At 49.9% G+C, this 126,322-nt stretch overlaps 10 protein-coding genes and 1 long non-coding RNA gene across 18 annotated transcripts; 5 read left to right on the top strand and 6 right to left on the bottom strand.

Annotated features, from left to right (window-relative positions):
* The first annotated feature begins 17,321 nt into the window (after positions 1-17,321).
* Positions 17,322-33,481, top strand: PRODH2 (proline dehydrogenase 2). The gene is made up of 10 exons (XM_081107890.1): positions 17,322-17,512; positions 17,589-17,785; positions 17,960-18,098; positions 18,181-18,267; positions 23,304-23,384; positions 23,467-23,622; positions 23,699-23,865; positions 31,429-31,539; positions 31,938-32,023; positions 32,933-33,481. Exons 1-10 carry the CDS (start codon positions 17,336-17,338, stop codon positions 33,115-33,117), a joined length of 1,386 nt encoding a protein of 461 aa, XP_080964016.1. The 5' UTR covers positions 17,322-17,335; the 3' UTR covers positions 33,118-33,481.
* Positions 33,482-44,891: 11,410 nt separating this feature from the next.
* ARHGAP33 (Rho GTPase activating protein 33) lies at positions 44,892-55,378 on the bottom strand. Its single transcript, XM_081107889.1, has 18 exons — positions 55,256-55,378; positions 54,742-54,834; positions 54,035-54,157; positions 53,867-53,944; positions 53,717-53,783; positions 53,574-53,633; positions 53,339-53,491; positions 53,152-53,254; positions 51,862-52,006; positions 51,699-51,781; positions 51,508-51,615; positions 50,078-50,223; positions 49,291-49,444; positions 49,061-49,206; positions 48,909-48,983; positions 46,613-47,275; positions 46,132-46,520; positions 44,892-46,049 (listed from the first exon to the last, which is right to left on the bottom strand). The coding sequence occupies exons 2-18, from the start codon at positions 54,832-54,834 to the stop codon at positions 45,252-45,254; spliced, it is 3,384 nt and encodes a 1,127-aa protein (XP_080964015.1). The 5' UTR covers positions 55,256-55,378; the 3' UTR covers positions 44,892-45,251.
* Positions 55,379-62,335: 6,957 nt separating this feature from the next.
* On the bottom strand, positions 62,336-69,148 carry PROSER3 (proline and serine rich 3). The gene is given in 11 exon segments (XM_081108618.1): positions 62,336-62,491; positions 62,494-62,576; positions 62,715-62,796; positions 62,881-63,766; positions 63,877-64,052; positions 66,077-66,213; positions 66,315-66,397; positions 67,034-67,140; positions 67,610-67,737; positions 68,601-68,803; positions 68,998-69,148. Coding segments are annotated over 11 exon segments (1,932 nt in total). The 5' UTR covers positions 69,004-69,148; the 3' UTR covers positions 62,336-62,450.
* Positions 69,149-71,040: 1,892 nt separating this feature from the next.
* HSPB6 (heat shock protein family B (small) member 6) lies at positions 71,041-73,322 on the top strand. 2 transcript variants are annotated; one of them, XM_081107888.1, is made up of 3 exons: positions 71,041-71,296; positions 72,109-72,231; positions 72,312-73,322. In XM_081107888.1, exons 1-3 carry the CDS (start codon positions 71,099-71,101, stop codon positions 72,498-72,500), a joined length of 510 nt encoding a protein of 169 aa, XP_080964014.1. In that variant the 5' UTR covers positions 71,041-71,098; the 3' UTR covers positions 72,501-73,322. The 2 variants fall into 2 exon arrangements, with proteins under 2 accessions (XP_080964014.1, XP_080964013.1); XM_081107887.1 differs by having other exon boundaries at positions 71,086-71,296; positions 72,297-73,322.
* A 51-nt stretch (positions 73,323-73,373) lies between these two features.
* On the bottom strand, positions 73,374-79,155 carry LIN37 (lin-37 DREAM MuvB core complex component). Of its 4 annotated transcripts, XM_081107538.1 has the most exons (10): positions 78,398-79,155; positions 76,787-76,891; positions 75,862-75,937; positions 75,635-75,685; positions 75,277-75,306; positions 75,116-75,201; positions 74,864-75,030; positions 73,743-73,883; positions 73,581-73,654; positions 73,374-73,496 (listed from the first exon to the last, which is right to left on the bottom strand). In XM_081107538.1, the coding sequence occupies exons 1-10, from the start codon at positions 78,621-78,623 to the stop codon at positions 73,415-73,417; spliced, it is 1,038 nt and encodes a 345-aa protein (XP_080963664.1). In that variant the 5' UTR covers positions 78,624-79,155; the 3' UTR covers positions 73,374-73,414. The 4 variants fall into 4 exon arrangements, with proteins under 4 accessions (XP_080963664.1, XP_080963665.1, XP_080963666.1 ...); XM_081107539.1 differs by lacking the exon at positions 76,787-76,891 and having other exon boundaries at positions 78,398-79,046; XM_081107540.1 differs by lacking the exon at positions 73,743-73,883 and having other exon boundaries at positions 78,398-78,610.
* Positions 79,156-79,755: 600 nt separating this feature from the next.
* Positions 79,756-81,181, bottom strand: PSENEN (presenilin enhancer, gamma-secretase subunit). The gene is made up of 4 exons (XM_081107537.1): positions 81,083-81,181; positions 80,810-80,948; positions 80,318-80,422; positions 79,756-80,136 (listed from the first exon to the last, which is right to left on the bottom strand). The coding sequence occupies exons 2-4, from the start codon at positions 80,868-80,870 to the stop codon at positions 79,997-79,999; spliced, it is 306 nt and encodes a 101-aa protein (XP_080963663.1). The 5' UTR covers positions 80,871-80,948; positions 81,083-81,181; the 3' UTR covers positions 79,756-79,996.
* U2AF1L4 (U2 small nuclear RNA auxiliary factor 1 like 4) lies at positions 81,148-82,742 on the top strand (the record flags this gene model as incomplete). Its single annotated transcript, XM_081108374.1, is given in 9 exon segments — positions 81,148-81,171; positions 81,296-81,396; positions 81,398-81,421; positions 81,529-81,591; positions 81,593-81,614; positions 81,930-82,121; positions 82,191-82,289; positions 82,462-82,589; positions 82,700-82,742. Coding segments are annotated over 9 exon segments (696 nt in total).
* Positions 82,743-83,616: 874 nt separating this feature from the next.
* Positions 83,617-86,220, top strand: IGFLR1 (IGF like family receptor 1). The gene is made up of 5 exons (XM_081107536.1): positions 83,617-83,845; positions 84,304-84,513; positions 84,945-85,117; positions 85,434-85,710; positions 85,848-86,220. The coding sequence occupies exons 2-5, from the start codon at positions 84,360-84,362 to the stop codon at positions 86,171-86,173; spliced, it is 930 nt and encodes a 309-aa protein (XP_080963662.1). The 5' UTR covers positions 83,617-83,845; positions 84,304-84,359; the 3' UTR covers positions 86,174-86,220.
* Positions 86,221-86,634: 414 nt separating this feature from the next.
* On the bottom strand, positions 86,635-106,603 carry KMT2B (lysine methyltransferase 2B; the record flags this gene model as incomplete). Its single annotated transcript, XM_081107535.1, has 37 exons — positions 86,635-87,207; positions 87,293-87,422; positions 87,539-87,622; positions 88,215-88,322; positions 88,829-89,006; positions 89,107-89,181; positions 89,267-89,404; positions 91,775-91,878; positions 91,956-92,033; positions 92,127-93,417; positions 93,500-93,727; positions 94,835-94,995; positions 95,091-95,169; positions 95,246-95,366; positions 95,592-95,750; positions 96,455-96,592; positions 96,672-96,763; positions 96,853-96,968; positions 97,517-97,590; positions 97,724-97,828; positions 97,921-98,010; positions 98,086-98,270; positions 98,434-98,547; positions 99,069-99,186; positions 99,612-99,707; positions 99,806-99,952; positions 100,093-100,206; positions 100,348-100,446; positions 100,720-100,814; positions 101,120-101,398; positions 101,647-101,702; positions 101,865-102,144; positions 102,401-102,551; positions 102,645-102,758; positions 102,963-104,902; positions 105,148-105,220; positions 106,247-106,603. 37 exons carry the CDS (start codon positions 106,601-106,603, stop codon positions 86,932-86,934), a joined length of 8,043 nt encoding a protein of 2,680 aa, XP_080963661.1. The 3' UTR covers positions 86,635-86,931.
* A 693-nt stretch (positions 106,604-107,296) lies between these two features.
* LOC308531327 lies at positions 107,297-112,764 on the top strand. The gene is made up of 4 exons (XR_013996919.1): positions 107,297-108,017; positions 108,544-108,666; positions 111,593-111,737; positions 111,845-112,764. It is a non-coding gene; the product is annotated as an uncharacterized lncRNA (long non-coding RNA).
* ZBTB32 (zinc finger and BTB domain containing 32) lies at positions 107,524-111,583 on the bottom strand (the record flags this gene model as incomplete). Of its 4 annotated transcripts, none has more annotated exons than XM_081108290.1 (6): positions 107,524-108,112; positions 108,485-108,649; positions 108,774-108,842; positions 108,953-109,026; positions 109,316-110,295; positions 111,332-111,583. In XM_081108290.1, 5 exons carry the CDS (start codon positions 110,194-110,196, stop codon positions 107,844-107,846), a joined length of 1,458 nt encoding a protein of 485 aa, XP_080964416.1. In that variant the 3' UTR covers positions 107,524-107,843. The 4 variants fall into 4 exon arrangements, with proteins under 4 accessions (XP_080964416.1, XP_080964418.1, XP_080964417.1 ...); XM_081108292.1 differs by having other exon boundaries at positions 108,774-108,870; positions 111,332-111,365; XM_081108291.1 differs by lacking the exon at positions 108,774-108,842 and having other exon boundaries at positions 111,332-111,365.
* Positions 112,765-126,322: the final 13,558 nt, after the last annotated feature.

The following is a 126,322-nucleotide window of genomic DNA, read 5'->3' as shown; positions in this document are numbered from 1 at the left end:
GGCAGAGCCTCTGGGGACGGGACTGAGAGCAGCCATAACTGCTCGCTTGGCCCGCCCTGTTGATCCCCTGGGACCCGCTCCACCCAAGCCTTGCACGCAGGCATTTGCTGGTTAGCCTCAGGCAAAGGCTAATTAGCACCTCCCTAGAGGACAGAAGTTCTCCCACTGCAGACACAGCTGATTCTCACAGCCAGTTGGCCTGGAGGTCAAATCCCCCCCAGAGTTACCTACAACAATCAAGGCTTAGCTACAACAAGACTGCGCACAAAAACCACTAGGGGGTGTACCAAGAAAGCATAAAAAATGCAAGACAAAGAAACAGGACAGAAATGGAGGAAGGAAAAATGCTGGATATAGAGCTCAAAACCACACTTTTAAGGTCTCTCAAGAACTGTCTAGAAGCCGCCGATAAATTTAGTAGGGCCCTCGAAAAGACTGGTGAGACCGCCGATAAATATAGTGAGATCCTCAAGAAATCTAATGAGACCCTCGATGTTGTGATAAAGGACCAACTAGAAATTAAGCATACACTGACTGAAATAAAGAATATTATACAGACTCCCAACAGCAGACCAGAGGAGCGCAAGAATCAAGTTAAAGATTTGAAATGCGAAGAAGCAAAAAACACCCAGCCGGGAAAGCAAAATGAAAAAAGAATCCGAAAATACGAAGATAGTGTAAGGAGCCTCTGGGATGGCTTCAATCGTACCAACATCCAAATTATAGGGGTACCAGAAGATGAGAGAGAGCAAGATATTGAAAACCTATTTGAAGAAATAATGACAGAAAACTTCCCCTACCTAGTGAAAGAAATAGACTTACAAGTCCAGGAAGCGCAGAGAACCCCAAACAAAAGGAATCCAAAGAGGACCACACCAAGACACATCATCATTAAAATGCCAAGAGCAAAAGACAAAGAGAGAATCTTAAAAGCAGCAAGAGAAAGAAACTCAGTTACCTACAAGGGAATACCCATACGATTGTCAGCTGATTTCTCAACAGAAACTTTGCAGGCCAGAAGGGAGTGGCAAGAAATATTCAAAATGATGAATACCAAGAACGTACAACCAAGATTACTTTATCCAGCAAAGCTATCTTTCAGAATTGAAGGTCAGATGAAGAGCTTCACAGATAAGGAAAAGCTAAAGGAGTTCATCACCACCAAACCAGGATTATATGAAATGCTGAAAGGTATCCTTTAAGAAGAGGAAGAGGAAGAGAAAGGTAAAGATACAAATTATGAACAACAAATATGCATCTATCAACAAGTGAATCTAAGAATCAAGTGAATAAATAATCTGATGAACAGAATGAACTGTTGATTATAATAGAATCAGGGACATAGAAAGGGAATGGACTGACTATTCCTGGGGGGGGGAGGGTGGTGTGGGAGATGTGGGAAGAGACTGGACAAAAATCGTGCACCTATGGATGAGGACAGTGGGTGGGGAGTGAGGGTGGAGGGTGGGGTGGGAACTGGGAGGAGGGGAGTTATGGGGGGGGGGGAAAGAACAAATGTAATAATCTGAACAATAAAGATTTAATTTTAAAAAAAGCAAGAGACAAATAGAAAACATCTGATTGGCTGTGGCCACATAATCAACTTTATTTGAGATGTGAAGCCCTATAGTTGGCGTTTGGGGATTGACTGACTAAATATACTGGGTTTCTGGTCAAACAGAGCATTTACAGGGACATGAAAGTTAAGTAAGTTTTGTTTTGCTGATGTGGCACTCCAGGCAGGAGCAGCTCCATCTTAGGCCTAGGAATTTATTTCAATACTATACTCCAGATGGTGCAGAGATAAAGAATAGCTCTAGATATCTTCAATGTTGTACAATTTCATTTTGATGTGTTAGTCATGAATTTCTTTTTATTTATCTAGTTTAGGATATGCTTATTTCTTGAAACTGTGGATTCATGTTTTTCATCAATTTGGAAAAATTCTCAGTCATTATTATTTTTTAAAAATCTTTATTGTTGAGAGTGTTACAGTTGTCCCCCTTTTTCTCCCACATTTCCCCCTTCCACCAAGTTCCTGCCCCGCCCCAGGCCTTTTCCACCCTATTGTCTGTGTCCATACGTAATGCATATATGCATATAAGTTTTTTGGTTAATCTCTTTCCACCCCCTCCCCCCTTCCTCTGGGATTTGTCAGTCTGTTCCATATTTCCATGCCTCTCGTTCTATTTTATTCATCAGTTTATTGTGTTCATTAGATTCCTTGTTCATTTATTTTTAGATACAATTATTGATAGATATGTATTTGTTATCATTTTATTGTTCATGTTTTTTTAAAACAAGATGTTCTTTTTTAAAAATATATTTTATTGATTTTATACAGAGAGGAAGGGAGAGGGATAGAGAGTTAGAATCGATGAGAGAGAAACATTGATCAGCTGCCTTCTGCACACCTCCTACTGGGGATGTGCCCACAACCCAGGCACATGCCCTTGACCGGAATCGAACCAGGGCCCTTTCAGTCCGCAGGCTGACGCTCTATCCACTGAGCCAAACCGGCCTTGGCATATTGTTCATATTTTTGATCCCTCCTCCTCCTCCTCTTCCTCCTCCTCCTCCTCCTCCTCCTCCTCTTCCTCCTCCTCCTCCTCCTTCTTCTTCTAATTCTTCTTCTAGAATACCCTTCAACATTTCACGTAATAATGATTTGGTGGTGATGAACTCTTTCAGCTTTTTCTTGTCTAAGAAGCTCTTTATCTGACCTTCAATTCTAAATGATAGCTTTGCTGGGCAGAGTAATCTTGTTTGTAGATCTTTGCTATTCATCACTTTGAATATTTCTTGCCACTACCTCTTGGCCTGCAGTTTCTTTTAAGAAATCAGCTGATATTCATATGGCGCTTCCTTGTAGGTAACTAACTGCTTTTCTCTTGTTGCTTTTAAGATTCTCTCTTTGTCTTTAACCCTTGGCATTTTAATTATGATGTGTCTTGGTGTGGGTCTCTTTGGGTTCCTCTTGTTTTGTTTCTCTGCACTTCCTGGACTTTTATGACTATTTTTCTTTCACCAGGTAGGGGAAATTTTCTGTCATTATTTCTTCAAATAGGTTTTCAATATCTTGCTCTCTTTCTTCTCCTTCGGTCACCTGCATGAGTGAATGTTGGTACTTGAAGTTGTTCCAGAGGCTCCTTACACTATCTTCATATTTTTGGATTTGTTTTTCTTTTGCTCTTCTGATTGAGGTTTTTTTTGTGTGTTGTTTTTTTTTTGCTTCCTTATATTCCAAATCACTGATTTGATTCTCAGAATCCTCTACTCTACTGTTGAATCCCTGTAAATTATTCTTTATTTCAATTAGCGTTTGCTTATTTTCTAACTGGTCCTTTTCATGTCTCACTCAGATTCTTGAAATTATCACTAAACCCCTGGAAGCTCTCATTAAGATCCTTGAGTATCCTTATAACCATTGTTTTTAACTCTTTATTTAGTAGTTTGTTTGCTTCCATTTCATTTAGTTCTTTATCTGGAAATTTCTTCTGTTCTTTTATTTGTGACTTGTTTCTTTGTCTCCACATATTGGCTGCTTCCCTGTGTTTGTTTCTATGTATTAGGTAGAGCTGCTGTGTCACCTGGAATTGGTAGAGTGGCCTTGTGTAGTAGGTGTGCTGTAGGGCCCAGTGGCTCAGCCTCCCTGGTCACCTGAGCTGGGCACTCTAGGTGTGCCTCTATTTGGGCTGTGTGAACAGTGTTCTTGTAGTAGAGCCTTGATTAATCTTGGAGGATTTGACCTTCAGGTCAATTGACTGTGAGGACTAGCTGCAAATACAGTGGAAGAGCTGCTGTGCAGAAGACACCTCTGTGGAGTAGGACTTGCTTCGATGGACTTGCTTTGTTGCTCACTGAGTCTGCCCCTTGAGTGTGTCGTCACTTGTGGATGTGTAAAGTTGTAATGTGGTGTGGTCTGAAGCTGTCTACTGAGTGCACTGGCTCTAGGGCCTCCCAGGAGGGGCCACCCAGCAGGAGCTACAGAGAAATCTGCAAATGGATACTTGTGTTGGGCTTGGAAGTGCCCAAGTGAGGCTCAGCTGTGAAACAAGTCAGCCTGTTGCTAGTGCTGGGTTTTGGACCTCTTATTGATAAATATGGGGCATGCTGATGCCAGCTGATGCTTGTTTGAGAGATTTTAGAAAAGTCAGAAGCCTGAGCCAGGACAGGCCATTCATATGAAAAAGCTGCTGCCAACAGCTTGGGTGGGGCTGCAAATTGGATAGGGTGGGGTCTCAGAGCAAACAGTGTCAGCCACATTGATGGAGACTCAGATATGGTGCCTGCCAGTCAGTCCCAATGCCACACAATCCATTTCCTCCCCAAATGTCCCTGGATCCCCCACAAGCCACTGCCCCAGTGCTGGAGCTCAGAGGGAGTGAATCTGAGTAAGTTCTTTAAGAGGAACTTCTGGAACTCCAGCAGCTTCTGTGCCACTCAGCTACAATCCCACTAGTTTTTACAGCCTGAAGTTATGGGAACTTTTCTTCCCAGTATTGGAAGCCTGGGCTGAGGGGTCTGGTGTGGGTCTGGGATGCCTTGCTCCTCACAGGAGGCCTCTACAGCCAAAATATCTCTCCCAATTAAAAGAATGCCACATGTGGGTGTCAGGCCAGCCAATTCTGCACCTCTGTCCCTCCTACCAGTCTCAATATGCTTTCTTCTTTACTTCTCTAGTTGTAGGACTTCTGTTCAGCCAGATTTTAGGCAGTTCTGAGTGATGGTTATTCTATATTTAAGGTGCAATTTTGATGTGGTTGTGGGAGGCAGTGAATACCACGTTTATCTCTGCCACCATCCTGGTTCTCTTCCTCTCAGTCATTACTTTTTCAAAGATTGTCTTTCTTGCATTCCCTCTAATTTATGTTTGAGAGACTTTTGTTAGATATTCAGTGTATCTTAACCTCTCATATATTCATCTCTTTGTCTCTCTGTGCTGTGTAATTTCCTCTGATATACCTTTCAGTTCAATAGTTCTGTCTTCAGCTATGTCTAAATGCACTGAGTTTTTAATTTTTATTTTAAGAATTACATTTATTATAGTTTTCATCTCCAGAGGTTTCATCTTTTGTTTTATTTTTCAAGTAAACTTTTTCATTTCTGACATTTTTGTTGTTTGCTTATATTTGTGAGTAATTTATTTATTTAAACATTTTAAAAAGGTCTATTTATAAAATCTAGTCTGATTTTGACAATTCCAATAGCTGAGATTCTTTCAGGTCTTAATTTGTTGTGACAGATTGTATTTTTCAAAGATGGCCACAACAAGATTTTCTCCTCTTACAATGTGATTTGACATTAGTCACTGAAAGATAAAATAGGAACTATGTTCCCACTTTGATTTAAGCAGGTTTATGACTGTGGAAGAAGTAACACGGTGTGACTTCCAAGGCTGGGTCATAAAAGGTAATACAACTTCTTCCTAATTCCTTTAGGATGCTCAGTCTAAGAACTTGACCACTGGGCTGTAAAGAAGCCCAAGTATCCTATGGAGAGCAACTGAAGCCCCCAGCCCACAGCCTTGACTGAGATTCCAGTCAACTAGGCAGCACCAAGTTGTCAGACATGTGCATATAGCATCTTGAAAGTGCATCCTCCAGCCTCAAGTTGAGCTGCCCCTGCTCATACCAAATGGAGCAGAAATTAGCTAGCTAGACCGAGCCCTGCACACATTGCCAATTTGTAAGCAAAAGAACATATTGCTGCTATTTTAAGCCACCAAGATTATGGATAGTTTCTTTTTCAGCAGCAAATAACAGGAACCATTGCTCCCTTTGAGAGAGAGAGAGAGAGAGAGAGAGAGAGAGAGAGAGAGAGAGAGAGAAGGAGAAAGGGAAGAGGGAGAGAGAGAGAAACATAAATGTGAGAGAGATACATGGATTGGTTGCCTCCTTCATGTACCCAGACTGGGGCCAGGGATCGTACCTGCAACCCAGGTATGTGCCCTTGACTAGGAATCAAACCTGTGAACGTTTGTTGTGTGGGCCGACAGTAAGTCCTGGTCACACTAGGCAGGGATGGAAAAATTGCTCTGCTTACTCTCATTCATGGTGACTTACTTTCTTGTGTGTTTGGTGATTTTTTTGAGGATGAACTTATGGTTTAATCTTAGTTACTGGGAGTCCTGCAAACTTAAATTTAGGAAGCCTTCCTTCAGAGAGGATTTGCTTCTGGTTGTGGTGGTACTTAAGAGAAAATGATTGACCTGAGTCCATCTCAGCCCCTGTCAGGGCCTTGGCTTATCTTGAGTCAGATCCCCCATTTTACCAAGGTCAGATCCCCCATTTTACCAATGGCCCAAGACTCAGCATCTTAATAGCAATTCTACTATCAGCAACCACGCTTAGGGCAACTCCTCCTCTCCAGCTTTCCCCTTTGCCAGATCATGATTTTTTTAAGGGGTGATTCTTGGGGCCTCCTCTATTTTTTTTGAGAATCACAATGACTCAATGTAGGAACCACACCAGAGTCCCCAGATAGCCAAGGCCACTCAGAGTGTGAAAGGCCTGTTGTTAGTATGCTGGAATGTCCAAGGCCACTCTATACCTAGACTAAGATACCATAAGCAGGTGCAAAGACACAAGCACAACAATACCACAGTATACTGCACATGTATGCCCTTCTATAGCCAAAATATGATTGATGTAACTATTGGCACAAAGCCTTCTTTGTCTCTGGAAAAATATACAAGTTACTGACCAGCTAGCATGCTGGAGTGTGAAGTATGCTGAAGAGATGGAGCTGAGAGCTGGTACTGCTATGATGTAAGGCTAAGAGCTCACAGAAAGCTCAGATATAGCTACCATGTTAACCAGCCAGTGTGCTGAGAGAGAAGTTTAGGAGTATTTACTATGTGAGGCTCCAGAGACCAGCCAGTGTGCTGGGCAGGGGAAGTAGGAGAAACTGCTGAGCCAGAGAGGCTGGAGAGACTACTGAGGCTGTAGCTCTAAGGGAGAGCTCGGGTGCCCCTGCTATGTGAGCAGCTGCTCAGATAATAACTGTGGGTATAGAGATTAATGCTACTATGGGAAAGATATGTATTTACCAGCCAGTGTCTGGCTGCCTGCCTGTATGGAACTGCTGTGAAGGACTGTTTTGTCTGATGACTTATGGCCACTGGCTTCTGCAATAAAGACTCATTCTTTTTATTTATTTATTTAATTATTTTTATTTTAAATTTCTTTATTGGTTAAGGTATTACAAATGTGTCCTCATTTCCCATTAACCCCCAACCTCCCCCCCCCCAACCCCACATTCATGCTCTCATTCCCCTGTTGTCCGTGTCCATTGGTTTGGCTTATATGCATGCATACAAGTCCTTTGGTTGATCTCTCCCCTTTATCCCCTCCCTCCCCCACTTTCCCTCTGGGGATTGATAGTCTGATCGCTGTTTCTCTGTCTTTGGATCTGTCCCTGTTCATCAGTCTATGCTGTTCTCTATATTCTACGAATGCGTGAGATCATGTGGTATTTATCTTTCTCTGACTGGCTTATTTCACTTAGCATAATGCTCTCCAGTTCCATCCATGCTGTTGAAAATGGCAATAATTCCTCTTTTTTTACCGCAGCGTAGTATTCCATTGTGTAGATGTACTACAGTTTTTTAATCCACTCATCTGCTGATGGACACTTAGGCTGTTTCTAAATCTTAGCTATGGTGAATTGTGCTGCTACGAACATAGGGGCGCGTATATCCTTTCTGATTGGTGTTTCTGGTTTCTTGGGATATATTCCTAGAAGTGGAATCACTGGGTCAAATGGGAGTTCCATTTTTAGTTTTTTGAGGAAACTATATACTGTTCTCCACAGTGGCTGCACCAGTCTGCATTCCTACCAGCAGTGCAGAAGGGTTCCTTTTTCTCCACATCCTCTCCAACACTTGTTTGTTGATTTGTTGATGATAGCCAGTCTGACAGGTGTGAGATGATACCGCATTGTCGTTTTGATTTGCACCTCTTGTATAATTAGTGACTTTGAGCATGTTTTCATATGTCTTTTGGCCTTCTGTATGTCCTCTTTTGAAAAGTGTCTATTGAGGTCCGATGCCCATTTTTTGATTGGATTGTTTATCTTCCTTTTGCTAAGTTTCATGAGTTCCCTGTAAATGTTGGAGATTAAATGCTTATCGGTGATATCACTGGCAAATATGTTCTCCCATGCAGTGGGCTTTCTTGTTGTTTCGTTGATGGTTTCCTTTGCTGTGCAAAAGCTTTTTATTTTGATGTAGTCCCATTTGTTTATTTTCTCTTTAGTTCCATTGCCCTAGGAGCAGTATCAGTGAAGAAATTCCTTCGGCATATGTTTGCGATTTCATTGCCTGTGGATTCCTCTAGTATTTTTATGGTTTCCCGTCTTATGTTTAAGTCCTTTATCCATTTTGAGTTTATTTTTGTGTATGGTGTGAGTTGGTGGTCTAGTTTCATCGTTTTGCATGTATCTGTCCAATTTTCCCAACACCATTTATTGAAGAGACTGTCTTGGCTCCATTGTTTGCTCTTGCCTCCTTTGTCAAACATTAATTGGGCATAGTGGTTTGGGTCCATTTCTGGTGTCTCTGTTCTATTCCATTGATCTATATGTCTGTTCTTGTGCCAGTACCAAGCTGTTTTAAGAGCAGTGGCATTGTAATACAACTTGATATCTGGTATTGAGATCCCACCTACTTTGTTCTTCTTTCTCAGGATTGCTGCAGCTATTCGAGGTCTTTTTTTTATTCCAGATGAATTTTTGGAACATTCGTTCTGATCTGTGAAATATGCCGTTGGTAATTTGATGGGGATTGCATTGGATCTATAGATTGCTTTGGGTAGTATGGATATTTGATGATGTTGATTCTACCAATCCATGAGCACGGTATGTTCTCCCATCTGTTAATGACTTCCTCTGTCTCTTTTTTCAGTGTCCTGTAGTTTTTCGCATATAAGTCTTTTACCTCCTTAGTTAAGTTTATTCCTAGGTATCTTAATTTTTTTGGTGCGATGGTAAATGGGATTGCTTTTTTAGTCTCACTTTCTATAAGTTCACTATTGGCATAAAGAAATGCCATAGATTTCTTGGCATTAATTTTGTATCCTGCTACATTGCCAAATTCATTTATTAAGTCTAATAATTTTTTGATGGAGTCTTTAGGGTTCTCTATGTACAGTATCATGTCATCTGCAAATAAGGACAGTTTTACTTTTTCTTTTCCAATTTGGATGCCTTTTATTTCTTCTTCTTGTCTGATCACAACAGCTAGTACTTCCAATACTATGTTGAACAGGAGTGGTGAGAGGGGGCATCCCTGTCTTGTTCCTGTTCTTAGGGGGAATGGTTTTAGTTTTTGCCCATTGATTATGGCTTTGGCTCTGGGTTTGTCATATATGGCTTTTATTATGTTGAGGTATGATCCTTCTATTTCTACCTTGCTGAGAGTTTTTATCAAGAAAGGGTGTTGGATTTTGTCAAATGCTTTTTCTGCATCAATTGATATGACTATGTGGTTTTTATCTTTCAATTTGTTTATGTGATGTGTTACGTTTATTGATTTTCGGATATTGTACCATCCTTGCATCCCTGGGATAAATCCTACTTGGTCATGCTGTATGATCTTTCTGATGTACTGCTGGATCCGATTTGCTAGGATTTTGTTGAGTATTTTGGCATCTATGTTCATGAGGGATATTGGCCTGTAATTCTCTTTCATTGTGTCTTTATCTGGTTTTGGTATTAGGGTGATCCTGGCTTCATAGAATGAGCTTGGAAGTGTTCCTTCCTCTTGAATTTTTTGGAATAGTCTGAAGAGGATAGGTTTTAGTTCTTCCTTGAATGTTTGGTAAAACTCCCCTGTGAAGCTGTCTGGCCCCGGGCTTTTGTTTGCTGAAAGATTTGTGATTACTGCTTCAATTTCTTCCATAGTTATTGGCCTATTGAGATTTTTAGATTCTTCCTGATTAAGTTTTGGAAGGTTGTATTTTTCTAGGAATATGTCCATTTCCTCCAGGTTGTCTAATTTGTTGGAGTAGAGTTGTTCATAGTATTTTTTAACAATCTTTTGTATTTCTGTGGGGTCTGTTGTTATTTCTCCTCTTTCATTTCTGATTTTATTTATTTGGGTGCTCTCTCTTTGTTTCTTTGTGAGCCTGGCTAGAGATTCATCAATCTTGTTTATCCTTTCAAAGAACCAGCGCTTGATTTTGTTGATCTTTTGTATTGTTTTTTTTTGGTCTCTATGTCGTTTATCTCCGCTCTGATCTTTATTATTTCCTTCCTTCTGCTTATACTGGGCTTTTCTTGTTGCTCTCTTTCTAGCTCTTTGAGTTGTAGAGTTAGCTGATTTACTACCATTTTTTCTTGTTTTTTGAGATAGGCCTGTAGAGCTATAAACTTCCCTCTCAGGACTGCTTTCATTGTGTCCCATAGGTTTTGGATTGTTGTGTTTTCATTGTCGTTTGTTGCCATGATGTTTTTTATTTCTTCTTTGATCTCTCTGGTAACCCAGTCATTGTTTAATAGCATGCTATTTAGTCTCCATGTGTTTGATTTTTTTGGATTGCTTTTATTGCAGTTGATTTCTAGTTCTATGCCATTGTGATCTGAGAAGATGCTTGATATGATTTCTATCTTCTTGAATTTAAAAAGACTTTGCCTGTGACCCAATATAGGGTCTATTTTTGAAAATGGCCCATGTGCAATTAAGAAGAATGTATATTCTGTGGCTTTGGGGTGAAATGTTCTGAAGTTGTCAATTAATTCCATTTGATCTAGTGAGTCATTTAGGATTGATGTTTCTTTGCTGATTTTTTTTAATTAAATCTTTATTGTTCAGATTATTACATTTGTTCCTCTTTTTTCCCCCCATAACTCCCCTCCTTCCAGTTCCCACCCCACCCTCCGCCCTCACTCCCCACCCACTGTCCTCATCCATAGGTGCACGATTTTTGTCCAGTCTCTTCCCGCATCTCCCACACCCCTTTCCCCCCCAAGAATAGTCAGTCCATTCCCTTTCTATGTCCCTGATTCTATTATAATCAACAGTTCATTCTATTCATCAGATTATTTATTCACTTGATCCTTAGATTCACTTGTTGATAGATGCATATTTGTTGTTCATAATTTGTATCTTTACCTTTTTCTTCCTCTTCCTCTTCTTAAAGGATACCTTTCAGCATTTCATATAATCCTGGTTTGGTGGTGATGAACTCCTTTAGCTTTTCCTTATCTGTGAAGCACTTTATCTGACCTTCAATTCTGAATGATAGCTTTGCTGGATAAAGTAATCTTGGTTGTAGGTTCTTGGCATTCATCACTTTGAATATTTCTTGCCACTCCCTTCTGGCCTGCAAAGTTTCTGTTGAGAAACCAGCTGACAGTCGTATGGGTATTCCCTTGTAGGTAACTGAGTTTCTTTCTCTTGCTGTTTTTAAGATTCTCTCTTTATCTTTTGCTCTTGGCATTTTAATGATGATGTGTCTTGGTGTGGTCCTCTTTGGATTCCTTTTGTTTGGGGTTCTCCGCGCTTCTTGGACCTGTAAGTCCATTTCTTTCACCAGGTGAGGGAAGTTTTCTGTCATTATTTCTTCAAATAGGTTTTCAATATCTTGCTCTCTCTCATCTTCTGGCACCCCTATAATTCTGATGTTGGTACGCTTGAAGCTGTCCCAGAGGCTCCTTACACTATCCTCGCATTTTTGGATTCTTTTCTCATTTTGCTTTTCCGTTTGGGTGTTTTTTGCTTCCTCGCATGTCAAATCATTGACTTGATTCTTGCTCTCCTCTGTTCTGCTGTCGGGAGTCTGTATAATATTCTTTATTTCAGTCAGTGTATGCTTAATATCTAGTTGGTTCCCCAATATAAGATAGAGGGTCTCATTAGTTTTCTTGTAGATCTCATTAAGTTTATCGGCGGCTTCTAAACAGTTCTTGAGAGACCTTAAAAGTGTGGTTCTGAACTCTATATCTTCCATTGACAATTTTGTCCTGTTTCTTTGTCTCCGCATTTTGTTATGCTTCCTTGATGCACCCCCTAGTGGTCTTTGTTCGTGGTCTTATAGTTAAATCTTGATTGTTGTAGCTAATTCCAGGGAGGGTTTGACCTCCAGGCCAAGTGGCTATGAGAATCAGCTGTGTCTGCAGTGAGAGAACTTCTGTCCTCTAGGGAGGTGCTAATCTAGCCTTTGCCTGAGGCTATCCAGCAAATGCCTCTGTGCAGGGCTTGGGCGGGGTGGGTCGCACAGGATCAACAGGGTGGGCCTGAGAGAGCAGTTATGGCAGCTCTCAGTCCTGTCCCCAGGGGCTCTGCCTCTCTGAGTCCCAGCAACGGCTGCAATCCTCGGAGAGAAAGCTGCACTCGCTCTGACCGAAGCCAGACAGTCCCGCTTCTCCCATTTGAGTCTGGGTCCCTAAAGACTCGCCTGTATCTGGAGCTCAGAGTCTGCGACTCCCTCCCGATTGAAAACGCCAACCGCGCCCTCCGCCGCCAGCCCGCTCCGCGCGCACACTCCGCACCTCAGAATTTGACTTCAGCACTGCGCCTCCTCTGAGTGTCCGTATGCGTTTCTCTTTCCTCCTAGTTGTAGGACTTCCACTCAGCCAGCGTTCCAGTGGTTCTGCGTGATGTCCGTTCCGTCTTTTAGTTTCACTTTTGAAGTAGTTGTTCAAAGCAGCAAACTCCGGCATTAACCTATGCCGCCATCTTGGTTCTCCTGATTTTTTGTTTAGAGGATTTGTCCAATGGTGATAATGGGGTGTTAAAGTCCCCTACTATGATTGTATTGCTGTCAATCTCTCCCTTGATCTCCTCCAGAAGTTTTCTTATGTATTTGGATGCTCCTATATTTGGTGCATATATGTTTACCAGAGTTATTTCTTCTTGTTGAATTGCTCCCTTTAGTATTATGAAGTGGCCTTCCTTATCTCTTTTTATGTCCTTCACTTTGAGATCTAATTTGTCAGATGTAAGTATTGCTACCCTGGCTTTTTTTCCGTTTCCATTCTCCTGAAAAACCTTTCCCTTCACCATCAGTCTGTGTGCGTCTTTTTTTCTGAGGTGGATTTCCTGTAGACAGCAGATATATGGGTCATGTTTTCTTATCCACTCAGTTACCCTATGTCTTTTGATTGGAGCATTTAATCCATTTACATTTAAAGTTATTATTGATAGGTTCTTGTTTGTCGCCATTTTTATTCTTTATCCCTGTGTTCCTTCTTCGTTTCTTATTTTTTCTTTTTACAGCAGACCCTTTAGCATTTCTTGCATTGCTGGTTTGGTGGTAATAAACTCCCGTAGTCCTTTTTTGTCTGTGAAGCTCCTGATTTCACCCTCAATTTTGATTGATAGCCTTGCTGGGTACAGTATTCTCGGATTCAGACTCTTCCTTTGCATGATTTTGTATATTTCATTCCATTCCCTTCTTGCCTGATGTGTTTCTGTTGAGAAATCAGTCACTAGTCTGATGGGGGATCCTTTGTAGGTAACTTTCTGTCTCTCTCTGGCTGCTTTTAAGATTCTTGCTTTGTCATTGGTGTTTGCCAGTTTAATTATAATGTGCCTTGGCGTCGGTCTTTTGGGGTTCATTTTGTTTGAGACTCTGTGAGCTTCTTGGATTTGTGTGAGTTTTTTCTTCCCTATATCAGGGAAGTTTACTGTCATTATTTTTTCAAACAGGTTGTCTATTCCTTACTCAGTTTCCTCTCCTTCTGGCACCCCTATTATGTGGATATTGTTTCATTTCGTGTTGTCCCAAAGTTCTCTTAGGCTCTCCTCCTGCTTTTTAATTTCTTTTTCTAGAAGTTGCTCTGCTTGGGTATTTTTTCCTACCTTGTCTTCTAGCTCACTGATGCAGCCCTCTGCTTCTTCTAGTCTACTGTTGATGCTTTCTATTGAGTTCTTTATAGCAGTGATGTCATTTTTTCATTTCTTCTTGGTTCTTCTTCATTTCCTCTTGGTTCTTACACATATTGTTGAATTTGTCTTCCATTCTTTTCATCCACCTTATGACCATTTCTCTGAATTCTTTCTCTGACAGGTTGCTTGCCTCCATTGCCTACATTTCGTTTACTTCCTTTTCTGGTGATGCCTGTTTTTCTTTCATATGCGGGCTGTTTCTTTGTCTCCCCATGGTCTCTCTTCTCCAGGTGTTTGGTTATGTACTACTCTCTCTGCTGCATTGATTTAAAGGCACAAAATACAACACAACAAGGCACAATGCACAAGGCACTGAACATAAATGTATTCATGATACTAATAATCCCAAATAAAGGTGACCACCCGAGCAAAGAGAATTAAGGGATAAGGAAGAAAGAAGAGAAAAAGAAAAAAAAAGGGGGAGTGCAAAAATGAAATTGGGAAAAGGGGGAAAAAAGTAAGAGAGAAAAGAAAGGGAAGGAAATAGAAGAGGGGAAGAAACTATTTATATGGGGAGAAAACTCCAATAGAACAGCCATTAATCCCAACAAATTCTAGCAACAGATCCCTGGAGATAAATGCAATCTACAAACAACAACTAATATCAAGTGAGGCAAGGAAAAACAGAAGCAAACTGTTTAACTGGAAAAAAAACCAACAGAAAAAGAAAAAGCAACACAATCTCACAAACAAGCATAAAAAACCCCCAGTATACTCAACAATTAACCAAACAACAACAAAACGACAGGGAGAAAAAAATTTGAATAATGAAGAAAGATAAGTGAGAGGTGTATATGGATTTAGAGCAGGGGATTGGAAATTAGATGTATAAGTAGGGTGAAAATTTAAAAGGGGGTAAAAAGAAGGAATAGGGGACATCTAAAGCAGGAATAGGGTAAGAGAAACAGGACAACAAAAGGGGAAACATGAGGGAGAGAGTTTTGGCATAAAGGTAAAGTTGAGGTAGAGAAAAATGATGTTAAAGGAAAGATGAAAATAGAATGTAGACCACTAATCCCAAAATAAAATAAAGAGAAAATAAAATGACACTTTAAAAAAAGGTAAAATGGTAGTAGTAATAATACTGGTTAAAAATAAAAATGTAGTAATTAAAAAGGTAAAATCAGGTGATGAAAAAGGAAAAAAAAATAGTTTCTTAATTAAAAGGTGAAAGAAAAAAAATGTGCAGTAGTGAAGGTCCTTCTCTTCTTCTACTCTTCTGTCTGGCACGCCTTAGTCCTGTCAGGTATTCAGGAGAGTATTGAAGTTCCCTGCGATACACTGTTCTCCGTGTTGTAAACCACAGTCCTGATTTTAAAGCAGGCCGTATTTGTTTCCCAGACTGCCTTTATTTGTATTTACAGAAGAGACAGTTTGTGGTTCAGCCCCTGGGTGGCAGTGTTTCTGGATTGACCTCCGAGGCTATAAGTCCTCTCTATCCAGTAGTTAGGGTTTATTTTCCCTATTGCACTTAATACTGGTTTGGGAGAGTCAACTGTCCATAGCTGGTTCTTTGATCGTTACTCCCCGCTCTGTTTCCCAGGTTCCACAAAAACAACTTTCCCCTGCAGTCTTTGTGAGTGATCCCAATTGGGCGATCCTATGTATTGGGTTTAATAATCAAAAGCAAAGATTTAAGGGGGAGAGGGAAAAAAAAAGAGCCTCAGAAGGTGCACGAATTCGCAACCCTCCACCATCCAGCTCTGTGTGCAGTCTCTTCTGCACATCCTCTCTCCCCTGGCACTAAGCAGCCGGCACACTGGCAAAATCCGAGGCTGCCTTTTTGCATCCAGTCCAGCTATGGGCTTATTTTTAGAGTTCCCTTCTGCCAGCAGCCCTCCAGGACCCCTTCCACACTCACGGATCACGCTGGCCCCAACGGCCCGCGGACTTTGTGGGGCACAAACTACCCCCACGCGCGTCCCTCTCTACAACCTGAATTGCAAACAGCACCTTTGTCTAGGCGAAATCTGACCTTTCCGTGAGGAGGAGCAGGGCTCCTCTGAGTCCACGTATTTGCGCTGCTTGAGATCCGGTGTTTCTGGGTTAGTAGCTAATCCCTGGATGCCGTGGTTGCAGGATTTCTGGATGTATACACTTCCGATAACAGCCACTCAAGGTGGCACAGTCTCCACAGCTGAGCCCGCGTTCCGGGAGAGATTTCAGCAGCAGTGGAGGCTGCCCGGTTAGGGGAGCCCAATCCAGCAGTCTCCAGCAGTCCCCTTTCTCCGGGGGTCCTCTGCCTTTCCTGGCTGCAAACTGTCTCCCAGCTGAATCTACTCTGCCTATTCGGGCTGGATCATGGGAAAGTTTTTTGGGTCAGGGTGAGGGTACACTATCTCTCAGATGCTGCTCCTGATCAAAATCTCCATGTCTGTCACCAAGGCTCATGTTAGCATCCCTGGCTGCAGTACTCTACTTACTGCAGAGTTGTCACACATTGTTGGTGGGAAGACTGGGTGCTACTCCCTTGATTCTATTGGGCAAGGACAACTAGACTCTTATGCCTGGCATCTCATGGACCCTATGCTCCTCTTCCCTTTGATATTTTCATCTTTTCCTGAGTTCTATGAGTCCCTCTAGTGAATCATTGAACCTGAGGTGGTTTACTGGATCCCCGACACAAGGGTGATTAATGGTATATACCTCACCAGGGGCACAGGCACCAATGAGATTGTGCATACACAGCATGTGCTGATCACAGCCAGTAGTTATTGAGTTCATATTGTGTACCAATTTTTGTGTGTCTATGAATTCATTGAATCTTCAGGACAATCCTGTGAGATTGATAAATTTTTATTCCCAGCCCCCACCATGATTACTTTTTTACTTTTTATTGTGAAATGTATTTTATATTCAGGAGTATAAAATATAGATGTATGGCTTATACTTATGTGAAAAACTGTGAATCATCATCACCTAAAGAATAAAGGACATAGAAGCCCCCATGAACCCCTACCCAGTGACAATTCCTCCCACTTCCTGAGGTAATAATTTTCTTCCTTCTTTTCTTTATAGTTACAGGTTATATGCACTTTCAGATTTCTTCAATAATACTGCACTCTTTCACATTTTAAGATGAAGCAATTGCAACAAGAGAAGTCAAGTAACTTTCCCAAGATCACAAAGCCAAACTGCCTTGAACCCAGAGATCCTTGTTTCCCAGAACCAAGCTCCCACTAAGCACCCACTGACACATGGTGGACAGCAAATAATTGCAAGCTATTATGCTGAGGAGGTTGGCGGCGTCATTAGGGGTTTTCTTTCCTGTCCATGTTATTCTGAACTCTGTCCCCATTAGTTAATAATTAGCTGCCCCCCAAGAAGCTTGTGATCCTAAGATTTGCCTTTCCCTGCCTACTATCTGGTTAATCAGTCACTGCCCCCAGCTGGTAGCGCAGCTGCCTCCAAAGCCCCTTTGCCTGGTGTAGAAGTGGTGAATTCATGATGCTCCGGACCTGTCCAGTGCTCTATTCCAAGGCTGGTCCCCCAACTGGGGGCTGGCAGCCCCTGAGCTTTGATGGTGGGGCCTTCCACCTAAAGGGTACTGGAGAACTGATGCGGGCATTGCTGGTGCTACGGCTGTGTGCCTGGCCCCCTCTGGTCACCCATGGCCTGGCGGTGAGCAGTGACCTTGGGGTTGGGCCTAGAGGCTCCCTAGGGCCTGGCATTGAGCCCTCGCCCCCTGTCACCCCAGATCCAGGCCTGGTCTCAGCGGCTCCTGGGCTCCCGGTTCTCGGGCGCACTTCTCCGAGCATCCATCTATGGGCAGTTTGTGGCTGGTGAGACAGCAGAGGAGGTGAGAGGCTGTGTCCAACAACTCCAGACTCTAAGCCTCCGGCCCCTACTGGCAGTGCCCACAGAGGAGGAGCCAGACTCAGCTGTCAAGACTGGGTGAGTAAGCACAGACACCTCATGGGCCATCACAGTCCATACATGCCTAGTCCTGGCTTGTCATGGGAGGTTTGAAAATAACAAAATTTAAAAAGATTGGATGAGTCCAGGGCCCAGGGAGGCTGGTGGAAGGGGGTTGGCTGCTCCAGGACCTGACACCTGCTGGCTGGGCAGCGAGGCCTGGTATGAGGAGAACCTCAGTGCTATGCTGCGGTGTGTGGACCTGTCACGAAGCCTTCTGGAGACCCCTGGCCCAAATGGGAACATCCTCATGCAGTTGAAGGTGACGGCACTGACCAGCACTCGGCTCTGTGTAAGGAGCTGGCAGGTTGTGGGAGGAAGGTGTTGCTGCCCAGCATGTCCCCCTCACCACTCCACCTGCCATCCCATTCCAGAAGGAGCTAACCTCATGGGTCAGAAGGCCAGGGGCTTCCTTGGAGCTGAGCCCTGAGAGGCTGGCAGAAGCCATGGACTCTGGACAGGTAAGGACCTCAGGCTGTGGAAGAAATGAATGGTTGGTGGGAAATGTCAGGAGCAGAGACCCCTGGTCTTGGTGTAGCAGGCATGTGCAAGTGGGATGTTCAAACTTTTTATTGCCACTACTTACTAGGCTCAGAACAATCACAATAAATGTGGTTGTGGTCCTGGGGCATGGTTGGAAAGGATAGAATGTGGATAATATGGGGGCTCTAGGGAAGGGGTCTGGGGGCTCGAAGCTCTGAAAGGTGATTGAGACAGCAGCTCTCTATCAACTACAGGAAGATATATCAGTATTATATCAATCAACTCAACTATGCTAGTGTGTGCTGGAAGTTATGGTTAGACGAGTGGGGTTTGATTTAATCATTCATTCATCCATCCATCCATCCATCCATCCATCCCTTCTTATTTTCATGTCCTATTTCTGCCCTGCCTACCATTGGCACCCACTCTATCATATATATATATATATATATATATATATATATATATATATATATGTGTGTGTGTGTGTGTGTGTGTGTGTGTGTGTGTGTGTTATTGTGATTTTGTTTTGCCAAGTATATACTCTGTGGGGACATATTTTTTCCAACATTTTATTATGAAAATTTCCAAACACAGAAAAGTTGAAAGAATTTTACTGTGGACACTATATACCTGCCATTGTTAACATTTAACTATATTTGCTTTAAATCATCTGTCTCTGTATCCATTGCTCTATGCATCCATCAATCCATCTTATTTTTTTGATGCACTTCAAAGTAAGTTGAACACATCAGCACACTTCCACCCAAATGCTTCAGAAAGCATCTCACCAATTAGAGTTCAATAATTATAGTACTTTATTTCTTTTCAGGTAAAATCCTATATAATAAAAGGCTAATACGCAAATCAATCAAACGGCAGAACGACGGGTTACTATGACACGCACTGACCAACAGGGGGCAGTTGCTAATGCAGGAGCTGCCCCCTGGTGGTCAGTGCGTTCCCACAGGAGGAGCGCTCTCAGCCAGAAGCTGGGCTCATGATGGAGCGCAGTGGTGGTGGCTGGATCCTCTCCCGCCTCCGTGGCAGCACTAAGACTGTCCGACTCACGGTTTAGGCCTGCTCCATCCCCTGAGGGCTCCTGACTGTGAAAGGGTTCAGGCCAGGCTGAGACCCCTCCACTACCCCACCCCCCGCCCCCAGTGCAAGAATTTCATGCACCTGGCCTCTATTTTCCATATAATGAAATACACAAATTGTAAAGGTACCCTTTGATGAGCTTTTACACATAGACAAACCTGAGCAATTCAAATCCCTATAGAGTTATATAACATTTCCATCATTGCAGAAAGTTCCCTTGTGTCCTTTAAGATGTATATAGTGTTACGTTATCTATTTCGTTCTGTTTCATACTTTTTCCCACTGAGCACTTGGACTTTAAGGCCCATCCAAGTGTCTTTGTGAACATCTAATCTATTGCTTACAATTGTTGTTTCTAGCTGTGTGACTTATCTCTCCTGGGATGGACACCCTGGTTACCTCCAAGTCCCCACTACCCTAAACAATACTGCAAGGGGCTGATGTTTTCTTTTTGAAACCCTATAAGAAGATTGAGTTAGATGCAGTTATGATTTCCACATTATAAATGTATTCATTCCCTAAATGTTTATTGGCCATCCACCATGTTCCAAGTGCTGTGCTAGGGGTGGAGGAGTGATGAACAAGACAAACAAACTCCCTGCCCTCAAGGCATCACTTGCTACTCAGGGAGGGGGTAAGAAACAAAATGAAAACCAATACCAGGGGAGAACCAAGATGGCGGCATAGGTTAATGCCGGAGTTTGCTGCTTTGAACAACTACTTCAAAAGTGAAACCAGAAAACGGAAGGGACATCACCCAGAACCACAGGAACGCTGGCTGAGTGGAGGTCCTACAACTAGGAGGAAAGAGAAACGCATACGGACATCAGAGGAGGCGCAGTGCTGAAGTCAAATTCTGAGGTGCGGAGTGCGTGCGCGGAGCGGGCTGGCGGCGGAGGGCGCGGTTGGCGTTTTCAATCGGGAGGGAGTCGCAGACTCTGAGCTCCAGATACAGGCGAGTCTTTAGGGACCCAGACTCAAATGGGAGAAGCGGGACTGTCTGGCTTCGGTCAGAGCGAGTGCAGCTTTCTCTCCGAGGTTTGCAGCCGTTGCTGGGACTCAGAGAGGCAGAGCCCCTGGGGACAGGACTGAGAGCCACCATAACTGCTCTCTCCGGCCCACCCTGTTGATCCTGTGCGACCCACCCCGCCCAAGCCCTGCACAGAGGCATTTGCCGGATAGCTTCAGGCAAAGGCTAGATTAGCACCTCCCTAGAGGACAGAAGTTCTCTCACTGCTGACACAGCTGATTCTCATAGCCACTTGGCCTGGAGGTTAAACCCTCCCTGGTATTAGCTACAGCAATCAAGGTTTAACTATAAGACCGCGCACAAAGACCACTAGGGGGTGCACCAAGGAAGCATAACAAAATGCGGAGACAAAGAAACAGGACAAAATTGTCAGTGGAAGATATAGAGTTCAGAACCACACTTTTAAGGTCTCTCAAGAACTGTTTAGAAGCCACCGATAAACTTAATGAGATCTACAAGAAAACTAATGAGACCCTCGATCTTATATTGGGGAATCACCTAGAAATTAAGCATACACTGACTGAAATAACGAATATTATACAGACTCCCGACAGCAGACCAGAGGAGCGCAAGAATCAAGTCAATGATTTGAAATGCGAGGAAGCAAAAAACACCCAAACGGAAAAGCAAAATGAAAAAAGAATCCAAAAATGCGAGGATAGCGTAAGGAGCCTCTGGGACAGCTTCAAGCGTACCAACATCAGAATTATAGGGGTGCCAGAAGATGAGAGAGAGCAAGATATTGAAAACCTATTTGAAGAAATAATGACAGAAAACTTCCCCCACCTGGTGAAAGAAATGGACTTACAGGTCCAAGAAGCGCGGAGAACCCCAAACAAAAGGAATCCAAAGAGGACCACACCAAGACACATCATCATTAAAATGCCAAGAGCAAAAGATAAAGAGAGAATCTTAAAAACAGCAAGAGGAAGAAACTCAGTTACCTACAAGGGAATACCCATACGTCTGTAAGCTGATTTCTCAACAGAAACTTTGCAGGCCAGAAGGGAGTGGCAAGAAATATTCAAAGTGATGAATACCAAGAACCTACAACCAAGATTACTTTATCCAGCAAAGCTATCATTCAGAATTGAAGGTCAGATAAAGTGCTTCACAGATAAGGAAAAGCTAAAGGAGTTCATCACCACCAAACCAGGATTATATGAAATGCTGAAAGGTATCCTTTAAGAAGAGGAAGAGGAAGAAAAAGGTAAAGATACAAATTATGAACAACAAATATGCATCTATCAACAAGTGAATCTAAGAATCAAGTGAATAAATAATCTGATGAACAGAATGAACTGTTGATTATAATAGAATCAGGGACATAGAAAGGGGATGGACTGACTATTCTTGGGGGGGAAAGGGGTGTGGGAGATGTGGGAAGAGACTGGACAAAAATCGTGCACCTATGGATGAGGACAGTGGGTGGGGAGTGAGGGCGGAGGGTGGGGCGGGAACTGGGAGGAGGGGAGTTATGGGGCGGGGGGGGAAAAGAGGAACAAATGTAATAATCTGAACAATAAAGATTTAATTAAAAGAAGAAAAAAAGAAAAAGAAAACCAATACCAATATGTAACAAGTATAAGTAAACATTGTAGGGGCAAATAGGCTGAGGAAGGGGGAAGGGAAGCCCCAGATAGGGAGTTGTAAACTTACACCATGGGAAAGCTCATTGAGAAGGGAATATTGAACAAAGATCTGCAGGAGAGGTAAGTGGACCTCAGCAGGAAGAGTGTTCCAGGCAGAAGGAACAGCCAGAACAAAGCCTCTGAGGTGGGAAGATACCTGTTATGTTCAATAGCAGGAAGGCCAGTGTGGTTGGAGGGCAGAGAGCAAGGCGGAGAGTGGGAGGGGCCAAAGCAGCAGAGCCAGTGGGCTGCAATGAGGCCTTGGCATGTCAGAGGAAATTGAGGTCCTAAGAGACTAATAGGAGGAAACACTATGACATGTATTGTGAGCTAGCCACTGCTCTAAGCATTTCTTTAGGTCAATTCCAAGCCACTTCTCTCTCTGAGCTTGTTTCCTCACTGAAAAATGGAGCTTGGAATAACTCCTGTCTACTAGGATCATTGTGGAAAGTAAATAAACAAGATAGTAAATGCATCACCTATTATTATTATAATGTCATGGATTGAGTGCTTATTATGTGCTGGCACTGTCCTGTTCTTGTTATGTCCAGGTACATCTCACCTAGTAACCCATTTTTACCCACATAACTTAATGAGGAAGCTACTATTATTATCTCCACTAGAGGCCCGGTGCACAAAATTTGTGCAGGGAGTGGGGGGTGTCCCTCAGTCCAGCCTGCACCCTCTCCAATCTGGGACCCCTTGGAGGATGTCTGACATCCCTCTCAAAATCCAGGACTGCTGGCTCCTAACCACTCACCTGCCTGCCTGCTTGCCTGATTCCCCTAACTGCTTTTGCCTGCCAGCCTGATCGCCCCCTAACTGCTCCCCTGCCGCCTGATTGATGCCTAACTGTTTCCCTGCTGGCCCAATCGCCCCCAACTGCCCTCCCCTGCTGACCATCTTGTGGTGGCCATCTTGTGATGACATGAGGGCATCGCGCGAGGGTGCAAGGGCCACCTAAGCTTTTATTAGTATAGATTTTATAGAGGAGAAAATTGAGGCCCAGAGAGGTTATATGACTTGCTCAAGGACAAGCAGCAAAGGTAGAACCAGGATTCAAACTCAGATTCTGGGTTCTTAACCACTGAATTACACTTAAATAAGTTGTATATATGTGATATAGCAACTTTTCAGATTTCTAAAAATTCTAAACATATTTCCCTTCCTGGTAGTGGGGAGGGGGATTGGAGACTTGTGCTCTGGAAGAAAGTCCTGAGCTGCTCTCGTCTTCTCTGCTGCCCTCCCCCAGGATCTCCAGGTCTCCTGCCTCAGCACCGAGCAAAACCAGCATCTCCGGGCCTCTCTGAGCCGCTTACAGCAGGTAGCACAGGTAATGCCTTCTGCTGTGGCCTGGCTCTGCTGCACCCGCTGGGCACCCCTGGGGCTCTGACCATAGTCTTTCTCTCCCTCAGCACGCCCAGGCCCAACACGTTAGGCTCCTGGTGGATGCTGAGTACACCTCACTGAATCCTGCTCTCTCTCTGCTGGTGGCTGCCCTGGCCTTTCGTTGGAACAGATCCAGGGAGGGTGGGCCCTGGGTGTGGAACACTTACCAGGCCTACCTGAAGGTGTGTGATGGGTTCTGGGGAAATTTGGGCCTGGGTTCCAGCACCCTGATCTGAAACTGCCCTTGTGCTCTGCCAGGACACTTACGAAAGGCTGAGGCGGGATGCTGAGGCTGCAGACAGGGCTGGCCTGTCCTTCGGGGTGAAGTTGGTACGAGGGGCATATCTGGACAAGGAGAGAGATATGGCCCAGCTTCAAGGGACCAAAGATCCCACTCAGCCTGACTATGAGGCTACCAGTCAGAGGTAAGAATGGACCAGGCCAGCCTCTGAGACAAATAATAACATCTAACCTTTAATGCTCACTACCCATGATGCTGAGCATCCTGTATGTGTCTACACATTCCTCCCTCTTCCTGGTCTAGGAGACCATCATTTCTCACCTTTGTCCTCCCTTCCCAGTCCATGACCCACATGCAGCAAGAGGGAGCCTTGTTTATACCTAAGTCAAATCATGTCCCTTCTCAGTTCAAAATCCTTCCATGGACCCCATTGCACCCTCAGTAAACCCCAAATCCTTGCAGCACCCCACAAGGCCCCACATGATCTGGCCACTGTCACCTCTCTAACTTTCCTTTCCACCCTTCTCCTCACTCACTGCACTCCTTGAGGATCCCCAGGGCCTTTATACTTCCTGTCCTGCTGCCTAGAATGCTCTCCCTCCAGACAGCTGCATGGCACAATCCCTCACCTCCTTAGGTCTTTGTGTATTGGTACCTTCTTGGGGGGGCCTTCCCTGTCATATTTATCAAAAACTAGATTCTCCTCACCCACTCTCTTCCTGGATTTATTTTTCTCTTTATCACTTACCAGTAGTTAAGATTCTATACAGTTTCATACTAAATTGCTCATTGTCTGTCCCCCCCACTAGTGTGTGGGCCCGGGAGGGCAGGGATTTCTGATTTGTTCACTTCTGAACCTTCAGTGTTTAAAATTGTGTCTGATACACGGTGGTGCTCACTCAGTACAGATCTGCTGAGTGAATAACAAAAACTCCAAGCAGTAAGTACTATTATTATCATCCGCATTGCACAGAGGATGAAACTGAGGAACTGAGAAGTGGCAGGGCCAAGACTTGAGCCCAGGCAGACTGGCTATAGAACCCACGTTCTTACCCATCACAAATCAACCTGTGTTAGGGCAAGATGTGGGTGAGCTCATTGGATCTCCCCACCCCATGGCCCTGGGAAGGAGGACTTTATTTCTTCAACACATACTTGCTGGCCACCTGATTTAGATCAGGCCCTATTTTAGACCCTGGTCTCAGTAGAAATCAAGGTGACCCTAGGTCAGTGATGGCGAACCTATGACACGCGTGTCAGAGGTGACACGCGAACTCATTTTTTTGGTTGATTTTTCTTTGTTAAATGGCAAACACAAAGGTTTTTGTATTTGCAAAAGGCATCATGTTTACATATTGCTCCTGGCTTTTCCACTCAACTGCATATTTTAAAGGCAAATAGTCTAGATTTAAAATGACAATGGAGTAAGTGGAAGCTACACTGATGCTCCCCCAGGACCAAACTGGAAATGCAACTAAAATACAGAAAAAAAATCCTGAAAAATCAACTGAAGACTAGCTGGAGAAAACCCTGATAACTGAGGGTGGAAAGTGGAGACCGCATAGAGACTGGTAGGAAGTGCGGAGATGTGAAAGGGGTGGCTGCGCTCCCACAGACAGCAGCTGAAGTCCCGGAGGGATAGCTCAGCTGTGGGGGGTTCCCACTGAGAACTCTGGGATCTAAACTTCAAGCTGGGATCCCCAGCCCAGAGCACCAGAACTGAGAAAAGTGCCCACATAACACCTGTCTATGAAAAGCAGCAAGTTTGCTGTCTGCCAGACAGAGATGGCTGGAAATGGAGGCACCATTTTGAAGGGCCAATGCACAAAATTTTGTTTTCAGCCACTCACCTTAAGCTCCAACAGAGGGAGGGCAGAGTGGACTGGAGCTGTGTGAGGAAAGTCCAGGGTTGGGGGCTCTGGGGTTGGAGCTCAGAGGGCAGCCAACTCAGTTTCCTATGCTGAGTCATATGCTGAGTCATTATATCACGATGTGGAGGACATCTTTCTCCAGTGGACCTTTGCTGTGCAGGTGATTTTTGCTGGGGGAAAGGCAGTCAACACACCCTGTTAGAAGAACTCTCACTCCACCCTGAGGTCAATAGCCTGAGGCCAATCAAGACTGATAACAATCTGACTGCAGGCAGAGGAGGATCTCTAGAGCCTTTGAATCTTTGCCTGATCTCTTTCTTGGCTTGGGGCTAGGAAAAGCAGACCCTGGTGCACATCTTGGTCCTTTCCAAAGGCATCCATCCCCAGGAGAAGGAGCTACAAGCTGGGGATTACTGACAGCTCCAAACAGTACTGAGGGACAGTCACAAACAGTGTTTGAGATTGTCCTGTACTAGAGATTGGGAGTCTTAGCAGATCTACCTAATACAAAGACAAAAATCCAAATGGGCAGCCAAAATGGAGAGGCAAAAACAAGCCCCAAAAGAAAGAACAAGATTCTCCAGAAGAAGATATAAATGAAGTGTCGATAAGAAATTTATCTGATATAGAGTTCAGAATAATGATGGCAAAGATGTTCAGTAGCATGAGAAAAAATATAGTAACTATGAAAAAAGACCAGTTGGAAATAAAGAATGACATAGCACTACTAAAGAGCACATAGAAAGGAATACACAGCAGATTAGAAAAAGCTGAGAATCGGATCAGTGAATTAGAAGACAGGGTAGAAAAAAATCACTCAGAGAACCAAAAAGAAAAACCAATTTAAAAACAGCAGGACAAGTTAATGGAGATATGGGACAACATGAAATGTAACAATATTCACACTATTGGAATGCCAGAAGAAGAAAGTGAACAAAGGATAGAGAATGTGTTTGAAGAAATAATGGCAGAAAACTTCCCTAACCTGCTGAAAGAAAAAGTCACGCAAGTTCAGGGGCATAGGGAGTCCCAAGTAAAAAGAACCCAAACAGGCCCACACTCAGATACATCATAATTAGAATGCCAAAAATTAAAGACAAACAGAAATTCCTAAAGGCAGCAAGAGAAAAGCAAACTGTTACCTACAAAGGAGCTCCCATAAGGCTTCCAGCTGATTGATCATCAGAAATTCTATAAGTCAGAAGGAAATGGTATGAAGTACTCAAGGTAATGAAAAGCAAGAATTGGAAACCAAGATTATTATATTCACCAAGGCTATCATTCAAAATAGATGGTGAAATAAAGAGCTTCCCAGACCAAAAAAAAAAAAGACTAATGGAGTTTATCACCACCAAACCAGCACTGCAAGAAATGTTAAAGGGACTACTGTAATGAGAAGAATCAAAGAGAGAAAGAGAAAAAAATAGGCATAAAGAATAAAAATGGCAATAAGTAAGTACTTACCAAAAATAACCTTAAATGTAAATGGATTAAATGCTCCAATCAAAAGACATAGGGTAGCTGAATGGAGTACAAAAACATGACCCAATTATATGCTGTCTACAAGAGACCCACCTCAGAACAAAAGACTGACACAGGATGAGAGTGAAGAGATGGAAAAAATTTCTATGCAAATGGAAATGAAAAAATAAAAAGCTGTGATAGCAATACTCACATCTGACAAAACTTCAAAATGCAGGCTATCACAAGAGACAACAAAGGTTACTACGTAATACTAAAGGGATTGATCCAATGAGAGAATATAACCTTGTAAACATCTATGCACCCAAAATAGAAGCACCTAAATACATATATATATATATATATATATATATATATATATATATATTTCTAAAGGACTTTAAGGGAGAGGTCAACAGCAATAATAGTCATAGTAGGAAACTTTAACTGCCCTCTGATTTCACTAGCTAGATCTTCCAGAAAACAACAAAGAAATAGTGACTCAAAATGACACACTGGATCAGATAGATTTAATTGACTTTATAGAACATGTCACCCCAAAGTTGCAGAATATACATTCTTCTCAAGTGCACAAGGGTCATTCTCAAAGGTAGACCTCATGTTAAGACACAAAATAAGTATCTACAAGTTCAAGAAGATTGAAATCATATCAAGCACCTTCTCAGACCACAATGGAATGAAATTAGAAATCAACTACTATAAAAACACCCAAAAACATTCAGACACATGGATGCTAAATAGCATGTTATTTAATAATGAGTGGGTTACCAATAAGATAAGGAAAGAAAAACAAAAAACAAAATACGAGGCTCTAGGGGACCCAGACACATACGAGGAGAAACTGGACTGTCTGGCATCAGGGCAGGAACCCGGGGGTGGCCTCTAGTGAAAATATTTTTAAAAAAGTAGTCAGCCAAAACCGGTTTGGCTCAGTGGATGGAGCGTCGGCCTGCGGACTGAGGGGTCCCAGGTTCGATTCCGGTCAGGGGCATGTACCTGGGTTGCGGGCACATCCCCGGTGGGAGATGTGCAGGAGGCAGCTGATTGATGTTTCTCTCTCATCGATGTTTCTAACTCTATCTCTCTCCCTTCCTCTCTGTAAAAAATCAATAAAATATATTTAAAAAAAAAAAAGTAGTCAAAAGACACAGAACCTAGACAAGAACCTACACAGAACCTAGAGACAGAAGAACTTCGCTGGAGAGAACATGGCAAAAGACCCTGGACAGAAACTGGCTACAGAACCTAGAGACAGAACCTAGCGAGAGAACATCGCAAAAGATCCTGGACAGAAACTGGCCACAGAACCTAGAGACAGAACCTAGCAAGAGAACCTGGCTGAAGAACCTAGAGACAGAACCTGGCTACAGAACCTGGATAGAACATGGCAAGAGAACCTGACTAGAACCTGGTGACTGAACCTGGCTGGAGAACCTGGACAGAACCTGGCTGGAGAACCTAGCGAGGGAACATGGCTACAGAACCTGGCTGGAGAACCTGGAGAACCTGGCTGGAGAACCTAGCAAGAGAACATGGACACAGAGCCTGGCTGGAGATCTTAACCAAAACTTTGCTGGAGATCCTGACCAGAACTTGGCTAGAGATCCTGGCTAGGCTGTTGATCAACTGAAAAAATAAATAAATAAATAAATAAATAAATAAATAAATAAAAAGTAGTCGAAAGACCTAAATAGACACTTCTCCAAACCAGACACATAGATGGCCAAGAGACATATGAAAAAATGCTCAAAGTCAATAAAAATATATTTTTTAAAGCAACAATGAGATATCACCTCACACCTGTCAGAATGGCTACCATCAACAAATGACAAGTGTTGGCGAGGATGTGGAGAATAGGAACCCTAGTACACTGCTGGTGGGAATGCAGACTGGTGCAGCCATTATGGAAAACAGTATGAAGTTTCCTCAAATAATTAAATATGGCCTGGCAGCGTGGCTCAGTGGTTGAGTGTTGACCTATGAACCAAGAGGTCATGGTTCGATTCCTGGTCAGGGCACATGCCCAGGTTGTGGGCTCAATTCCCAGTGTGGGGCATGCAGGAAGCAGCTGATCAATTATTCTCTCTCATCACTAATGTTTCTATCTCCCTCTCCCTTCCTCTCTGAAATCAATAAAAAATATATTTTTTAAAAAAATTAAATATGGGCTCTAGCCAGTTTGGCTCAGTGAATAGAGCATCAGCCTGTGGACCAAAGGGTCCTGGGTTCTATTCTGGTCAAGGGCACATGCCTGGGTTGTGGGTTCGATCCCAGTAAGAGCATGCAGGAGGCAGCCGATCAATGATTCTTTCTCATCATTGATGTTTCTATCTCTCTCTCCCTCTCCCTTCCTCTCTGAAATCAATAAAAATATATTTTAAAAAAATTAAATATGGAGCTGCCATTTCACCCAGTGATCCCACTTCTAGGAATATATCCTAAGAAACCCAAAACACCAATCAGAAAGAATGTATGCACCCCTCTGTTTATAGCACTAATTTACAATAGGTACAGCCCAAGTGCCCATCAGTAAATGATTGGATAAAAAAGCTGTGGTACATTTACACCATGGAATATTCTGCAGGTATAAAAAAATAAGGCTCTCTTACCCTTTGAGAGAGCATGGAGGGACCTGGAGACTATTATGCTAAGTGAAATAAGCCAGTCAGAGAAAGATAAGTATCGCATGAGCTCATTCATATGTGGAATCTAATGAACAAAATAAACTGATGAACAAAATAGATCCAGAGGTTTAGAAGCATGGAATAGACTGCGGAATCTCAGAGGGAAGGCGGGGAGGGTGGGTGGGAAGAGATGAACCAAAGATCATGTATGCATAACCCCTAGGCACAGACAATAGGGTGGTGAAGACCTGGGTTGGGGGTTGGGCGGGCTAGAAGAGGTCAATGGGGGGAATAAAGAGGACATATGTAATACTTTCAGCAATAAAATTTTAATTTAAAAAAAGGCAAAATACTCTAGTAATAATGAGCCCAAGTCTTGGCGCATCAGCCTGGGTTCCATACTAATTGGGGAGGCTGAGCACTGGGTCCTATAGGACATCTACTGGGCCATTTCTAGCTGTGTGACCTGGGGACAAGAGACTTAACCTCTTTCACCTTCAATCTCTCCCTCTGTAAAATGGGGGTAATCAGAACATCTGCCTCACAGAGTTGATTTGAGAGTGAGATGAATGAATATATGTATGTCAGGCAAGGAGACTTAATGAAGGGACTAAATTAATGGAGTGCAGGCAAGGTTGGAAGAACCCACAGGGAATGTTGAAGCACCCAGGAACCCACAAAAGTGGGAAGCCGTTATGGCCCCTGTGCTATAGGTAAGGAAGGAGAGCCACCTGGAGGAGATGTGGCCAACATAGGACAGTTAGGGTAGAGCAGGGAGGGGGCTGAGGGACAAAACACCTGAGTTCTCTTTCCTCTCACCTCTGATCTTCTGCCCATGACTCCATGGGTGATGCAGAACATAAAAGTCAGCCTCCAGAGGGGCAGAGAAGAACAAAGAACAGATCTGGAGGGCAATGGAAAATAGCCTGTGAAGGCTGTAAGGTGGCATCTGGCCTACGGCAGCTCAGAAAGCATTTTCCATTCTTTTCATCTTTTTGTGCCCAGAGTGTCCTTGTTCTGTCTACAGCTACCTGGCCATCCTCTGTGTGCCATCATTCATCTACACCAGTGGTTCCCAAACTTATTTGGCCTACCGCCCCCTTCCCAGAAAAAATATTACTCAGCTCCCCCTGGAAATTAATTATTTTAAAATTTTAATAGCAATTAAACAGAAAGATATATGTATTAATGGTTCTACCTTTTTCGTAAAATATAGTAAAGAAAGGTGTAAATTAGAAACATTGAAGTTTGAAATTATGAAACTATTTATTGAACTCAGAATAGAAAGGTAATACAAAAAAAGTTAAATAAAACAAATGCACCTGTGGCCATCAGCGCCCACCAGGGGGCGGTAGCGCCCACTTTGGAAATCACTGATCTAGCCAGTCCCCTACTTACAGACATTTGGGTTGTTGCTAGTCTTGTTCTATAGACAATGCTGCAGTGAATGACCTTAAAGAAACATCATCTTCTGCATGTGATGTGGCCCTTGGTTGTGAGACTGCTGTTATGACAAAGGCTTTTTGTACACCTTCATCTCACTCCATCCTCACAGCATCACTGCTAGGTGAACTCACATTGTTATAAGAGAGGAAAAAATGCTCTGGGAAGGAATGTTCCTTGCAGCCAGTCCAGGAGGAAGTGGGGTATTTTGTGACTCCAGAGTTCTTGCTCTTAGGCACCCCATGTCCCAAGAACAGAAATGCCCAGTCCCTGAGGCCTGACCCTTGCTCACCAGGTACCATAGCTGAACGGAGCAACTCTCTTCAGTTACAGACGCTGTCTAGAGCTGATGCTGACTCATGTGTCCCACCGTGGCCCCATGTGCCACCTCATGGTGGCTTCCCACAATGAGGAATCTGTTCACCAAGCAACCAAACGGTATGAGGTGGGCCCCTCCCTTCCTCTCCCTCACTCAAATGCTAGGGATAGGTAGAGGATGGTGGGCACGGAACAAGAGGAGGAGCAGTGTGGGGACAGCAGGTTTGGAGGAATTCTGGGGAGGGTATTAGAAACATTTAACCCCTGCTATGCCTGTAGGTCTTGTAGGCCCCAGCTGAACAAGCATCATCTCTTACTTGCTGGGGCATGGGGAGGTCTGAGGGCATCAGGGAACTCACTAAGGAACTTTCAGGGACTTCAGAGCACTAGTTATTTATCATTAAGTTTAGAAGTATTTTAATATTTAAATAACTGGAATAGCCCTGTGGGTACCTAATGGCTGACTTTCAGCTCAGATTCAGCCACTGTCTGGATTGATGATCTGGCCTTTTCGGTAGCATGTGGGAGCTGGGCATTCCTCCGGATGGGCCTGTCTGTTTTGGACAACTTCTGGGGATGTGTGACCACGTCTCTCTGGCATTGGGTATGTGAATGGCTCATTCCTCCCCACCACCACTCCTCACCCAGCCCCAGGCCTCACTCCTTCTCAGCCAGGTCCCCTCTGACATTTCCAACCATTGCCTGGCCATCCTCCTCTCCAGAGTCTTCAGACGGCCCAGTCTCCAGACCTTCCCAAAGAGATCTGTTACTCCAATGTCTAAGGCCTTGCAGGCCTTGGTCTCTGTGTCTCTGTCTGCTGTCTGTTGTTTAGCTGTCCTTGATCATGCTGTCTTGTTTCCTATGTGCTTTGTTACCTTTACCACTTTGCTCCCCAGGGACTGAGACCAGAAGAATTATGTTTTCCTCTGCCATTGTACCCTAAATTCATAGCTTCAGGTTTCTTGAGATATCCCAGATATGCAAATTTAGGCTGCATATATGTAAGGGGATTTACTCATGGTCACAACCTCTCAGAGGTGGATTTCTCTGCTTTCTTCCCTGCTCTACTTATGGTCAAGGCCATTCCCTTGGAGTGGAGGGAACTCTTACTCTGAGGGTGTACATTTTTGTGTTCCAGCTGAATGTGGGGGAGTTCTCTACACCCTGGTCAGACTTTGGCCTCATTTTCTGTATCCCTTGGGCTCTGTGAAGTCATCAAATAGCAGCTCAATTTTGCCTTCAGGACAGAAGCGCTTCCTGTGCATCCTTTCCCTCTCTGGTTCTCACTTTCTCTTAATTCTTGGATTAGTAAATTCCTTATTCTCTTGGCAGCATTTTAAACTTTAAGATTTTTTTAATGTTAAATCCAGAATTGTTAGTTTTCCAGTAGGAAATGTTGTCTAATTCATTTAGTCTTCCATGTTCTCAGAACTGGAAATCTCTATTCTAGATGGGGCCTAGGGGAGCCTCTCTCCAAACATGAGCCCACATCCTGCTTACCCTCTCCCTGCAGGGCAGGCTGGCTATGCCGTGTATAAGTCCATCCCCTACGGCTCCCTGGAGGAGGTGATCCCCTACCTGATCCGGAGGGCCCAGGAGAACCAGAGCGTGCTGCGGGGTGCTCGCAGGGAATGGGAGCTGCTCAGTCAAGAACTTCAGCGGAGGCTGCTGGGGCGGGGCCTGAGGGTACCTTCTTAGTCCCCCCCCCCCCCCGGGGTCATGTGGTCGATAAAGGTCCTGAGCTACTGCCCAGGCTGCTGCCCTGCACTGAAGCTGCCTCCTTGGAGAGGGGATAATCTTGACCCCAGCCAGCCCAAGAGGGTGCTCTGCAGCTCATGAGAGAACTTTAGATAACCCTAGAGCAGTGGTTCTCAACCTTCCTAATGCCGCGACCCTTTAATACAGTTCCTCATGTGGTGACCCCCAACCATAAAATTATTTTCGTTGCTACTTCATAACTGTAATTTTGCTACTGTTGTGAATTGTAATGTAAATCTCTAATATGCAGGATGTATTTTCATTGTTACAAATTGAACATAATTAAAGCATAGTGATGAATCACAAAAACAATATGTAGTTATATATTTGTTTTCCGATGGTCTTAGGCGACTACTGTGAAAGGGTTGTTCGACCCCCAAAGGGGTCGTGACCCACAGGTTGAGAACCGCTGCCCTAGAGCATAGCAAGGGCATTGATCAAAGACTAATGAAACCTCGCCCACCCTGAAGCAGTCTATCCTAAGATGGGCCTGGGTCAGCTCTCTTCAGCCAGTCAGTGACTGAAGCAGGAACTTTCTTCACTCCAGTGGATGCCCAGATGAAGAGGAGACACTGAGGCACCGAATCGAGAGTCTGGGCTAGAGCCACACCTGCAGGGAGAGACAGAGGGGAAAGGCAAACTACTCTCATTTAGTAACATTTTCTGAGGCCCCTTCTGAGCTAGACTCTGAGGTGAACAATGCTAGGGACACAACAGTGCCAAAGACAACCCCAGGACCAGCCTCACAGGGTTCTTAGTCCAGTAGAGGTAGACAGACTCATCTTCAGACAGCGATAGTCCAGAATGGTCAGGCTGTGATGGGGAAAGCCCATGCAGATATCAGGCCAGAGGAGACACCTCTGTGATCAAGAGAGCTTCCCAAAGTATTCATAAGAATAACCAAGTGAACATGGAGAAGAGCATTCAAAGGCAAGGGCATGTGCATAAACAGAATTGTGAAACAGACTGGAGAGTGTGGAGACAAGGATGGAGGATGGGCAGGGCCAGATGATGCAGTTTTAGATGCCAGGCTACAGAGCATTGAGCTGGTCCCAAGGTCACTGGGGAGTCAGGAGCATTTCAAGCAGGGGAGAGACAGTCAGGTTTGGCTTTAACAAGATCCCCCTGGCTGCCATGTGGTGGGTGAACCAGAGTGGGGAGACAGGCCGGGAGCCCAGGGGAATCTGGAGTAGGAAAACCCCCAGGGCTAGGCTGTGGGGGAGGGAGAGAGGGCAATCAGGAGACTGAGTGGGATGTGGGATTAATAGGCTGGAGGGGAAGGAGCCTAGGCCTCTGGCTTGAAGTGGGGACAGGGGCAAACCCTGAGATAGGGAGCAGGAGGGAAATGCAGTTTTGGGGAGATACTGAGGCCACGGTAGGACCTAGTGGGTATGAAGGTCCCAAGAGGAGATGTCTAGGATATTGCGGGGCCCCAGGTCTGGGGAAAAGAGGAGAAGCTGAGGCAGAACAGAGATGAAACAGCCCCTAGTGGTGGGTGGGAAGTATGTGACCAAGACCACCAAGCACAGGGATAGGAAGGCCAGCTGCCTCAAACAAGTCCTGAAGTCCCAGGCTGGGGTGGGGCGGGGTAGGAAGGGTACTTTGGTGCAGCTGACAGCTTCAGGGCAGGCATCAGTGTCTGTTCTCTCTGGTCACCTCAGAGCCCTAGGGGGAGGGTGCCTCTCACTGGAGGGAGCCTATTGTGCAAACGCAAACGTGGCAGGAAGCCATTGATGTACCTGCGCTTAGGATTCCCACCCAAATTGCCAGAGCTAGTGCTCCAGGATCACCTGGCAGACACATAGTGATCACTGTTGAAGCCCAAAGGTAGGTGCGAAGCCCCATTACCCTGGTCTGGGCCCCAGAAACTTCTTAGAGCTTACTGGGTCCTCAACTTTGCTTTCCACCAGACCCTGCTCCTGCCCTGCTGACCCCACCCTCAGGCTGCCCTCTTCTTCCCCACTCCTTCTATAGCCCAGGCCCCACTCCTTTATCATAGCCTGGCTCCATTTCGCAGACCCTTGCCAAGCATGTCAAACTCGCCACCAGTAGGCTGAATGCGGCCCACCAGCCATGAGTTTGACATGCTAGCGACCATTGGTCCTTCCCTTAACCTGTAGACCCCACCCCAACACACTGACACTTCCCTAACCCTCAGCCTGCTCCCTAACCCTCAGACCCTCTCATAGCCCGCAGACCTTGAGCCCTCTCTCCTCCCTCAAGTCCCAGCCACTACACGCAGGCCAGGGCCCTTTCCCCAACTCACAGAACCTAACTTCCAACCGTCCTCTTCCCTTGGACCTACTCTCACAGCCCGTAGACCCCACCGCCTCTTAGGCCCCTCTTCCTCCAACACATAGGTAATCTTCAGACCCTCTTGCCAAGCCCCCAGACTCCTTTTCCAGGTCCAGATCCTATCCCTGTAGGTCTGTACCCTCTCTCAGATTTCCTTAGATCCCCTTCGGCTCTCAGGCTCCCTTAGATCCCTGATCTTTATGATCTTACGGGTATGTAGCTCTCCCAGAACCTAACCCTTTTCTCATTCAGATGCCTCCCTCCAAATCAGACCCCTGATTTTCTTCCTTTTCAGACCGCCCCTCCCTCCCCCCAGGACTCCCAGCCAGCTCTGTCTTTTTTTTTTTTTTTTTTTTTTTACTTTTTAAAAAATATATTTTTATTGATTTCAGAGAGGAAGGGAGAGGAAGAGATAGAAACATCAATGATGAGAGAGAATCATTAATCAGCTGCCTCCTGCATACCCCTTACCGGGGATCAAGCCCGCAACCCAGGCATGTGCACCACCAGGAATCAAACGAACTATGACCTCTTGGTTCATAAGTTGAGGCTCTACCACTGAGCCACACTGGCTGGGCCCAGCTCTGTCTTTATTGCCCCCTGAGGTCCCATTCATCTCTTCATCCCATCTTCATGAGACCCCCCAGTTGATCCCTGCCTCGGAGCTGACTGAGTCCAGAGCCCACAGATGCCCTCCCTGAGTGAGCTCTCACTTCCCCGTGGAGCTGAACTCCACCTAGGATCCAGAAACCCTGGTGGGCCATCTGCATCATCTAGCTGTTGCTGGCGGTCCAGGCTGGGGCCTCTTCCAGCTCCTGAGATGTGAGGGTTTGGCTGCTGGAACTACCTGTGGAGGCAAAATCCAGGGGCAATATGGAGATTCAACTTTTGGCGAGTCAACAATTTTGTTCCAGGCGCCTACTAGGTACCCAGCTCTATTGTCTGTGATGGGGATTTAGGGGAAAACATGATCTTTTGGGTCGTTGTGAGTGAAATCTATTATGGGAATTTAAGAGAGTGATGAGGATAAGGTAGACACACTGGAAAGGATGGGCTTTTGGGTGGGGTGGTACTTGAGTCTCACAGTATAAGAGCCAATCATACAAAAAGCTGGAGGAAATGCATTTCAGAAAGGTGGAATGACCATTGCAAAGGGCCTGAAGTCAAAATAAACTGGGTATGTGTAAGTAGCAGCAGGGAGCAAGGGTACTCAAGGAGAGGACTGCAGCTGAAGAGGCGGCAGGAACAGACAGGAAAGGGCCTCAAAAGGAATATATGGATTTTGTTCTGTGTGTGATGGGACATCATAAGAGTCATGGGTAGAAATTAATATTACCCAGTTTGCAATTTCTGTTTTTCATTGATTTGTGTAATTTGATTGTGTATCTGACCACTTTGTGAACTTGCTTAATAGTTGTAATTGTTGATTCTGTTACTTTTTCTTATCTGCAGATGGTGGCGGTTTGGTCTCAGCCCATCAATCTTTTTTGTTGGTGTTTTTTCAGAGGAAGGGTGAGGGAGGGAGATAGAAACATCAATGATGAGAAAGAATCACTGATTGGCTGCCTCTTGCATGCGCACACTGGATATTGAACCCGCAACCCGGGCATGTGACCTCCTGATTCATAGGCAGACACTCAACCACTGAGCCACACCAGTCGGGCATCAGCCCTTCAATCTTTAAACTCTAATTTATTTATTTTGTCATAAGGTGTTGGTCAAAACTCCCTACCTTGTTGTCAATAGGCAATTCTTTCTTTGTTCTTGATATTTAAGGGAATAAGTCTATGTTTCTGCGTTAAGTATCATGCTTGCTCTTGGCTTTTGGTTTATAATTTTTTATTAACTAAGGAAGTTCTTATCTATTCTTAGTTTTCTGAGGTGTTTTCCCCCTAATCACAAGTAGGCATTGAATTTTATCAATTGCCTTTTCTGTATTTACTGAAATAAGCATGATTTTAGTCCTTTAATCCATGAATGTGTTTTATTACATTGATTTATTTTCTTTTGTGGAATTATCCTTGCTTTCTGGGAATAAACTGATGGATTAGCTCTTTATTTATGGGTTTTGTATATGTGATCACAAATAAAATTGATATGTAATTTTATTTTCTGGTTCAGGAAACTCTCATCTGGTTTTGGAATTAAGGTCATACTAGTGTTATAAAATGAATCTTGCCCTCTTTTTTTGGAACAACATGTGTAAGTATCTATACAAAAAATGAAATTATTATCATTATAATAATTATCTAGATCAAGAAATGCTTTGTGGTATATTGCCTCAGGCAAGGGAAATAAGAGGCAAAAATAAACAAATGGGAGTACATCAAGCTAAAAAGGTTTTGCACAGCAAAAGAAACAATCAACAAAATTAAAAGACAATCCACTGAATGAGAGAACATATTTGCTGATACATCTGATATGGGCTTAATATCCAAAATTTACAAGGAACTTACAAAACTCAACACCAAAAAACCCCCCAAACAATCTAATTAAGAAATGGGGCTGAGACCGGTTTGGCTCAGTGGATAGAGCGTCGACCTGCGGACTGAAAGGTCCCAGGTTCGATTCCGGTCAAGGGCATGTACCTGGGTTGCGGGCACATCCCCAGTATGAGATGTGCAGGAGGCAGCTGATCGATGTTTCTAACTCCCTATCTCTCTCCCTTCCTCTCTGTAAAAAATCAATAAAATATATTAAAAAATAATAATAATAATAATTAAGAAATGGGCAAAGGATCTAAATAGACACTTTTCCAAAGAGTATATACAGATGGCCAATAGACAAAAGATGTTCAATGTCACTAGTCATCAGAGAAATGAAAATTAAAACCACAATGAGATATCACTTCACACTTGTTAGAGTGGCAATCATCAATCAATCAACAAACAACAAAATGTTGGTGAGGACGTGGAGAAAAGGAAACCCTTGTGCACTTTTGGTGGGAATGCAGACTGGTGCAGCCAGTATGGAAAACAGTATGGAGTTGCCTCAAAAAGTTAAAAATTGCCCTAACTGGTTTGGCTCAGTGGAGAGAGCGTTGGCCTGCGGACTGAAGGGTCCCAGGTTCGATTCCAGTCAAGGGCATGAGTAGGGGGTGTGCAGGAGGCAGCTGATCGATGTTTCTAACTTTCTATCCCTCTCCCTGCCGCGCTGTAAAAAATCAATAAAATATATTTTTTTAAAAGTTAAAAATGGAACTGCCTTATGACCCAAGCAATTACACTTCTGGGAATATATCAAAACACTAGAATTAGAATTTCAAAACACTAATTCAAAAGAATATGCACCCCCGTGTTCATAACAGCATTTACAACAGCCAAGATATGGAAACAGCCCAAGTGCCCATGAATAGATGAGTGGATAAAAAAGCTGTGGTACATTTTTAGTACACAATAAAATACTGATCAACCGTAAAAAACAAGGAAAACTTACCTTTTGCGACAGCATAGATGGACCTGGAGAATATTATGCTAAGTGAAATAAGCCAGTCAGAGGAAGATAAGTATCATATGATTTCACCTATATGTGGAATTTAATGAACAAAATAAACTAACAAAGTGGACACAAACAACAGCATGGTGATTGCCAGAGCATAGGGGAGTGAGGGGAGGTAAAAGAGGGTAAAGGGGGGACAAATGGGGGTGGAAGGAGACTTGACTTGGAGTAAACACGCAATACGATATACAGATGATATATTGTAGAATTGTATAGCTGAAACCTATATAATTTTATTTACCAATGTCACCCCAATAAATTCTATTTTTAAAAGGCATCTATAAAAAAAGAAAAATGCTTTGTGTTTTAATATCCCTCTGCAGGGGTCATTCAAGACAAATGCAGAAAACCAGTTAGGATGCCATTGAAAAGATGGTGGGCTACTGAGACAAATAAGATGCAGTAAGTTTGATGTTCAGAGGTTCCTGAGGATCTCATTTGGAGAGATTTTGTGGCAGAGACTAAGCTGGGTTTGATCAAGTGCATGGTTCGTTAGCCATGGCTGCCAAGGACTTAGGAGGTCAAGGACAAGTATGCCATGTGTGCTATTCCTGAGATATGGGATAGGGCCTTGAAAAGTGAAACTCACAGATAATGGGTGCATAGAAATAGGGCTTGGGGTATGATGGGTGCAGAGATGAGGGCTTGGGAGGGGTGATCTGAGCAGGATGATAGGGGAGGGGATTAGCAAGAGCATAGAGCAGGGGTCCTCAAACTACGGCCCGCGGGCCACATGTGGCCCACTGAAAACATTTATCCGTCCCAGGCCCGCAGTGCACATGTGTGGAATGTGCACCTCACTCTCCGACTCCCCTCCTTCTCTCTGTCTCTGGACTCCTTCTCTCAGTCTCGGAGGTGATCGGACAAGTCACGAGCTTGCCTGTGCAGAGCCTGCTGCTGCCTGAGGACTGAGGTAAGAACAAGTTAGGATTTTTTTTTTTTTTTTGAAGTTAGAAGGTCTATTTTTTTTTATTTTGCAGTTAGTAGGGCCTCTTTTTTTTTTTTTGAAGTTAGGAGAGCCTTTTTTTTTTTGAAGTTTTGTTTTTTTACTTCAAAACAAGATATGTGCAGTGTGCATAGCAATTTGTTCATAGTTTTTTTTTTTAACTATAGTCCGGCCCTCCAACGGTCTGAGGGACAGTGAACTGGCCCCCCGTTTAAAAAGTTTGAGGACCCCTGGCATAGAGGCAGAGGTGCTGAGGAGGTTGCTACCTGGATTCTGCCTTACATGTAGTGTTCAAACTAAACGAGAGATTTTCTGATTAAATCCAGAGAGTTTGCTTTCCTTGAAGAATTGGCAAGACCTGCACATACACTGAATTAGAGCTAGGTGGAGGCTGCTTGCCCTGCCCAGTGCATGAGGCTCATGTCCCCACAAACTCCACTGTCTCCCTGGCCCCTGGGTACCTTTGTGTGATTTTGACAGCTCTGTGATGGGGGATAGATGTCTGCATGGCAGGTAAATGTCATCCCTTGTTCCAACACTCTGGACTTAATGGTGAGCACTGGGTTGAGATGGATTCTGATGCAGAGTTCGCAGAGGCTGGAGGGTAGGGGTTCCAGGACATAGGAATGGAACCTGGGATCAAGGGTAACCCAGTCAGGGACTGGGAATTGGCAAAGGTGTTGCCTGGAGTGAGGGGCAGGGACAGTCCTAAGCTTCGCTGCCCCTCAGTTGTCTAGGTAGATGGTGAGAACTCTGCTTGGCAGACAGTGCTCTTCCTCTCAGTGCTGTTGGGCCACAGCTCTACCATGCAGCTCCTGCTGGCCCTTGGTGCCAACCCAAACCAATGAGTGGACAGGTAGTGATGCCCCCATACTCCCAGGGCCCTGGGTCTGAGCCCCAGAGAGCCAGGGCTCTCTTTCCCAGAGGACTCTCACTCCTTGATGACCCTCCTGTCCCCAGTGACCCCTCTTGACCTTTCAATTAACCCCTTCTTGTCCTCCAATGATTATTCCCATTCTCCTGGTGCCCCTCATGCTCATAGTGATCCTCTCATCCTCTCAAAGACCCCACTGTGTCCCCAAGCTATCCCTCCTGTCCTGATATCCACCTTCTATGTTCACAGTGACTCTTTTCATCCCCCAGTGCTCCCATTCTGCCACCTCTTGTCTCTGGTCCCTTTTCTAATCCACTCATGTCCTCATTGTTCAGCTGCTGCCTCAATTGCAGCACACTTGTGCACACAGATGTCTTCTTGGGCTGCAGCCTGGTGGTATGGCATGTGCTGCAGGTGGGGGGTGACCTGCATCTGCAAGAATAGCACTCCTTTGGACTGGGCAGAAAAGTTTGGTGCCAAGCAGAGCCAGGATGTTAGCAGCGGCCCAAGTGGACTGGGAGCATCAGGGCCAGCACCTTCACCCTATCTCACCCCACGTGCCCCTCACCCAGGAGCTTGAGATATTACAGTCCTGTCATTCCCACGTATTAGCAGTAGCACAGGGCGGTGAGTTGGCATGCCCTGCATCACTGGGCCAATTGCAGACTGGCTCTGGACATAGCCTTTGTGGCTCCCTGTCCTTGCTGCAGCTGGTGCAGACAGGCAACTGTCCACACTGTGAAGCCACCACTCCCAGCTACCCAGGCTTACCTTCAGACTGCCCTTTACCCCAGGGCACTAAGGCCAGAGCAGATCATAAAACCCCCCAAATCCAGCCTCGGGGTCCAGTCAGCAGGAGAGGTTGGCAGAGCAGGGAGCATCACTGTCCTCTTCATGCCTCATAGTCCCGAACCCTTCCCCAGCTGAGCAGCCTGTAGCCACTGGGGCTGGTAACAACTATAGCCCTCATGGGCCCCAAAGAACAGCTGCCAGCCTAGGTGAGCCCTGTCACACTTATGAGAACAGTTCACACACTAAGTGAGAGATAGCTCCTCCCACACCCCTGCCTGGCTGTCAAGAAGAAAGCTCCAAAGAGAGTCCAGACCTCCTGTTCCCCTCACAAGGAAAGCTCTTTCATCTCAGATGTACACTCTCTCCCCTCCCCATCTCCAGCCTCCTATGGAGGGGCCAATCAGAGCGTGGAAACTGAAGGCTCCTGGAACGCAGGCTGATATACTGTTGGCTGACCTTCAGCACTGCCGGTATGCCACCCCCACCCTTCTCCCAGGTCAACCTAGTCTCCTGCCTGCCCTCCTGACTCAAGTGTTTATAAACAAAGGACCAGGGAGTGTGGCAATGGCCATGGTTACAGTCTTCACTTCTGGACCAGTACCTGGCATGAAGCCCTCCTACTGAAGTGACCCTCCTCCCACTGAATAGTGGGTACCCAGTTCTGTGTGTTGTATCTCATAGGCTGCAGAGAGGAGGTAGGTGTACCACAAACAGGGAACAAACTGGGTGCTGGCTCTCCTGTCCAGTTGCTGGTATAGATCAACAGCCTCTGGCACATGGTGATCTGTGCCCAGGGGTAGCCTCCACCCCATGCAGACTGGGGCCTCTTTGTGAGTAGCCTGCTTTCTCCTACCTAGCACCCTGCACCACCCAACCTGCTGCTGCTGATGGCACTGAGCCCTACGGCAGACCTGTTGGGGCTGTACTTCCTCTTCAAGCCCATGTGGCTAGGCTCCCACGTGGCTCTGCACACGCAGGGACCAGGCAAGGGCAGTCTCACACTAAGCCAGGCCTGCTGCCCAGCCACTGCTACTGCAGGCAAAGAGGCTCTGTTGTTTCTGCAGGCCCACTGGCATGCCTGTGGCAGCCTCAGTTTGCATCTGTGCAGCTGGTGAGGCCAGGCCTGGCCAAAGTGGGCAGCCTGGAGCATGGGCGCCCACTACACCAGTGCTGGCTGCAGCCCAAGTGAGTACATGTCTCACCTGCCTGCCCAGTGTTCTTGTCTAGTGGTCAGTAGCTTAGCAGGCCCTTCATTCTCCATAGGCCTCAGCAAGGTTACCTCTGGGGAGGCCCAGGCCCAAGACTACCCCACCTCCCGAACTGTACCCATGGCTGCCACTTGAGCTCATGTGCGGTGATATGCCTGTGGTCACCTCAGACCTCTACAGCTGCTGACCCTGGCCCAGGAGGTCTTCACTGGTCAGTAAGTGACTCTACACACTGCCCTATTGAGGTACCCGGCTGGTTTGGATCCTCCAATCATGCTTCCTCATAAGAGAGCTGGACTTGAAAAGAGGGCCTGAGGTAAAGGCTAACCTGGAGGCAGTCTAGAGCCTGGCCTTGGAACCCTTGGTGCCAACCCCCTACCAGGCCTTGGTTCGGGCTGGGCTGGACCAAGAGCCTGCTGACTGGTGGGCAGCCTGCAGAATACCCGATACCTGCCATAGGAGGCCATGGCCCAGGTATAGGACAGGTTGGCAGGAGCGGGTAGTGGCCGGGGAACCTCCGCAGGGCTCATGTTCCCACATCCAGCCTCCTTTCAACAGGATTTGTCTCCTGGGGTGAGCTCTCTGGTGAATTGGACCACACTGTGCCCTGGACTCCAGGGTTCCCCACCAATTTAGAGAGCAAAGAAGGGTGGTGGTAGGTGCTGAGCACAGCTTGGCTGTACCCCCTAATTCCAACCAACTGGTTTATACCCCCAGTGACACTGTACTATGAGCTGGCCCCCAGAGGCAAGACTACGCTCAGACCTGTGACATCCCAAGGCCCCTCCCCATTCCAGGTGGGAGCCAGGGCAGGGATGTGGAGAATCAAGGGAGCTGTGGGGCACCTAGGCCACCCATGCCAGCTCTCTGCTGGCCGTGGAGACTCCTGAGGTCACAGGCCACAGAAGAGCCCAGAGGGGCCCAGCCTAGGACTCTGGCAGCACCCCCAGTGCCAGCTCTGACCTGTGCCTAGGCCACAGCCACACAACCAGTGTCAGCCTGCACCACTGCCTGGAGCCCAGCTCAACAGTATGGCTATCCCTGAAGGTCCGTGTGACCATTCAGTCCCTAACTTGTGACCCATCCCCCCAGTAGTCACCAGTTTCTTTGGCTGCCTCTCCTCTGTACAGAAACCACTTCCTGGGACTCCCAACCGTCCCCTCACTGACCTGTGAGCCCTGACCAACCCTGCTTCCCCCACGGCTCTGCACTGCACTCCAGCCTTCAGGACTCAGCTTCCCTGCCAGGGAGCCAGGGCTCTGGTGCAGCTCTCAGCCAAAATCCCAGCTCCGCAGGGAGGCTTCCCATACCCTGGAGGCTGCTGGCAGAGAAGGCCACCAGGGCAGGTGAAGCAGAAGACCCTGAGATCATGCCCTGACCCCCCATCCCCCGACACACACACACACACACACACACACACACACACACACACACCGCCAGGTCTATCCTGACCCCCATGGCCACTGGTGGCAGCTCCAGCCTTTTCCCCTAAGGCAGCCAGCCCTGAGCAGAGAGGAGGTCCCTTCTTCAGCAGGCACAAGTGAGAAATGGGCCCTGGTAGGAGGGACTGGGGGCCCCTTCCTCATATCTGAGGTAACCCTCAGTCCATCCCTTCCCCACTACTCCCCAGGATGGATCTGCTGGAGATTATAGCAGAGCTGCAAGGTGGATGCCAACTCGGAGACAGGCCCAGCCTGGACCCCACTCCTGACAGATTCTTAGGATATCCACGGCCCCTCTGCAGTTACCGTCCCTAAGAGTCTCTCAAGAGTGACTCCCCACTCAGCACCTGCTGAAGTGATAAAATGATAAAGCAGCCCAGCCAGTTTGGCTCGGTGGTTGAGCGTTGATCCATGAACCAAGAGATTACCAGTTCCATTCCCAGTTGGGGTATATGCCCAGGTTGCAGGTTTGATTCCCAGAAGGGTGTGTGCAGGAGGCAGCCAACTGATAATGCTTCTCTCTCATCGATGTTTCTATCTCTCTATCCCCCTCCTTTCCTCTCTCTCTAAAATCAATAAATACATATTTAAACAAAAATGATAAAGCAGCCCATTGCCTCTTTGTTCACTGAGCCTAGTCCCAGCATGACACTAGCAGCCACATTTTCACCATTTTTATTCATTAATTTTGTCAGATGGTTTAGTGGGGCATGTGGGAGATGGGCAGGAGTTGTCCCCCAACCCCTGTGCATAGGTCAGGACATGCTGGGGGCTCCTGGAGGAAGAGGAAGGGCAGTGTGTCAGCCTAGCCCTCAGATTTGTGTGAGAGCCCCATGACAGAGGTTGGTGGGGGTGCCCTTAGTCCAGGGTAGGGAAGCCATACAGGTTAGGGATCCACATCAGAAGCAAGTTACAAAGTTAGAAACCTGGAGTAGGGGTCAGGAGCTCAAGAAAATACAAAACAAGGAATTGAGTTGGGCCAAGATCAGTGAGAAGGGAAGGAAGGTCTCTGCTCTGGTTCAGCAGTAACTTCGGGTCTGGCCCTCAGAGTGAAGGGACCAGCTGGGAGTGGGGTAAGGGGGTGGGGGACCAGCCCCCTCCCTTCCTTGGCCCCCATTCCTGTACAAGGACCCTCGGTGGTGCTTGCCCTGCCTCCCATAGGCTGGTGGAGCTGCCCTGTAGTACAGGAGAGGCTCAGGAGAGCCCCAGGCCCCAGGCACCCTGTGAGGGGTGTGAGGATCCCAGGGGGCCCTCTCTTTCTGGGGAAGATGGGGGGCTGTGGGGCCTGAATCTGAACGGCTATGGGGATGAGCAGGAGGGGAAGAGGAGCTGGAAGAGGTGGATGAGGGACCCCTGGGCCCTAGGGCTAGGTTGACATAGAGGGGTTCAGGCCGAGTGGGGCACCTGGCAGGGTGCTGAAGGGCTGAATAGCCCAGGTGGTTATGGGGAAAGCAGGAGGGGGGTGGTGGGTAGCTGAGTAGGAAGTCAGGGGACCTATGGAATGGTGGTGATTGGTCAAGCATGCCATATGAGGCATTGAGTCTATCTGGTGGCATGGAGCGAAAGGGACTCCAGGACTGGGTGGTGCCAGAGTAGGGGGACCCCTCACCCGCCTCAATCTCATAGTACAGGTTCTCTCCCCTGTCAAGTGGTGCAGGGGGACCCAAAGGGCTCCTCCAGACTGGGGTTGGGGAACTGGGCTGGAAGGATGAGGAGCCCAGGGGGTACAAGCCTGGTTTTGGGACCCCAAGAAAGGGTGGCAGGCACTCCTGGGGAGCTGAGGAGAAGCAGCCAGGGGTTCTCACGGAAGAAACAACCTGGAGGAGACAGAACATAGGAACTGGGACAATGTCTCTGGCACATCCCTGAAGCCCCACCCTTCCTGAGCTGGGCACTGACCTGGGCAGAGCTTCTGTGTCCCCTCCTTGAGATCCCCATGGGCCGCTGGCTCCTCACCAGGCTCCCAACACTTTGTTGCCGTGGTAGGGAGGGTGAGGGTCCTGGAGCCCAGGCATCAGGGTGGGCTAGGGAGGGGGCGGGTGGCCCACTCCCTGAGGTCCCAAGGGGCTCACCACCCACCTTCAGGGACAGTGAGCAGTAGAAAGGGGAGCGGGGAGCCGATGGGGTACTCCCATGCTCCTGTTGGCTCTGTCTCTGGGCCACCTGCTGAGCCTGCTCAGCCAGGGCCAGGGCCATGAGGCGTGCTGGGTTCTTGGGGGGTGGAGGTGGGGCCCCCCCAGGGCGCAGGAGGGACAGGGGTGGGGGCAGTGGTGAATCCATGACAGGTCCTATACAAAGAGGAATGGGAAGGGGTGTCAACCAGGTCTTGGATGCAGCCTCAGGGTCTGTGAGGGTGTTGGATGGGTTGAGTAGGACTCACCATGCTGTCGTTGGGCTTCCCCGGGACCAGGTAGTGCTAGGTTGCTGCTGACCTCCTGTTGACAGGTGTCACTCAGCTGGGCTTCAGCTCCATGTGGCAGCAGGGGGATGACATGGGGGCACAGGCCTGGGCTGGGGCTGAGTGCTGGTGTTGGGGTGAGTGAGGCAGGTGTTCCCCCAGCCCCAAGCAGCTCCAGAACAGCAGGTGGCACTGATACAGACAGGGGCTCTGAGATATCCAGGGCAGTGGACAAAGCAGGGCTGGTGGGCCCATGGGGCAAAAGGGCCTGGGAAGTTGCCCTGGGTGGGAAGGCAGAAGCAGAGGCTGGGGGGGCCGGGCTGGCAGGAGGTGCAGGGTCCCCTGGGGTAGGGCTGCTGCAGCGAAAGGTAAGGGGATCAAAGTCGAGCCCCCGGAGCCCCTCCAGGCAGTGAGGTGGGCTGAAGTCCAGATCATCACCATCATCTAGCCAGGCTGAGGTTCGGTGAGAGGGGGAACCGGAAAGTGCCCTGAGCCCAGCTGCTGAGGATGAGGAGGACTCAGAGGATGAGGAGGATGCAGAGGAGGACGAGGACAGGCTCTCACAGGAGCCCGCCGGTGCTGGACCCACAGGGAAAGCATCACTGCTAGAGTGGGGTCGCCGTAGCCTGCTCAGCCTCTGGAGGCCTGGGGGGGAGGAGGGGCAGTTAGGGGTCAGGGCTCAAAAGTTTACATACCCACACATTAGTGAGAACAGGGCACACAACCCAGGAGGCTGGGAAATAACATGCAGAGGCACTTCCCTGGGTAGGGCCACAACGGCTGTGAACCCAGGGAGAGCTGTTCAGACTCACAGTGACAAAGGAAATGAATGGCAAGTCCCTGGGGAGAACCATTCCAGACCCAAGGGCCAGAATAAAGTCTGACAACCCCACGGCTATGAGCATGAGACCAATAGGATCCCAAACCAGGCTGCTGGGAGTACAGGCTGGGGCGACCACGTTTGGAAAACAATTGGGCATTTTCTTGTTCAGTTGAACATGCATATACCCTAGAGCAGCGGTTCTCAACCTGTGGGTCGTGACCCCTTTGGGGGTCGAACGACCCTTTCACAGAGAGACCATCAGAAAACACATATATAATTACATATTGTTTTTGTGATTAATCACTATGCTTTAATTATGTTCAATTTGTAACAATGAAAATACATCCTACATATCAGATATTTACATGACGATTCATAACAGTAGTAAAATTAGTTATGAAGTAGCAACGAAAATAATTTTATGGTTGGGGGGTCACAAACATGAGGAACTGTATTAAAGGGTCGCAGCATTAGGAAGGTTGAGAACCACTGCCCTAGAGTATGTGTAGAGCTCTCTCAGGAGTGTGAGCATGGCAGGGAGCACCCATAGAGCCCCCAGATCCATCAGGAGTGTGATGGACAAGCAACTCCCGATGAAATATCCACATGGAACACTAAAGATCAGCAGGCAGGAGGGAGCCTGAGCTATACCTGGCAACACGATGGTATCTGTAATGCAGTGGTGAATGAAGTTAAGTTTTACATACAGCACTAAACCCCCTTTCTTATGATACCTTTAATTGACATTTTAAAATGACTAGAACTGCTCAATGTTTATGTATACATCTGTACGTGATAAAACCTTAAAACCAAGGATGACAGCCCTGGCCAGTGTTGCTAAGTGGTTAGAATTAAGCCCACTCACCAGAGAGTTCTGGGTTCAATTTCCAGTCAAGGGCATGTACCTGGGTTGCAGGTTCGATCCCCGGCCCTGGTCGGGGCATGTGCAGGAGGCAACCAATCAATGTGTCTCTCTCACATAGCTGTTTCTCTATCTCCTCTCTCTCTCACCCATCTTCCTCCCTTCTACTTGCTCTTAAAAGAAAAAAAGAAATCAACGGAAAAAATATCCTCCAGTCAGGATTAATAAACAAACAAAAAAATCAATGAGGATGATGACCATCTAATCTAGAGGATGCCTCTGGTGGATAGGCAGCAGGTAGGAGAGGGGAGGAGCTTGAAGATAAGGTAGTGGGGGTTCTTTTAGTTCTGGCCAGTGGGTACATGGGTGTTCATTATATTATTTATATTTTTTCAAAAGGAATGAATAAGACTGTTTGAAAGGACCCTGTATGGATGATTGATCACAGTGTGTTATGAACTAAGGGTGATGCTTTATCCAATTCATCATACCCAATGTCCAAATTAAAAACTATAAACCACCAAAACCCCCAAATTTGAAGTACAGCATTTGGAGACTCCACCCCACCACAGGCCAGGCCACCCTGAGCTCACCAGCCCCGCTGGCCTGAGATGACAGAGACTCCTCACTCTTGGCAGATCGGAGTGTGACTGTGTCAGGTCGGTTGCCTGCAAGGAGATTAGAAGGGTCACAGAGGCACTCCAGAGTGCCTCCCCCACACCATGCTGACTGCCCAACCTCTGACCTGGAGGCTGTGGTGGAGCACGCATCCCCCCCAGCCAGGGAAGAGGCTTCTTCCGGGGAATGCTGGGGCCGCGGCCCAGTGCAAAGAAAGTCTTCCAGCTGCTACCACCTGGCTTCCGCTGTTTCTGGCCTCTCTCCCCTTTCCTCCTGGAGTTTGGGTGAGACACAGGAGGCAGTCTGAGGAGCTGGGACCTCAAGGCTTACCCCTCCTCTCCCCTGCATCCCACTCACCTTTCCACAGGAGAGTCTGAAGCCTTGGGAGCTGTGGATTCATTGGGTGTCCCCAGTCGGCCCTGGGTTCGAGCCTGGGCTTCCTCCAGCGTCAACAGGCGAGTGGAGGGGCCACTGCCCACAAGGGACTTGGGCCTGGGAAGGAGGCAGCGGCCTGGGGAGTTGGGAAAGTGGGCAGCTGTCAGCCCAGAGAACATTCAAGGTAACAGGTAAAGCTAAGTGCTACTGCCCAAGCTCTGGCCCCAAAGCATAACCCCCACCCCGGCTGGCAAGGCAGGGAACCAGAGAGGATCAGGTGGGAATGGGTGGGCAGCAGGCAGGTGAGCAGGAATGAGGCAGAACCAGCTGATGAGGCAGCTCCCAGCAGCCAGCAAAGGCAGTGGCTCTGGCTTCAGTTACCTCGGGCCAGAGGGCCCTCCGATGTGCTGAATCCTGATTGGACTGGGGTCCCGGGCAGGGTGGGGAGTCTGGGTGGGGCCTGGGCAGGGTCAAGTCTGGGGACCTCCCACCTCCTCCCAGGTGGACCTCTGGCCCCAAGCACCCCCAGGAGCTACAAGGGGTGGAGGAAGAACGATGTCCAGGCCAAGAAGTGGGGATCCTGAGCGTAGGAGCTGAAATGAGAAGGGGAGGGAGGGGAGGGAGAGGCCGGGGCGGGGTCCTCAAGGAGCCAGGAAGGAGGTACAGCTTCAGTGGGTAGGGACAGGGCTAGGAGCCCTCCTGCCCTCCCACTGCAGTCCTGACAATGAGGAGGCAGTAGCCAGGACATCAGGAGATAGGACAAGCATACCTGCAGGGTCGAGGCCAGCAGAGGTGAAGGTGTCACTGAACAGGACATCCACATGGGTGAGCAGGAATTCCACCACCACTGACTGCACCCGCACCTCACGGAAGGCTGCTGCCCCACCCAGCCCCACTGACTCCAGCTCCATGGACCTGAATGGGAGAGGGAGAGGGAGGTCAGGTGCCTTGAGCCACAGCTGGAGGAGGGGGAGGGTTGTGACTAGGTTAGGTAGGGAGCTAATAGAAGCAAAGACTGTCATTCAACAGCTCTGATTTTATCAAATTGATCACATCTACAACTTGGTTCTCAACTTTTCCCCAGCTTGCTCCCTCACCACCTTCCCCATCTCAGTCAATGCAGTCCTTCAGTGGTTCAGGCAAGACACCTTGGAATCGTCCTTGACTTCACTCTTTCTCTCACACCCACATCCAATCTGCCCCAAAACTTTGTGTGTTCCCCCCACAAAATCTGTCCAGAATCTAAACTAGTCTCCCACTCTACTGCCCCACCCTCCATCCTCTCCCTCCTGGCTGTCACAGCCACCTTCTTCCTTGGCCCCTGGTCCCACCCCACCCCCAGTCTGCTTCTCATGCACAGCTGGAGGGAGCTATGAACACCTCCTGGCACCTCACGCCTGGTGAAAGCAAAGTCCTCATATGACTCACAACCTGTAAGCCACCCCTCCTCTATCTGGGTCCCCATCACCTACCTGCTCTCATCATCTCCCTCAGTCCCTTACTCAATCACTCCCTCAGTTCCAGACACAACGGGCTCCCTACTGTTCCTCCTGACCCAGCCTCAGGACCACTGCACTTACTGTTCCTTCTGCCTGGTTTGCTCTTCCCCAGATAGCTCACCTTCTACAGTTCTTGACTCAAATGTTACCTTCTCAGTGGAGTCTTCCCCATCTACCTTATTTAAAATTGTAAACTTTCTCTGTATTTCAGGTCTATCTGTGTTTCTTTCCCCCCATAGTTCTTACACCCACCACGTATTTTATTTAGGACAGAGAGCTTGCCCGTCTCGGTCACCATCAAATTTGAGACTTTCTGTGCTGCTGGCTATTGAAGACTTTTTACTGAAGCCTTCCCTAACACTCTACACATCCCAAAATGCCATGACCCTGTGCATGCCCCTCCCTGCGTTGTAATCTTTATCCTTGTCACTCACTGCTATCAGACCATTCTCTGTGTTTTCTTGTTACTAGTTCATTGTCCACCTCCCCAGGAGCACAGGATCTTGCTCACTACTCCATCCCCAGTGCTGAGAACAGGGGCTGGCACACTGGAGATATTTAATAAATTCATGTTGAATGAAATGAACAAGAGAATCAAAAGTTGGGTGAATTCCTAGGGTAGGTATAGAAGTAGGGGGAGACTGGGGCTCAGCCCCTGGGAGGGAACTGTGGGTGACAGGCTGGTGAGCTGCCAGCTTACCGTAGCAGGTTGGGCGCCCAGACAATGGCCAGGTTGCGGGCATGCATGCTGGTATTGGCACTGTGTCTTGCCATGCGGGCCAAGTGCCTCAGCAGATACTCCAGGGTCCTGGGGTGGGAGTGGAGGGGGACACCTGAGCCTCAACTCCCTTGTGAGCCCACCATAGCCCTTCCCTACCCCTCCTGGTTTACCTATAGTGTGGCGGGGGCAGTTGTTGGATGACGTCATGGACACGCACCAGGCGTTCGTCCTCCCCAGGTACTGACATGGCCTCCTGAGATTGTGCACAGGCATGATGGGGACTGGGCCCAATGCATCCCAGCACCCTCCAACCTCACTATCTCCTTTACTCACACTGAACTTCCCGTAGAGCTGATATGTGAGCAGAGGGTTGGGCAGCTCTCGGAAGTAGAGCTTGCAGAGAGAAGACACACTGTGAATGTCCTGTAGGAAGGTGGGGCCAGACAGTTCAGGGATCCTCTCACTGTCAAACTCATGCCTAAGGCCACCAGGTCGAAGAAAAGAAAGACTCGTGTCAGAGCTGGCCCGCCTGGCTGTGCACCCCATACCCACACTGTCCACAGATGGATGCAACCCTCTTCCCGCACTGTGTTCCTCAAAGGACAGAGACTTACTTCCTCTGCCCCAAGGACAGGGGCGCTCTTTTACAGAGGACACTGACGCTCTGGTGGGAGGTGTCCCTCCTGCAGCTACCCAATGCTATTGGATTCCAAAGCACGACCCTGCTACTGCTACTTCCACCACCTTATGCCATTCTCCTGACTTCAAGAGGGTCACTGGAAAACTGGCTGAAATCCCAGTAGCCCCTCCTCACAATTGTCTGGTTGTCTCACTGCTTGAGGGGAAAAGCTCAGTGCACATGAACTCATGCTGCACCTCACACCTCGGGGCTCTATACTCTCACTTCAGGGCCTCCTGTCAGTCTCAACACTTGTGCCTCACTCCTTCCCACCTCATGTCTCCTCAGTTCAGAACCCTCCAGTGTAAAAGCCAAAATCCAAACAGTTGTTAAAAAGGCCTTGCACACTCGGCCCCTAATTACTTCTCAGACATCATCTCCGGCTACTTTGCCTTTTGGACTGCCTGTTCCCTCCACCATGAATGCTTTTCCCAGAATATCCACATGGCTCGCTCCCTCCCTCCCATCCTCCAAAAGGAGCTCCCCTCCAAGAGGCCTTCACTGCCCACCCTATTTAACACTGCAATATCCCTCCCAGATTTATTATGATTCTCCTTACCCCCATCTCTTGTTCTCCATAGCACTTGTCACCTACTAGTAAACTCTCTCATTTCCTTGTTTGTCTCTACCTCTAGCATGTGAGGGTGGGAATCTCTGATTATCTCATTGATCATTGTGTCCCCAGTGCCTAGTGTTTGGCATGTAGCAAGTACTCAATGAAGGTTATCTCTCTACTTCCAACACTCATTCTGCTCTCACCTTTCAGGCCTCAGCTGGAGTCACTTCCTCAAAGAAGCCCTCCCTGTCCACAGCCCTGATCCAACCCCATTAGATGTCCTCCCAACTCCCAAGAACTCTTGTCACCAGCACATGGCACAGGGCCTAGACTAGAGATGATGTTCAGTAAGTGTTTGTGGAGGGAAGGGTTGGTGGAGGGCCCTCACCGTAGCCTCTGGATATTGGATGACACGCCTGAGAGTCGGTAGATTCCATCCACCACCCCATGGGCCTCAATAAACTCAGAGCAACAGCGAAGCACCTGGGGCACTGGGAGAAAGCAGTGAGGTCAGGGATGGGCAGGTCAAATCCTGGGTAAGAGGGGTGGGCTAGGCAGATGGGCCCGGACCTCACCGTCCTGGCCTGAGTTACTGAGGTGCTCTCCAAGGTCACAGCCAAACACCCTCTGCCGTAGGATACCCCGTTGTCGCAGCCGCTGCCGAGAAGGGCGGGAGCGCATGAAGGTGCGAAGGAGGCCAGCCAGCTTCCCCCGTGGCCGGGGCACAGCTGTGAGAGTAAGGCAGGCCATACAGGGTCAGTGCAGTTACCAGTCTGATATGAAGGAGGCATAGCCTCTTATTTCCATTACCTGAGGTCAAAGAGGAGACACCCTGGGGAGCTGGAACACCACAAAGGAGACCATCGGCATCTGTGGGGTGAACAGTGGGTGGGAAGGATGGACAGCAGGCAAAGGATGCAGGAAGGATTCCCCACTTTGCTGCCGGCACTTACCCCCCTTGAGTCCTGGACAGGGCCGCTCTGTGAATAGCTCCACACACTCGCTGGGGAAGAAACCGACCTGAGGAGGGTTCAGGGTCAGTGCCTGGGCCACCCTAGCTAGCACAGTGCCCTAGCCACCAGTCTACCCCAACCCAGGCTCACCTGGAAGCCTCGCTTGCCCCGCCACCAGCTCCGATCCTCTGTGGGTGGCATGTCAATCACGGAGACAATGTCTCCCACCTAGGAGTGGGCAGATGAGATGAGGGAGGGTCAGAAGTGGCCGGAAGAGGGGAGTCCAGATGGAGTCTGCCCAGCCCCCCACAGCCTCACCTCGAAGGACAGCTCGTCTGGTGCCTGAGCTGTGTACCGTTTCACCACATGGGCAGCAGCCACCGCGGGGATATTGAGGGAGGCCTCCTCACTGAGGAGCAGTCGCCTGCCATGGTTGTCCAACTGAGGTGGAGGGTGAATGTGGCAGGGAGAGGCCAGAAGGTAATAAATAATTAAGGCAGAGAAGGTTCTTCCAGGCCCAGTGGAGGCCACTACTTGCTCCTCATCTAAGGGCACCAATCACTCAGAGCTATTGATCAAACACCTAAATTCATGCCCCTTCTAAAACAAGGCCCCTTCCTTCCTCTCACATGCCTCAGGATTGCTCTACCCTGAAGTCCTCCTGATATACCCCTACACCCTCTCCATCCACAGCAGACACTGCACATCTGCTCTCTGAAAGCTGCTGGCTTAAGTCACTCTTAGCCAGGCATTCTTCTGTGAGTTACAGCCAAACCTATACGACATACCTTGAAATTCTCATGTCCCCACAGCCCAACCCCTGCTAACACACACACACACACACACACACACACACACACACACACTCATTCTAACAGACATACACCCAAACAGACACTGAAATGCCAGTGACTCCTCCTGTCTGGCTCATTTCCTTCCTGTGCCCACACACACTCCCAGGCTGGTTCTCACTCTTCAGACATGCCTCACTCATTCCCAACTTCAAGCCCCGTTGCCCGGCCCACCTCCATCCAGGTGAGCACAGGCCCACAGTTGAGGTTACTGTCCACCAGTCCTGACAGGGTCTCCAGGTATTGCAGCAGCAGCGGCACCAGCATCTGTGGTCAGATTGTCAGGGTGGGCTCTTGTGAGGAGACACCCGAGAGAGCCCATTGCCCTTCTATACTGCCTTAGCTTGCCTCTAAGCAGGACAGAAATTCAACCTCAAAGAATGGGTGCCACTCTACTGTTAGGTACTAAAATATTGTCATGGTAGTTGGTAAACAGGCTACGTCAAGCTCCTGTGTGCTTCCATTGGTCTGGCCATATTGATCCTCCCATGGAACTCTTTATGATCCTAAAATTAAGAGGGCCTCCAGAACCCTGTTTCAGTCCTATGGTCTCTCCATTCTGATTGGTTGGGACTCAGGCCATACTTGTGATTAAGTATTTATCAATCCCTCCTGCCTTGATGGTTTCACACAGCGATGATGAGGACACACCATGGCTGAGGCAGGGATGGGATAACAAGAAGTTTACCTGGGCAGCCCTGGCACCCTCTGGGGGTGGGGGGAGCTCTGGGAGACAGGAAAATCTCCGGTCAAATATGCACCGGTGGAGGTGGGTATCCAGGGAACGGAAGTCATCGTAACTGCGGAGAACTGGCCAAGAACGGCCCTGTGGGAGGGTGAGGGACAAAAAGGAGCAATGGTCCCATTTCACTGAGCTGACGACCATGGCAACCAGTCCGACAGGCCAGATGAGAGGCAGGGTGGCCTTACCTGACAGGTCACCTGCACCCCAAACACCAGCTCATTCTCCCCAGAGAAGCTAGAGCCATCACGCTCTGGAGACAGTAGGAGCTGTAGAGGGAAAGAAAAGCCCAGGAAAGAAATGCTCACTTTTGTTCCTGTCCTAACCTCTCCAGGCTGGCACTATCTAGGGATGGGGCTGTGCTCCCCTAGTGATGCCTCAATCAGAGTACAGGGTCCTGGCACAGAGCACACACCTAACAAAAAGTTGCTGCAGAATGAATAAAGGAACAAACAATGAGTGAGGAACAGCTCTCCCTTCCCACCCTGCAACTCCTGCCACTGACTTCTCGGATGGGTAGAGCAGCCAGTCCCAGGGACAGATCTCAGGGGTAGGGTGGCTAACATTGCTTCATGGTTGGGTGGGATCTCATCTTCCCACCTGGGTGAAACCCCTCATACCTGAATGTGGCCAAAGTCGACATTCTCATAGTGGAAATGCGCACAGTCAGCCAGCCGGGGAAAGGGACCGCGAGGAGCCGAGAGCCTGGAAGACAGGGGACACATCACTAGTGGCTTCTGTGCGTGGCCCCTCCTAAGCTGGGCCTCTCCCACACCTCTCACCTCTTCCCAGGCTTCTCCTTCACACTGGGACCCCCAGTGGGGGGCAAGGGCTGCACTGAGCCCTCCCCTGGGCCATCCAGGCTGTCAGTGCTACGGGCCTGTAGAGCAGAAAGAAGAATCAGAGGCCCCCAGAGATGGGAACAGAGACAACAGGAGCATTGTTATCTGCCACCTTGAGCCTAGAGGCCTGAATCACTCCATACACTGCCCTGAGCACGGAGTAGCAGAGGAGGTCAGGGGGAGGTGAAGACCAGATGAGGATAGTTCTTCATCTTCCTATGTGGTCTGGGGTGGGCGGGCTGGAAGAGGAGGGGCCCAGGGTGAGGCAGGAAGAAAGAAGGCTGGTACCATGTCTTTGGATTTAAACTCCTCCTGTAGCCCCTGCAGAATATAGTCATCTTCCAGTTGTGCCTCTCCACACCTCTCATCACTGTCTGGACAACCACAGCTCCCAGTTTATCAGTCTTCCTGCTTCCAACCTCTCCCCTCCTACCAGCATCTCCACAGCAAGCACCAGTATAATTTTCACACAACACACATCTGCCTCTGTCTCTCCATAGGTCATGGACCTTCAAGGGCTCCCTGTTGTCTTCAAGATAATTCTCTGGTCTGTTTACCTCTCCGCCCTTATCTCTTCCCACTGCCTCCACTCTCAGACCTCTCAAATTTCTGAGAGCCCAACAAAAGCACCGACTTCTCGTTTTCTTCTAGGCCTTTGCAGAGGCTGTCCCCACTGCGTGGAACACCTTCCCCATTCTTTCACTAGGTTCACTCTTCCTCATCTCTCACATCTCAGCTCTTCATGTTTCCTGCTCAGTTCTCCCTGACCCTTCAGGCTGTATCAGTCACCTCTCTGGACTCTCCCATCCCCTGAAGTTCCTCCATCCTAGCTTGAGGACTCTGCCTGGTTTTCCCCATCATAGCCCTGAGCACTCTGAGACGTCACTATCTGGCGACAAGTCCATCTCCCACACTGGACTGTGACCTCCCAGCTAGCTCCCCAGCATTCCCCAGCAGAGGGGGGCACAGAATTGGTGCCTGATTCCTCGCTGGGTCCCCATGCCCAATTTCAGCCCAGCTGCCAGCAGGGACCGGATAAAATCCGATGAATTAACCAGCTGTCAGATGGGGATTTCCCAAACTGGCTCTAGCTTCTCCCTCCTTCATCTCCCTGCAACCCCAAGTTCAACCTTGGGTCTCCCCCTCGGATCTGTCCCCCTCCAACCCATGAAACCCCCCAAGGCAGGACGGGTCCTGACTTTCTCTGTGTCTAGAGCATGGGCTTGCAGAGGTCTCAGTGAATATCTGTTAAGTGAGGGAATGAGGGAATGGATGAATGAGCAGGAGCAGCGGGTGGAAGAGGGAGCCGGTAGGGGAGGGAGGATGAGGACAAGATGGAGAGGACCCAAGGATCGTGCTGGGGTTGGAGTGGAGTAAGTAGGAGGGGGGCAGCTGGAAAGGATGAGGTTCAGGCTGATGGGAGCGGAGGAGGTTTGGTTGAGTGGGCCTGGGATGGGGAGAAAATGATGAGAAAGAGAATAAAAGGGTTAGGCTGAGGATGGAGCTGAGTGGGGGTGGGGCTCGAGATTGGAAAAGTGGCTGGTGGGCGGAGGGGGAGGGAGGCCCGGTCGGGTGGAGGTTGGGACGAGGACAATGAAGGCGGCGCGGGTGTGGGGGGCTGGTGAGGAGCCCGGGGAGCTTCCGCAGGCCCCCGCGGGGGCCGCTCGGGGGCCGCCGGATCCTTCCCGGGACCAGCCCCTCCTCCTCCCAAGTCTGAGCCCTCGGCCGCAAACACCCATCCCGGCCGCGGAAGGAGATGCACGCTGAGAGGGCGGGGCCGGGTGAGGGCTCGGACCGAGCCGGGCTGGGGACCAGAGGACCAGAGACGAGGGGTGAGGGGCGGCGCGGGCCCCGGGCTCGGGCGGGGCCGGGGGCGGGGCGCGCGGGGCCGGGCCGTGCATGGACAGACTGCCACGCGGATGGTCTTACGGCCGCGTAGGCCCCTCACCACCATGGTCGCGTGGCCTCCTCAGGCGCTGGCCGCGCTAGACCCCTCCATCGTCGTCCTCGTCGCCGAAGCCGCCGCCATAGCGACACAAAGGGGAGGGCGCGAGCCGCGCGCGGGCGACTGTAGTCTCCGCCTCTAGCCGCTCAGCCGCTGGCCCCACGGGGGCGGGCACAGCGGGGGCGCGGCGCCGCTTCCCATTGGCTCCACCCTCGGCCTAGGACGCCCCACCCACCTGGCGGCTTTTCATTGGCTTCGGCTTGAGCACCATTCCCGGCTGGGTCTCTTCGGCCCCGCCCCGAAGAGTTTGACAGCGCCACGCCCAGGACCTCTTTCATTGGCCGTCGTCCCCCGAGACACCCGCCAGGTTCTTTACGCTTTGCTTTTTCTAACGCTAAGCAAGGGCCTCCCCTCAGTCTACTCTCAGTGACCGCTCCTCTGACACTCATAACTGGATTCTCCCGTGGGCTCAGGGCTTTTCTCCATCCGCAAGCAGCTTTTCAAAGTTCCAATCCTCTAAGCCACACCTTGTCTGTCCTGACCCCAACCCTGTCTTCAATATACTGAGGACATTCGCCTATGGGCATTTTCCACGGACTCAAATGCCCTGCCTGGGACATAACTCTAGGCACTCTGCGACTTGGCTCTACCCACTGGATATTTCCTTGCCTTCTCTACTGTTTTTTACAGGTCAGCCTCCAGCCTTGAATCCTTTTTCCTAGGAGTAAGTTTAGCCCAAAATGCCAGAACATGGCCATGCCTCCCAAAAAGCCAATCCCAATCTTTCCCGCTGCTGACGAGCCAGATTCAGAAAACACTAACACCCTTTCCAAGAGAACTCTCATTGGTCATGCCTTCAACAAGGCTTTCACCTCAGAAGGTTCATCCTTGACCCACCTACTCATTCATTCAAAAAACTCCTACCACTTATTTAATTTGTGGACACATCAGTAAACAAAACAGGAAAATGTACCCTGCCCACATGGAACTAAAAAACTAGTGGGAGAAAACAGTGAACAAATAAATATTTAAAAATAAAGAATATTAGAAGGTGATAAGTTCTATGGATAAAAAGTAAGCAGGACCCAGCTAGTGTGGCTCAGTGGTCATGGTTTAATTCCTGGCCAGGGCACATGCCCGGGTTGTGATCCCCAGTATGGGGCGTACACGAGGCAGCCGATCAATGATTCACTCTCATTATTGATGTTTCTATCTCTCTTTCCCTCTCTCTTCCTCTCTAAAATCAATAAAAAAAAAAATTTTCAATTAAGCAGGGATTGGGGGGAGTACTGGAGGAGGGGTCAATTTACAGTTACTCACTTCAATTTATTAAATTTGCAGACCTCACTCTCATCACAGATACCTCCCATGTGATGTTCCCTCTACCTGGAGTAATCCTCTTTTCCCACTCAACCTCTGTGGTGGTTGCAAATCCTTTGGCACTTCTCTCATGAAAAGGTAGAAAGTACATCCCCTCCCCTTTGAATCTGGGCAGATTTGTGGCAACTTCAACTAATAGAGATTGTGACTTCCACCCTGGCCAGCAATGCTAAGTGGTTAGAGCATCAGCCCACTTACCAGAGGGTCACAGGTTCAATTCCTGGTCAAGGGCACGTACCTATATTGCAGGTCCCATCCCCACCCCCAGTCCGTGTGCGTGTGGGAGGCAACCAATCAATGTGTCTGTCACATGGATGTTTCTCTCTCCCCCTCTACACCCTCCCTTCACTCTCTCTAAAATTAATGCGGGGGGTGGGGGTGGGGGGAAGAATTCCTACTCCTTGGGTAATGATTTAAAAAAATTATAAAAATAGAGAGATAATGTGACTTCCAAGGTTAGGTAGTAAGAGGCAATGCAGCTTCCTCCTTGTCTACTGGAATGACTAGCTCTAGGTGTGTTGAGGCATGTGAGAAACGTGGTTATGCTGAGGTAGTCATGTTCTGAGGAAGCCCAAGCCACATGGAAATCATGTGTAGTTTCTATAGTCTATAGTTCCAGCTCATCATGTGAGCCCTGGTGCCAGATTGTTTTATGCCACTAAATTTTGGGGGTGATTTGTAACCCAGCAATAGTAATTAAAATAGCCCTCTGTCAACTAGTTAATGTCTGCCTGTCACAGCTTAAATCTAATTTCTCAGGAATCCTTCTAGGCTTTACTCACCCTCCAACTGGATCAGGTTCTTCTACTATAAACATCTTTTATTTTTTCATATCTAAACATATATTTCCTTCCTGTTGGTTTAATTTAAATGTATGGTTTGTTCAAAAAGGCTGTAGCCCTGGCTGGTTTGGCTCAGTGGATAGAGCGTCGGCCTGCAGACTGAGGGGTCCCAGGTTCGATTCTGGTCAAGGGCATGTACCTTGGTTGCAGGCACATCCCCAGTTGGGGGTGTGCAGGAGGAGGCTGATCGATGTTTCTCTCTCATCGATGTTTCTAACTCTCTATCCCTCTCCCTTCCTCTCTGTAAAAAAATCAATAAAATATATTTACAAAAAAAAAAGGCTGTAAACAAATATTTACCATGTCTCTGATAGACAGAAACTTTTTACAGAAATCTATTCCATCCTCCCGTTTTAAAATAGATATCAAAGTAATCCTGATTATATATTCTCCAACGTTTTATTATGAAGTTTCTAACATACAGCACAGTTGAACAATTTACAATATATCCACCACTTAGATCTTACCATTAACATTTTACTGTTTGCTTTATTCACATCCACCTATTACTCTATTCATCCATTAATCTAAATTTTTAAAAATATATTTTATTGATTTTTTTTACAGAGAGAAAGGGAGAGGGATAGAGAGTCAGAAACATGGATGACAGAGAAACATTGATCAGCTGCCTCCTGCACATCCCCTACTGGGGATGTGCCCGCAACCCAGGTACATGCCCTTGACCAGAATCAAACCTGGGACCCTTCAGTCCGCAGGCCAATGCTCTATCCACTGAGCCAAACCGGTTACGGCCATTAATCTAATTTTTAATGTATATCAAAATAAAATAGACATTGGTATGCTGATCCCTAAATAATTTAGTATGCATATCTTTAACTAGAGTTCAATATTTCTTTTTTTTCAATATTTCTTTTTCTTGAGGTAAACTTTACATACAATGAAATTCAAAAATTTCACTGTATGTTGACAAGTGCACACACCTGTGTAACACAAATCCCTACCCAACATGGTAACTGGACTCTTTATATGGTAGCCCAGGGCTCAAGAGAGCAAGAAAGAGCAAGAAAGAGAGAGCGAGAGGAGCCACATGGAAATTATATCATCTTTTCTAATCCAGTTTAGAAATTTAAAACAGTATCATTTCCTCTGCATTCTGTTTATGGAGGTGGTCACAAAGTTCTATCCAGTTTCAAGGAGAAGAAATCTAGATTCTACTTTTTTATAAGAAATGTTTCAAAGAACTTGCTGACAAAACAAACAGGTTTTTAATAGTCCAAACAGATAATGATAGCTTAGACTAAGGTGAGGGCCATGGAAGGGGAAGAAGGGGTTAAATTCTGGATAGATTTTAAAGGTAGACCTGACAGGACTTGCTGGTCAACTGACTGTGGGTATAAGGAAAAGACAAGAGTCAAGGACGACTTAGAGGCTTTTGGACTGAGCAGGAAGGACAAAGCTGAGGAAAGTCTGGGAGGAGCAGGTTTAGGGGGAAGACTGGGAGCTCAGTTAAGACCTGTGCCGTATGGGACATCTCTTAGACCTCTGAGTGAGGATGATGAGCAGGTAGCAGGATACAGAAGCCTGAGGCTTAGTGGCCAGGTCTAGACTGAAGATATAAATTTAGGGACTATCAAAACAGAGATAGGGTGTAGAGCCAGGAAGCTACAATAGCACATGGGAAGAGTGTAGAGAGAGAAGTTAAGACCAGAGCCCTGGGACACACCAAAGTGACATGTCAGTGATGCTAGAGGCAGGGGAAGGAAAAGCTTCGAGGGTGGGATCAATGAACCAAATACTGTCCTGGTTCAAGCAGAACGTGGACTGAGGACTAACCACTGTCCAACACTCTGATAGCTTCATACCAAGAGGGAAGTTCCTTCTGTCTCATCTGAGACAGGAGGATCCACTCCTGAGTTAAGATGAGTCCCAGTCCTGCCTGAAGCTTTGCCTGGAACCCCTCCCCTGCCTAGACCTCAAAGAGGATAAAACTAGAAGAGATTCTGTACCACAGTCAGTAAGTAGGGTAAGGGTGGAGTGGGGTGGGGGGGGGTGACTATTTCCCAAGCATGACTCTTGGCCTTTCCAGACTCTTTTCTCAGAGACAACCTGTAACCCGAAAAGAGCATTTCATTGGGAAAAACAGAATTTCTACAATTCAAAGTCTTCTGGCCTCAAGTGAGGCTCCTTCCCTCCTCAGCCGCATCCTTGGGGTCCTGGGGGTCGACCTGGCTGGAGGAGACCAAGTCCCTGAGTCTTCAGTGTGACCCAGTAGAAGGGACAATTGGGCGTCCACTTTCCTGGAAAAAAACCAGGTAGTAGAGGCTGAGGTATGTGCTCAGGATTGGGGTCTGGAGCTCTGATAGTTCTGGGAAAGGAGTTCAAGAGAGGTGGACACTTGATGGGAATCTCAGAAGATAAAGCCTGGAGATAGTCACCTTTTCTGCCGCCGCAGCTCGGCCCTCTGAACCCTTAGCACCTGCAGCACAGGGTCCTCCTGGAACTCGCTGCTGTCGGAATCTGGAGGAAAAAGAGCGAGCTCCAGGGGGCTGGACTCATAATATGCTCGACAGCAGATCCCAGCAGCCACACGCATCCGCTCACCTTCAGCAGCCTGCAGAAGCCTCGCGGCCTGGGAGAGCAGGTCCTCTGGGGGGGCGTGGTCAGCAGCGGGCGAGGAGGTGACCGCAGCCTCTAGAGACCCCGCCTCGACCAAAGGGGGCGGGGCCTCGACCCCGGTGGAAGCCTCTTCAGCTGGAGGGGGCGGGGCCTTGGGCTGAGGATTCCTGACTTCCTTGCAAAGCACCCACCCCTCTGCGGGAGGCGTGGCTTTGGCATCTCGAGACTCGGCCTTAGGCCGACCAGGTGGGGTCGCCTGAGGAAACCGTGAATCCGATAGAGGGGATGTAACTTCTGAGCACCCGGGCATGACCTTAGTTTTGGGTTGTGCGGTCTTCATTTTCTGAGATTCAGCCAGAGGTGGAGGCAGGCCCTTGAGTCGAGGGGGCGTGTCCTCCAGGCTGTCGGGGAAGAGCCGAGCGGTCACTACCTGGCCCAGAGGGCCGCGGAGCTGCGGGCTGGGCTCCTGGTCAGCCACCATGACTCGCCCAGCAGATTCTGGGCGCCAGGCTCTACCCTTCCGAAGTTTGGGGTCCTGCCTCTCGAGCTGCGCGGAGCTACATGGCGCAGGGGTGGGCGGGCCCTGGGGAGTGATAGGGGGCCCAGGAACAGAGGCACAGGGCGTGTGGGGGACGCCCCCAAAAGATACCCAGGAACCGGTCTGTGGGGCCCAGAAAAACCCTTGGGGGTAGGGGCCCCGAAAGATGTGTGGAGGGAACCCTGGGGGGATAGGAGGCCTCTCCACATAGGCTTCCTGGGGAGCAGGCCCGGCCACACTGCCCCAAAGTGGGATGCAGTTAGGCTGTGTTCCCAGGGAACTAAGGGTCTCCGCAGGGGCAGGCGAGGTATGCAGACAGACAGGGACCGGGACCTGAGGGGGAGAGAAAGGGTAGGGTGTCCTCAGTTCCACTCAGGCCTCCGGCCTCCCTCCCTCCAACTACCCTTAGGATCCCCCTCCGGTGCCTCCCTCCCCCATCTCACCGGAGTAGTGAGGGCAGAGGTTCCTGGCAATACCCAGGTTCCATCACCCTGACCTCCTTGAGCTTGTTCAAGCTTCCGCCGCTGTCGCCACTGGTACAGAATGTCATCCTCTGGTCGCAGGGGTGCCTGGGAGGAGACCAAGGCTGGAGCAGGGATGGGAGCTGGTGCGGGAGTTGCTGTAGGGTAAGTAGAGGGAAGAAGGGTAAGACAGGAGGTTCTGGGGATGACCAACCTGATGACAGCCAGTGCACACAACATTCGACTGTACCAATATTCAGACATGCTCTCCAGATAATGTCCCAACTCCTCTCTAGAGTGGGAAGTGAAGAAGGGCAAAGTCAGAGGAGAGAGGACTCATGGACTTCCCAACTTGCCATCATTCAATTCTTCCTTCATTAACAAATGTTTATTTAGCTCTTACTATTGAGCCAGGCACTGTTCTGGCTCAGTACAACAGTGACTCAGGACAGGGCCACTGGCTGTCCTCGGTCCAGTACGGCAAAAGAACATTTTCCCATCACCCAGAGCATCATTTCAACAGCAATGATCAGTAGGGCTACCACTGTCTCTCAGAAGCCTGACCACCTGATGCTACACAGGGGGGGGGGGGGGGGGGGGGGGAGGCATCATCTCAGACCTCTCTCTCCTCCCCATCTCTTTATATCCCCCAAAAAGATGTGTGGATAGAATCCTGTGATTCTACTTCCAAACCTGGCCACTGCCCTCTACTCTGCTCAAGCTCTGGCCCAAGCCAAACTACCAGCATCTCTCCCTGGGTACCGAGAGCAGCCGGGGGGAGTTTGTTAACACTCGAGGAAAATCATGTACCCTCCCTCCTCAGAACCCTCTCGTGGCTCCCTGGTACTAAGATAATGACCAAATGCCTCCCCAAGCCTACATGGCCCAATGTAATCTACCTCTGCCAATCTGTCCCTCCTTATCACATACTACTCTCACCACTGGCTCTTGCCTTTTCTAGTTCATTGTCTGCACCATGCTTCAGGTCCTCTGAACATGTTAGAAGGCGCTTGTCCCCACCTTCATCATTCAGGTCTCCACCTAGAGAGCATCTCTTCTAGGAAGGCCTTCTCTGACTTCTCAGCATCACAATCCTCTCTGAATAGCCCTCGTTTCTGGCTACATTTCACATTTGTTTGTGGGGTTATGTAGCTACTCTCTTCTACACTCACTATGCTGTGAGAACCCTGAGGATAAAAGTATTTATGGTTGGTTCACTGTGGAACATCTAATCCTACTCTCAGGGCCTCATACACAGCAGAAATTTAATTTTTGTTAGATGAATGAATGATCTGCAAAAAAAAAAAAAAAATCACGAAATAGGTACTAGTTTTATTCCCATTTTAAAGAAGAGAAAATTGAGGTTCAGAAAGGAAAGGTGAACAAAAGGTGGAACTTGGATGGAAGGAAGAATCAGACAGGTGAGTTTGAGCAGGATCACACACATGCATGAAAACCTCTCTGGTTACTTGTGCTTGCCTGTCCCCACTCATGGAGCCCCATGAGATACACAGAGCACCTGTCCTGTGCTCCACTGCATCCCAGGACCTGGGCACAGACTAAAAGTAACCACAATGATGGCACCAAGAGTAACCCTGGTCCTTAATCTCATTTCTGAAATCTTGCGTGTTTTAGCAAAGTTGTATGGTATATACAGTGTAGCCAGCGGTCTGATGCAGTACACCAGACTCTAACACATTGGTACTTGGTTGAACAACATGCAATTGGCAATATTTAACCATTTTTTACTTACAAAGGCAAAAATTTCATATGTTTCAATGTAATATATCCATAGCAAAAATATGAAGTTGTCCTAAATGATAGATAGATAGATAGATAGATAGATAGATAGATAATAAATATCCTTCTCATTGTTGAGGTCAGATTTTGCTGTCAAATCAAATGTAGCGCCAAATTTGCAAGAAGCCTTCTGATTTTGGAGCTTTATGTTTATAGAGGCAAATAGGATACAGAGAGAGAACCTGTCCTACTAATGATAGCTACTATTAACTGACTGGTGCTAAGTACTCCATATTCATCAACTAATTTAATCTTCACCACACCCACAGTAGAAGAGTATAATTATTATCCCCGTTTTAAAGTTGAGGAAACAAGGAAGGCACAGAGTGGCATTTGTGGGACTCACACTGGCTGCCCTCAATCCTTGTTCTCCAGAACTCACCATGTGCCTTGGGGTCAGAGCCCTTGCTGGAGTCAGGGGTGAAGGCCACAGAGGAAGGAGAAAAACCATCAGAGCTGACAGGGAATAAGGAATTGCTGGAATTGCTGGGGCTGCAGGAGGAGGAGACGGAGGCTTTGCTGTAGGAAGAATACAGAAGTAAGGCAAGAGGGGTCTCAGAGGCAATGGGTGGGGCCTGGAGTTGAAGGAGTGGACAGGATGATGGGGGCAGGGAAAGCACCTCTGTTTCAGCAGCCTGGCAGCTCTGCTTTGCAGGCTCAGCATCTCCAGGTCCAGCAGAGATGAGTTCCATGTGTTGAGGCTCTGTGAGGTGAGATGGTCAGAGGCCAGCCCAGATTCCAAAGGCTGCTCAGACAGAGGGCCTGGAGTGCACATCTGCACTCCACCTGGTACCCTCACACGCTGGCTTAAAATCTGCTCTTCCTCTTCAGGGAAGAGTAACCCAGTTTTCCTGTGTGGATCACACCCCTCAATGAAATTCCTGTTGTAGGAGAAGTGTTGACCCTGCCTTCCTGACCAGGCCTGGCTAATCACAACATTCTGTCCTCTGGTTCACAGTGATTGTGAGCTGATGAGAGTAACAGGGGCTTTGGATGGAGCTATCAGAAAAGGCTCCTCTTTCCTGAGGATTAAATAAGTTAAAAGGCTAGAACTACTGAGGCCATCTTAGCTACTTTGAGAGGAAAGCCTGCCTGAGACTGAGCCCAACAAAGAAGAACAGAAAGCCAAACCAGTCAGGTTCTTCCCAATAGTGTTCAAACACTTGGATCCAGCCATGCCTGAAAGAAGCTACTTTTGGACTTTTTAATTGCATTAGCAAACCAATCCTTTTTTTGTTTGTTTGTTTATGCTTCCTTGAATTGTGGACTGACTCTAATTCTATCCCAGGGCTGGTGCTGTCAGTTCAGGTAACATAGGCGGAGTAAATGGGGATGTCACCTGCTTTATTTCCTGAAGGGGGGCCATAGCCTTAGCCTGTGATGCACTGGCCACCTTGGCAAGAGTCGGGACTTCCGTGGTGAGTCTTCCTTCTGGTTTATTGGCTCCTGCTGAGAAACCCCAATTGATGTAGGAGGGCCAGGAGGAGTGGCTGCTGAGAGCACTGTACAAGAAAGATTCTGGAACAGCATAGAAGGACCTGGAGAGTACTATGCTAAGCGAAATAAACCAGAGAAAGACAAGTACCACATGATCTCACTTGCATGTGGAATCTAATGAACAAAATAAACTGATGAACAAAAATGATCCAGAGACCTTGAAACATGCAACAGACTAACCTATTTCAGAGGGAAGGGAGTGGGGGAGAAGAGATTAAACAATGAATTTATATGCATATATGCATAGCCCATTGACAGGCAATAGTGAGGGAAAGGCCTGGTGAGGGGACAGGAGTTGAGTGGAGGGGGTCGATGGAGGGAAAAAAGACATTTGTAATACTTTCAACAATAAAGATAAATTTTTAAAAAAAGAAAGAAAAGGTTTTAGGCCAGGAGTGGATGGGACTGAAGCAAGTACCTGCTGCAAGTTGACTAGTAGGGTCTGGAGATTCAGGCCGCAACCACCAAAAGTCAGCTGGGGTTGGGCCTGCAGGCTGGCGTTCCTCTCGGCTTGTGGGCTGAGCCTGGCGGAACCGGTTTATGAACCTGTGGGCATCAGAGAATGGGAGGAGGGTGGGGTAAGGAGAGCCAACTAATAATAACAGTAATAATCACAACTACCAGGGACAACTACCAGGTGCTTCCATAATGCTCAATTATTGAGCATTATGGAAGCACCTGGTAGTTGTCCCTCAATATCCATTCTCTTTTCTTATATAGTAATACAATATTGTGGACACATACCCACTCTTCTATACATACATTTGCCAGGTGCCCTTGTAACTTTATGGCCATGTAACTGGGTTCTTGACTAACAGGGTGTGAAGAGATGTGATTCTGAATAATGGATGTTGTTGGGAGCCATTTTGGTCCATGAAGGAAAGGGCAACAGTCTGGGGAGGGGAGGAGTGGCGGGGTGGGGGGGGATGAGATAGAAGTAAACTGTGTCTCTGATACCTCAACTAGGGGCTGCTATATTGGCCCTGGTTGCTTCTGCCTATACTATTAGTTGAGGGAGAAATAAGTACTACTTTTGTTTAAGCCACAATTAATTTGGGGCTCTTTGTTGTAACAGCCGAACTTGTACCCTACAAATCCAAGTGCTCACTATGTGACAAGCATTGTTATAGAAGCTTTACAGACAGTAAGTAACTCATTGAAAGCTTAAACAGCCCTAGGGGATATGTTATTCATATCCCCAATTTTCAGACAAAAAAACTTAGACCAAGATCATACAAAGAGTAAGTGACAGAGCTGGGATTTGAACCCAGGCAGCCTAACTCCAGAGCTCTTAACACACATGAAGTGTGGTCTGAAAGTGTTACATAAACAGCACTGGCTGTGGTAATAACAGGATGCCTTCCCCCCGCCCCCCAATCTTTCTTGCCCTCAGGGCTGATGGTACTTACTTGGCCACCACCGAGTCACCACTGTCAATCAGGGTGGGTGGGGAGGAGGCACCCATCTGTTCCTCAGTGGTGCTGGGTGGGGAAGGGGTCCCTGACCTGGATGGCCAGGACTCCTCAAATAGCTCAGTGGAGTTGGGATCTGTGGCCAGAGCCTTGGGAGTTTCTGGGATCCTGGATCTCTGGGACCTGGATGGACTCAGGGTCTAAGATAGGGGAGGTAGGGAGAAGAAAAAGTGATATCCCTGAAACAAAGACACACATGAAGTCTTAGTCCAGAAGGGAGGAAACACATCTCACAATGGTAACAACTCAGAGTAAATTCGGCTATGCTGGTGATAGAGGACTAGATGAAGGAAGGGCCGGGGGAGGGGAGGAGGGACTGGGTTTAATCTCTCACCCGCATCTCTTATCACAGGTCTTCACTCCCTTGCTACTAGGCTGGCACAGAGCACTCTCTGTGTGGTGTTCTCACCTTGGGGTGCCAGGTCTAGCTTTGACCCAGGGGAGCATCCCCAAAGGGGCTGTCTCGAGTGTTGAAAACTGGCAGGCTGCAAGGAGAGAGTAAAGTTGGTAGGCAGACCATGGTCACTGCAGCCCAGGAGGATGGGAAGAGGAGGGCAGAAAGACTATACAATTCCCATGGATTCCTGTAAGAGATGGACCATAATTCCCACAAAGCACCACTGCACATTCAAGATAATGATACTGGAGGCGCCAGCCCTTGGAGCAGTCTCAAAAGAGAAGAAGCGAGGAACTGCTAATGGTGGCTCTCAACACTGGGTCCAGCCGAGGAGCTGTCTTAAAACAACAACAACAGATGCGTGGTCCTCACTCCAGACTAAAAGAATAAGAATTATCTGGAAGCAGTTGTTAGGCATCTGTGTCTTTTCCTAGCGCCCCGGAGAATTCTGGAGTGGAGCGCGGGTTAAGAACCATGGCTAAACCCTATCGCAGTACATTTCCCATAAGTCTTGGGGGCACTAAGGAAAAAGGGGCAGATGCACTACAATCCCCATCAGTCAATGGGCTCCTTCCTAAGCAAGAAAGATAAACAAACAAAACAACACCTATGGGAGTCTGGGGGCAATTTCAAAATTAAGAAACTTGATTCCCAAGATGCCCCTGGACACTCTTAGAAGAAGGAAAAAACTATCTTGGGGTCACTAACAGCGGAACGCAAGACACTATGGGACCCCCGGGGACGGTGAAGTCCAAGACTGGAGCAGCCAACGCTGTGGAACAGTTTGCGGGTTTCAGTTCCCTGCGGCTGAGGAGAGACTCCGGACCCCAGCCATCCGGACCCCAGGCTGTGCTGCTCTCACCCTGGTCTTCCCCGGGCATCCTGCGGTCCCCGGAAGAGGGATGGCCTCACCTGCGGTTCATCCGGTGGCTACTTCCGCGCTTCACGGAACTCCCCTTCACCGACCGACCCAGCGCCTCTCGGTCGCTTAGCAATGCCCTATCAGCCCGCCCCTCCGGGTGCCCTCGCGGGACTACAGCCGCCTCCAAGGCGACCAATGATGAACAGTAATTGGAAAGCGGCCAAAGGCGGGTGACTGAGAGAGCGTGTGTGATTGGAGAACCGTAACGTGCAGCAGTGATTGGCAAGCCTGTGGACCAATGGAGAGAATATAAAACTGTGTTCAAGGTTAGGAGGGGTTCTAAAGTACCCGCGCTTCCCTGCAGCCTGGTCTTACAACCTTCTTGCGGCGGGAATCTCGTCCAGACTGTCCCAAGAACCGCTTTTCCCGTTGTAGGGGCAATCAGGGAGACTGTCCCCTCTCTAACGGACATCCCTCCATCAGTCGGACCTGCAGGACCGTCCCTCCCGGTCACCTGCTTCCATCTTGCTGCAGGAGCAGCTGGTTGCGCCAAGTGCCAGGCCTGGGCTCCTGGCCAGGTGGCGGGATCAAAACAAGCTATTTCAGGCCAGGCGCACGCCCCCCCGGGGGCCAACCTGGACTCTTGTCCACGGTCCCTGGCCGCTGCTCACCTGGCAGACCCCACTACTCTGCATCCGAGACTGAGTCAGAGGCACAGAATTAGGCCCGGCTTGCCCGGGACTGGGCTGCTGGAAATAGAGTCTGTCCTGTGTCCTTCTGACAGTTTGGCTGGTCCACCGCATTCTCTACCCACGACTCTGCTCATAAGACTGCCATCTGCGTCATCCCCAGAGCTGCCTGCGGGGCGGGGGTGGAGTAAAGGGACTGGGAGCTCTGCAGAGGGCTTCTCAAGCCCTGGGTCCCAAATTCCGGCAAGGCTCCGCCTCCTCAGCCTTAGTTTCCCTTCGGGGAAACTGGAGAATCTTGATACCTCTCTGGCATCCAGCAGGAGCTTAATAAATGGCCAAGTCATTGTTGGCTTTCTAAATAAGGCTCTGTTAGTGGCTGGGTCTGGCCGCAGTCCGAGTGTCCCCGGGCGGCCCGCGGAGGGCGGACACAGGGCGTCCTATAAAGCTGAGGGGCGCACCAGGGGCACCACCGCGCAGGAGGAGCAGGATGGAGATCCCGGTGCCCGTGCAGCCGTCTTGGCTGCGCCGCGCCTCCGCCCCGTTGCCCGGGCTTTCGGCGCCTGGGCGCCTCTTCGACCAGCGCTTCGGCGAGGGGCTCCTGGAGGCTGAGCTCGCTGCTCTCTGCCCCACCACGCTGGCGCCATACTACCTGCGCGCACCCAGCGTGGCGCTGCCCGCCGCCCAGGTGCCGGCCTGAGGAGGGGTTCTGGCCATCCTCGGGGGGGGGGGGGGGGATGAGGGAATGCCCCTTGACTTTGAGAGGGACGAAGAATCCGGCCACTCAGAGGGGCTTCTGGGGTTCCCCAAGTACGGAATTTTAGAGGCCAGATTAATGGAGGGGTCGGAGGTCCCCGTCCATCTGAGGAGAATCTCAGTTCTAAGGGGACTGATAGGGTGAGGCGGTCACTCTGAGGGGGGAATCTTGGTGACTTTGAAGGAGGCTAGTAACCCAGGGAATCTGGGGTGGGGGTGGGAGGCCGATCATTCTGAAGGGCGTAGGGCGCCCAGTGACCCCTGCGGGGAGGGAACGTTGTGTTATTCTCGGGAAGAGTTTGTAGATGCTATGAAGTGACCCTATGTCCCCGGAGAGGCAGAGGGGAGGGTCTTGTGACTGGAGAGTGGGGAGGGGCTGGCCACTCTGAGAAGGCAGGAGGACTAGTATCGGCTGAGGGGCCAGGGGTCCCCTGTGGGTGTGGCAGCGAGGGCCCCGGGGGCTCTGAGAGGAAAGGGCCCGCGGAGTCAGCGTCCAGGAGGACACATCGACTGTGGGGTCGCCGACACGGGGGAGGAAGGGGACTCACTCTGTGAGGCCTGAGGCCTCTGACTGGCAGGGAAAGGGGCCTCTTCCCTCGGGTGAGAGGAGGATGAGACCAGTTAGTTGGAAAGGGGACTCCCAGTTTCAGAGGCCAGAGTCAGCTGCGCTAGAACCCCGGAGGGAGAGGCCTGGCTGGGGTCCTGGGTGCCCTGCCGCGCCCGATGACAATGGGCTGTGCACAGGTGCCCGCCGACCCCGGGCATTTCTCGGTGCTGCTGGATGTGAAGCACTTCTCCCCGGAGGAAATCACTGTCAAGGTGGTTGGTGAACATGTGGAGGTGCACGCTCGCCATGAGGAGCGCCCGGTGAGCCCGCTGGTGGGCAGGCCTAGGGGAGCGGGGCAGCCATAGGGAAGGGTGGGCCTCTCAAGCCTCTCCGTTTCCAGGATGAGCACGGATACGTGGCTCGAGAGTTCCACCGCCGCTACCGTTTGCCGCCTGGTGTGGACCCTGCCGCCGTGACATCAGCGTTGTCCCCCGAGGGCGTTCTGTCCATCCAGGCTGCGCCCTCGCTGGCCCAGGCCCCACTGCCGCAACCACAGGCTGCTGCCAAGTTGGGGTCTGGGCACACCTGAAGCCTGGGGACCGCCGCAGGCCACCTCTTTTAAAGCCGACCTGACTCCGCCCAGCCAGATGTACCGAGCTTGCCAAGACCACCACCCCTACACCCCATCTGGGGTCCAGCCCGGACCCTTCCAACCTAGACTCAGCCCTGATCTCTCTCACACACCCTCGTTTTCAAACCCCAACACCTTCCTAGCTTCCAGACCCTACAAGCCCATCCCCACTAACCCATTTCTTGGCTTGTAAACCCACTCAAAACCTATTTCCTTCTCATTATGAAAATAATCACTCTGACACCTGATTATGATAGAGACAGCCCTGTTCCCACCATAGGCCAATTAAGCACAACCCTCCCCCCACCCACCCCCCACCCCACAAAGCCCCAGACTCTGCAGACTTCCCACACCAGACCACCCAAGCCTGGTCTCCCCCTCATTCTAACCAGACAGTCCACCCCCACCCCTCTTCTCATCTTCTGACATAAAACCTCAGCCAGCCACCTTCAGACTCTTGAATCCCTTTTCAGACCCCCACCCTTGGAAAACCCATTCTAGACCAACCAGGACCCTCAAAATGTAGGTATCCTGCTCATTTCCCCAGGCTCTGCAGAATGTCCTAACCCTCCTCCAACTTCACCAAGGACACCCCAGTCACTTTGTCTTGACCCTTAAGTCTCTAATCACAGGCAATCCACCTTCCAGACTCTACCCCTTATTCTCCAAGACCCAGCCTGCAGCCACTTTCTTAGATTTTGATTCCCCACAATTTTTCTCCCTCCCTAAATTCCCTGCTGTCCTATCCCCTCACTCCTCAATAAATGTGCTAGAGCTGTGCCATCTGCTTTATGTCTGAGCCTGGAAGGATAGGCTGGAGCAATCAGAGGCCAGTGTAAAGAGGGGAAATGTTTATTGAGGTCAGGGGAACATCACTGTCGCTCATACATCTCCCGTAGGATCTTCATGCTTTCTGAGTAACGAAGCTGGTTCCGATGAGATGCCTCCTTCCACCTACAGTGGGCAAGGGAAAGCAGGGGGAGGGCTCAGCATTTGGGGCAGAACCCATAGAGGAGCAAGCAGGTTGGGGATGCTTACCTCTGGCGGATGCGTTTCCAGCGCTGCATGTTGCGGTAGATGAGTGTGGAAGGTGAGGGTGAGGGCTCAGAGGGCTGTGTGGACAGAGAAGCCAGGTTCGGTGGCCGTGCCCAAGCCCCACAACATATGTCCCATAGCCCCAGGCAAACTTTGCAGACCCACCTCATCCTCAGGGGTACCCTGTGTCTCAGGCTGCAGTGGGGATGGAATTCGGGACCTGCAGGCATCTCCAGGGGGCCCAGGGGCTGTGGGAGGAGGCAACTTGTACACATCACGACTCTTGCTGGTGGTGACCTCTGAACCCTGGAGACACAGGAGCCCCATAACAGATCCAAGAGTCAGAGATGAGGGCCAGGGGTACACATTTTACCCCTCCTTCCTTTTCCAGTGACAACAAACATGAAGGTCTCCTCTGGGACCTGTACTTGGGAGTCCTGTCTGAAGAATGGGGATCTTACCTGACCAGTCGAGAGATTTCTATCTATGCCTGCATACCCTAGGGCAGTGGTCAGCAAACTCATTAGTCAACAGAGCCAAATATCAACAGTACTTCTTCAAAACAGACTCACCCAGGCCGAAAACCGACTTCTGCGCATGAGCCATGAAGTTTCAATCGCACTGTACGCGCACCCGCACGTGGTATTTTGCGGAAGAGTCACACTCAAGGGGCCAAAGAGCCGCATGTGGCTCGCGAGCAGTTTGCCGACCACGGCCCTAGGGCATCCCCATCTGCTCCTTTAGATCAGGTGGCTATACCTGTTTACACTAAGGACCCCTTTCCAGCCCCCCAGCTCTTGGGGATCCCAATCTTAGAGGTCACACATATCTGCCCAGGTGAACCCTGTCCCCTCTTTCTCCCAGTACAGGTAGCCATGTGTGTCTGCTCTGGAGAGCTCCATCCATACTCCTAGTATAAGGGTTCATATCTGTGTGCCTCAATGGATCCAGGAGACATTTAAGGGACACAGAAAACTGCCTGTCTATCCCAAATAGCTTGTGAGGAGGGTACCTTGGTCCTAGACCAACCAGGACCCTCAAAATGTAGGTATCCTGCTCATTTCCCCAGGCTCTGCAGAATGTCCTAACCCTCCTCCAACTTCACCAAGGACACCCCAGTCACTTTGTCTTGACCCTTAAGTCTCTAATCACAGGCAATCCACCTTCCAGACTCTACCTCTTATTCTCCAAGACCCAGCCTGCAGCCACTTTCTTAGATTTTGATTCCCCACAATTTTTCCCACTCCCTCCCTGGCTGTTGGGCAGGGGCCTACCACCCATCCTACCTCCTCATCCTCAGGCAGTGGGGGCAACGGTGAGCTGGGTGAGCGTTCGTGCTCACGCACTGTGGGGCTGTTGCGCATCCAGGCACGGCAGATTGGGTACAGCGGTGTGTTCTCACTGAACTGAGCTAAGTCCACACTCCGGTCAAACAGCTTAATCACATACGTGTCTAGGAAAGTGGGAGTGGGAGGTATGTGAACATGCTTATATAGTCCCCTATCACTGACCGCCCTCTAGGGCTACCACCTACTCACTAGATCGTTGTGGCCCTCCTTCGGCCAGCCCATCATCCATCTCCCTTCTCTTCTTCCTCCGCTGGTGGGGGAAGCGGGCAGATGGCCTGCGTGAGTTGAGAGAACATCAGGACCAGTGCTGGGGACTTCTTTTTACTTGGCTGAAACCCCCGCCACCTTACCGTTTGCCAGTGGCCACAATGGAGCAATCCCTGTGGGAAGAGACAGGGCATGAGCAGGCTCACCCTTGAACAAATGCCTGCTCAAAATCTCCCAAAAGACACCCTATGGATCCTGAGATCAAGCCTGAGATGCCCACATGTACCCCACTAACTCTGTAGGTGTTGTGTCCCACCCAAGCCCCTGGGGCTCTAGTTGCCAAGTATGACGGGACCTAAGCTTCTGCTGCCCCAGGGTCTTTGTGCACATAGAGTGGTTCAAACTGTGGTGGAGGAAGCAGGGGACAGAGTGGTCAGGGCTTGGGTGAGGGAAGTAATTCACCACAAACTCTCAGATACAGATCCCACCAGTAAAACTTACTTGCTGTGTGTGTCTGAGGGTGTCTTCCTGGCTTCCTCATCCAGACGCTCCCTGGTAGCAGAAGATAACTGTGGACTCAGGGTTCCAAGGGCCCAGAGTGGTAAGGCAATGAGTGGCCTCTCCATTGGGCCCCTTCTTGCCTAAGCCAGGTTCTGGGGTCCCACCTCGACCCACCCAGGACTAGAGGACCCAACCCCCTCTGACCTCAGGCTGGCCCAGGTCCCAACCTGTCCATGTGACTCTTCTCCAGCAGACACTGTAGAACGGCATCCAGTTGGTTCCGGGCCTTGGCCATCTCCAACTCTGGGGAAGAGGGTACCAAGCAAGAGTCAGTTCCCAGGCCCAAGGCAGGTGGGAAGCCAACTGGGCTGGGTAAGGGCATGCACAGTCAAACCTATGGCAAGGCTCAGGTGTGCTGAGAGGGTGTGAGGGCAGACTACTGAAATGATGAGTAAGAGCTCTGGGTTCCTGGGCTGTCCCACCTAAGACAAGTCATCTTACCTCACTGAGCCTGTTTCCTCTTGAAAATAGGTCTCCAAATGATACCTATTTGTTAGGACTGTTCTGAGACTTAAATTGACCTATGTTGTATATGAATCTCTTAGCAGAATGCAATAATAAGTAATATGTACAGAGTACTTATTATGTGTCAAGCATTGTTTCAAGCATATCATACATATTAACCCACTGAATTCTCACAATAACCCTGGTAGGTACATATGATTTTTACCCATTTTACAGATCATGAAACTGAGGCACATAGATGTTAGGTAGTTGCCCAAAGTCACACAGCTAGGGAATAAGGATTTGCATGCAGGCCATCTGGCTCCACAGCTGAAATTATATGGCAGGGACTCAAACGGGGTGCGGTATCTAGTGCCCAGATAAGCTTTGTTTGGATAAGGCAGTGGAGTTATATTAAATCTGAATTAAATCTGAATGAACTCACATTTAATGGGGAGATTTCACCCAAGAGACCCATTTTTGCACGCCCCCCCCCCACCCCCCCCTCCAACACACACACACAGGAAATGAGATCTGGGCCCACTTCCTGCATATCACAGGCCCTGCCTGGCCCTGCAGCCTGTGTCTTTGCCTCTGTTCATCATAGAACTTAAGGAGGTAATGATATTATAAATATTCTCTTCTCACCCTGTGAGGTGTTTGCTCTCCTCTTCCAGCTAGTAGGTGCTTTGGCACAGTGCTCAGAGCCTGGAAGGACACTTGGGGATATGCTTTGGCCAGCCCTGGGACTTCCTGAGGAGACCAGAAGATGCACGGATTCCTGACATCACTCAGAGACAGGGTAGGGGTGTGGATTGGGGCAGCTGAGATTCTAGCAAAAAGCCTTGTTCAGGAGACAAGGTATGGATCATGCCCACATCTCTTTCCCTAGCCCCCACTTCCCTCCTGAACCTCAGATCTTGGGATCCCATGGACTCCTGGACACCTCCCCCTGGTTCTTCTACCTATTGGCTCCCACATTATCACTGGCCTCAGTGTTTCTCTAAACTTACCCTCTTTCCTGGGCCCCCATCTCAAGGATAGCTCTGCTGCCCCCCAATCCCTCCCTGGGCCTCAACATGGACACCTCTCTCTCTCCTCCATCCCAAACCACCGACTCTTGTCCACTTGGCCTCCTTTTCTACCACCTATCCCAACCCTACCCTGCCCACCCTGGTCCTTTTCATTCCTTCCCTTGGGTTCCCAACCTCAGTCTCCCCTTCTGATCCACCCTCCACAAGGTGGCCAGGGAGATCTTCCTAAAATCAATCCTGACCCCGATACTCCCCCTTAGAACCCTGCACAACTCTGTAGTGCCCACATCATCATCGTGGTCAGGCCCCCTACACTTTTCCATCCACAATTTTTTTGGCATTTGAAAGGCATCTTTATTAACTCACTCCTCAATTCAAAACCCTCCCTTGGTTCCCCATTTCCCTCACAGCAAAACCTAAGTCCTAACCTGGGTCCACAGATAATTGGTTCCTCTCTCCTCCCCGCTTTGCCTCCATCTCCTCACACTCTCTACCTCAGTCTGTTCCAACCACACTGGCCTCCCGGCTGATCCTCGAACAGGCCAGACAAGGCTTTCTCAAAGCTATTTCCTTCGTCTTATTCGCCGTTGGCTCACATATCCTCATGGCTCTCTCCCTCACCTTACCTCACTCCTGATCTCGTTTGCTCTCCTGTTTCATTTTATTCCACGTATGCCATCTAACATCGTACATCATTTTACTAGTATACTTTGTCTGGATTCTGTGCCTCTCCCACCGCCCTTAACCTACCAGTCCTGGGTTCCCATAAACTCGGTCCCAACCCAAAATGAATTCTTCTCTCTCAGCTTGTTTTCCCATCTACCACATTTCTGACTTCTAGGATTATTGGGATACAGTGACTTCAAAGATTAAAAACCTCCTTGTACTTCAGGCACTCAGTACAATGCTTGATTCATAACTATTGCTGGAAATGGAAAAACTGAGACACAGCCAAGTAGTCTTTCTCGGGGTCACGGGGCTGGGAATCCCCATGCCTTGCGGCACCACACTGCCTGAGCCACCACCACTCAATCTCAAAGCAATCTCGAGCAGACTGGTAAGGTATGCAGGCGGCAGGAATCGCTCAATGCCTGACATAGCGATAGGCAGAAGGGCTGCAGGGAGAAGTCTCAGTCTACCTTATCGCGATAACCCTGACTATCGGGACTCGCATACCCAGATCAGTCCCGTGCTCCTCTACAGGCCCCCGACCTCGAAACCTCACCTGATTTCTCCACTTTCACCTTCACCGGGAACATGGTTTGGGTCTGGAGTCTGGCTAGTTGGGTCAGAGAAGCCCAAAAGGGCCTAGCGTCACAAGTCAAGGGCAGAGGCAGACGGAGACCGTCAAAGATAAGCTTCGTACGCGGGAGGTCTTCTGCCCTGAGCAGCGTCGGTCTACGACAGCCGCCGCCGCCAGCACCTCTTGCTCCCCTTTGGTGGGGCCCCATCGGCAGTCGCTTGTTCCCATTAGTCAGTATCACCGTCGATCTCGTACCTTGACCAATTGACAGCTCTCAGCTCTAAGTCCCACCTTGCTAGGGACCCATTTCCGGAAACAAACCAACGACATCCCGGCACGCTTTCTGGGAGGTGTAGTTCTGGCTCCCGAGACTCAGCCGTAGTAACAGCGCCTGCGCCGCGCGAGGCACGGTGGGAGATAAAGGACCAGGGCATCGCGAGGTTTTTTGGAACTTATAGTGTTAGTAGCTTTTAATAAAAGCCATTTAGGTATTAACAGTAATTAACCGTGTCCTTCTTGCCCCTAATTGGAAGACAGTCTGGAGTTAGGCTTTTTCCCTCTAACTGAGTACTCACTAGTGCCAGCTACCTATTAATCTCTTTTCAGGCACAACTTTATTCACTTAGCATTCACTTTATTCAAATATTATTACTGTGTGAGTCACTCTTCTAGGCACTGGGGACAAGCAGAGTACAAAACAAACAAAAATATCTGTCCTAATAGAGCTTATATTTTGAGGATGGGGGCACACAATAAACAAGTAAAACACTGAAATTTTAAATAGGTTGGTTAAGGAAGCTTTCTCTAATAAGCCAGACATCTCCTTCAGAAAATGGAGAACTTCATTTTACTACATATGCCTTGACCCAGATTAATTCCAAGAGGTAGCATTGTGGTCCACACTTTAGATGAGAATACTAAGGCCAAAAGGAAAAGTAATGTCTTCAAACTCACATAATACCAGTACAGGATAGCAGCCACTAGTAATAGAATATTCCCTTCCTGGCTCTGCATCTGTAAAATAGGTTTCTGGAGCAGGATAGTTCCTATTTCAGAGGGTTATGAGTAGTATTCAGTGAAAAGATGCACATCTGGCCGGCTTGGCTCAGTGGCTAGAGCGTCGGCCTGCGGACTGAAGGGTCTCAGGTTCGATTCCAGTCAAGGGCATGTGCCTTGGTTGCGGGCACATACCCAGTGGGGAGTGTGCAGGAGGCAGCTGATCGATGTTTCTCTCTCGTCGATGTTTCTAACTCTCTATCCCTCTCCCTTCCTCTCTGTGGAAAATCAATAGAATATATTTAAAAAAAAAAAGAAAAAAAGAAAAGATGCACATAGTGTGTGAAGCACTATTCCTGGAACAAAGTAAGCATTTAATGAACGTTTCTGAATAATAATCATTTTCTGTTTCAATGTTCAAAAGATCCCAGGAAGTCAACATAGAGAATCAGGGACATTTATTGGAGTATGTCAACAGAGAACACAGGAGATAGGAATAAGTATTAGGGGTTTGAAAGTGGGCTGGGAGTACAGGAGCCCATCCTGGGAGAATGATCAGGTCCCAGGCCTGTGCTGAAGAATTTGTCAGGGAGTACCCAGAGGTATGGTGAAGGAGAGGTAGTCCCCAAGGGCGCCCCAACGGGGCCGGTAGATCTGGAAGATGGTGATCCAGGTGGTGAGTATAATCACCCAAAAAAGGAAGCCCACAGCAGAGCGCCAGACATCTGTAAAAGGCAACAGGAGTGGGTAAGGTTGGCTTCCACCTGCTCTCTGGTCACCTCCAGACAAGTTCTCTCTTTTCTTCCACGGAGCCCTAGAAATCTGGAACTTCTTTCATCCCATCCCACCAGAGCTCCACCTCCCCACCTCCCCAATGGCCTTCTTTCAACTGTACCCTGGACTCACAGCCTTTGATTTGGCTCTGCTCTGTGTATGCAGGGACAAGGAAGGCCTCTCGGAAGAACCAGAAGATGTTGACCAACCAAAGAAAAGGCAGGAAAGCAAACCCACCTAAAGAGAAAAAAGCCAAAGTAGGACATAAGACAATGAGTATCCTCCCCAACGCCCACTTAGATGACTTATTTGGAAAGTCCTTCTCCCACACCCAAGTTCAATTGAGATCTCTGCTATTAAGGACTCTGATATCAAGGCTCCTCCCTGGGATCCAGGAATTTGATTCCTCAGCCATCTCTTTGTCAGGATCCAGTAGTCCAGCCCCCAACTCCCCTCTTGGGACCAATAAGCTCTTGAGGCCCAGCGTCTCCCTCCTCAGGACCCAGTTCCTTCCCTCAGAGCTCGCGCTCCCAGCCGCTTCATCCCTTAGACCCAAGCATCCGGCCCTACAGACTTTATTCCGTCCCCTCTCTTCTCCTGGGGCCCTAGGAGACTGGCCCTTACCCAGGTAGTACTTGCGGCACAGGTTCAACTTCTCTTCGTTGGACACCCGCTCCAAGTTCATAGTGGCGCTAGGGCTAGGTCGTTCCGTGGGTCTGAGGGGCAAGACACTGAGATGCACGGATCGCGAAAATCCACGCCCCTTTTACGACAAAACAAAGATAAATTCAAGGGTGGGTTTGCTGAAAGTAGGGTGCCCCCGCCCCCACCAGCAAGTTGATTGGGTTGAGACGCTCTTGATGTTTACTGGGGTGCGTGAAACGACCCCCATCTCACCAGTGGAGTTTACTTCCTCCGGATAGATGCCTTTGCCACTTTCAACTTACGGACGTTTGCGTGTGATGCCGCAAGGATCTCTGGCGTTTGTAGTCTTTTTTTATAGGCAGCGCTGCACGCATGCGCTCTCAGGGAATTTCTGTCGGTGATTCTGTGGAGAGGGCGCAGGCTTCCAACACGCAAGCGCATTAGGGAGTTTCTGCGCGTGCTAAGCAAGACGAAGCAGCGAAGAACTACACTTCCCAATGTTCTGAAGCAACGGAAGTGACTTCGAGCCAATCGAGTTGGAGAGTTCGGGTAAAAATGGCTGAATTCTTCAATATTCGGGACTGAGGACAAGTGGAAACGGGCGCAGGCAATATCCTATCGGGGTTGCTGGGCGGCGTGGGACAGTATTTCTGGAGTATCCTGCCCTCAGCTCACCTCTGTCTTTGCACCCCTTCCAGGGTTAACTGCTCCTTTTACTTTAGGATCGGGGCCTTCCGGCATGGGGACCAATGCTCCCGGCTTCCCGAAACAAACTTTCAGGCTGGTGAGACTTGGCACGGAGCCTGGAGGGTTAAAGCCTCCCGGCTGTTCCCCTTCCGTTGTCCATCATCCCGAGGTCCCGCCTTTTCCGGATATCTTAGGCCCACCCTACTGCCCGGCTTTTTTCTTGTCGGACCTCTGCTATTCCTCCCTCAACCTACACCCCGCGGTTGTCTCTCACTTCTAGGTCCTCCCTCTGCTGGTTTCCTTAGGGACACGCATCGCTGATGCATTCAGGATGCTTAGGCTTCTTCCCAATATCTTTGCACATAGCCCTGCTCTCTCTGCTCAGGACCCTGCTCCTCTTAATTCTATTCAGACAATAGTGCTGCTCAACCTGTACCGGAATCCACAGAACACCGCCCAAACCGCAGGCGGATCGCACTGGAGGGACCTTTTCTTGGGGGCAGGACGGACTGCCCTCTGCAGGCCACTTCCTGATTCCACCCTACCCCCTCCAGGTCACGTCCGTGAGGTAGAGGTACAAGAACACTATGATAACGTATTTGAGGTGAGGATTGGCAGAGATGGGTTGAGTTGTGGGCCAGGAGTTCAGCTGAACACCTCCTGGTCTCCACAGGAGGTGATCATGGAACTGCAGGAGAAGTACGGGGAGATTGAAGAGATGAATGTGTGTAACAACTTGGGGGACCACCTCGTGGGCAATGTCTATGTCAATGTGCCTGCTTTCCCCCCATTAGAGACCAGAGGTGGAGGCATTTCAGTGCCTAAAGGTCACCACTTAAGCCTCATAGTTTGAGGTCCATCACTAAATCCAGTCCAGCCGCAGAGCTGCTTACAAATCCCCTGAAGGTTTCTGAGTTTGACTACCAAACTTGACCTACTTCCAGCACGAAGAGGATGCTGAGCGGGCAGTAGCTGAACTCAGTAACTGCTGGTTCAGTGGGCAGGCTCTGCATGCCAATCTGTCTCCTGTCACCGACTTCCGGGAGTCATGCTGTCGGCAGTATGAGATGGGGTATGGCAGTAAGGGGGTGGGATGGGCACCAGGAGTTCCAGACTCCTGTGTGTGTATTGGTGGGGCTGTCAATGACAATGTCCTCTTCCACCCATCCATCCTCAACCCAGAGAATGTACTCGTGGTAGCTTTTGCAACTTCATGCACCTGTGACCCACCTCCTGGAACTTCTGGCAGCAGTTCTATTGGTTGGGACCCAGGCTCAGGTATCTCTGGACCAGCCTGCCAAGACTTCTCAAACTCTAGAGCTCCTATAACCTGAGATGAACCTGATTCTATGTCTCAATAACAATATCTCAAGACTTTGGTATCCTAGGACTAGTACTGAGCCCATTCCAAGACCAGCATCTAAGTCCCAACCCCCAAACCATTCTGAATCCCAAACTGAAGACCAGCTTGGATCTCTAATCCTGAGATCAGCTCCTGAGCACCTGTCCTAGACCACCCCCAGGAACTCTGGTTACTTCATCACCTGCTCTGCCCATGCCTCTAACCCAGCCGTGGGCGAACTACGGCCCGCGGGCCGGATCTGGCCCGTTTGAAATGAATAAAACTAAAAAAAAAAAAAAAAAAAGACCGTACCCTTTTATGTAATGATGTTTACTTTGAATTTATATTCGTTCACACAAACACTCCATCCATGCTTTTGTTCCGGCCCTCCGGTCCAGTTTAAGAACCCGTTGTGGCCCTCAAGTCAAAAAGTTTGCCCACCCCTGCTCTAACCCTTCTCCCCACTGCTGTCCCCAGGTCACCCCCAAGGTCCCATACCTGCCACTGTCCCAAAGAAAGAAACTGATGACATTCCCCAGGCCACCAGCAGGGTCACTTCTAAGATCTTGACCCTCTTGCCCTCCACCCCTAACAGGTAGATAGGTTCCTGGCCAGGACCCCTCCTCAAAGCTCCCTTAACTCCCCAGGGCCATCTTCCCCAGCCCCTAGTCTGCCACACCCCCCCCCCCCATAAAGTTCTGTATTTTGAGTTTATCTAGCTGCGGGCTGGAGTTTCCTTCCACCCCCACATCCGACGAAAAGGGGAAGTAGGTTGGGCTCTAGCCACAACTGCAGTTGAAGAACTTCAAACAGGTGGAAAATTATTGGACTCAGGGCTCAACGCCCTAGAAACCCTCAAGTGGGACTGGTGGAGCGCCTTCGTGCTGGAAACTTCATATCCATCTGAGGCTTTTCAAAGGGAAGACGCCTAGTTGTGGCAGATTGGAGGATTCCCAACCCAGAGGAGTTTGGGGTTAGGATCTAAGGTAAGGTCACTTGGAGTTGAGTTGGAGTCTTCAGTAAATGAGGGATGGGTCCTCCATCCCTGATTCCCTGAAATGGGAGTCAGTAATACCTAATACTTAAGCTTGCCATATACCAGGTGCTGCCCTAAGAGCTTTACTTCTAATAAGGGTTTTTTTTTTTTTAAATCACTTTTTATTTTTCAATTATAGTTGACTCTAGTAAGTTTTAGTTCTCCACAATACCCCTATGAGACAGGTGGTATTAGCCTACTATACAGATGGAACATGGCAGATATGGGATATGAACCCACAGACTGGCTTCAGAGCCCTTGCTCTAGCAATCTTGAGGCCTTGTGGTTTCTGATAATGGGTCAGGAGCTGGACTGAGGACTGGGAGCTGGGTGTAGGTAGGTTCCCGTCCTATGTCCCCACATTCACTGTTTCCTTCTTCTCCCCGATTTCCTGGGAAATTGGCAAAGGCGCTGTGGCCGAAAGTCCTACAGTCTCGGGCCCCCAGGCTGCACGCACCGCTGGGATGAGGCCCCAGCACCTCTTGTCTGCTGCGCTGTTCCTGGCCCAAGCGGTGCCACATGAAGCCTCGCAACACTGCAACCGCCTTGAGTACTGGAACCCTGACAACCTGTGCTGTGGCAGCTGCCTACAGCGCTTTGGGCCTCCCCCGTGCCCTGGTGAGGAGCTGAGACTGGGCGTATACCTATATCTACCTATGCATATGTTCAGGCTGATTGAGGGGGTGATAGAGATCCCATGAAGGAACAAGGTTTGGGGGCTTGCTTCTAGGTAGGGGCAGTGGGCTTTAATCAGTAAGGCAGGTATGGGGGCTAAGCCTGTGAGAAAGGTTGGAAGCAGGATCCAGGCAGATCAATCCCAGCATGGGCAGAGCTTGGTGTGGAAGCAGGAGGGGCATGAAGGGTAAGGAGCCTGTGGAGCCTTTTGAGACTAGCAGGGCTAGTGTGGGGAAGGGAGAATGGAGGGGTGAGCATGTCTGCTGATGGGTGGATAAAGTCCAAGGGGTGAGGCCCGCTAGGATAGGACAAAAGGGAAAGGACCTTTTAGAGGTGGGGCTTGGAAGCCACTTACAAGCCTTGTCTCCCACTAGACTATGAGTTTTCAGAAAACTGCGGGCTCAGTGACTTTGGTGATCACGTAATGCACCCCTTCCAAGAGTGTCCTCGTGGGCAGTGCAATCCGGACCTCGCAGAGCTATGTAGCTTCTGTGGCAGCGGAACCAGGGCCCCTACTCCCGAGGGAAGCCGGCAGCGCTGTGGAGAGGTGCTTGTCTGGCTCAGACTGCATGGGCAAAGGTGTAGCCTGCCAGAAGTGGGGTGGGGTGTAGAGGGCATGGTTTGGGATTGGGATTGGGTGGGCAGGGTCTGGATCAGAGGTGGTGGTGTGGCTAGCCCCACTGAAGAGGATAGGGGTGGGGACATTTGTGTCTGGGGGTGACCAGCTAGGGTTAAAGTAGTACGGGGGGGGGGGGGCACAGGGGGGCGTCTGGATCAGGCGAGGACGTGGCTTTTAAGGATGAAAAATTTGGGCTGAGGGGGGCAGAAGTGGGGTTTGCCTCTAGCTCTACTCCTATTCTCAGAAGCCTGCCCCTACCAAGGAGCCCTGTCCCCTGAAGCCTGAAACACCCAGCGTCCTAAGCTCACAGGAGACCAGCTCACCAGCCATTTCCAGCCCCTCTCGAACATCTGAACACACCATCCCTTGGCAGGCCTTGCTGACTTTTGCCCTGCCCCTGGTGCTGGTTCTGCTCGTGACCTCAGCAGCCATCCTCCTGTTCGCCCGGAAAAGGCACAGTCCCTACCTCCCCTATCCTGGCTCCAACACCTCTGGAGGCTCTCTGGTGACATCGGAAGCAGGTGACTCATGGGTTTCTCTGTTCCCACTCCTGGCGGAGGTGGGGGGGTGGGGGTGGGGGCTAGTCCCAGACATGCTGAGGGGAATATGGACTGGAAGCCCAACCTTCCTCCCCCTCATCCCTCCCTCTGTTTCCCAGAGCTGCCAAATCTGGCATCACAGCCCCTGTCTCGCCTTCTGGATGAGTTGGAGGTGCTGGAGGAGCTGATTGTGCTGCTGGACCCTGAGCCTGGGCCAGGTGGGGCTTTGGCCTGTGGTACTACTCGACACCTGGCTGCAAAATATGGACTGCCTGCTTCCTGGTCCACCTTTGCCTACTCACTGCGACCCAGTCACTCGCCTCTGCGTGCCCTCATTGAGATGGTGGTGGCAAGGGAGCCCTCTGCTTCTCTGGGCCAGCTTGGCACACACCTGGCCCAGCTAGGGCGGGCAGATGCCCTGCAGGTGCTGTCTAAACTTGCCTGATCTGGAGCTCGCCTGGCCTAGTACTCAATAAAGTTTCCCTTGAAATTAAGTGCCTGCTGTGTCCTGGACTCATTAGGAGCCCTCTTGAAATAGTCTTAATCGGGCCAAGACCCAGCAGACATTCTCATCCCCCACCCAGAACAGGGCCCATTCTATCACAGAAGACCAGGTGTGGGAGAGCTGGTCTCAGTGCTTCTGGGCAATCAGGGTCCCCTCTTGAGGAAAACTCCCACTACCCAAGAGGGATCCACAGGCATCCAGCTGGGTTCTAACTTACTGTACATAAAACATTTGTTGCTCTGAAGCCTTGACAGACCCCACAATGTACTTCTAATTCTGAACAGTGGCCTCTCACCTGCCTGTTGAGGCTGATGGGCTTCCTTGGTTCAGAATAGGTGTGGGGCATGGAGAAATGGGAGCTCCTACATGCCTCCAGCACCATACAAACTGTAAGACCACCTCTCCAAACTTTGACAGACTTTATTGGGGAGGTTCCCACCTGGGATCCCACCTCTTAAATAAAAAAGTGCATAGAAAAGAAGGGATTTAGAAACCTTTGTACAATATCTACATTCTGGGCCCCCAGGGCAAGAAGGGGGCAATTGCTGAGTGGGCTGGAGGGGTAGGGGCAGGACCCTTGCCACCTGCATGCCCACATTCACCCTGGACATGAGGGTGGGGGTGAGATGCTCTGGGGGAACTAGGGAGCCCGCAGACCAGGGGCAAGATGGCAGCGGGAGGTGTGGGCAACCACAGCTTCAGTTAAGGAACCGACGGCAGCGCTTGGCGCCACAGTTGCAGGGCAGCTTGTTGCTGGCATCCTCAATGGGGAACTTGTAGTCATAGGTGAGCTCCTCACCACGCAGGATGCGGCGCAGGGCAAAGATGACGATGTGCTTCTGGCCCTCCACGTGGATGACTCGAGAGAAGCAGTTGGGCTCACAGGAGTGGTTGATGAAGCGGGCGGCATTGCCATGCATTGTGGCATCCACCACGTCAAAGTCATCCATGCGGAACATGTAGCACCCAATACCCTACAGGGACAAGGGAGGGGCAGTTAGATGCTCTGTTCCCAGAGTAGGCCCTGCTTCTCCCACCTCATGACCTGGCAGAGCCCACCTTCCCATCGTAGAACTTCTCCCGCTTGTCAGTCAGCACAGAGCGAATGACAATACCAGAGTACTCAATGACCATCTCGCCAGCATCGATGTTGCGCTTACAGAACAGGCCCCGCCCATGGATGGCAGACCTGCAGGGTAGGATGGGCAAGGGGAGCTCAGGGGGCAGGGGAATAAAACCAGGGCAGCCCCACACCAGGGTGCCTGTCATCCTCCCAAGGGGCATCCTCCCCCCAACCCCACTAACCTGTAGACACCTACAGCCTCTTTGGATGTCTTTTTGAGGTGGCGAAAGCGCATGGCCATGGGAAGCTCCAGGCTGGTGGCACGTCTGGTGGGGGACAATAGTATCACAAAGGCTAGTGCCCAGAAATGATCTCTTTAATTTATTTTTTAAATATATTTTATTGATTTTTTTTAAAATATATATTTTATTGATTTTTTACAGAGAGGAAGGGAGAGAGACAGAGAGTTAGAAACATCGATGAGAGAGAAACATCGATTAGCTGCCTCCTGCACATCTCCTACTGGGGATGTGCCCACAACCCAGGTACATGCCCTTGACCGGAATCGAACCTGGGACCTTTCAGTCCGCAGGCCAATGCTCTATCCACTGAGCCAAACCAGTTTCGGCCTTTATTGATTTTTTTACAGAGAGGAAGGGAGAGGGATAGAGAGTTAGAAACATCGATGAGAGAGAAACATCGATCAGCTGCCTCCTGCACACTCCCTCCTGCACACTGGGGATGTGCCCGCAACCAAGGTATATGCCGTTGACCAGAATCGAACCTGGGACCCTTCAGTACTCAGGCCGACGCTCTATCCATTGAGCCAAACCGGTTAGGGCGAAATGATCTCTTTTGCCCCTGGTAACCCTGTCAGACCCTCCAGACTACCCCAGCTCCCTGGCCTGTCCTCCATACCTGGTTGACCTGAGCTGTACCTCATCCTCTTCCTCATCACAGGTGGCTCCCTCAGGGAGCACCCTGTGCTGAGAGGCCAGGAAGTTGAACATGTCAAAGGTGCATTTCCTGTAGGTAAAAGAGAAAAATGGACGGAGGTACAGATCCATTCCTTCGAGATGCTACCCTCCTATTCTTGGCCTGGACCTGCTGCTGGCAGAGTAAGAGTAATACAACTACTACTGAAGACAAAGCAGGGGGGCAAGAGATCAACCGAAGGACTTGTATGCATGCATATAAGCATAACCAATGGACACAGACACTGGGGGATAGGGGAGGCTAGGGGACTGTCTAGGGCGGGGGGGAAAAGTGGACACATATTTAATACCCTTTGTAATACTTTAAGCAAAAAAAAAACAAAAAACAAAAAATTTACATTCTAAAAAAAAAAAAAAAAAGACAAAGCAAAAGGGGAATGAATGAGGTTCATTCTGATATGACCCCTAGAAATAATTCCTGGAATGGCCTAGCGTCTTCTCCCAGGCCTCAGTTTCAATCTGTACAGACTTAATTCCCACCCTCAAGACTGCCAATAGGGTTCCCCCGACCCAGGCATCACACCCCAGACCTCTCACCGAAGATAGACCTCGGCGCGGGCTGCCCCATGGGGATTCAGGGGTGGCTCCTCCTGGCCTTCTCCCTGCTGGTGGTAGCGGAACTTATAGTGCTGGCAGTGCTGGGCCCCAGGCAGCTGCTCTGCCAGGAAGATGACAGCATCATGATGGATGCCAAGGAGCCTTGCTCCACTCATTCCTGAGGGAAGTCAAAGGTGAGGATGCAGTCATGTCAGTGACCCATCTTGCTCTCAGGACGTGATCCCAGCCCCCAGCATCCCTGTGGATCCCCCACTTACCACTAAAGGAGAGATGTCTTAGCCGGGCATGCCCTCGGGCCTCTTGCACCTTCTCGATCAGAGTTCTCCAGGCCCCTGAGGAGAGGGCAGAGCCACAGCAGAGTCAGGACGGTATTCTATGGCACATTCTCCCTCCCTGTGACCATTAATCCTAACTCACCCTCCAAGCTCTCTGCCTCCACGCTGAACCCATCCTCACTGCTGATCTCGAAGCGCAGATGTGGACCAGCCCGTTTTGGGGCCTGGTTTTCTTTATCCTCTGGAAATGGAGGCTCTTCCTCAGAGCTTGAAGCCTCACCTGGTCCCAGGTAGCAGATCAGAGTAGGTAAGGATCACCCCTCATGGAGTCAAAACCTTCCCACTGCCCTCCCTCTCTCCCTGGGCACAAGCACAGACTCTGGGTCTAAATGCCTAGTGAACCCTACAGACCAAACATTTTTTCTAAAGGGTCTGCGGTTCCTTTTCTGCAGGACTTCTTGGTTACATGAGCAGTTCCACGGAAGTTTGGAGTGTTTTGGCTCTGCAGGATATACTGTGGCTTACTCAAACCCAATCTACCATAAACACCCACCCCTCATTCTTTTGTCTCACATAAAATTAAAAATATTGGAGAATTAAATTTTGCACAAGTATATTTTTATATACAGCATATTGCTATAAATATTACACATATGATTTTATAGAACCATACAGAATCAAATACATGTACATTATGAGCTATTTAAGGGATTTCTCATGGGCTAAGATTTTAAAGACAGAGCAGACAGGACTTACTGACGTAGGAAATGTAGATGTAAGAGAAAGAGGTGGTGGTGGTGGGGGGGGGTGGTCAAGGAAAACTCTGAGGTTTGGAGCCTGAGCAACTGAAAGGATAGTGATAGTGAGACTGGAGGAGAAACACGTTTTGGTAAAGGTTGAGAGCTCAGTTTGGAACATGTTGAGTCTGAGATTCCTCTTAGAAAAACATTCCTGGCAACTTGCTGGTGGAGATGGCAAGCAGGTACGAGGAGTGGATAGCAACTTGGGGACTATCAGAATTAGAAATGGGATTTAGGGCCATGAAATTAGATGAGAGCACCCTGGATGTGCCAAAGCTGACAGGCTGGGGCAATGAGGAGGCACAACTGGAGGTGAGGAGAGGGATGGGATTCTGGAAGCCAGGAAAGAGAGTGCTTCCGAGGGGAGGGATCAGCACACTGAATGCTCTTGGTTGAAGCAGGATGTGGACTGAGGACTGACCACTGCATTTGGTTGGAGCGGGGGTAGAGTTTGAGCGAGCACACTTTAAGAGAGGCAGGACACACACGGCTGCTCTTTTCTCCACATCACTCCTCTGGGCCAACATGCCCACAGGACCTCCCAGCCCTACGCAAGACTCCAAACCTTGTGTGACTCACATCAGCTAGGCCTCAGTGCTCCTGGTCTGCCTCGGACAACTTCTACCTCTTCTTAGCCCTCTCCCGTCCTCACTCCACTCTGTTCTTTGAACACAACCCATTGCCTTCTTTCTCACAGTGCTCATTCTAAGCTGCAGTGCACTAATATGCACATGTCTGCTTCCTCTACCAAAATGTGGTATGTTCCCTAAGGGCAGTCGAGACTGTCTTGTCATGGTCACTGCCATATCCTCGTGCCCTCTCTGACCCCATAAGTAGCCTTTCAGTTAAGCAGTTTCAGTCTACCTCACCCCACTTCCATGCTCAGCAGCTGTATTCTATACAATGACAAAATCCACAGATCAGAACAGGGCTGGGGCCACTAGAAATTCCAAACCTCGGGCTGCTAATTACCAGCTTTCATGGTTCCCACAGCTCTCTCTGCCCTCCGTGACCTACAGAATACTTCTCTTCTGGCTTCACTGAGATTATCAGCCAAATGACTCCAAGTGTCCTCATCCTGTATACTGATGTCTCTGCAGATACACCTAACTTCACCTTTCTTCCATCTCAGGGGTCTACTATTCTACCTGACCACCATGCCTCCTCTCACCTCTGCCTTCATCCTTGGCTTTGCTGTTCAGCCCTCACAACAAACCCCTATAAGCTGTTGGCCCACCTCCTCCTCCCAGACTCTTAGCTAAGCTTTTCGGTAAAGCATCTGGGTGTTGTTTTGACTTCCTCATTAACCATCGTCTTTGATTATGGACTTTGGCCCACACAGTACATACCAATCCTAGACCCTGCAACCCTAGGGTCCTCTGTGGCAGTTGGGACTGCTGACTACTCCCTTCCCTGGCCTGTGGGACTCCACACTCCTTTGATCTTCTTCCTATGGTTCTTGCCCCTTCTCTGGGTCCTAGGTGGGATCCATCTTCTCTGGATAATCCAGAACTTCATCTTTGGTTTTACCAGGTAACTAACCCTCTGACACTGGCAGACTAGGCGCTGAAGCCTTCCCTGGGGCTCTTGGACATGCTGGACAAGGCGCTTTCAGAGACCCTTTCACATCACGCTGAAACTTCCTATCTCTGTCTGTTTCTGTCACAGGCCATAAGCTCCTCGAGGGTATCTCTATAATTGTAACACCCAGCTTCAGCCCTGTTCCCAGGTGGGTGTACAATGTGTTCCCACATGTTTTCTGAAGGGTACCAATTCTTCACTGTACCTGTCAGTCATTCAGCTGAGCAAGTACAGGGAAGAAGGCAGTGAGAAGAAAAGGTTGGCCCTACCTGAGTAGTGGTGCCACTGGGATTCAAGGTCAGGGAGACCATCGGGAACTTGGGGAGTACCACCTTCTGCAAGTGGCCGCAGAGGGGACTGGTCCTGGAGGGGCCTGTGAGGAGAGACCTGTCAGAAGAGGGAAGGGACAGAGATCCCAGAGCTTCCAGGAAAAAGGATCTGGCCACTCACCTCAGACTTTCCTCCCCAGGATCATCCAGGTTGAGAACACCACGCACAGTAGGTGTTTTCATCCTCACTCGGCTAAACCTGGTAGGGAGTGGGGGGGACCACAAGAAGCCTGAGCTGCCTTCTCTTGCCAACTCCCCTGCCCGCCTCCACAGCCTCGGTGTACTCACTCACCCGCTGCCACTAAGCCCTGGACCCTGGGGGGGGTCCTCCAAGGCCTCTCCATCTTCCTCCATCCGGGGAGTCTTGCTCGGGGGAGGTGCTGGTGGGGAACGGCCAGAGAAGGTGGACACCCTTTTGACACGGATGGCCTGGCGGGGCGGGCTGGAGGGCCCACTGCTCAACACCAATGTCAGTGGAGGGGGGGGTGGAGGAGGGGTAGGGCGGACCACCCCCACCACTGGCAACACACCCAGCAGAGGTCCTGAGGGCAGAGTCCAGGAGGTGGGGGCTGTGGGGGTAATGGGAGGGGGAAGAGGCAGCTGCTTCACTGCAGGGGAGACAGGTTCACCCTCCCCAGCCATCTTCACAAACACTTGCCCCAACTTGTTGACAAGGATGATTTTGGATGTGGCAGGTTTGGGGGGCTCTGGGGCAGGGCCCAGGCTCAATACTCGAACCCCTGGAGCCCCAGGGAGCCAGGCAAACGTCCGAGTGGTGTCAGCAGGGCTAGGGGGCAGGCCCTGGGGGGGTTGGCTACCATTGGCCAGTGGAGGTGCTGGGGGGAGTGGCTCCTCTCTGGGCCCAGTAACCCCCTCCCCAGGCCCCCCTAAGTTCTTCAATACAAAATCCACAATTTCTGATGGCAAGTCCTCAGGAGGTCGGACCCTGTCCCCTGCAGCCCCAATCACCCCAGCCCGGCCTGCTCCTGGCCCTGAAGGAGTCTCATGGCCCCGAGGCTGCTGGACTGCCTCAGCCTCGCTGTCTGTGCCATCATCCACTCCGTCCAGCTGTTCGATGCGAGGGGCTCCAGAGAGAGTGCCATGGGGCAAGGGAGGGCCAGACACAACAGTCACAGGGAAGTGGATGTAATGGGGGATAGGGCTGGCCTCCTCCTCTGAGCTGTCTCCTGCGCCCCCATGGCTGCTCCCCACTGCCCCTGCAGCCACAATCTCTTCCTGAAAGGGCTCGGTCCCCAGCAGGCTCTCAGCAAAGTCCAGGTCAGCAGCACTCAGTCCTGACACCACCTCCATGTCCTCAAAGTCTGGGCCCAGGTCTTCAGGGGGAAGTGGGGATGTGGCCGGGCCAGGGGGAGCCAGCTCCCCTGAGGTAGGTGTACAGGCTCTAAGGGATGAGGTAGGAGGGGGCACCCTGAGCTGAGGAGAGGTTCTGAGAGGGGGGGAGGCCCGCCGTGACAGTGGTAGCCTGGGGGCCAAGGGGCTGGGACGACGGGAGCGTCTGGGGGGAGCGGGAAAGTCCAGGTCTCCCACTGTAGGGATGTGGTGGGCCAGAGAAGATGGACTTCCTGTGGGGGGAAGGGTCATTGTCAGCCAGGTGCTCCTGCCTCACCTGCCCCTTCCCTCCCCTGAATACTCCCAAGTACTCACCAGGGGAGGGTAGGGGTCCAAAGGAGACACCCCCCAAGGGCCTCCGGGATGGTGAATAGTTGGGCACTTTGATACGAGCCCCAGAAAAAGAGCGGGGGGCTGGAGGAGGGGCGCTGCTTGGATCTGGCCGCAGAGTGGGGTCCAGGTTCTGAACAGGTGAGTGGTGCTCAGGAGCTCCAGGGATAAGGACATCTGAATTTGGTGGGGGGTTGACATGATCTGGGGGCTCTAAAGAGGCAATAAAATGGCATCAGGGGTGGCTAAGGCTCTTTATCAAAGCCTTTTTTTACGTGCCCTCCCTTCTTTTAAGCCAAATTCATCTTCTCCGCCCTTGCGCCTGACCCAGTCACAATGGGCACTGGTCCCAGTAATCAGCCAGGCCCCAAACCCCTGCATGGCTTCTGCAAAACCTCCACACACACCTGGGGGTGCTTTGTGACCCTTCCTCAGCCATCCTTTGCCATCTCCCCACTTCCTGGCCACCTACTGCTTTGATTCAGGCCCTATATGCCCTGAGGGACACTGCCCTCTCTCCAGCAAGGCCAGTCCTACCACTTTCTTACCTGCTCTGTGCATCCCTGCCACATCAAACACACTGCTCCATCCTGGTGCTTTTGGCTCCCCAATACTTGGCTCCACCCAACCTGTGCCAGCTGATCTCTGCCACCTCCTCCCAACATTCCCTTATTTCCATCCAAGACAGCTGCACCCTCCTCCCCTCTCCATTTCATGTCAGACTCTAACCTGGAACAAACTCCTTACCTGCAAACACAATCCCAATCTTTCTACTCCCACTCAGCCCCCAATGGCCTCTCCCTTCACCAGTCTCCAAGCCCATTCTTTGCTCTGTGCCATCCAGTCCTCAGCTACATCCCTCAGTGCCAACATGGCTGTGAAGGTGCCAGATTGGGAACTAAGCAGATCAGGCTAGAATCCTGACTCCACCATTATGTTACTGTGGAGAACGACTACCCTTTCGAGTTGCAGTACAGTGGAGCTTGTACCTTCCTCAGAGCTGTGGGGAGCATTACATAAGCATGGAGCCCTGAGTCAGGTGGCCCTAAACGCTCCCTACATTTGTACAGTAGTTGTAACCGCCCCCCTCCCCCCCGCGGCGCCCAAAGCAGGTAGCACAGTGCTATCCCCTCACTTTCTGTGAAACCTGTGCAACGTTTAATATAGCCCTGTCACATAATGCACAGCCATTAAGTTATGTTACTGCCATTACAAGGAAGGAAAGAATGTAAGCATCCTGGAGTTTCTTTAGGGAAGAGCAAAGTAAGAACTGAGAGGGTGGCATTCAGGGAAGAAAATGCAGTCGTTCTAAGGCCATACCGATGGAAGGGGCGGGGCTGTGCACAATGGTCTGGTTCTCCTCCGCTGCCTCCAGATGAACTGGCTCTTCCCTCGGCCCCCATGGCCGATACTCAAGAATTCGGCACCGATACCAGCAGCGCCGCCGAGCATCCACTGTGCTCCAATACAGACGGGAGCATCTGTTGGGTGGGCATGCGGGACATAAGGTCAGGACAACTTGGGAAATGAGATCTAGCCCTGGAGTCCCGAACCCACCAATCCCCGGGCTGCTCACTGGTAGCCAATGGGGAAGAGACGTCCCTCGCAGTCCGAGAGATCAGACAGAGTGCCCAAGGAGTCAATTCGAATGGAGCCTAAGGGCAGAGGAGAGTTCAGGAGGGTGGGCCTAGGCAGGGTCAGGAAGAACACGGTAGACAGCAAGCGGCTTACCAATGAGCACATTGATGACATCAGGCTCGAGCCCTGTCAAGAACTTTCGCTTGAAGTTGATGCCCTCAAAGTCTACATAGACTCGGCGAAGAACATCAAACCCATCGGGGTTTACGATCTCCTGGGAAGTGGGTGGCAAAGGGGATTGCTGGATTGGTAGGGTATGAGAGGGATGAAAGGAAAGGCTCTGTGGGTAGGGACTTGTGGGCAGGTGGCTTGGCTTAAGGGCTCAGGAGAACAAGGAGACACTGAGGCAGCAGGGCCAAGTCTAAGAGGCTATGGGGATCCCTAAGTGGAAGGGGGAAAGAGAGCAGTGGGAGCTATCTACCCCATAGTAATGGCCCACCTTGCCATCTAGCAGATCTGTGTGTTTCTGACAGAAAACTTTCTTGTCATCCTGGAAGATGCAGCAGCTGGCCCGAGCACACATGAAGTGAAAGTTGCTGAGGCAGGAGGAAAGGCAGCAGCCCACCGTTGCTCCAGGCTTTAGGCAGAGCTCACAGCGCTGCAGGTGGAAGGGGCTGCTGAGGGGAGAAGCCAGTGACCTGGGCCAGGGCCTGACACTCAGCATCACTGTCCTTGAGCTTCTGCTTGGGCTGCCTAGCCTAGCACTTCACAAAGGGCACTCACCAAACATAACCTCTCACCTAGTGGCATCCAGGGTCAAGTTCATATCAAGCTACTTCAGACTTTTTTGAAGCAGTGTTACAGTGGAAAGAAAAATAACAGCAGCTAATACTTGCTGAGTGGCACTTACAATCTTTCTCACATGACTCTAATGTAGAACCTGTACTATTTCACTTAATCCTCAACCTGCCCCCTGTAGTAGGTACCTCTATTATCCCATTTTCTGACAGTGAACTTGAGCATTCCACAGGTCCCACACTAGTGAGGGAGATTCTAACAAAGGCAACACCTCACTTCACAGGGATGCAGTAAGAGGTAAGTGCCAAACTGTATGGAAAGCATCCAGGACAGGATCAAATGGAGGTCTTTTAACCTTTAGTCTCCCAGGCCAGAGGGCTCAAAAAGGGGGGGGGAAAGCCACTATGTCTCCTGCACCAGAGTCCTGGGACAACAAAAAAAAGGTATGTAGGACCAGCAGTGAAAGGACATACTGTGGTAGACTGTGGAACAAGAGCTGTCTCCATTGAAGGAAGGGCCCCAAGACCCCAAAGGCTGCCCACCTCTCCAGGCCCGTGCCCTCACCATCTGCCTCCCTCGAGCCACAGCAGCGTGCACATTCTTGAGGGAACCATCATTTTCCTCAAATACTTCAGCTGACCAAATGGCACAGTTAACGTGTGTCCATTCATTCTGCCCGATGTACAGGAGCCGCCCCGCCTCCTGAGGGCAAAGGAGTGATGTGAGGAGAGGCCCCAGGGACCAGGCCCCACAGCCTGGGGCTTCACGCAGTAGCCCTCACCTTAGAATCCGCATCACCATACTTGAGGCAGAGTGCACACTGACGAGGGTCCTCCAGGTGCGAAAAGGCAACTGGATCCTTGCCCTGGAAACCTGGAAGGAGTGTGGGAAGGGAGGTCTAAGAATCAGGACCCAGATTACCAACTCAGGGGCTCTAGTTTCCAGCTCCCACTTCCCAGTACCTGCTGAGGGGTCCCCTGGAGGCTGCCCTGATTCTGGCATCTCTGGTTCCTGCTGCCTCCACTGAGCGTAGACATGGTCCAAGGATGGGGGCAACACAGCATTGGGAAGGACTCCACTGTGGATAGGCTGGGTCAGCATCTGACATGTCTAACAAGGATGGCTGGACTAGACCCACCCAAAATCTCAGCCTAAACATGCCATGACACCCTCTGTCCTCTCTCCATGTAGCATTTCTCTCAGTCTCCCAAACAAGCGAGGCCCTCTCATGCCACCTTTGGCACATGAAATGCTTATTGTTCCTCAGGCCTGGAATACTCTTCCTTCACATCTCAGCTCAGACGTCATCACTTCTAGGAAGTCTTAGGCCCTAGGCTCCAGTAGGCACCTCCCTTGGGCTTCCTCATCAGGATCCTAGACTGTCTAGGTCATCAGTGCCTACCCAACCCCCAAACACAGTTCACCCACTGCTGTCCCCAACAGTGCCTTGCACAGAGTAGAAACTGAAAGCCAACTCCAGTCTGAATCTTTGCTAGTCTACAACCACTAGGGACTGTCATTCTAGTCCTACCATCCTCCAGATCCGAACTCTGCTCCTTATCCCCTCAGGTGCCCTTGGCCTTTGCACTCACTCCGATTCCCCTCCTGCCACCCAGCCTTGCTCACTTTGGCAGCCGGGTACTCCGTCGCCAGTACTTGGGGTCGTGGGCGTCGAACCAGCCGAACGTAGACTCTAGCAGCTGGGGAGTGGGTAACAGGATGAGAAGAACTGGCTTCCCCAGGAGAGTCGGCAGGGTAAGGATCTGTGAAGGACCCACTCTCTCCTCCCCACTACCACTGAAGCCACCCTATAAAGATCCCCCAAGAGCTCACCTTCAATAGGAGCCCCTTCATCTGGCCTCCAGCCCGATGCTCTGAGGGCTCTCCTTCTTCTGAGTGCCCCATCAGGATGCTCACCACATCCTCCATGAAGCTGTGCTGTAAGGGGGCTTGTCAGGATCCAAGCCCCTGCCCAACCCCAGCCCTCTCTCCTCCTGGCATCCACTTGTTCCTCTCAGTGTCCCACTCACCACAGACTTGTAGTGGCCTTCCTCAAAGCGCTGACTCACAGCTTGCAGATTGCAGGGCCCAGGGTGCAGCTGCTTTCCATCTTGCCCGCACTGCAAAGAGGGGATGTCGGCAGGGCTGGTGCTAGGCCTGGCCCCACCCAGTCCTGCCACCTGAGCCCTCCAGACCTGGGTGCACAGCAGCAGTGGGACTGCCATCTTGGAGCTCAACAGGCCCTGGAGCACCTGTCGCAAGCCACCCTGCAAGGCTCCACTCAGGGCCTCTCGCCAGCGGGGGTGCGTGGCCCCAGCACACGGTCCACAGGTGTACAACACTGAGTCTGGCAGCCCCGAAAGGATCTCATAGTCTTCATCTAGAACAGCCCGGGTGAGAAAGAGAAAATGTTTTGGGGCTCTTAGCAGCCCCTAGTTCACTAAAGACATTTAGCCCACCTCTCCTCTGAGGGCCTGTGGTGAAGACAGGACAGGGATCCCCACAGGGTTGAGGTCACACCCCTGGTACTCCCCCCAACTCACCTGAGAGCCCCTCACACTTAGCATGCACCCAGTGGTCACACTGTGCGCACTGCATCATCTTGCTCTCGTAGTCGTTGTCTTCATAGCAGCGTGTGCAGATTGGGCAGTAGTTTCCTGAAGGCAGAGGGAAGAGGGCAAGTCAGAGCTTCTGCCACGGGGGTGGGAGCATCATCCCTAGACTACTACATGGGCTGCCTCCATTATGCTCCATCTTGGGTCCCTGCCATTCCCAAAAACCTGGCTGAGGATAAAACCTCTCTTCTAGCCCTGTAGCCCCAATGCTTCATAAGGAATAGGACCTTGCTAAACATGATGCCTGAATAAATGAGGAATGTGCAGGTTTTCCAAGTGCTCAGTGGAAACTTGAAGTTCTGGGAAGCATCTCAGGGACCACCATGAGGGTTGGTTCCCAGGCCCTCCACTTCCATTGACCTCAGAGAGGCTATGTCCCTGTTATATGTACTGGAAGAGCCTCTATTGAAGAGTATCCTAAACAGAAGGAAAGAGTCCATGGCGAAAAGAGTGTGGAAAGCAACTAGAAAGGAGCATCTGTTCTAACTGCCTATGCAGGAGCCTGGCCCACTCCCCGGTGGACCCCCAGGACCCAGGGCCCAGGACCCCTGCCAAGTCCCCACCTTTCTCATAGAGCTGGGTGCACCTGGGGCAGAGGCTGTAATCTCCAGACCACTCGACGTCCCAGTTCTTGCCTGGAGTTGCCCCACAGCTTTTACAGCGCACACAGGCTGAGCAGATCTGGAGAAGCAGGGCAATATTAGGGGCAGAGCCAGATACCTGGCTTAGAGCAGTGCAAGGGGAGGATGAGCAAAGAGAAGTGGACGGTAGGCAGGAGATAGATAAAGAAGGAAGGGTAAGAGAAGGAGAACAGGAGAGAAATGAAGCAGGGAGACTGGTGAGGGGGAAACTGGAAGGAGTGGAGGTTAGGCTAGAGCAAGAGATTCTGAGCCTGGGATTGTGGAATCCATGAACCCCTGAAAAATAGTACATCTAATTTCTTATCTATGTGAAATTCCTGAAGAAATGTTATGTTTATCAAACTTTCAAAAAAACCTCCAACCTTCCCCTCCTCAAGAGTCCTGGCCTGCAGTGGCGTGGGGGGGGGAGGGGGGGAGAGCATTAATTAGAACTCCAAAGCAAGGGGTGTGGGCCTCCTCTCTCACCCAGTGGCGCCTTTTGCGTGTGGCCCGGGTTGGGTAGCTGGGCCCCAGGCAGGCTGGGTGGTAAGCATGGCGGCAGCGCTCACACTCTAGGAGGTGCTGTTGGATATTGGAGAGACAGCAATGGCAGGACCTACTGGCATAGGGATACCCCTCTCCTCCATTCCTCCATCCCCCCATGGCTCCAGTGCCTAAACCTTGGATCCCCGGCCTTTGCGCCCACAGACGTGGCAGAACTTGCAGCGGCGGCAGCACCAGGTGTCATGATGTTGGGGCAGGGGCCGCTCAGCTTCCTCCAGGCAGAATGGGTGGAAAGGGTCACAGCAGACTTGGCAGAACACCAACTGGGGGTGGGAGAGTGAAGAGTGAACGATGAGCACAATGAGGTAAGGGCCTGAGACCCTGCTGAGAGACGCCAAGAAAAAATCAGACAATAAGGGCTAACGGAGACGTGAGGGGTTGTGAAAAAAGGCGAGGAACCAACCTCATGCAGGCCTTTGCTGGCACACAGCAAGCACACCATAGGTGGCCCTCCTGGCACGGAGGTAAGCACACTCAGTCCTCCCATCAGCCACACGTTCTCCAGGTCACAATCCTCCTGAGGGAAGAGAGGACACAGGATCAGAGAGCAGTCAGGAACATAAGTCAGATCTGTCCATCTTAAAGCACAGGCTTCTCAGACACAATCAGTAACTTTCTTCCAACCACAGTCCTTGCCATCGTCCCCTCAAAGCCATACCTTAAAATCCACACGGACCCGGTGCACACCATCAGGAGATTTCTGTTTTCCAGTCCAGCCATTGGGAAAAGAAGCAAAGGGACCAGGGGCCAAAGCATCCTAGGGAGGAATGGTGATGGTCAGAAGGCAGCCCATCCATCTTTACAAGCTTCTCTCCTTGCTGCCCTCTCTCCCAGCCTTTCAGACCCTGTCTTTTGCCCACATCCTCTGTTTTCCAGGACAGGCTGTCTCATCCATCAGGGCCTGTTTTCCGGTGCGGACACACCACGGCTCTAAGGTGAGCCCGTTACCCTGACTTGCCAGGAAACTCCTGAAAGGAGGGAGCCATGCCTTCCACGGGGCTCAGGGTTCTTGGAGTGGGGCCGTGCTAACCTTGTCTAGGCGCCTTCGGGCCTTGAGCTGCAACACAGGCTGCAGGGTGGGTTTGCGGGGCCGGCTCTGCTCCTCAGGTTCTGGCACTGGTAGCTCTAGGCAGGACAGATGAGCAGTGAGCTTCCCTCTCTTGCCTGCCGCAGTCCTTCTTTTACAACCCCCAAATGTAACCTGGATCCCCAGGGCCTTCTTTAAACCACCAACGTATGTTAGGATGATCCTTAAGCCTTGCTCAATAAGCTACTGAACACTTAACACGCCAATTCCCATCCACCTAAGACTACGCCCTTCTCTGCACTCAGCTTCTTCCTGTTACACAGAACCCTGGGATCAGAGCCCCATCACTTCCACGAAAAAGACATAGGACTGACCAATAGAGGAAGCAACAAACAATTCGCACCACTCTCTCGGGGAGTCCGACGACGGGGAGCAGGGGGACCCCCGGGCTCTGAGTCATCCGAGTCCTCGAAGATATCATAGGAGGGTCGCTGTTTGACGCAGCGCCTGGCTGACTTGCGCTGCAGTAGGAGGGAGTCCTGCTCCTCGGGCCCTGGCGGGGCCAACACCTCCTCCCGGGGCCCCCCAGCTCCCGCCCCCCGGCGTGGGCCTGGAGGACCAGGGGAGGCCTCAGGAGATTCATCGGAATCCCAGGGCAACAGCGTCTTCACTATCGTCCGGCCTGTGGGAACAGGGGACTTAGTAGGATCTGACTTCAGCCAGGAACATGAGACATTTGGATGAGAAAAGCCAGAAACAAGTGGGGCAGAAGAGAACAAGTACAGGAGAGGTACAAAAGCACATGATGGAAAAAAAGACAAAGGTGGTGGACTGCAAAGGTAAGGGGAGAAGAGCAAAGAAAACATGGTTTCCTCCAGACAACAAGTCTAAATAAGGTTGTGTAAAGAAATGCTCCTCAAAACTTGTTACCTTTCTTAGCCAGCCGCTCCATCTTCCGAGCCTCTATCTTGTCGCACTTCCGGTATCTGGGGAGGGGAGCAGCACGTCACCAGGGTAGGGGACTGGTGGTCTGGGGGGAAGAGAGGAAGCTCTCCACAAGGATGCCAATCCCACTGCTCTGGTGGGGCAGGGGGCCTTGGTGATACACAACCATGGGTGGGAATGGAGGCTGAATCCCAGCTACTCACACACAGCACTGCTTCTTGGTGTTAGGGCCACCAAACTTGGGCTTGTCCAGGCAGTTGACACAGGAGCCACAGTCCTGCACACGCAGGCAGCCCCGACAGTGTCCACACCGTGCCATCCGCATCTTCTTGCCATGATGGGAGGGCAGTGAGCGCTGAGGTGTATGGGCCAAGGGTCCTCCTGACCCTGCAGGCTCTGAGTCCCCCCCCGGCCCTGCTGAATCCACCTTTCCCTGCTGTGACCGCGATGGGACACTCTCAGTCTCAGATGCTGATGATGTATCTAGAAAAGTGGAGAGGGGATGGAGCTACAAAGCCACCAGGCCTTCTACTTCACCTCCCTTAAACCTCATTCAACTGGCCCTCAGACTACTTTTGCAGTGCTCAGGTCCCACATGTCCCCAAACCCGCTTTGTCTAAGACCTAGCATGTGCTCCAACCCCCTTGCCACCTAGCCTTAAGCACCCAACTCAATTCCATTTGTTCGCTCCCAGACTTGACAAGTTTGTCCAATTTCCCCACAAGACACCCATCCCTACCCTCTGTGGCAAGGTCCTGCCGATCGCGGAGAGGGAGAGCACTGAGGCGGGGGACGTCTTCAGGCACCATGGCCCGCGCCTGACCCAGGGCCACAGCAGCGTGACGGCAGACGTGTTTGATGCGGGGGCCTTGCACAGGGGACTCGGGGCCCTGGGAGAGGAGACACCAGGAATACATGTGGGCAGTTGCTACTTGCATTCCTGCAACCACCCTCCTTCAGAGGGCCCTCCACCCACTCCATACCGATGGTCTCTCTCTCTTAGTTTCCATAGATTCGTCTTCAGGCCTGACAGGACCTCTATCTGAGATTTGCTTGACTGTGCCCACGACCTCCTCCATCTGCCCTCCAGGGCTTGGCTGGTGGGGAAATAATAAGCAGGGTTAGAGGCTGAAAAGTGAGCAAAAACAGCGTCACAAAAGGAATATAGGAAATTATGGGACAGGGAATGGACTGGCTCAGAAGGTTGCCTGCAACGTTGGAGGGAGACCGGAGGCTAAGGGATTGCAGGGATTGAGGCTGGACGACTGGGTACAGGGGCCTGGCCAAAGCACCATGCTTACCGGCATCAAAGATGCCACCTTCTGCTGCTGCTGCTGCTGCTGGTCAATCTTGAATAGCTGCACCTTGGCTCTCTTGAGGAGGCTGAACATTTTCTCCTCTACACCAGACAGTGGCAAGGAACCAAGGCCTGCAATCCGGGCCTTTTCCAGTGCTGGTGGCTGCAGTTGTAACTGTGGCTGCAGTGGTGGTAGTGCCTGGGGCAGCAGCTGAGTTTGCAAGGCCTGGAGCTGAGCCTGAGGCTGCTGCCCATTGCTCAGAGGTGGACTCCCGGATGGGGGCACCTCCACCTTAACAGGGGTGGTGGCCACAGGGGCAAATCGAGGCAGGCTGAGATGGTTGGTGCGGCCCACTGCCCGTGGCTCAGGCTCAGCTGGAGAGTCATCAACAGGAGGCGGCTCTGGCTCAGGGGCTTCAGGGGCTCCAAGTGGAGCAGTAGTAAGCACCGATTCATAGATCTTCAAGTGGGCTTCACTTGGGGTAAACTGAGGGGCCCGAAGGAGCAGGGGCCTCCGGGATGGATTGACAGGCGCAGGAGGTGGGGGTGGAGCTGGCGGAGGAGCCGGGGGAGGAGGGGGCAGTTCCCGGGTCAGTGAGGTCCAGCGAAATGTGGGTTCCCTTAGGATGGACCTTCTCTTTTCAGGGAGTGGGACTGGGATAGATAGGGGAGTTGGGGCACATGGTGGAGAGGGGGCTGGTGCTGGCTCCTGGGGGGCGAGTGGGGAGATAGCAACAGGAGGCCGCAGAGGTGAGACTTCCACCTTCGGGGGCTTGGGGGGATCTTCATCCATAAATCGCCGGGGTGTCTTGATGACACGGGAGGACCGGGCACTCACCACAGGCATAATAAACTGCCGGATGTTCTTCAGGAAGGTGGTGCTTTTGGAGGCCACAGTGGGGCTGTCTTCCAGAGGGCCTCCTGTGACGGTGCCAGGGGTTGGAGTGGTAGGAGAGGTGCCCTCTGGCCCTGCCCGAGCAGCTTCCCGCTCTGCCCGTTGGCTGGGAGTCAGGGGAGGCCGGCCCCTCTTCCTGGAGCATGTAGCTAGGACCACGGGAGGGGATTCTTCCTGCTCCTCTGGGGCAGGAGGTGGTGGAGGGGATGGTGGGGTTACTGAGGGTGGTGAAGGGCAAAGTGGGGATGGAGGAGATGTTGAGGGAGATGGAAGAGGTGGGGGGACTGGAGGAGTCAGGGGTGGTGAAGGCAGCTTTGCCTCTTCCTTTTCCTCAGCTATCATCATCTCCTCCTCAGTTAAAGCTCTCTCTTCCTTCTTTTCCCCTTCTTCCTTATCTTTCTCCTCCTCCGACTTCTGCTCCTTGCTCCAGCAAGGGCCCTCTCCCTGTCCAGATTCAACTCTTCCTTGGGGAGCATCCTGCCAGCTTTCCTCATGTTGATCCTGACCCTGACCTGATTCAAGTCCCAAGGACAATCGTCCCATCTTCACTCTTTTGGCCTTTGAAACAAACTTGATCACGAGGGGGAGTCCACCTCGGCCTCGGCCCCTGCCTCCACGGCCTCCTCGCCCAGACTGTCCTCCACACTTGGGGGTCCCAGGTCCTGGGCCAGGCCCCTCCTTGCACTTCCAGCTCCCAGTGCGATGTTTTACTGGAACCATAGGAGGTGGGGGCTCAGATTTAGGGATTGTCACAGCTGCTTCTGCCACCATTACTGCTTGTTGCTTCTTCCTGCACGGGCCTGCAGGCCGTCCTGGGGGCCGCCCCCGAGACCGACGGGGGGTGGAGGGCTCACATGCCCGGTTCCGGGGGGCTGGGGGTGCCTGGGCCCGCCGGAGAAGTTCAGTCAGTGCTTGCACCATCCGCTCTGTACCCTCCTCACCCCGTTTCCGGGCAGGAGTCTTTGGGGGGGTAGGAGTCACATCTGCTAGGCGAGGAGGCAGAAGGGGGATCGTCTTATGCTTGTGGCCGCGACCTCGAGGGGCTCGACCTAAAAGGAGAATAGGTGTGGGGAGATGGGTCAAGCTAGCCCTTTGGACTAAGGAAGGTGCTGCAGGAGGTCCAGAACTAGCCTTATTTGTCTGTTTCCCCCACAGCCCAGCCTAGCTTGGGTTTTGAACACAGAGCACATCTGGTAACTGATGGAGACTGTAGTTGAACAGGGAAAAGCTGACACAAAGAGTGAGGAGTAACATTCCTTTAAAACTAAAGAAGTACAGTTTCCCCATCACTCACCTCGTTGTGACCGGAGCGCAGAGCGCAGGGAACTGGGGGCCACATCGTCATCTGAATGAAAACCCTGAAATTCCTGATTTAGGGGACCAGGGGTGGAGGGGAGAAACAGCAGTCAGTGCCACAGCCCTTGTTCCACCTGAGACTCAGGTGTTGAGGAACATGCCCAGCTTCCTCCTTAAGGGACCCCTGCCTACTCACAAAAGGACGAAAAAGACTAGAAGGTGAGGGGAGTAGGAAACGGTCTCTCCTCGGGCAGGAAGACACGGGGCATTCTGAACCTCCGCCTCCTAGGCCTGACCATCCCAGCACAGAAAACAAAGCAGGGCCTCTGGGGCCAGGCAGCAGGCACTGCCCTGACTCCCTAGACTCCAACACAGAAAAGGGGGCCTCTGTGCACCCCTCTTGGGCATCAAAGGTGCCACCTCCTGCTGCGAAGGTGGGAATGCGGCCACCGAGCTGGTGTGTGTGGCTACCACACGGGTAGCACAGTGGGATCCCCACACCTTCCTGCCTTTCCTGCGAGGCTGGGGTACACCGGGAGCTGAACTCAGACCTGCTCGAGTGCCCAGTCCCGGCTTTCGTTCCCTTTCTCAACCTGTGCCCCAGGAGGAAGCCTCCACCATTCCAGCCCCTCTCCGCTTGCTTCGGGTCGGAGGGGAGAGGGGCACCAGTGGAAACCAGGGCTGTGTCAGAGGTGAGGGCTGGGCGGGGCAGCCTGCAGCGGGAGCCCGGAGCCAGCTGGTCCCCCGAAGCCGGGCTGCTGCTGTCACCACCCGGGCGGGCCTGCGCTCCGCCGGCCCCTCGCCGTGTACACCGCTGCTCCCTGGCTCTGCCGACCACCAAGGGCCGGCCCAGGGCACTCCAGGGAGACCGGCCGGGCCGGTGCCCAGGCAGCTCGGCTTCCCCGGCACTTGGAAAGGCCCCTGTCGCCGACAGCTCCGTGCCGCCGACCTCCTCCCGTGCCTCCTGCCAGGCCCCATTCTCTCCGCCGGCGCCCCGAGGACCCCGCTTCCCCACGTCACTCCTCAGGGCTCCCCGGACCTCTGGAAGCCCCGGCCTCCGCCCCGCCCGGCGCCGGGGACGCCTCCGACCGCCTCACCTCATCGTCTGACTCCCCGTCACTGCTCTCCTCCTCCGGCATGCAGTCCCGGCTCGGACCCCAGCCCCGGCCCCGGCCCCGGCCCCGCTGAACGCGCGGGCCGGCCCACAGGCGGCGGAGCCGGCGCAGGCCCCGGCGGAGCCCCAGCAAACGGAGCAGGGCCGTGTCCTCCCCGGGCTCGGCTGCGCCCGGCCCCGCCGCGCCGCCGCCGCGCCGCAGAGCTACCCGCACTCTCTCGGCCCCGCTGCCCCGTCCGCCGCGGCCCCCTCCCCCGCCGGAGCCCCGCGGCCGGCCCGGGAAGCGGCCCCGCGCGGAGCCAGGCCCCGGGCAACTGCCGCCGCCCGCCGCCGCCGCCATCTTGGCACCGTGAGAGGGGCCGGGGAGGCCGGGGGAGGGGCGGCCGAGCGCAGGCCGGGGGAGGGGAGGGCGGGGCGGGGCGGCGCGGCTGCGGCTCACGACAACTACCGGCGCTGCCGCGGGTCTGGCGGGAGCCGGGGGCTGGGCCGGCCACGCGCGGGGCACCACGGGAGCGGGAGTCCGCGGCCGGCGGGCCGTCACCTGAGACCGCGCCTGAGGAGCGGAGACCCCGCGTCGCGGCCGGAGAGGGGTGAGGCGCAGGGGCCTCCGGGAAATGTAGTCCAGGCGTCGCACTTCTTCCACCGGGCGCTGGGGCCGCGAGAGCTGGGTCTGGAGGGGTCCCGACCCGACCCAGAAAGAAAGATCGCTCCCGAGCCGCCGGGAGGCGTGGTGTTCGCCCCGGACTCCTCCCATCGTCCTGGTGCGGCCGGCGGCCGGCGGGAACTACCACTCCCGGGGTGCAGGGGCTTCTTTTCCTGGGAGCCCGAGGACACCGCGAAGCGAAGTTCGCGACTGCGGGCGCTGGGGCTGGGGAGGGGGCGGCGGCCAAGGGTTAGTCTCAGTTCCAGGGTCGACCCGGCCGCCGTTGCACGCAGCGTGGAGCAGATTTGCCGCAGAGTGGAGTACGCGGCTCCTCGAGCCCGGGCCAGGGACCCCAGACTGCGACTGCGTGCGCCGTGGCTTGCCGTGGAAAGGACAGGGCCTGGGGTTCTCAAGCTTTCCCCCGCAGGGCTTGCTGCTAAGTCAACCCGACCATGGAGCCCTCCCGACCCTCTGCCTCCCGGGAGGTCGGGGAGACCGAGGAGGGGGCCGCCGTGCCGAACAGCGGACGTGCGGCCACGAGGGGCCGCTACAGGACCAGGGGCGAGGCTGAGCGCACCCCCGACCCGCGCAGACTAAATTCTGGACTCGGCTTTCTTGTCCTGAGAGGAAGGCACAGACAACACTTTATTTTAGTAATGAAATCAACAGTCCCCACACAGTTAAGATTCACTTGTGCAAACCTCACTGCCCTCGCCCCACGCCGGAGCGCCAGTCCAGGCTTCTGCGGTCCTTGGTCACCGGGAGAGGGCTCTCGGGGCCCTTCCCGCGATGCTTCTTAGCCGAATTCGCTGGACTGCCAAAGCGGGGTGCCGGGTCGGAAGCCTAGCCAGCCCGCCGGCCTGTCTTTATATCTTTCATTCTTTAGCTGCAGCCAAAGAAGCTATTGCCAGCCCGTCAGGTGGAGGAGGCAGGGGACCTACTTGGAGGTGGAGTCCCAGGATGATGGCCTCGAGGAGGCAGAGGCGGAGGAGGAGTAGAGGAAGGTGGAGCGAATGGTCCATCCCGGCGGGAGCTGGCTGGGCGAGTGGCCCCGCATGTGTGCCTGCATGGAGGCCAGGCTGGGGCAGCCGGCTCCGCACAGAGAGCAGCGGTAGGGTGCAGCCCCGTGTGTCCGCAGGTGCTTGGTCATGGCCGAGAAGTCCCGGGAGCGCTGGGGACAGAGGCCACAGGAAAAGGGCTTCTCTCCTAGGGCGGGTGGAGGGAAAGGGCGGTGAAGATAAGAAGGGGGCGAAGCCCTAGCCGGTTTGGCTCTTGATAGGGCGTCAGCCTGCGGACTGAAGGGTCCCAGGTTCCATTCTGGCCAAGGGCACATGCCTGGGTCGCCGGCTTGATCCCCAGTAGGGGGCAGCCGATCAATGATTCTCTCTCATCAGTGATGTTTCTATCTCTCTATCTCTCTCCCTTCCTCTCTGAAATCAATAAAAATATATTAATTAAAAAGAAAAGAAGGCAGCCTAGGGTAGATCGGGGGCAACTGGACAAGGGAGTTGTGTGGGAGCTGGGCAGCAGAGAGGGACTTAGGGGCAGGCAAGTCAGTGCTTGGCAGGGTGCCCATACCTGTGTGGACTCGGTAGTGTGTCTCCATCTGATGCTTGAGTGAAAACCTCTTTCCACAGACAGAACAAGAATAGGGCCTGGACCGAGCAGGAGGAGGCCTGAAAGGCTGTTGGCGAGATGGGCAGCCTGCTTTGCCCACATGACCCACACAGGTTGCAAGTGTACCTGTGGAGACAAAAAAGGTAAAGGAGGGCAGAGCTGGGAATCCCAGAGTCGGATCACTGGAACACCCAGCAAGATATCAGGGGCTACAATGAGACTGAAGCAAAAGTATCCTCACCCTACTCACCTGTGTGCCTCTGATCAGACCCTTCCATCTCCCCAGGGCTGAGCTTTGCGGGGCCCTGGGGGAGGGCACCTGGAGAGAACAGAGTGAAGTAGGGGCCCTACTCAGGCTGGACTCCTGCAGCCCCAGCCCCAGCAGAGAGACCATATTACAGGGTTCATGCAGGACAGTGAAGGGCTTACCTGAGGTAGAGCTAGAGAAGGCCAACTGATTCTGGCTCCAGAGCCCTTTGTGGAGGTTCAGGGACAGTGGAATCCTAGGGGTGGGGTGGAGAAGAGTAACAGAGTTGGCAAAACCTGGGATCCTGACCGACCCCATCCTGGAGAGGAGGGTGATGTATATTCTCAGGTGCTGGGCTTTGGTTTCCCCTGTGGTGGGAGCTTTTTGTCCTATCTCCAGTTCAGGAAATGTACAATAGAGATAAAAGATGTGGTGCCCCCCCAAAAAAAGAAAAAAAAAAAAGATGTGGTGCCCTTTCACCAATCACCATTGCCTCACCTGAGCTACTCCCTCCCAGATAGGCTTCCATTGGGCCCTTCACTCACCTCTGATCCTGAGGCCAGACCTCTTGCCAGGCTGCACTGATGGAAGTACTATGGGAGAAAGGAGTGCCATATCTGGGCGGCAATAGCAGGAGGCTCCACAGGGCAGGCTGGCTCTCCCTCAACCAAGGGGCCTCAGCCCACCAGGGCCTAGAGGTGATGCTGGTTTGGAGGGAACCTGGTGGGGGTGGGGGGCCAGGCAACTTCCCTAAACTTTCCTCAGAGCCCCCTGGACTCTCCTTCACCCACATGATCACTTCTTGTTTCCCACCTACTCCCCTGTGGCCAAAAAGGGATTGGTCGAGTTTCTCCTCTGATCTCATATGCTCCCTCTGATCCTCCTGCATTGCCTCTGCTATCTCAGAGCTCTCTCTCAGTGGCCTGTGCTCCTGCACCATCTCCTGTTCTCTCCCACCAGCTCTAATAAACTTCTCTGGTCTCTGCTCTCCAAGGTCCTCCACTCCACTCTCAGAATCCCTTGTGGGTTTCTCTGGCTTCTGATGTTCCTTCAGCCCTTGACTAAACTCTGCTCTAGCCCTGTCTCTTCGAGCCTTCCTGCATGCCTCTTCCAGGGACTGCACCCCCAAGGCCCTGGCAGCCTCCTCAAGGGGCCCCAGTTCCCCAGGTTGCAGCTCAACACTCTCTCCGTAAACAAAGTACAGAAGCTGTGCAAAAGTGGAAGGGCTGATTCCTTTCACCAGAGTCCAGTGACCCCTGCGGCCTAGCTGCTGGCTCACACCTGCCAGCACCAGGCTGTGTGCAGGGAACTCCTGGCTCCCCACGGTGATCATGGTATCACATAGTGCTGGCCTGAGCCTGGCTGCTAGCCGCACCAGCCGATCAGAGCCATAGGGGCTAGGCAGTCTTGTTGGGGACAGGGGCATTTTGCCTTGCCTGGGTACCAGTCTCAGAGGTTCTGAGACAAAGGCCACAGTTCGAGGTCCATGGTGGGAAGGGGAGGAAGGAACAGCATATTCTCAAGCCTGTGGAGATGAGGGGAGAAAGAATGAGTTGTTTGTTCTGGATCAGAGCTCTCTGTCCTGAGTGGAGCAAATAAACTAACCCAAGAGAGGACTTGAGCTTATCCAAAACCATAACAGCGGCCTAGAGTTTGGTGGCAAGAGAACGGAAATTAGACTACAGTGAGGACTTAAAAAGCAAGGATCAGGTAGTTCACAACTACATTAAGTAGTGGGCTGAAGACTAGTAGGTGGATTCTGCCAATTAGCAATCTCTGACTTAAATGATAGCACATACTGATACTTCTGCTTCTCAGAGCCCCTCTGAGCAGGCCAGGCTCCATTCGAGACAGAGAGATCACCTCCAGACCCAGTCATCCCTGTCAGTTAGAGATGGAGCAAGACACAGCTCATGGAAGAGTTTAGAGAGCTAGTGTGTCCCCACACAAGTCCATCACGTGGAGCTGAGGGTCCTGAAGCAGAAAATCAGCAATACATGGGGTCATAGTTGCAGGAGGGCAGGTTCCAAGGCATCAATCATCTCCTTGAGGCTGAAGCATCTAGAACACATCCTCAGAAAGGAACTGGAAGAGACCGAAGATGCCTGTCTAGTGAGTTAAGAGCAGGTGTAGAAGTCACAGGAGAGAAGGCTCCTGATCCAGGGATAGAGAGAGGTTTTGGAGAAGACTTTGATCCCTGAGGAAGTGAGAGAAAGGGAAATGAGAACTACAGAGGAGAGGCTATTTCCTCTCAAGGTTAAGATAAGAAGATGGTTTAATTTTGCTTTTCATACGCCAAAAGTGAAGCATAAAAAGAATCCAACAAGACAGGAATTTCTCACACATCAAAATCACCACATTGGCTTTTAAGAAGAGAACTGGGAACTCAGATACAAAGAGGCAGACCCAGCAGGCATCTTCCTAGATGTGGTGAGGACTCTTGTGGGAGGGAGGATTATTACTTGGTCACCTCAGGGAGAGGGCTGTAGATTGGCAGGAAGTGGACAGGAAGAGGGGTATAACGGGAAGAAAGTCTCAGCTGGGGAGAAGAAACTACTCACCAGTTGTAGCTTCCTCCTGAACACCGCGTGTTCTGAACTTCTGTTGGGCTCCTGCCCACCCTCTACCCCAATAACTCCGCCCCTGACCTCACAATCTTGCATTGGGTGTCCCAAGTATCAGTCTGCCACAGTTCCTCCACAGGGTGTGGTTTTTTACCCCTGGCTCTGCTTCACCCCTCCAGGAGAGACCACCCCTTCTAGTCTAGAATCCAGGCATCCTGCCTCCTAACATGTCTCCTTATTTCATTTGTGAACTTCTAGAGTCAAAGAAGTGTATCTGAGGCAACAAAAAACTCTGAACTAATCAGATCTGCATTTGAGTCTCATCTCTGCCATATACTAGTTGAGTCACCTTGGGCAAATCATCTCTCTGAGCCTCCCTTACTTACCTCATCCATGAAATAGGGTAAATCTCTGCTTATCTTATTTGGAGGTGGGGGTGAAGATGAAATGATGAATGTGAAAGAGGTTTGTCAGTACATAGTATCACTCAAATAGTATTCTGTTTCTTAGAGGTGTCAGCGGCGCTCCAGCAGATGAAAGCGGTTTCTACTATCTCAGAGGCAAAAAGGACTGAAATACCTGGATTCCAAGGAGAGAGTGAAGGAGAGCCGAAAGCATGCCCGACTTGATACTAGGAAGCCTTGACTGCTTTGTGGAAATGACCTCTGTCATTCGAGCCGTCACTGAGGACTGGGTGTGTGAGTGACTCAGATCCTCCCATCAAACTCTGAAGGGGGTAACCCCAGAAAGGGTCTGTGGTGGTCTTTGAAGAGAAAAACTCCTTTTCTTGGGTTGATGACAAATTACATTTCTCTGAAATCAGAACTCCGGGGTTTCTTTCACTTCCTGCCCAAAGAGTCAAGGTCCTCGGAGATTTCCCATCTTTTCACTTTAGCACTTGTTAACTTGGGAAAAGGATGATGTCTGAGAAACTCAAATTTCTTTTTCATATTATTCCATGATCCCTCATCCTATGACAAATTTTTATTGATTTGATAAATCACTTATATGAGCCTGGCGTATCATATATGCCCAATAACAAAGATAAACAAGTCAGGCATTGGAAGGCTTCTCTGGTTTCCCCCCTCTCTCCAGGCTTTTCCCTTAGATTCTGGGTCCTTTCCTAGACTCAAATATTATGTCTCTAAACTCCTGTTTCTCCCTTTGGCCCCAGGACCCCAAAATATTCAGACCAGCCTTCTACTTTCTCCCTCCAGACTTAATATGTTTTCCCTCTACCTCTTGTTCTAGCTTGGGTGCAGGCAGATGTTAACCCTTCCTACATCAGACAGGGTGTGCCATTGGGTGGGGCTGGTAGAGGGGCAATAATAGGGTGGGGAGAGGGGAAGATGAGTCAGAGTGAAAGGGAAAATGCAAATGGGTAAGCTGTATTCATTTGCTACTCTGAACATTAAATGTTTTTCATTTCTGAGCTTTCTAACTCCTCACACCACCACACCCAGGGACTCATTATACATCATATAAAAGACACTAGGCCTAGACACATAAAAGCATCAATGCCTGATATTTATACAGATTGTGTATACAGAGGAATACACAATCCCTGAAGATACGGAATAAGTGGGGAAAGCCACGAGGGAGAAACCCTAAGTGTATAAGGAAAGGTACAGTGGTCTGGAAGTTTATATCACCACCCAGTGGTGTGTGGTCCCCCTCACCTCCCAGCCCTATATCATGTGTCTGTGACTCAACATCCCCACTGGTATGATTTGCCCATTGATGATCAAGAGAGTTGGAGACAGCTCAAAAGGCAGTGTCCTCTGAAAGCCGCCAAATGTAGTTGGCAGGGAGTAGTCAATAGGCTTTTTAGGTCTAAAAGGGAGCAGAAGAGGCAAGGGATCTTCCCATTCAGTGAATAAAAGCCCCCAAGAATGGGAAACTTATTTTGCGTCCCACTTGGTGTCTACTCCATCTAAGGATATCCCTTTAAAGACTTCCTTTCCCTTAGAGGTATCTCTAGAGCTCTCTACACCTCAGCCCTTAGGCTAGTAACACTCTAGGCCAGGGGTTGGGAACCTTTTTTCGGTTGAGGGCCATTTGGATATTTATAACATCATTTGTTGGCCATACAAAATTATCAACTTAAAATTTAGCCTACTATATTTGGTCAAACATTTAATTAACCCAGCCCCAATGCTTTGGCAGGTCCAGATCAAATTATTTCATGGGTTTTAAATGGCCTGAGGAGGGTCAGACGTTCCCCACCCCTGCTCTAGGCCTCTCTCTCTCTCTCTCTCTCTCTCTTTCTCTCTCTCTCTCCCCCTCCTTCCCTCCCTCCTTCTCCCCCCTCTCTCTCCATATATATGGTTTTTAAATTGATTTTGAGAGAGAGAGGAAGGGAGAGAGAGAAACATTGATGTGATAGCAAAACATTGACTGACTGCCTCCTGCACACCCCTGCCAGGGATTGAGCCCACAACCTGGGCATATGCCCTAACTGGGAATCAAACCAGCAATCTTCTTTGTGCACATGCCCAACCAACTGAGCAACATTGGCCAAGGCTCTCTCTTTACATTTTTTACTGCACAGCCCAAGCCATCTTGCATAAAGTGAGCAGTGACACCAGAAGCAATGAAAGGACAGGGACACTGCCCTTTTTATTTTTGAAAGGTCTCTCCTCCCCAGTATCAGAAGCCTTGTTCACCTTCCACTTTCCAAGCTGACTCTAGGAATCACCTGCAGTTTTCTCCCTGAGAACCACAGGTTATGAGGACACAAGCCTGGACCCTGGGAGAGGGTACAGTAGGTAGGAGAGATTAGGAGGACATAATTGGAAGAGAAGTATGTGAGAAAAGGAGGTATGATTTTTGCCTTTCAGCCTTTTATAATACTCATATTACTAAGGAAAGTTTGAAATCTGGTATTTTTTGTTCTCACTGATAAGCTTAACCAAGAGCCCCTTCAGGCACAACCCATCTTGATATAAATACAGGGTATTTCCCCACCCCCACCCCCCAAAGAAAAATGTATACACTCCTAGAAGTTGATAGCTCAGTTTGTTTCATTCTTTTCATGTTTAACTCATTGGAATTAATAATTACTCAAAGTGTGTATACATTTTTGGGACACCTTACTTTATAATTAAAATTAATCAGAAAGAATAGAGGGATGGTTATTTTATGAAAAACATTCTTCCTTTATCTCACTTATTTTAAATATTGAGTAACTCCAAAGCTAAGTTTTAACAAAATTCTATTCAGGAAAATTCTATGAACTTTCAACTCTTCCCAGGAACACATTTCTTCCAAATTAAGGTGGTTAACACTCCCCGTGCACCCGCCCCCCTTGTACACACAGCTTTTTTTGTTGTTAATTCTCACCTGAGGATATTTTTCCATTGATTTTTTTTTTCTTCAGAGAGAGTGGAAGGGAGAAGGAGAGATAGAGAGAGAAACATTGATGTGAGAGAGACACATCGATTGGTTGCCTCCTGCATGCACCCTGCCCAGGCTAGGGATCAAGCCTGCAACACAGGTATGTGTCCTTGACCGGAATCAAACCGGGACCCTTCAGTCCTCTGGCTGATGCTCTATCCACTGAGTCAAACTGGCTTAGGCACACACAGTATTTTTTATAGATTAAGACCAATTATCCAAATCTTACATAAACATTTAAATGTTCAATCATTCTGGTTAAATACATCCAACACATACCAGAGAAGAGACAGCACAGAGTAAATTCCTTGTTCTTCCCTTAAATCTATAGTCTACATAACCCAAGAGCTAGATATAGGCATAGCCAGGTGAGCTAAATCTAGGTCATAGAGAACCTATCATAGCACACATTAATTATTATTTTGTTGTTGTTGTTGTTGTTAATTCTCACTCGAGGATATTTTCCATTGATTTTTAAAGAGAGTGGAAGGAAAGGGAAGAGACAGAGAGAAACATCAATGTGAGAGACACATATCAACTGGTTGACTCCTGCACCAAGGCAGGGATCCTGCCTGCAACCAAGGTACGTGTCCTTGACCAGAATTGAACCTAGGACTCTTCAGTCCGAAGGCCAACGCTCTATCCATGAGCCAAACTGGCTAGGACTCATAGCACACCTTTTGAGAATTAAGTGGAAAAAGAACTAGACTAGACATAAAACAAAACACAAAAACTTAGGTTTCACAGCATCCTCACATCCTTTTTCTTCAAGACCCTAAGTCTTCCAAGACCCTCAACTTCCTCACAGGGACTGTTTTCAAGAACAGTACTGAATACCAGTATTGCCTAAACTCAGGGAGAGGGCCCCACTCTGACATCCTCTGGCTGTGTCCCTCTCCATAGGCTGAGATGTCCAAGGGAATCTAGAAGTGCCCACCTGGAACCTGTGCCCACCCCCCAATTCTAGACCTGCTCTGGGAACTCAGAACCCTGGACCTCCTAGCCCAAATGGCCCAATTCCAGGGCCTACATGTGCCTCAACCCCAGATCTATACTCATGAGAGTGAACTTCAGGACTGATGTAACCTTAGACCCTGTGTGTGAGAGGCAGGTAGCCTGAGCTTGGACATGCAGGCTAGTATGTGAGATACCTTGACATGTATGCCAACAGCAGGTCTGAGAGAATCTTCATTTCTAGGCCCCATAAACAATATGGAAGTTTGTTTTTATCCAATAGTCCTTAACCTCTTAGGGCAGTCACCATTCCTTTGAAAATATAAACTATGGAATCAACTCTTTACATCAGAAAATTGTAGTCTCATATTTTGCATATGAATGATAAGGAATTCACAGTCTGCTCTAAAGCCCATTCTTTTTTAAAAATATATATATATTTTATTGAATTTTTACAGAGAGGAAGGGAGAGGGACAGAGAGCCAGAAACATCAATGCGAGAGAAACATCGATCAGCCGCCTCCTGCACACTCCCCACTGGGGATATGCCTGCAACCAAGGCACATGCCCCCGACCGGAATCGAACCTGGGACCCTTGAGTCCGCAGGCCGACACTCTATCTACTGAGCCAAACCGGTTAAGGCTAAAGCCCATTCTTGAACAGGTCAATTACTCCTCACTTATCCCTGTGACCACTTTTGCCCCTCCTCTCCCAAAAATCCAACATGCATAGTTTTTCTTATGATTTCCAAGAGTTCACAGACTCTTGAAATCCACTCATAGACTACCAATACCTTGTATCCCCCACCCTTGGTTTAAGAACTCTGGGTGTATCCGGCCAGTGTGGCTCAGTGGTTGAGCATCAACCTAGGAACCAAGAGGTCACTGGTTCAATTCCTGGTCAGGGCACATGCCTGGGTTGTGGGCTCAATCCCCAGAAGGGGGCATGAAGGGGGCATGCAGGAGGCAGCCGATCAATGATGTTTCTATCTCTCTCCCTTCTTTTAAAAACATATTTAAAAAGAAAAAGAGAACTCTGGGTGTACATGAAAGCACTCTGAAAAGCTTTAATACCAAGTAATGCTGGAAAAGCTGAGTGAAAGTCTATATCAACACCCTGTCCCATAACTATAAAAAGTCTTCAGTAAAGACAACCTGGCTGGTTTCCTGAAGAGCAGGATATTTCACAGACCACCTCCTGTGCCCCGGTACAACATCCATCTTTCCCATGCACCCGCCCCATGCTTACAGCCTGATGTCTTCTGGGAGGGACCAGAAAGGGTTTGGGAAAGAGATAGGGACAGGAACTAAAATGCCCCAGACATGACCCAATCTGGGTTTTGTCTCTAGTCACCACAAGTCAATGATACTTCATGGAGGGCAAACAACTTGGCTGGGGTTTGGAGACACCTCCCTCCCTCCCCAGAACCTCCGTAAGACTATGGGCCTAACCTCCTAGCCACATTGTCCAACCTGCACCCAATACTGCAAAATCTGCCAAGAGCACCTCCACCCCGAATCCAGAGACCTCTAAAAGCCTACATAGCCTGGATGCAGCGACTCTTGGCAACTTCCATTGGGCTTTTGACTGCATCAATGCTCATTCTTCAACCCCGGCTGGATCCAAAGACCCAGGAAACCCCTGAAGTACATACTAGTTTCATCTCTTGGCCAGTGAATCCCAATAACCTATGGAGAGTCACAGGCCTCTTCCTCCAGTCACCAGATCCAGACTCAGTCCAGAGAGCCCAGAAAACCTCTCACAGTTCAGAGGCCATACCTCATGGCCAATGATGCCACACAGGGCTCCAAGGGCCTCCAACTGCCCCTCAACCCACTTCCAAATCAGGCTGGCACCAGGAACCATGGGCCAACTCATAGTGCGTGCTGGCCTGGCCTCTACCCGGCCAGGGCCCTAAGGCCCAGGAGGCCCCATTTCCAGCCTCTCCAAGGCAGAGGGAGTTCCAATGGCCTAAAGTCCTCAGCCCTCACTTCCTGACCCTTACGGTAACCATTCAATCACCCATGTCTCAGTTGTGCCTGAGCCAGGCCCAAGCTCAAAGAAGAGTAAGAAAAAAACATGGCACTTACCAGTTCAGACCGTTCCTCTTCGCACTCGGCCTCACATACATTCTGCGCGCGTAAGCCTGGGTGGCCGTTAGAAAGTGGGGATCGTTGCTAGGCCCGGAATGGGAGACTGTGGCGCGAGCTCTTCGCGCCTGGATCCCGAGGCAGATGCTGATTGGTTGCAGGCTGGCTGCACCCTCTTTCCTGGCTCCCACGTAATGAGCTAATGAGCGTGCCTAGCAGCCTGGGAGGCACCTAGGCAGCTCCAGAATCCTCGCACCCGCCGCTGATTGGCTGCGGGTCTCGAGCTCGCTAAGGCTCGGACGGTAGGGTCTTGAGTCTGATTGGTCTGCGGATTGATGCTTCAGGCCTCTAAGGGTGAAATCTAAACCTCCAGCCTGTGCCCAGTTTTGATTGACTGCGGAACTTGCCCTCTCCCACCCTTTCTATAAGGAGACTGGGACCTGAACCTCCTTCACCTTGGAGGCTGCCTTCGCAGGAGTTCAGGGCTACCGCCGCTTTCCTGCTTCTGTCTTGCCAAGCTGAGGAGCTCTAGTTGCAAACCCTTTCACCTCTTTCTCAACTCCTTACAATCTATGGAGAAGTGTGTGTGTGTGTGTGTGTGTGTGTGTGTGTGTGTGTGATTGGCTGGGAGGCCCTCTGGAGCCAGCCAGACTTCAGGTGCCTGTGGGCGGCTCCCCTTTCCCGCCTCCTGCCCTGTCCCATCACTGACTGGCTGCAGATCGCACCCTGCCTCAACAGGAAGTATGCGGGGACAAGGAAGACACAGGAGGAGGCAGCGCCTCGACCCGTCAATGGCCTGGGCCTAGATACTCACTCTTCAAATGCTCAGGGACACCTCGACTGTCAGCTGAGTCAGGATTACCTGCGTACTTCGTGTACCAGACCCCACCACACTGTAGAGAAAACGTCCTATGGCGCTGCCCTGCCATTTAGTTGGCCTGGTCTTAGCGCCCGGCCAGCGGACTTTCTGCCTAGGCAGGGTTTTGGTGCTGACAGACTGCAAGCTCGCGACGCGACAGTCCGCGAGGGCCAACCGCCTCCTTTCTCCCACCAGCATTTCTCCGGTTGCATCGGTTGCATCGCTGATTGGTTGGCCCTGCTCTCGTCTAAGCGACTTAGCCTCGGATTCGCGTTCTGACTCATCCAATGAGGTACAAGGGCGCTTTGAGGAGGCGAGCACTGCTCAACCGCTTCCACTTCTGATTGGTCCCGAGAGTTGCTCCTTCGCTTTTACTCAATTAGAGGGCCGGGAGGCAGGAGCCCAGCCCAGCACTTTCAGGCGGTTGCGGTTGTCCCAGTGCTTTGGCTCAGCTCTGGGGCTCCGCGGAAGCAAACCCCTCAAAAAGTAGGGGAACGACAGTCTTTGTAAATAAAAAACCAAAAATACCCTCATTTATAGATGAGGTAAACCAGGGCCAATTGTGACCACATCAGGCCCCATCCCACATCTGCAAGATCAACTCTACTTAATCATAGTATACCTTGAATGCTGGACTCTCACCAGAACAAGGTTGGAGTCTCAGCAATGCCCACACTCGCTGTGGGACAAGTAACTGCTACTGACAGAGAGGTTAACCTGGCATAGCAATCGGGTTATTTAGGAGCCAATGAGATGCCACAGAACGCGTAGTACAAGTCAAGGGCTCAGTAAGTGGAAGCTGCTATCACTACGTTTTGGACTTGAATCTGATCCTGAAGTCCCCAGCACTTGGTGCATATTTGCAACTCCTCAAAGTAGTTGGACAAATGCATTTGTATTCTAGAAAAGGAAACTTTAAAAATCAACCTCATAATATGTTTGCCACTTACACGGAAACAGGCCAGTTTTAAATGCTTTACATGCATCACTTGATTGAATCCTCATAAAAAGCTCTATCAGATATTTACTGTTATAGTTCTCACTTTACAGATAAGCAAATTGAGGCTGAGAAGAAAAAAATTAATTTCCCTAAGTTCTCACCGAAAGTAATTGCCAGAGCTGGAATTTGAACTAGGTCTGTTGCACTCTGACTCACAGTCTAAGCTCCTAACACTGTTATGCATACCATCTAACAGCTACAGTGTCCACGGTGTGGGCACACATGGTTCTGGGCAATCCTCAATCAGCCTAGGAAGAGGAATGATGACAAAACTCATTGAAACAGACAACCAAGGTGTAAGGAGGTGAAGACACTCAGCTTATATAGCTGGTCCTTGGCAGAGCAAGGAATAGAATGATACATAACCTTCTGAATTCAAACCCACATTCGTAATCACTCCTTGCATTACTCCTTTCCCACTTGACAGATGATGATAATGAGTCTCTCAGAAAAATCAAAACTGAAATTCAGACATAGGTCTATCAAACCCAAGAGATTGTGCCCTGAACCACACTGCCTCCAGGAAGTACTTGTCTGGTAGGTAGATCCCGGGTTGCATCAGGTGAGAGGTCTTTTCATGCAGCCAGCCTTGTCTGCAAACAATGAGTTCATCTGGTCCCAACTTTGACCCAGGTGGTTGGGAGTGTATTTTACAGCCTTAGGACCATTGGGAGCTTCTCATTGTGAAGCCCTACTCATAATTGCTACCACTTCCTATGGGCCAGACAAGGTAGAAAGCATTTGCATTTTACAAGTGAGGACACTATGACCCAGGGAGGGATATAACATTTCTTTGTTTACAGAGCTAGTGAATGGTAGAAACTGTGGATGAGAACCTAGAGAGCCTTACTCTAAAGCCCTGAAATCCAGCTACCCAGGATGTACACGCATGAGAAGGTGAAGTGAGGGACCCTGGGCTCTGGCAAGGTGGAGTAGGAAGGGCTGTTGACTTCATTCTGAGGGTTGGATTGTAAGATAAGGAGAGTCAAATGTTTGAGAACAGCAGAGAAATAACTACTGCTTACTGTGTAACTACCCTGTGCCAGACCCTATGTTAAATAAGTTTAAATTTAAAAAAAAAATTTTTTAATTGATTTCAGGGAAGAAGGGAGAGGGAGAGAGAGATAGAAACATCAATGATGAGAGAGAATCATTGACTGGCTGCCTCCTGTACAATTCCTACTGGGGATCGAGCCTGCAACCCGGACCTGTGCCCTTGACTGGCATCAAAACCCGGACCCTTCAGTCCACAGGCCAGTGCTCTATCCACCGAGCCAAACCAGCTAGAGCTAAATAAGTTTTAATATACATTGAGAAGTGGAGAGCCTTGTAGTTAAGAAGCTGTACACTAGCCCTAACTGGTTTGGCTCAGTGGACAGAGCATCGGCCTGCAGACTGAAGGGTCATGGGTTCCATTCCAGTCAAGGGCATTTACTTTGTTGTGGGCACATCTGCAGTAGGGGGTGTGAAGGAGGCAGATGATTGATGTTTCTCTCACTATCCCTTTCCCTTCCTCTCTGTAAAAAATCAATAAAATATATATTTAAAGAAAAAAGAAGCTGTACACTAGATCCAAAACTTCCTGGATTATTATCCTATTCCTGCTACTTAATAGTTGTGAGACCTGCCTGGCTAGTGTTGCTCAGTGGTTGAGTGTTGACCTAGGAACCAGGAGGTCAGGGTTTGATTTCTGGTCAGGGCACATGCCTGGGTTGTGGGCTTAATCCCCAGTGGGGGACATACAAGAGGCAGCCAATCAATGATTCTCATAATTGATGTTTCTATTTCTCTTCCTCTTTGAAATCACTAAAAATATTTTTTAAAATATAGTTTTGAGACCTTTGGCAAGTTACTTAACCTCTCTTGGCCTCAATTTTCTTATCTGTAAAATGAGGATAATGGTAGTAAATACCTACCAAGGCTACTGAGAAGATTAAATGAACGAATGGAACTGTAACATCTCTTCCCCAATGCCCTGAAACTGAGTTGCTTCCTCACAGTCACCATCACCTTATTTGACTCTGGTGTAGACACTGAAAATTAAGGCCATATATTTGCCATAGAAAAGTCTGGAGGAAGTGTGCTCCTAGAAGAGGTAGCAAGTGCAAAGGCCCTGAGACAGGAGTGAACTTAGTATGTTCAAGGTACAGCAAGAAGTCTGACTGGAGCCAGGCAGATGACTAAGGCTCAGGAGTTCAGCTCAACTGCACAAGTATTCCTAACAGACACAAAAATGACCCTGTGCTTTTTGGAACATAAAGAACTTTCTCCAAGCTTTTATTTCCGGATAAACCCAAGGCCATAATTGCTTTTGAGGCTCATAAAGTTTAGAACTCAAGTCTTCTTACTCCCTACCCAGCACTCATGTGTAAGGGTCAGCAGATTTGCATTCATCAAATATTAAGCTCTGTCAGCACTTGCCATCTATGCTGAGCCCTGGAGAAGACTAGCCCATTTGAAATCTTCAAATTCAAAGAGAAACCCTTTTTAAAAAAATATGTTTTTATTGACTTGAGAGAGAGAGAGAGAGGAAGGGAAGGGAGAGATAGAAATATCAATGAGAGAGAAACATGGATTGGCTGCCTCCTGCATGCCCGCTATTGGGGATCCAGCCCACAACCTGAGCATGTGCCCTAGCTGGGAATTGAACTGGTGACCTCCTGGTTCATGGGTCAATGCTCAACCACTGAGCAACACCAGCTGGGCTACCTAAACTTTTTAAAAAATTCTTAATGATTTTAGAGCGAGAGGAAGGAGGAGAGGGAGAAAGTGAAAAAAAAAATCAATTTGTTGTTCCACTTATTTATGCATTCATTGGCTGACTCCTGTAATACCCTGACTGAGGATCAACCTACAACCTTGGCATATAGGAATGATGCCCTAACCAAATGAGGTACCTGGCCAGGGCCAAATATTGCCTTTTAGAACGAAATTATCCTTCCAGAACCAAATGAAAAATATAGCAACTGAAACCCAGAAGGGGCACTTAAGCCAGGGGAAGGAGTGGGGGAAGGGTGAGGGAAGACTTTTCAGAAAAGGTGGTGACACCTGAGTATATATTTTTGGAGTGCTTACTGTATGCTAGACATGGTGCTTAGTACAAAATATATAATGGCAAGCAAGAAGAGAGAATGTATTAGGCTGCTATGGCTGACATAACAAAAATACCACAGACTGGGTGGCTTAAACAACAGAAATTAATTTTTCACAGTTCTGGAGGCTGGAAGTCGAAGATCAAGGTGCTGGCAGGGTTGTTTTCTCCTGAGGCCTCTCTCTTTGGCTTGCAGATGGCTGCCTTCTCCCTTTGTCCTCACATGGCCTTTCTTCTGTGCACACACACTCCTGGTGTCTCTTCCTCTTCCTATAAGGTGCTAGAGAATGAGTGTTTGCCTCTCCCCCAAATTCATATGTTAAAATCCTAATGCCCAATGTGCTAATATTAGGAAATGGAACCTTTGGGAGGTGATTAGGTCACAAGGGTGGAGTCTTCTTAAATGGATTAGTGCCCTTATATAAAAGAAGCCACTTATACCATATGTTACAGTGAGAAGACAGCCTTCTATGAACCAGAAAGCAGATCCTCATCAGATCCCAAATCTGCTAGAGCCTTTATCTTGGACTTCTCGGTTTCCAGAACTGTGTGCAATAAAATTCTGTTGTTTATAAGTACCCAGCCTGTGGTGTTCTATATAGCACCCCAGAAGGGCTAAGACATAAGGACACCAGTTCTATTGGATTAGGGCCCTACCCTTATGACTTCACTTCAACCTTGATTTCCTTCTTAAAAGCCCTATCTCCAAATGCATTCACATTGAAGGTTAGAACTTGAACATATGAATTGGTGGTGGAGGGGGTCACAATTCAGTTCATAACAGTGGATATCTGCCATTGAGGGGATCACTGCCTGGTAGGGGAAATTCATATTATTACTTCAGAGGGAGGGAGAAGAGCAGAATGATTAAGATGTCAGCTCTGACAGGGTTTGGGTCCAACCTGTACCACTTACCAGCTGTGTAACCTTGAGCAACTTTCACTTTCTGTGCCTTGAGAAAATCAAATGAGTAGACACCCAGGAAGTTCTTAGAACAGCTCCAGCACAGAGTACTTGCTAATTAAATGTTGGCTATTTTTATTAATTGCAAGTAAAACTACACTAAGTGCTGCATGGAAATAAACCACAAGATAGATCTGGTCAAGGTTTTTAAGGATGACTTCCTGGAGGAAGTAATGCTGGCATTGAGATCTGAAAGATGAATATTCACTAATTAGAATCCAAAAATATGAAGATAGTATAAGGAGACTCTGGGATAACTTCAAGCTTACCAATATTTGCATTACAGGGGTGCCTGAAGGAGAAGAGAGAGAGCAAAATATTGAAAACCTATTTGAAGAAATAATGACAGAAAACTTCCTCTACCTGGTGAAAGAAATAGACTTACAAGTCCAGGAAGTGCAGAGAACCCTAAATAAGAGGAACCCAAAAAGGCCCACACCAAGACACATCATAATTAAAATGCCAAGGGTTAAAGACAAAGAGAATCTTAAAAGCAGCAAGAGGAAAGCAGTTAGTTACCTACAAGGGAGCACCCATATAACTGTCAGCTGATTTCTCAACAGAAACTTTGCAGGCGGAGTAGCAAGAAATATTCAAAGTGATGAATAGCAAGGACCTACAACCAAGATTACTCTACCCAGCAAAGCTATCATTTAGAATTGAAGGTATAAAAGAGCTTGACAGATGAGAAAAAGCAAAAGGAATTTACCACCACCAAACCAGTACTACATGAAATGTTGAACTGTATTCTTTAAGAAGAGGAAGAGGAAGAAAGAAGAAAAAGAAGAAGAAAAAGAAGAAGAAGAAGAGAACAACTATGGACATTAAAATGGCAATAAATACATATCTATCAACAATTGAATCTATAAATCAAAATAAATGAATACGCAATCTAATGAACAAACTAAACTGGTGAATAAATAGAATTAGAGACATGGAAGCATAGAACAAACTGACTAATCTCAGAGGGAAGCGGGGAGGGGAAGGTGGGAGGAGATTAACCAAAGATCTTACCTATGGACACAGACAGTAGGTGGTGAAGGTCTGGGGCAGGGTGGGAACCAGGTGGAGACAGGCAATGAGGGGAAAAGGGGGAAATCTATAATACTCTCAACAATAAATATTTGAAAAATAAAAAATAATAAAAGGATTTGTTCTCAGGGAAAAATCACACCAGAAACAAAGGGGGCATCTGTAATACTTTCAACAATAAAGATTTTTTTTTTTTTAAAGGTTGCTGGCCGAAACCGGTTTGGCTCAGTGGATAGAGCATTGGCCTGCGGACTGAAGGGTCCCAGGTTCGATTCCGGTCAGGGGCATGTACCTGGGTTGCGGGCATATCCCCAGTAGAGGATGTGCAGGAGGCAGCTGATCGATGTTTCTCTCTCATTGATGTTTCTAACTCTCTATCTCTCTCCCTTCCTCTCTGTAAAAAATCAATAAAATATATTAAAAAAAAAAAAAAAAAAAAAGGTTGCTGGTTTGATTCCGGTCAGGACACATTCTGGGTTGTGGGCTCCATTCCAGGTCAGGGGCATGCAGGAGGCAGCCTATCAATGTTAGGCTCTCATAGATGCTTCTCTTTCTCCCTCTTCCTTCCCCACTCTCTAAAAATCAATAAAAAATATATTTTTTTAAATCAGTATTTTAAGCCATTCTGTGTTGGGAATGGTTAGCAAAAGCTAACTAAGATACCCCAGACCAGAGTAGTTTCTAGGCAACAAATATCACTTGACTTGACTCTGAGTATAGATCTTGAAAGTTAAAAAATTCCTTCAATTTCCAGACTTACTTCCTTAATTTTCTTTTTTTAAAAAAAAAATATTTCTTTATTGATTTCAGAGAGGAAGGGAGGAGAGAGAGATTGAAACATCATTGATGAGAGAGAATCATTGATCGGCTGCCTCCTGCAAGCCCCCCACTGGGGACCAAGCCCGCAACCCAGGCATGTGCCCTTGGTCGGAATGGAACCTGGGGACCCCTCAGTCCGCAGGCCGATGCTCTATCCACTGAGCCAAGTCGGCTAGACCTCCTTAATTTTCTTGATGAATTTTTATGAGATGAGCTTTAATACCATAGATCTTTTTTTTTTCTTTAAACATTTTCCCAGCAGTACTGGAAATGACTCTTTGAAAAGATCCTTGTCTCTCTGTTTTGCATCTTTCTATTTCCATTTGCAGAACATCAGAAAAGACAGTCAATTCAGTGAGAAATCATGATTCTATTCCATGTTTTCAATAGATGTCTTACTTGGGTTAAGTGCTGTGTCCCTAGCTGAGCTCAAAAAGGTGATGAGCTGCAATGGGAGGAGAATAACAGCCACCTACTGGTTACAGCCACAGAGGAACAAGAACAAAGCATTGGAATCTGGAGAGAAGCCCCTAACTTCCGCAATGTCCTTCTAGCGCCCTCTACTGACAAGGTCTAACCTGTGTCATCTGATAAATTTTGGAATTAAGAGGCAATAAATTGATAACTGGCACAGGTGAGAGATGGGGCCCCCTGATATTAATAAAAATGACAGTAGTGCCCTAACCGGTTTGGCTCAGTGGATAGAGCGTCAGCCTGCGGACTGAAGGGTCCCAGGTTTGATTCCGGTCAAGGGCATGGACCTTGGTTGTGGGCACATCCCCA

Source organism: Myotis nattereri (assembly GCF_964212035.1).
Source record: "Myotis nattereri genome assembly, chromosome: 15".
Lineage (NCBI taxonomy): Eukaryota > Metazoa > Chordata > Mammalia > Chiroptera > Vespertilionidae > Myotis > Myotis nattereri.
This window is presented reverse-complemented; position numbering and strand designations above follow the sequence as displayed.

Excerpts from the sequence above, each read along its gene's own strand:
- IGFLR1 (XM_081107536.1), top strand. The coding sequence starts at position 84,360 with ATGAGGCCCCAGCACCTCTTGTCTGCTGCGCTGTTCCTGGCCCAAGCG. Across the intron at positions 85,118-85,433 it reads GCCGGCAGCGCTGTGGAGAG|AAGCCTGCCCCTACCAAGGA; the intron begins GTGCTTGTCTGG and ends TCCTATTCTCAG. Across the intron at positions 85,711-85,847 it reads TCTGGTGACATCGGAAGCAG|AGCTGCCAAATCTGGCATCA; the intron begins GTGACTCATGGG and ends TCTGTTTCCCAG.
- PRODH2 (XM_081107890.1), top strand. The coding sequence starts at position 17,336 with ATGATGCTCCGGACCTGTCCAGTGCTCTATTCCAAGGCTGGTCCCCCA. Across the intron at positions 23,385-23,466 it reads GCTTACAGCAGGTAGCACAG|CACGCCCAGGCCCAACACGT; the intron begins GTAATGCCTTCT and ends TCTCTCCCTCAG. Across the intron at positions 31,540-31,937 it reads GTTCACCAAGCAACCAAACG|CATGTGGGAGCTGGGCATTC; the intron begins GTATGAGGTGGG and ends CCTTTTCGGTAG.
- LIN37 (XM_081107538.1), bottom strand. The coding sequence starts at position 78,623 with ATGGGGCCCCACCAAAGGGGAGCAAGAGGTGCTGGCGGCGGCGGCTGT. Across the intron at positions 75,938-76,786 it reads GAGAGCAAACACCTCACAGG|AGTTGGAGATGGCCAAGGCC; the intron begins GTGAGAAGAGAA and ends CCTCTTCCCCAG. Across the intron at positions 73,497-73,580 it reads TGGAAACGCATCCGCCAGAG|GTGGAAGGAGGCATCTCATC; the intron begins GTAAGCATCCCC and ends TGCCCACTGTAG.
- ARHGAP33 (XM_081107889.1), bottom strand. The coding sequence starts at position 54,834 with ATGCTGGTGCCGCTGCTGCTGCAATACCTGGAGACCCTGTCAGGACTG. Across the intron at positions 53,945-54,034 it reads CAGACGAGCTGTCCTTCGAG|GTGGGAGACATTGTCTCCGT; the intron begins GTGAGGCTGTGG and ends GCCCACTCCTAG. Across the intron at positions 48,984-49,060 it reads TGCTCCACCACAGCCTCCAG|GCAACCGACCTGACACAGTC; the intron begins GTCAGAGGTTGG and ends ATCTCCTTGCAG.
- HSPB6 (XM_081107887.1), top strand. The coding sequence starts at position 71,099 with ATGGAGATCCCGGTGCCCGTGCAGCCGTCTTGGCTGCGCCGCGCCTCC. Across the intron at positions 71,297-72,108 it reads TGGCGCTGCCCGCCGCCCAG|GTGCCCGCCGACCCCGGGCA; the intron begins GTGCCGGCCTGA and ends GGCTGTGCACAG. Across the intron at positions 72,232-72,296 it reads CTCGCCATGAGGAGCGCCCG|CCTCTCCGTTTCCAGGATGA; the intron begins GTGAGCCCGCTG and ends GGGCCTCTCAAG.
- PSENEN (XM_081107537.1), bottom strand. The coding sequence starts at position 80,870 with ATGAACTTGGAGCGGGTGTCCAACGAAGAGAAGTTGAACCTGTGCCGC. Across the intron at positions 80,423-80,809 it reads GTGCCGCAAGTACTACCTGG|GTGGGTTTGCTTTCCTGCCT; the intron begins GTAAGGGCCAGT and ends TTTTCTCTTTAG. Across the intron at positions 80,137-80,317 it reads GCAGAGCCAAATCAAAGGCT|ATGTCTGGCGCTCTGCTGTG; the intron begins GTGAGTCCAGGG and ends TGCCTTTTACAG.